At 52.3% G+C, this 114941-nt stretch overlaps 7 protein-coding genes and 1 long non-coding RNA gene across 9 annotated transcripts; 3 read left to right on the forward strand and 5 right to left on the reverse strand.

Annotated features, from left to right (window-relative positions):
* The first annotated feature begins 11048 nt into the window (after nucleotides 1-11048).
* Nucleotides 11049-17328, forward strand: LOC131416061 (keratin, type II cuticular Hb5). The gene is made up of 9 exons (XM_058558182.1): nucleotides 11049-11468; nucleotides 13141-13349; nucleotides 13935-13995; nucleotides 14143-14238; nucleotides 14905-15069; nucleotides 15334-15459; nucleotides 15700-15920; nucleotides 16660-16691; nucleotides 17132-17328. The coding sequence occupies exons 1-9, from the start codon at nucleotides 11049-11051 to the stop codon at nucleotides 17326-17328; spliced, it is 1527 nt and encodes a 508-aa protein (XP_058414165.1).
* Nucleotides 17329-22835: 5507 nt separating this feature from the next.
* Nucleotides 22836-36444, reverse strand: LOC131416066 (keratin, type II cuticular Hb5-like). The gene is made up of 9 exons (XM_058558189.1): nucleotides 36022-36444; nucleotides 33101-33309; nucleotides 31623-31683; nucleotides 30465-30560; nucleotides 29616-29780; nucleotides 29260-29385; nucleotides 26256-26476; nucleotides 23701-23732; nucleotides 22836-22987 (listed from the first exon to the last, which is right to left on the reverse strand). The coding sequence occupies exons 1-9, from the start codon at nucleotides 36442-36444 to the stop codon at nucleotides 22836-22838; spliced, it is 1485 nt and encodes a 494-aa protein (XP_058414172.1).
* Nucleotides 36445-54681: 18237 nt separating this feature from the next.
* Nucleotides 54682-61664, forward strand: LOC131416064 (keratin, type II microfibrillar, component 7C). Its single transcript, XM_058558185.1, has 9 exons — nucleotides 54682-55065; nucleotides 56905-57113; nucleotides 58116-58176; nucleotides 58303-58398; nucleotides 58974-59138; nucleotides 59404-59529; nucleotides 59770-59990; nucleotides 60687-60718; nucleotides 61201-61664. Exons 1-9 carry the CDS (start codon nucleotides 54682-54684, stop codon nucleotides 61380-61382), a joined length of 1476 nt encoding a protein of 491 aa, XP_058414168.1. The 3' UTR covers nucleotides 61383-61664.
* Nucleotides 61665-67413: 5749 nt separating this feature from the next.
* LOC131416067 (keratin, type II cuticular Hb6) lies at nucleotides 67414-74766 on the reverse strand. Its single transcript, XM_058558190.1, has 9 exons — nucleotides 74088-74766; nucleotides 73117-73325; nucleotides 72268-72328; nucleotides 71435-71530; nucleotides 71043-71207; nucleotides 70627-70752; nucleotides 70166-70386; nucleotides 68277-68308; nucleotides 67414-68137 (listed from the first exon to the last, which is right to left on the reverse strand). The coding sequence occupies exons 1-9, from the start codon at nucleotides 74454-74456 to the stop codon at nucleotides 67974-67976; spliced, it is 1443 nt and encodes a 480-aa protein (XP_058414173.1). The 5' UTR covers nucleotides 74457-74766; the 3' UTR covers nucleotides 67414-67973.
* Nucleotides 74767-83703: 8937 nt separating this feature from the next.
* LOC131416068 (keratin, type II cuticular Hb1) lies at nucleotides 83704-89470 on the forward strand. Its single transcript, XM_058558191.1, has 9 exons — nucleotides 83704-84170; nucleotides 84929-85137; nucleotides 85817-85877; nucleotides 86613-86708; nucleotides 86936-87100; nucleotides 87391-87516; nucleotides 87757-87977; nucleotides 88243-88274; nucleotides 88579-89470. Exons 1-9 carry the CDS (start codon nucleotides 83802-83804, stop codon nucleotides 88812-88814), a joined length of 1515 nt encoding a protein of 504 aa, XP_058414174.1. The 5' UTR covers nucleotides 83704-83801; the 3' UTR covers nucleotides 88815-89470.
* Nucleotides 89471-91525: 2055 nt separating this feature from the next.
* On the reverse strand, nucleotides 91526-95531 carry LOC131416069 (uncharacterized). Of its 2 annotated transcripts, XR_009222536.1 has the most exons (4): nucleotides 95475-95531; nucleotides 94114-95257; nucleotides 92836-92937; nucleotides 91526-92206 (listed from the first exon to the last, which is right to left on the reverse strand). It is a non-coding gene; the product is annotated as an uncharacterized LOC131416069 (long non-coding RNA). The 2 variants fall into 2 exon arrangements; XR_009222535.1 differs by having other exon boundaries at nucleotides 91526-92937.
* A 717-nt stretch (nucleotides 95532-96248) lies between these two features.
* On the reverse strand, nucleotides 96249-96526 carry LOC131416571 (keratin, type II cytoskeletal 80-like). Its single transcript, XM_058559240.1, has one exon. The coding sequence runs from the start codon at nucleotides 96507-96509 to the stop codon at nucleotides 96249-96251; it is 261 nt and encodes an 86-aa protein (XP_058415223.1). The 5' UTR covers nucleotides 96510-96526.
* Nucleotides 96527-106261: 9735 nt separating this feature from the next.
* LOC131416059 (keratin, type II cuticular Hb6-like) lies at nucleotides 106262-112598 on the reverse strand. Its single transcript, XM_058558180.1, has 9 exons — nucleotides 111704-112598; nucleotides 110717-110925; nucleotides 109978-110038; nucleotides 109489-109584; nucleotides 109110-109274; nucleotides 108726-108851; nucleotides 108260-108480; nucleotides 107364-107395; nucleotides 106262-106789 (listed from the first exon to the last, which is right to left on the reverse strand). The coding sequence occupies exons 1-9, from the start codon at nucleotides 112259-112261 to the stop codon at nucleotides 106677-106679; spliced, it is 1581 nt and encodes a 526-aa protein (XP_058414163.1). The 5' UTR covers nucleotides 112262-112598; the 3' UTR covers nucleotides 106262-106676.
* Between the last annotated feature and the right edge of the window lie 2343 nt (nucleotides 112599-114941).

Raw genomic sequence — 114941 nt, forward strand, 5'->3', positions numbered from 1 at the left:
GTGCTCGCTCTGCAGTTTCTCTGTGCCTGATTCCTGCAGCTCAGGTGGCTTCTGTGGTATCAGGCCCCTGCCTTGCACTGCAGCAGCAGCACCCAGCAGCTGGTAGCTTCCCCGGCACCCCTCTTGGGCAGTTTCGTAGTGGAGTGCTTACAACAAGATGCGTCCTGGTGAAAAGCTTTCCCCAGCACCCTAGAGAGTGGACTTCTGGTCAGTTCTGGATAGAAGACTCCCAGCAAGTTCCTTTGGTGTGGCACCACAGTGACATCTCTGGAATCCAATGAGCAGTGGCTGTGCCCTCTCCAAGGAGGTCTGGACCTCAGCTGCGGCTTTTCCTCGGGACCTTGATCCCAGCCCTAGGGGTAGTGGCTGTTCCTCTTCATTTCTATACTCTATAGTTCTCTGTACTTCTCACTAGCCCGTCCCTCATGACTCCAGCCCCCAATATTGTCTATATTAAACTTTCCCTGTTCAAGTGACTGTGTGGTCTGTCCAGACCACACAGTCCCACACAGGGGACCCTGACTGACACATACCCCTTGGATGGCATTGTTCCCAACCTCTCGGGCCAGACAAGCCAAAGCTGGGACTCCCCAGGCTCCAGTCATCAGGTTTCTCCTCCTCTCTCTATGTCCTCCCCTCTAAGTGTTCTCTCCCAGCCAGTCCTGTGCCCTTAGATGCCGTCCCTATTCCAGTGACGCCTGAGTTTACACCTCCAGCCCAGACCGTCCACCAGCTACGAGCTGGTGTATACAGCTTGCTCATAGACGTCTCCATGTGTGTATCTAATGGACATCTTAGACTAAACATGTCCCAAAACAAACTCATCTTCCTTCTTCCCCCTCCATGCTGCTCCCTCCACATTAATGGCAACTCCATTCAGTTGCCTAAGCCAAAAAAACCCTTGGAGTCATCTTTAACCCCTCTCTTTCTCTCACATCCCCATATTCAATTCATCAGCAAATCTTGTCTGCTTAGCCTTCAGATAATATCCAGAATCCAACTGCTTCTCACCACCTCCGTGGTTGCCACTGAGGCCAGACTGCCATCACTCCTGCCTGGACTAGTGCAGTAGCCTCTCATAAACAGCCAAGGTGGTCCTGTTAAAACCAAGTTGACTTCCAGTTCCATTCATGATGGAGTAAGCCTATTAAAGCCTGTCTCTCCCACTGATTACAACTAAAAACTCTGGATAAAGTCTAAAAGCAACGATTGGAGGACTCTGAAAAGTAAACAAAAGCAGGTAGATTGTGGCAAGAAGACAAAGCATGAAGAAGTGACCCATGTCTTTTTTACCCTCTGCTCAGAAGGCTTTGAGCTGAGGGACAGCTGCAGCTATGGAGCTGTGAAGTATTAGCATAATCGGCTAAAACTCCAAAAGAAAGCCCATCTTTCTAACCAGAGGAAGCCAGAAAAGGGGCCCCTGTGGGCCAGAAAATATAGAGGGAGAATCCTCATGTTTCTCTTTTCTCTCATGCCATTGCCCTAAAAGCAGGTCCCAGGCATGGAGCTGTGCAGCAGCAATGATACGGGTAGCAAAAACTCCAAGAGAAATTTGATCTCTCTGGCTGGAGGAACCAGGAAATTAGAGCCTATAAAGGGGTGGGGGGAGTGAGAGAGGAAAGCTGGAGAAGAAGATTCCTCTGTGTATAAATCCACACAGGTCCTGGGCTCTCCCTTGAGCTGCACGTGCATGAGAGACCCAAAGCAACATGCCAACGACTTTGAGAACTGAAGTAGGATTTAAACCACTGCCCAAGTTTCAGACAAATCCCTAAGTGGGATATACACAGAAGAGACACAAATCAGAACAGACACAACTCAGCAAGCAAAAGCTTGGAAAACTGAACTAAATCTGGAACCATTGTCCACAGAAGGAGAACTTTCAGTCTGAACCTAACTAGGCTGATTTCCCACTGAAACAAAACAAAACAAACCTGAGGGGGCCAGCCCAGTGGTGTAGTGGTTAAGTTCACGCGCTCCACTTTAGTGGCCTGGGGTTCACAGGTTTGAATCCCGGGCTCGGACCAACACACCACTCTTCAAGCCATGCTGTGGTGGCATTCCACATACAAAATAGAGAAGGATTGGCACAGACGTTAGCTCAGCAACAATCTTCCTCACCAAAAAAAAAAAAAAAAACCTGAAAATTCTCCAGAGGATTTTAGCAGGACCAGGAGTCTATACATCATAATATTTAAAATTCCCAGGACATGATCTAAAATTATTTCAACATTCAAGGAACCAGAAAAATCTGACCAATTCTCAAAGGGAAAGAAAACCAACAGATGCCAATCCTGAGTTGATACAGATGTCAGAATTATCACACAGAGACTTTAAAGTGCTATTACAATTATGTTCCATAAGATAAAGGTAAACACATTTGAAGTGAATGAAAGGGTGGAAGTTCCCAGCAGAAAATAGAAACTATAAAAACAAGACCAAATGGAAATTTTAGAACTGAAAAATACTATATTTGAAATTTAAAGAACCATTGATAGGCTCCATAGCAAAAAGTAGAGGATGAAAGAAAGAGTCAATGACTTGAAGATAAGTTAGTAAAAATTATCCAATCTGAAGAATAAAGAGAAAAGAAGATTGGAAAAAATATTTTTGAAGCTGGAGAAAAATGACACATTACGCGTAGAGAACGACAATTCAAATTATCACCAATTTCTCATCAGAAACCAGGAAAGACACAAGACGATGGAGGAACATCTTTAAAGTGCTGTCAACCCAGAATTCTAATCCAGCAAAAATATCCTTCAGAAGTGAAGGCAAAAAAAAAAGAGAGAGAGACAAAAATTAGAAATATTAGGAATGAAAGAGGGAACGTCTCTACAGACACAACAGATATTAAAAGGATGTAAAGGAATATTATAAACAACTTTATGCCCATAAATTTGGGAACTTAGATGAAGTGGCTAGATTCCTTGAAAGACACAAACTACAAAGCTCATTCAAGAAGAAATAGATCACCTGCATGCAGGGCTGGCCTCATGGGCGTATGTCCTGTGCAATCACACAGGGTCCTACACGTTAGACAATCCCCAAGCATGGTTTAATGACCGTTGTCATCACCTTGAAATTCTTAATAATTTTTAACAAAGGGCCCTGCATTTCCGGTTTACACTGAGCCCCATAAATTGTATAGCCAGTCCTACATGAATAGCTCTATGTCTACCAAAGGAATTGAACGTGTACTTTTAAATCTTCCAACAAAGAAAACTTCAGGCCCAAATACCTTCACTGGTGCATTCTACCAAACATTTAAGGAAGAATTCAACCAGAAAATGTAAGAGGAGGGAAAATTTCCCAGCTCCTTTTATGAGACCAGCATTACCCTGATACCAAAACCAGGCAAAGACACCATAAGAAAAGAAAACTATAAACCAATATCCCTCATGAATATAAACGTAAAAATCTTCAACAAAATATTAGCAAGTTGAATACAGCAAAAAATAACAGGATAAGGTATCGTAACTGAGTAGGGTTTACCCGAGCAATGCAAGGCTGGTCCAACTTTTACAAAATCTATTAATGTAATTCATGGTAGCAACAGACTAAAGAGGAAAAAATCATATGATTATCTCAACAGATGCAAAAAAAAAGAGCATTTGATGAAATTCAATACCTATTCCTGATAAAAACTCTCAGCAAACTAGGAATAGATGGGAACATCCTTAACTTAAAAAAATGGCATCTATGAAAATAAACAAACAAAAAAACCCTACAGCTAACAGCACGCTCAATTCAGTGAAAGACTGAATGCTTTCTTCCCTAAGACTGGGCACTAGATAAGGATAAGATAAGGACGTCTTAGCCACAGTTATACAAGCTGGCCTAGCCAATGAACTAAAGCAAGAACAAATAAAAGCCATATAGGTTGGAAAGGAAGGAATAAAACTGTTTCTATTTTCAGAAGACATTATTTTCTACATAGAAAATCTCAAGGAATCTTTTTTTAAAAACCTACTAGAACTAATACATAAGTTGAGCAAGGTTACAGGATACGGGGTCAATATACAAAACCAACCGTTTTTCCAGATACTAGCAATGAACAATTAGAAATCAAAAAATTTCTTAAGTATCATTTACAGTAGCACCCAAAAAATGAAATACTTAGATATAAGCCTTTAAAAAGTGTATGTGAAAGATCTGTATCCTGAAAACTACAAAACAATAATGAAAGAAATCAAAAAAAGGCTTAAAGAAATGGAGATATACACTATGTTCACGAATTGGAAGACTCAATATTAAGACATCAATTGTCTCCCAAAGATGACATAGGGGTCAAACCCATGGACTCTGGTGTGGGCAGAGCCCAGTTCAATTCCCAGGTCCCCTACTCACTAGCTGTGTGACCCAAGGTCATAACAGGCAGCAAAGCACTTCACATGGATTGAATTGAGCAGCATTCCACGTGCTTTCCATGCTTTAACTCACGTGATTCTTTCCCTAACCTTGTGCAGTAGGTACTTTTCTTATTTCCCCTTTGACAGATGACAAAACTGAGGCCCAGAGAGGTTAAGTAAGTGATGGAAGCAGAGGCATTCTGACTCCAGAACCCACATTCCTCACCACTATGCTGTTCTGCCTGCCACTAAATCTCAGTGAGCCTCTTGCCTCATCTGTAAAATGGGAAAATATCTCCTACTTCAAAAAGTTGTTGTGGAGATTACACGCAATGGCATAACCAAAGTGCTTAGCACACAGCCTGGCACACAGCGGGTGCATCATAAATGATTGCTGTTGTTTTGATGGTGATGACGGTGGTGGTTCTAGTTTTATGACTGATGGACAATAGCTGTGTACGGCAGCTCAGCCCTTCTAGCACCAAACGCAGGTGGAATGCAGAGTGTCAGCAGACTGTTTCCAGCACCTGCCTCCAGAGCTCTGGAGCCCTGAGCCCCAGGCAGGCAGCTCCACCTGCTCCCGGGACGCTGAGCCTCTGCTGGTCCAGCTGTGGGGCTTTGCTGCCCTCTGCTGGCCACCAACTTTCGAGGAAGCACTGCATGGCAGATTTTCCAAGTATTTCGGTGGTATGATATTATTGGGGAGAGAGGAGCTTAAAATCTTTTAAAACAACTTTTTTCCTCCAAAATTGTGTTTAGGACACAAACATTACAACAATGAATAGCAGCTTTAGAAAGAAATCCACCCCTCTCTCAGCAGCCCAACACAGCACTGTTTCTGCCGTTCTGGGTATCTACTGGTCTTTGTTCCCACAGACGCTCAGGGAACCACAGCCCTGAAGCAGGAAAATCCAGGAGGGCTGGGGGTCGGTGGTTTTCAAACCCGGTGTGCTCTGGGGTGCAAGGGCCAAGGCTTCCCACAAGGTGGCACTTTCTGAAACATCAAATATCTGTAGTAGTCAAGATATCCATTCATGTATACGTTCAATCAGTCAGCAAATGTTTATGGGGCACTTACCACATTCCCAACACTGTTCTAGGTCCTTGGGAACCATCAAGGAGCAAAACACAAAATCTCTGCTCCCATGGAGTTTATTTTGGGGAGAGAGGAGAGACTGACAATAATCACTAAATAGGATAAATAAATCAGTTGTAGAGTGTGTTAGCAGGTGTTAGGTGCCATGGAAAAAAGAAATACATCAGAGCAAGGTAAGCTGGATGGAGAATGCCCCGGGAGTGGAGAGCGGATTGTTGTTTTTAAAAGAAAGGTCAGGGAGCCTCTTTGAGAGGGGGTATTTGAGCAGAGCCCCCCAGGTGGCCATGAGCAAGCCACATGGCTGAGGGAAGAGCATTCTGGACAGAGGGGACAGCCTGTGCAAAGGCCCTGAGTCAGGAGCATGCCAGGTGTGTCTGAGGAGCAGGAGGCCAGCATGGTTGCTGAGAGCAAGGGGATGAGGTGAGAGAGGTGACAGCGAGGACAGGCAGTGCAGGCCCTTTTGGCCATCACTAGGACTTTGTCTTTTACTCTGAGTGAAATAGAGAATCATGGGGGCGTTTGAGCAGAACAGTGAGATGATCCAACATAATGTTTTAAGGGAATCCCTCCACTGTGTTCAGAACAGAGTGGAGGGGCCAGGGCAAGCAGGGAGACCTGTGTGTCAATCTCATCTGTTTTTATAATAATATATAGACAGTTCTGTGCCCCAGAAGCAAGATCTTGAGGGACCTCCTTAGCCATGGCATCTAGCACTTCCCATCCTGGCAGTGCTGGGAAATCTGTTCACGAGAGTCATCTGGGAGACCGGACCCCACAGAGGCCCTGTGTACCTGCCCGGCACAGGGCCATAGGGGTCTGGCTCAAAGGACCGTTCCCACTCGCATCGGGTAGCCGATAGCATCAGGTGTCAGCTTTAGATAGCAGTTTTCCTCCTAAGATTTAGGGAAATGGTTCTAGAAAATAAAAACTTTCAAAATCATTAATACTGGCCAATTCTGAAATTAGAGGCTCTGTGTTTACTCAGCATCTGCTCTGAACAGGGTAGCCACGGGAAACAGCAAAGCCACCAGGGACAGACACCTGCAAGAAGGAGTGGGGATGGGGTTTTGGAGGAGACTGCAGAGTTTCTTGAATCCTGGTGGGGGCGCTGTGAGAGAGAGGGAGGGGCAGCCCAGGGAGCAGCCCAGCCCCAGATGCGTTGGGGAGGGTCCAGGGTTCATCTGGCTCCTCCCTGTGGCTCAGACCTCCCTCCTCTCATACAGCGTCTGAGTCATGCCCAAGTTTGATAAAAGCCAAAGAAAGTGTCACAGGGTTAGAAGACCCTTCAAGAGCTGTGTCCCAGCACCGGGAAGCGGCGTAGACTTGGATACATAATAAAGTGTGGAGAAGACCAGCAGAGATGATGGGAGATGCCTGACTTGAATGAGCTGTGTGGGCAGCACCAAGGCCCTGCTCAGGACAGGCCTTGTCCGTGGGGAGCCCATCAGGGTGAATTCTGGAGAACCAGCCGCCAGGAAGGACAGTGAGACAGTCCATGAGAGCCTAGGCAGATGCAAACACAGAACCGCAAAGGGCCACAGGCAGCTCTACGGACGGAGAGGGCAGGACGGGAAGGTATCAGCACTCCCTTCTCTTTGAACAAATCCTGAAAGCCTTCCTAGAGGCAGGGGGAGTTGAGCACAGTAGAGAGAGCAGAAGGGAGGGGAGGTCACGAGCCCCTGGGGTGGGGAAGAGCAAGTCTGCCCCCAACAAGCATCCAGCTTCAGTAATACGCAGGAGGGGGACGGACCACCCAGAGTGGGCGTGAGTGTGAGTGATGAGGCCTCCGGGGCAACCCCAGGAGATGGACTCCAAGAAAGGAGCAGAGTCAGACGGAGTCGTGGAAGCTGCCTGAGCATCTAGGAGGGGGTAAGGAACATTTCTCACCCAATTAGCTCTTGAAGGCTTCCTGGAAGAAGTGACCTCTTGGGAGCATTTTAAATTACAAGAGGTATATGGGTTCTTTTTTTTTTTTTTTTTGTGAGGAAGATCAGCCCTGAGCTAACATCCATGCTAATCCTCCTCTTTTTGCTGAGGAAGACCGGCTCTGAGCTAACATCTATTGCCAATCCTCCTCCTTTTTTTTCCCCCAAAGCCCCAGTAGATAGTGGTACGTCATAGTTGCACATTCTTCTAGTTGCTGTACGTGGGACACGGCCTCAGCATGGCCAGAGAAGCGGTGCGTCTGTGCGCACCCGGGATCCCAACCCGGGCCACCAGTAGTGGAGCGCGCACACGTAACTGCTAAGCCACAGGGCCGGCCCGGGATATGGGTTCTTGAGTGGACATTCCCAACACGGGGTGTGGCCTTCAAAAGATGTGGAGGCAGGAGGGGACAGGACCAAAGGGGGTGATGAATGACAGCACCAGGACAAGAGGGTGTGGAAGGAGATAATTAGAGGCACCTGGGGAGCCCTAGAAAGGGCATTTTGTGAGCTGCCCACTCACACAGGGAGAAGGAGAAATCACAGCCTCCCTCTGACTAGTTCACAAGGCTTCCTAGAAGAGGTGGCTGGTCATTCTGGGAGATTCCAGGCAAAAGTGTGGCCAAGGAGAAGGCTTGGAGGAGAGAGAAGGGTTCAGGGAAACAATCGGGCACAGGTGGGCAGTAAATGAGGAGGAGGCCAGTGAAGGGAGGTCCAGCTCCCACCCCAGTGCCAGGACAAGAATGTGGTCACACTGGGCAGAGTGCTTGGGTGATGGGTAGAAACGGGTACAGGGCTATGGGTTCTCTGTCCCTCCCTTGGGTAGAACCAGACTGCCAAGGCCCAGGTGCCGTGGGTCTACCCAGACCCTCCAGGGAGCTGTGCCAGACTGGCCTGGTCTGTGAGTTTCTCACTTGCCCTGGTTGACCTGGGAACAGCCCATGAGGACTCAGCCTCCCTCTCCAGCCAGCCCCTCCAATCCAAGCGCCATCTGGACAGCCATCCTGAGCGGCCCCCACCAGCCCTGGGCCCAGCTGCATTTGCAGAGATGCAAATTCACCCAGAGCCCATGAGCACATCCCTGTGCTGGGCTGGAACTGTCCTCACTCGTTGCACCCATCCACGTGCTCACACTCTTGTTCTGGATAGTTCTGCTGGTCCTGGATGGGCATCTTATTTCTGAAAGCCGTGGGGTTTCCTCAGTCCCAGGCTCAATTCAGGGTGGAGGATTGGGAGGGTGTGTGTGTGTGTGTGTGTGTGTGTGTGTGTGTTGGGGGCATGAGGAAGCAGCTGACACAGAGCCATCCTATAGGAAAAAGCCTCCACTCCCTCCTGCCGCCAAAGAGAGGCAGAAACGGGTCTGCTTCCATGCTCTTCCACAAGCTGAAGGAGGCAGAGGTTTACAGGAGTTGAGAAGAAGGTGAGGTTGTATGAGCTCTTGAGGCTGGCTGAGCTGAGGGCCCACCCATCCTCCACCTCCCATTCTCGCCATCCCCCTCCCCACCTGCTTTCAAAGGCCCCGAATCCCTCCTGGCCCACAGGACACCAGCTCCAGGTCTACACAACCGTCAGTCAACAAGCTCACTGTCCAAAGCACCAGAACACATTCCCGGACCCAGGCTAGCGGGGCCCCTGCTGAGGGGTGGGGGCTGGGAAACCATCCCCTGTGTTCCCCAATACAGCCTCCTCTCTCCACCCCCAGATTCCACCCCAAATTTTTGTACTACTGAAATCGGGTTAACGAAAACCTTAAAAGCAGCCTTGAAAGGGTAAAGAAGTCATAAATGTTCAGAGGAGGTGAAGAGCATAGGTGGGGCAAGGAACAGGCCCACTCTTTGCTGGGTAAGGGGTGCAGGGGGTGGTGGGGTGTTTCTGACGGGAAGCAAGAGTCCCTTTCCCTTATGTAGAGTTTTCTGGTCCCCAAAGCACATTCTCGTGTATTACCCACTTAATCTTCCCAACAATCCTGGGAGGTAAGGATGAATCTCACATTAAAGTCAAGGAAATGGAAGCTCAGAGAGGTTAAGAACTTCCCCAAAGCCACACAGCTAGGAAGTGTCCAAGCTGGCACTTGAATCAGGTCTTCAAACTTTGATTCCATTGCCCAGGTGCTTAATCCCAGTGGCTTCCCTGTGGGTGATCTGAAGATCATTAGGGGCCAGCTGGAGAGGCTAGCTGCTCCTCCCCCACCAGCTGCCCAAGGTCTCTCTGCCCTACTCGGAAGAACAGGTGTGGGATGTGGAGGTAGAAACCAGTCAGCCTGGTGATGGGCAAAGATCTGCAGTGGGCCTGGCAGTGAAGACAAGGGCAGACCCGGGACAGAACGTCTGGCATCTTAGGAGACCTCAGGAAATGGAGGCACAGTAGCAGTGTTTGGTTCTGGGGGGCTCCCTAGAGGGGTCATCACCCTAGGAGGGAGCTCATCTCTCTTCTTCCCGAAGTTCCTAACACCTCTGGTGCCTGGCTAGCCTCCCTAGGGTCAGAGACTACATCCCCCAGGTCTGTGCTTAATGAACATTAAAAGAATAGCAATCATTATCCTAATAAGTGGCCCCAGGACACACAGGGAAGCAGGGACGTTAGAGGCAGCCAGGATCCCAGAGCCCCCGGGAACCAGAAATCACAGCATCTTCAGACAAGAAAAGCCACCTTCCTGCCCCCATCTCTGTGTAGTCTCTGAACGTTCCTCCAGGGCTGGCAATTCTAGGGCTGGCGAAGAGGATGAGCCCCTGCTCTGGCTGACGGTCTTGGAAAGGAGACTCACAGGACCTGTTTCTTCTTCAAGAGCCAAGGGAAGTTGCCCAGAGCAAGTTCACAGCAGCCAGGTTATCCCAGGATTGGGTTCTCCCATCCTTTCGGCCAGCAGAAGAGAGTGGCTAAAGTGAAGGCTCTCCATTATCCACAAGTGGTCATTTTTGTGGTCCCTGAGAGTTGAGTGGTTTGCAATTTTGCTGGATGAGAAATGAAGGTTCTGGAACAGAACCTTCTGGGCTGGAATCCAGAAGGTTCTAAGAGGCCATGTGCTTCAGCCCCCCGTCCTGCAAGAAGCTTGGTCAAAATGGCCCCTCTGGACCTGAACCACCGTCCAGGCCATGCTGCCTGGGTGAGTGTGGCCTTGCCTGATCCATCAGCTCCCGAAACACAATGATTTTCTTGAGAATGTGTTCTGCATGGAGCCAGGATGACAGAGGTAATGACCTCTCGTGGTCTCACCCAACCTAGGACCCTGGAACTTCTCCTTGAGACAGTGGCCCCAGCCTCTACCCCAAACCCAACCCCCTCAGACTATTGTGGAGTTCAAACCCGTCTCCAGGTGTGGGTTGAGGCCATCTCACAGGGAGATTGCAAGAAATTAATTACTTAATGTATGTAAACGAGCTTTGAAGATGAAAAGTGCGAACGCACAGTGTCCCTAATAACATCTTCAATACTTTTACGGAGTCCCACAGTCGCTGCTGAGCTCACCTTTAAGACGAGTCCTTGGTGAGTTGCTGGCAAACTCCCCAAGCCAATAAACAACATAAAATGGCTTTTCACTCCTTTTATGCAGCCACCCCCAGCTCTCCCCACCAATAAAAGGACCAGGGAGGATCAGAGAGGCCAGAGGATCCTAAGCAGCGCACCCGCAGCCCTCACCTACGTCCGCAGCGCTCAGCCTCTGCTCAGACCCACACGATGTCTTGCCGCTCCTACCGGATCAGCTCCGGATGTGGGGTCACCAGGACCTTCAGCTCCTGCTCGGCTGTGGCCCCCAGAACTGGTAGCCGTTGCTGCATCAGCGCAGCCCCCTACCGAGGGGTGTCCTGCTACCGGGGTCTCACGGGCTTCGGCAGCCGCAGCCTGTCGAACCTGGGCTCCTGTGGGCCCCGCATCGCTGTGGGCGGCTTCCGCGCCGGCTCCTGCGGCCGCAGCTTCGGATACCGCTCCGGCGGCGTCTGCGGCCCCAGCGCGCCCTGCATCACCACCGTGTCGGTCAACGAGAGCCTCCTGGCGCCCCTCAACCTGGAGATCGACCCCAACGCGCAGTGCGTGAAGCAAGAGGAGAAAGAGCAGATCAAGAGCCTCAACAACAGGTTCGCTGCCTTCATCGACAAGGTCAGTGAGGATGGTCCAGAGGGGGCGTCAGCCCCGCCCTCACTCGGGAAGGTCCCAATCTGCTGGGGAGACAGCATGGCAGCCACGTTTGAGACCACAGAGGGAGAGAAATGCAGACCAACATAGGCAGAAGGATCAGTTTTCATGGTTTAATTCCAGCAAAGGGCATTGAGGGCCCGGAGTGGTCCAGAAATTGAGTGTGTGATCTTAAGTGTGTGTGCGCGTCCGGTGACAAGACAACACAGGAATATCAGAGCTGCTCCGGAGAAACTGGGTTGGGCCCTGGGTGCTGCAAGAGTGGGAGTTAATGGGCCCATAAAAGTCACATGGCTCACGGGCTGGGGAGCTTGGGAAGGGCTGGGGCAAGGCTCTGAGCCACGCTGCCTCCTCCATCCCTGCTCTGCCCCTCGGCAGTGTGGGACCCCAGGCGTGGTACTTGTCTGGATGACAGAACCGGCCTCATATGCTTGTGGTGAGGACTGATGGGTTCATGCATGAAAGGTCCTGGCACACAGTAAGCACTCAATAAATGCTAGCTGTTAGTATTATCCAAGGATGGTAGTGGGTGGGGAGGTGTGACAGTTAACCAATCCTGGCTTGGCAGCCTCCTTCATGGATAGGGGGCTGGGAATGTGGGAGGGGAGGCAGCCAGGAGGCGCACCCATGCAGAGCATGAAAAACGCCCCTCTGCTGCAAGCCTGTCCCACAAGAAGTCCCCCTACACTCTTCTCTTCATATTGGCTCCTGTGTCTGCGAGGCCTCACTCTGCAGAGTAGATAGGACCAGGCCCTGGGGCCTGGGGTCCGGCGTGACGGGGTGACGGGGCTGACCTTCCTATCACCACTTTCTCTTTAGTGATCGTCGTACATCCTCAAAATGCCCGATGGGGCAAGTATCATTATCTCCTTTTTTCAAATAACAAATTGAAGCTGAGAGAGTTTAGATGAGCTGCTTAGACGTATGTGGTGGGCAGGTGAAGGGGACCCACGGGACAGCAAATCCTGACTCCATCTCCTGCTGATGGTGTGACAATGAGCTAGTCATTTCACACCTCAGGCTCAGTTTCCCCATCTGTACTATGGGGGGAATAATATCTTCCCCCACAGAGGTTGTGAGAATTGAATGAAATTAAGAGATAGATATGGATATAGATATAGATGATACAGATATAGATGTGTGTTTGTGTATCTTAGCACAGGCCCTGGCATCACATAGTGAATAATTGTTCGTTGCATATGAATAAATGAGGAACAACTGGTAATTGTAGTAATAGTTAATTTGGTTGAGCACTTACTAGGTGTCAGGACTGTTCTAAGCACTCTCCGTGTACTAACTTGTTCAGTCTTCCCCACTCCGAGGAAGGCACTGCCATCATCTCTGTGTAAAATAAGGAAACCCAGCCCCAGGAGGTTAGACAACTTGTCCACTTAAAGCGGCAGAGCTGGGACTCGAACCAGACCTTCGGCTTCCAGCCCGGGGCGCTTCCCCTCACACCCACACTGCCGCCCTGCGGGCTGGGAGCCAGGCTCCTTGAGTCCCATACACTCAACCCCATGGCTCAGCTCGTGGCTGGCCCCGGCTGTTCAGGGAGCATCAGGGCAGAGAGGGCTCTGGGGGACCAGGCACCTCCTCGGGCTCTTCCTGAGTCTCCTTCCTCTATCCTGGGTGGCAGGTGCGCTTCCTGGAGCAGCAGAACAAGCTGCTGGAGACCAAGTGGCAGTTCTACCAGAACCAGCACTGCTGTGAGAGCAACCTGGAGCCGCTGTTCAGTGGCTACATCGAGACGCTGCGGCGGGAGGCCGAGTGTGTGGAGGCCGACAGCGGGAGGCTGGCCTCGGAGCTCAACCACGTGCAGGAGGTGCTGGAGGGCTACAAGAAGAGGTGAGCGCAGCATGATCGGGGGAACTGGGAAGCAGGACGGCTCCGCCCACAACCCTCTTGAAGCAACATGTTTAAGATTCCTGCCTGACAACAGGGGCTGCCTGGAACCCCAGGGGATGTCCAGAAGGGGCTTAGGTCTCTGCAGACTCTTTGGCTCCTCCTCTACCTCTTGGAGGCCCACGAGTCTTAGAGCTTCAGGGGAAGTGAGGAAAGGAATCCCAGTGTAGTTCTACAGCAATCTTGGTGCCCTCCCTTCTCCCCCGGCTCACCTTTAGGACGCCGGCTCCGTGTTCTCCCTGCCCGTGGCGCCAGCTCTCTTTGGATCTCGGACGCACGGATGATTTTAGACTTAGGGGATGGAGTGTTCATTCCTTGATTTCATCCCAGAGGCAGCAGGACTGGGTGGAGTAAGCCAGGCTGGGACCAGGGCTAGCCCATGAAGAATGTACAAAATAGGTCATGGAGGGGACGAGATAACATTTGCAGGGAGTTAATCCCTTTTGACCCCTGGAAGAGCTTGCCGGGGAGCCGGGATGGTATCCAGGCCCCCAGCCCTCAGCTCTGGCCCCTCTCTCCTACACAAAGGTATGAAGAGGAGGTGGCTCTGAGAGCCACAGCCGAGAACGAGTTTGTGGTTCTGAAGAAGGTGAGGGGGCTCGTCATGGGGCAGGGAGGGAGGGGGACCCATCCATGCAACCTCCGGTGGGGGGCCGGGTCACCCCAGTGACCACAGAGGCACCCTTCTTGGGCCTCCTCCCCCACACATGCTCCCTCCTCTACACCCCACCACCAGGACGTGGACTGCGCCTACCTGCGGAAATCAGACCTGGAGGCCAACGTGGAGGCGCTGGTGGAGGAGTCCAGTTTCCTGAAGCGCCTCTATGATGAGGTGAGGGGACCCTGCCCACCAGCCAGGGCAGGTGGGGGAGCAGGGGAGAATTGAGGGAGGTGGACGAGGGTTGTGTGCACGTGTCTGCCCCATATGTGATGGAAGCATGAAAAGAACATGCACACTACATGCAAGAGGGGCGTGTTGTGTGGCCGTCACAGACACGTGTATGTATGTGCCCAGTGAGATCCTTGCATGGGTGTTTGAGGACTGTGGGGTGTGTGTGGTCGGGTCTCTCTATGTCGTGAGCTCCTCTGCAGGTTATAGTGTGTGCGCCTGTGTGCACATCGTTCTATACATGGATATGAAAATGTGTACGTGGGGGTGGGGGTGGGGGGTTTCTGATTAGAGAGGGATCCTAATTAATGGACAAGTCACTAGTCCTGGCATTCAAACCCCAGCTCTCCTGCTGGGTGACTTTGAGTCAGGCCTCAGTTTTCCCATTTGTTAAGTCGGAGGCTATCCCCAGCTGACTTCAAGGGCCCCTTCCAGCTTTATTGTTTTATGATCTACCTGTGTGTGAGTGAAGGGGGGGGGCATGTGGCACAACAGTCATGTAACATGCATGACCAGTGGCCCCTCCAGGGAGTGGACCCCGTCCCCAGGGTTGGAGCACACGGCCCAGTGCAGGCACAGACCCAAATGCCCTGGCTCTTGGTCCCCCAGGAGATCCGTGTTCTCCAAGCCCACATCTCGGACACCTCAGTCATCGTCAAGATGGACAACAGCCGGGACTTGAACCTGGACAGCATCGTGGCCGAGATCAAGGCTCAGTATGACGACATCGCCAGCCGCAGCCGGGCTGAGGCTGAGAGTTGGTACCACACCAAGGTGAGTGGCACAGGACACCTGCCTCCTAGACATGGCAGTGGGATGGATGCGAGGCATATATTAGCAAGCCTCTTTTTGTCAGGGGATTCTGATCTTTAGGGATGGTAAGAGAAGGGCTGACAGCTCTCAGTTTGTGTGGCAAGGCAAGACTGCCATGTATGGGTACACAGGCTGAGCACTGTGCAACCTGAACTATCATCTGTGGTGTCCTGATGGGCGGGATGTCCCATCCTGAGTCTCAGGAGCCTCTCTGCTTCACCCCAGTGTGAGGAGATAAAGGCCACGGTGGTCCGGCACGGGGAGACCCTGCGCCGCACCAAGGAGGAGATTAACGAGCTGAACCGCCTGATCCAGAGGCTGACCGCCGAGATCGAGAATGCCAAGTGCCAGGTAATGGTCGTTTGGGGCCCACCCAGGGTGTGTGAGCCCATTGTGGATCTCAGCACTCATTCTCCAGCCCGTGTGCATGACTAGAGTCCCTGCTTGTGGTCGCTCAGGGAGACCCAGGTGATGAGGGCGAGAGGCCTGTTCCTGGGTGTCCTCAGCTGAGCAGGAGGACTGGACATGTGCAGGAAATGGACAGAGAGACCCAGGGACCATGACCCACGTCGTTCTCTTCTGGGTCCCCAGAACTCCAAGCTGGAGGCCGCCGTGGCCGAGGCCGAGCAGCAGGGCGAGGCGGCCCTCAACGACGCCCGCTGCAAGCTGGCCGGGCTAGAGGAGGCCCTGCAGAAGGCCAAGCAGGACATGGCCTGCCTGCTGAGGGAGTACCAGGAGGTGCTGAACTCCAAGCTGGGCCTGGACATCGAGATCGCCACCTACAGGCGCCTGCTGGAGGGCGAGGAGCAGAGGTGAGGCTAAGGAGGACCTTGGAGGTATAGAAGGTGGAGGCCCTGGGTGAATTTCCCAAATGTGAGCTACATCTCTGACCTCTGCTAGTACAGGTCAAGCTTCAAGAATAATAATAATAATTTATCGAGTACTTATTATGTGCTAGAACTGTGCTAAATGCTCATTTTAATCCTTGCAATCCAAAGGAGTAGATATCATTTTTTATCCAAAGACAAGGAAAGAAGGCTCAGTGTTCAATGCCTTTCTTGTGGCCACACAGTGAAGTGCAGGAATGGAGACCGGCACCCAAGTCACATGTCTCTCAAATCTATTCTCTTTGAGTGGCTGGCTACAGGAGGCTGCAGCTTGGCCTGCAGTGCGGGCTGACATATCGTAGGACTCTATACGCACGTAGCTCTTCACTGGCTGGGAGCTCCACACGCTCTGGAGCATTTGCTGGCCTCTCATTTCTATGAGCCTGATAGGCACTATCCGGGGTGGGCGGGGTCAATCAGGTTGGAGGCAGCTGTGGAGTTCACCATGTCCCCCATCTCTGCTGAAAATCAGAAGGCCTTGCCGCCATGCTCAGAGAATGGTTACAGAAAGACAGTGAGCATTTCATGCGGACTTTGGGGAGGCCTTCCTGCCACTTGGGAGTAGGATCTGTACACGGGAGGGCCCTCTCTGTCCCCGAGCAACCATCCGCCTTGTGGGATCCCGCTCAGCATCCGGAGCTAACGGACTTTTCTTTCCCCGTAGGCTGTGCGAAGGTGTGGGCTCTGTGAATGTCTGTAAGTATCTGCTCGAAAGCCCCCTGGTAAAATCGCTTTGTTGATGGGCAAAGTTGAACCCAACGGTCTAACTCATTGAAATTCGAATGTTCCCTGACTGGGATGGGGCCTTGCAGCCTCCTCTGGCTCCTCACTGGGGAGCACTAAGGGGTTAGGAGGAGCAGAGGTGAGCGCCTCCACTGGTGGTGATGTGAGCTGCAGGCCATGGAAATAGGGCAAGGCAGCTTTGCCCCTGTGGGCCCCCCCGGGGGTCTTCGCTTTTTGCCCCAGTCTCCTAGAAGGGCTGAGAGGCTGAGAGAAACAGGGCCTGGGTTATGAACCACTAAACTGTTTTGAGGAGGAGGAAGGTCCTGCAATACAGACGCCCTTTAGATGTTGTCACGGGGATGGGGAGATCACGGCAGGCCACTCACCCCTCTGTGTCCCCTCTCTTCCCACAGGCGTCAGCAGCTCCCGAGGCGGCGGAATCTCCTGTGGGGGTCTCACATATAGCACCACCCCAGGGCGCCAAATTGCATCTGGCCCCTCGGCCATAGCGGGCAGCATCACTGTGATGGCCCCCGATGCCTGTGCCCCCTGTCAGCCCCGTCCCTCCAGCTTCAGCTGTGGGAGCAACCGGTCGGTCCGCTTCGCATAGAGTCCGGGGCCCGCCTGCATCAGCCAGGCTCGGGGTGGTGTGTGAATGGAAAATGTGTGCTTGCTTCCAGAATCTTCCACATGTTCCTACAGAGGGAAAGACCCTCTGGCCGCTCTCTGCCACCTTCTCATTTTAGGGCATTGCTTCCTGGTTCTCCTCAACTTCAGTTAGAGTCATTCCCAGCCCTTCGCTTAAGTCCGATTTGACTCCAAAACACCTGTGGCCAATTTGTATTATCCACCAAGCTCTCTGGGACACTACTGGTCACCCAGGGTGGCTAGACATCATGGAAGCCTGGCCTTCCCCTGGACAAGGAATGAGCCTAACCATCCAGCCAGGTCTCCTACCGCCTGAGAACCAAAGAGGAAGCCCCCTACCCCACCCCCAATAGCTGCCTTCTCCTGATTGGGGAGGTCTCTGCAGGAAGCACTTGCCAGGTGGTTATTTTGTGTTTTGCTTGTTTCTCTGACTCACTGCCTTCTTCTGGGTTAACCTGTGCCAGCCAAACTCTTCACGTGACCTCGCAATTGAGAGGCCCAGTTGAAAGGGGGGGAATCCTTTTGATTTGGGACAGGTCTCGCTCTTCAATGCACCTTTAAACATTTCACAGACAACTCTGCGGTTGCTCCAGATCTCCCCCTGCTGGTGCAGGAGGGGTCTGTCCAGTGCAGAGCGGGCGGGATGGAGAAGGTCAGGCCACTTCCCAGGTCTCCCTCTGGTTATGACTGTCTGTGGGTGCCTTGCCTGCTGGGTTGTCTCAATCTGTGTTTCAATAAATGCTGCTGCGATGCAAGGATATGTGATCTTGTGAATGACGATGTCTCCGTCCCCTCCACATGTCCAACGCTCAGCTCCCTCTTGCCCCATCTCCAGCTGGCCAATCCTTCCTAGCCCTGTGCAGTGTTTCTTCAGCCCCCGAGTGATTCCGCCTCTTCCTGTCCACTCCCATAGCCTGATTCCGGCTTAGCCTCCTGAGTCCCCTCAGGCCTGGATTCCAGCCCCCCATGACCTCTTTCTCCCCGACCCCACCCCACCCCACACACCCCCAGCAGCCAGAAGCCCATCCCAGACTCATTGCTCTCACCCCCTCCCACTTGGTTCAAGCCAGTTCCCAGCATATGCATGTGCTCCTTAAGCCAAATGCAGGCTCCCTGCATCTCCTCTTTCCCCACCTGCTCCTCAGCCCCCTCTGCTGCCCCCACCCCAGCCTTTCTCTGGGAGGAGAAGTTAAGGCCCTGCGCCTTCTGATGAATCCTCACTTCAGGCCTAAAGGGAGGCTGCCAGCCTCTTCTGAGGGCTCGGGCTGCTGCTGTTTGACATTTGCCAGCTGGCACCAGGCAGGCCTCCTCCAGGTTTCTTGCCTCCCCTCCTTTCTCCCGCCTCTCTGGGCCTCGAGGGCCTGGTCATAATCACAATGGGCCAACGTTCAATTTAGGGCCCATCATTCATCCACAGGAAAGGTTAAATCTCTCAGGCACTAAAAAGTCAGGAGATAGAAATTTGAATATCAACATGCCATATCTCAACAAGGCCTTGGGCAAGAAGCGGCCTCCATGCATTGGGTATCAGCCTGGGGGTCTGAGATGAAGGGTTTGAGCCCTTTCAGCCCTGCCACCTCCTGTGGATCTGGGATGCTGGAGTGAGTCTGTGCTTGGGGAAAACAACTTGATGGTACCATGGGTCTGAGCCAAGCATAACTAAAATGCCAAATCTGATACCCCAAGAATATGATACCATGCATTGAAAAGTCAAACGGCCAGGAGCTGGGAGATATTAATAAGCTTTTTAATAAGTTTTCATGCTTTGTGTGCAAAGACCAGTCAACCGACCCAACAGCCCCAGGTGCCACTGGCTTATGAGGATGAGTCCTCTCCCTCAGCCTTCCTCACAGCCAACAGCAAAAATCCAGAACAAGCTCTTCTGGGTCAAAGGATTCTGGGGCTCCCACAGCCCTCTCCTGATAAAAGAGCTATTCCCCACGAAGAGCAAAGGTTGCAACCAAGGGTAACTGAGGATTAAAGTTTTATTAGTAAAAAAACATGTAGAGAAGTCCAGTGGTCTGAAATGGAGAGAACAGAGAAGAGCCGGAAGAAAAAGAAGTCCAACATTCGAGCGGGCCCGTGTGAGTGGTTCCAGAGCGCCTGCCTGGCGCCATTTTCCTCTGAAACTCCACAAGCCAAGCTAAGACCTTCATTAGAGCAAATCAGACCTTATGCCTGTTCTGCTCTCATGTCAATATTCAATGTCCCCCCCCCCCCGGTTGTACACAGGGTCCCCAAAGGGTGAGGAAGTGTGGAAGACAGTCCTTTCAAAACATCAGGACAGCTCGGGCCTTGGCATCATCTCCTTTCGTCTCGGAAGCCACAAGCATGCCTCTGCCAAGTCTCAAACGTCCTCTGCTTTGGATTATTCTCACAAATTCAGACCCTCTCCCAGCCAGCTCCTTCCCCTGGCCCCAGTGTCTCTGATGGTTCCCTGCTTCAGTCTTTGGGAATCTCAGGAAATATGAATTGGTGTCATTCCTCACCGGAGCCAAGCATAGTGAGAAACTCAAATCAACCACATGGCCAAGGAAATCACAAAGTGTGTCCCTCTTTGGAATGGATGTGCACACTGGAAATGACCATCTAGGAGCTGCCCCTTGTCTGCATATTCACGCCACTGCCACTCTCTGGGGACACAGACATTAAGAGGTGACCGTACTAAGTGTTTTGTTCATTGAAAATTAGAGCGACATGGCCCCTGCACTAAGTTCCACTCTCCTTGGGTGGGGGCACCCGCAATGGGGAGAGGCTCAGTCCACAAGTGCCTCACACCGCTTTCCTGCCCCCTACCCTCACCAGACCCCTTTGTGCCCCTGGAAACCCTGCCCATTTCTGCTTTGTTCAAAAGCAGGGGTCCCCCAGTGTGCCCGTTCTTGTTCCCTTGGTGCTACTGGGCAGTGGTGGTGAGATGTGAGGAGCCAGGGAGTGGAGTGGGGTGGAGGCGGCACTCAGAGCATGAGCTTTTGCATTAAAAATGGAGAAAACACGGGGACCAGCCCGGTGGCGTAGTGGTTAAGTTTGCGCACTCCGCTTCGGTTGCCCAGGGTTCACAGGTTCAAATCCCCAGTGTGGACCTATATACTGCTTATCAAACCTTGCTGTGGCAGGCGTCCCACATATAAAGTAAAGGAAGATAGACATGGATGTTAGCTCAGGGCCAATCTTCCTCAGCAAAAAAAAAAAAAAAGGAGAAAACACAGAGGCACAAATATGTAAACACATACCCTCCACCACCCCTTCAGAAGGAACCGCAGCCCCTTCCCACTCCCCCACCCAGGGCAGCAGGTGCCCCATGGGACTCCTTCCACTCCTCAGAGCAGATCTAGTGGCGCTTTGAACCTGATCTTACCCCACTCAAACTTGGTGGCATCCAGACAGTGATGCGCCCAGGATGTAGCCCCTGTGGGACCCTCTCTATCCAGGAGATAGAGACGAGGGGAGCACTATATTACTGAGACCTCGGTCTTCCCGGGGCCCAGGGGACCAGTGTGCCCCCTGGGGACACATTCTGAAGGCGTCAGAAGGGCTGCATTGCCAGGGGCAACTGCTCCAAGTGTTTTCTAAGTCTTTAGATCAAATATGTATTATTGCGGCAAAATATCTTCTACCCAGTCAGGTCTTTCTTAAAATCTTTTTTTTTTTACCCCAAATAAAACAAGGTGGGAAAAGTAGAGTTATTCCTATAAGACAAGTGAAAGAAAGTCGTCCATCAGAAACCTCTCTCTCCACCTCATCACATCCAGGGGCACAGCCTGGCATCAGAGGGACTCTGAACATACTCCCCAGGTGAGACTTGCTGGGGACTGGCAGTTCAGGAATAGGGCAGAGACAGAGTTCTCCACTCAACTGACCCTGTCCAGGCCATCGGGGGAAATGCCCGTCAACTCGAAGGCTGAGTTTTAATTCTGGGTTCCCAAATGAGGGGCCTGTATTAACTGCTCCATAATAAGATCGTCCAAGATTCTGGAAGAGCACAGGCTGTAGGGATATGTTTCTACAGATGCTTCCAGGAGGTTCCTTTATGTCACCTCCATCTCTTACCTCTTAAGTGTCGGGCTAGTAAGGTAGGAGCAGTTAGAACCCCTCATTTGGGAGCATCTGATGAGCCAGGATGCTTAGTCTGACGGAATAATTGGGGTAAGACAGCAGGAAGTATATGAACGTCGGCACTCCCTAGATGCCAGTTTGGATCCTGGACTAGCTGTGTGACCTTAGTAAAGTTACTTAACTTATCTGGGCTTTAATTGCCTTAGCTGTAAAATGAAGATAATAATACTGTTGCTGTGAGCAATGAATGAAATACATATATGATGTGCCAGCCACTCAGCAGGTGCTTGTGAATACAGGATCCCTTCTCCTCCTCTTTTCTGTCTTTGCCCCCACGCTACCCCAGCATGCGTGGCCCGGACTGGCTCTGACCCTTCAGCAAAGTCAAAGGAGAAATGCAAAGAGATGAATCTGATCCTGTGAGAATCAGAGGGAAAGTCACCTCCACGGCCAGAATTATCTGACCCTCCTGTTCCCTCCACCCATATACCAGTGGTTCTTAAACTTTACATCCTACAGGCAACATCTGGGAGCCTGTTTACATTCAGATTCCTGGGCTCACCCACAGAACTTGTGATTCAGTGGTTCTGGATGGAGCCCAGGATCAGCCTATGTAACAAGCCCCCACTCCCACCCCCCAGGGATCCTGATGTAGGTCGTGGTCCCCAGTTGGAGAAACACTGAGGCAATCAGGGCTCTGGGTGGGCTGGGAAGACAAGGAAGGAGGCAGGCACTGACTTGGCGACCAGGAGAAAGCATTTTACTGTCGACATTTAATCATACACACCAAAAGAGAGAGGGAGCCACAACAGCAATCACCCAAATACAATAAGATTCCAAACCACCAACAATGAAAACCTCAGCCAATGAGCCTCAGTCAAGTTTTCCATCCTGACATATGAACAGTTGGGGGACGCTCTGGGAACACACAATCTCTGAGACTAAGTTAGGGGCCTCCAGGAGCCCCAGCCCACTCCCCCACTGCCCCCTCCATGCTGAGGCGGCGTGTACAGCCCCTCATCCGAGGGCAGAGCCCAGAGGTGCGCCCATGCACTGCCATCCCTCCACCTGGCTCCCCTCCCAGAGGCCTGGCCCACAGGCAGTACTTAGTAATGTCTGCTAACCTGAAGTTAGTTGGGGAAGAAAGTGGCTAAGCAGTTTGTATCAAAAAGCCTTTACATCCCTTTCCTGGGTCACAGGGAGGGGAGAATCAACAGAGGTGGCAATAACGCCAAACCCAGGGTTTGCACTCAGAGTAAATCAAAACTCCGGTAGGACGAAAACTGAAGCGTTAGTTCTGGGTTCCCAGTAGGGGGAAACTACTAAACTAACATTTGGGCCTGGAGAGACAAGATTCCCCGCTCCTACTCCCCCGACATCCCCATTGGACTCCATCCATCCGAGTCCCACCCCCAACTATGCAAACCACACAGATCTTGCACTGGAGCAGACCCCCACCCCAGAAGGGGAGCAGAGGGTGCCACTGCTGATGGCCACGCCCCCCAGGCCACGAGAAACAGTCGAACTGATGTCCCGGCAGGCCACGCCGCCCTGGGAACGGCTCACACCTGTGAACAGAGACACCGGGTCAGAATTCTCTTCCATCCCAGACGTGGTATGACCCAGAATCTTTTAGAACCAATGATTAATTCTCTTCACACTCAGAGGGACCAGCGACGTGAGTCTTTTAAAACTACAGTCAAATCTAAACCTATTGCCATCTGCTTCTTAAAGGAATGGGGTTAGCAAATTGGACACCTAACTTTGCTTGAGCCAGACTAATGTTGAGACTTGTTTATACAAGTCTCATTTGATCAAAACCTGATGGACCATCTAGAAATATGGTTGCTGGAAAGGTGATGGGAATAGATAGATACCTAGCTGAGGGGCTATGTACACACTGGATTATTACAGATTTAACAGTTGCCTGCAGTGGTCCCAACTGATCAGAATATACATCTGATGTTTCTTCTTATTAAAACATTGTGCCACTTGAGGAGTATTCTGTGTATAACTAAAAGACTTAGGCTCTTTTTTGCAGAACAATTAGGGGATCAGAATTTGCCACATTCATTCACTTAGGCTTCGTGGATATTCCGCATGGATCCATGTAGGGGCCAAATACTTGGGGCCATCCCTTTGTCCAGATCCCAGAGACTTCAGCTCCTATCTCCCTCACCCAGTGCCCCACAGACAGAAGTTCAGTTACCAGTTAGCTGCAACTCAATATTAAGACTATAGACACCCAAAAGAACCGTGCCCACACACACACCCAACTTACAGATGTCGACCGAGCCCACGCCTTCACACAACCTGCAGGGGAGAGGAGAGAGTGAGCGGTTAGAGTTGAGTTCTTCTGCTCTTGTGACAGACCTACTCTCCTCCATCCTGAAGGAAGGGAGAGGAGATGGGGGCTGGGGGCATGCTGCCTTCCTGGTGCAGGCACCATCAGTGTGGGCACTGCTCCTGGGATCCCAAAAGGACAGGGGAATATTTGGTTTCAGCGAAAAGTCCACTTGCGGCTTTGTTAGCTTCCCGGCCGTGGAAACTTGGTAGACTGAAAAGGAGAAATGGGGTTGCACAGGGGATCATCCTCCTTGTCCCTCGGCTGGAAATTCCAGCAAAGCCAAAGAAGAGGTGATGGGAGAAGCTACAGCCTAACTGGACACCTCTGGAAAAAACTTGCCTATCATCCAAATTGATCCGTTTTAATCAGACCTTTGTAAATGTACCCCAGACACCCACTTGACATTATAAATGTGGAGGGAGGCTGGAAGGTGTGGTGGTTAAGAGCCTGGACTCCAGAGCCAGGCTGCCTGGGCTGGGTGACCTTGGGCAAGTCACCCAACCTTTCTGTGCCTCAGTTTCTCCAGTCATGAAATCAGGATGATAAAACTCGCCTTCTAGGGTGATCATAAGCTCCTCCTGGAAAGTGCCCACAAGCAGAGCCTGATGCACAGTAAATCAGATGTAAGGGTTTGCTACAGCACTATAAACATTTTGTTAATGATGAGACGTTTATACCACTACAGGGGGCTCTTCTTAAACGCTCCCACCTCCCTCACACTGACTTCGCTTTCAATTCTGTCTCCCCTTTTTAACCCCCAGCTTCAAACCCTTTCCTCTAAGAAAGCCCTCGTCTCACTCATCCTGCCCAACTCAGAGCCCTCCTCCACGCCACGGCTTTGCAGTGAGGATATGTGCTTCGGACTCCCTTCCCTACCACGTGAATCTGACTTTGCCACAGCCTTGGAACTGTGCCCTTCCAGAAGACTCTAACCAATGCCCATCATGGCGCTTGTTGAACCACAATCCTGGTAGCGGCTGTTTCCGAGTTGAGTGATTATGGCTGCTTTTATTTTCTTATTTTCTGTATTTTCTGCAATGAGCATTACGTGTGCAACCCAATTAATGTTAAATGCCAAGAGAAGAAGGTCTGTTAAAAGGTCAATGGCTACAATATGCAAGGCACAATATGCTAAAACCCCCTTTCAAATCTCACGTGTTGGGACAGCGCCTCATTCATTATACGACTGAGTTGTTAATACACTAATGATTATTATCATCATGAAAATACGTTTCATGGTGCAAATGCCGAGTACCTCACTGAATGCTGGTGAGTGGGTTGGGGGCTTAAGGGTGCAAAGTCGGAGATAGTCACCCACAGGCCTGACGAAATGGACAGAAAAGTTTACCTGCTTCAGTCGAACAGGGCGCAAATCCAGCAGCATGGCGAGTTGCCGAGGGTGTCACTCATGTCAGATTTCTAACTCCAACCAGGTTAATAGGAGCCTCTCCATGGGTGTAGCCCTGCCCGGATACCCTGGATAGACATGTTCTTATTCTGATAATAACCTCCTCCTACTTGTGGTTACTAAGTCCCATTAACTTGTTTAACCCTGGCAACAGCCCAAAGAGGGGTTTTACGATAATCTGTTGTACAGCTTAGGACACTGAGGCATAGAGGTTCTCAGCTAGCGAGTGGTAGAGCTGAGATTTGAACCCAGGTGGTCGGGCTCACAGCTCACGATCACCTCTAAACACTACTCCCCTGTCTAGCCTGTGGCCCCTGATGGGACCCAGCTAGGGGGCAATATTGTTGTGGCCACCTCAAGGCTAGAGGCCCATGCACCATCCCAGGCATAAATCCACACTTCTCCTTCCCGTGCTGACTTCACCTGCCCCCCACCCCACCAGGCTCAAACCATCAGCACAGCCTGGTGTCCCGTCCCTTTTCCAGCCCCTCAGCTCTTCTACTTCCTCCTCTGAGAAGCCTCCGACAACCTCCCTGGGACACTAACCCTGTCACCTGGAGGGTGGATTTATGTCTGCCCGTCTTCCCCTGCTAAGCAAGGAGCCTGTGCTGCTCGTTTCTGTTGCTGGTCCTGGACACCAGGCTATCTAAGTTGATAGGATTCCTTGTCTGCGCATCGCAAATCAAATGGTCTTTAACAAATCTTCTGAATGATTCCAGCCTTTAGAACCCACCGAGATGGGATTGCAGAAACATGTTCTCGGGCAACAAGGTAAAGTAGTTGCCTTGGAATGAGCTTGAGGGGCAGCTGGAGGGGCAGTGTAGAAGGGGAAAAGATCATTGGAGTGCTAACCACGAGGTTGTGTAATTTTGGCTTTGCCACTAACTAGCTTTGATCTTGGACAAGCCCCTTCCTTTCTCTGGGCCTCAGTTTCCCCATCTGAAAATGGGGAAATGGTTGGAGCTCGTGAGTCTACAGTCTTTCCCAGTTTGAACACTCTCTGCCTGGAGGATGATAGTCCAGTAAGGCCCTTTTCTAGCCTTGAGTGGGGATGTGAAGTGACCCTGAGCCCTGTCCTCACCTCTGCTCCTCGCCCTCCAGCAGGCGCCTGTAGGTGGCTATCTCAATGTCCAGGCCCAGCTTGGAGTTCAGCACCTCCTGGTACTCCCTCAGCAGGCAGGCCATGTCCTGCTTGGCCTTTTGCAGGGCCTCCTCCAGCCCGGCCAGCTTGCAGCGGGCGTCATTGAGGGCCGCCTCGCCCTGCTGCTCGGCCTCGGCCACGGCGGCCTCCAGCTTGCAGCGCTGGGGGGCAGGAGAGAAGGAAGGAGCGTGAGGAGGGTGCAGGCTGTGGGAACCCCGGTGAATCATCCTATTTCACCACCATCCTAAGTGGTTAACTTTCGAATTAACTAGGCAGGGACATAACGGCCATTTGGAGCTTTCTTCTGTCATTTTTATACCACTTTGCTCCAAAACTCAAGTCCATGGTGAGCCATTAGCGGGAAGAAATGCTAGCACTGGAATAGGACTAATAATAATTATATTATCTTTTATTTGTTTACCGTTGTTAGTTCACAAGCTGCTTTCACAGACGTTATCTTCTTTGACCTTCCAGTTACTCTGTGAGCCTGTCAGAACAGGCGTTGTTATTCTCATTACACAGATGAAGAAACCCACACTCAGAGAGGCTGTGACTTGCCCTAAGCTGCCCAATTAATTAGTGCCAAGCCCAGGTTTTCAGAGGCCGCTGTACGGGGTCTCAGTCTTGGGCCCACTGAGATCAACCCGCTGCAAGAAGTTCCCATGTACAACCCCACACACGCTGACTACGGCTCTTTCTTCTGTCCCACTTAAGAAAGCACAGGGAACTCCTACAACTCAACAGCAGAAAAAAGCTAATGATCCAATTTAAAAAGTGGGCTGAGGACTTAAATAGACGTTTCTCCAAAGAAGACATACGAATGGCCAACAGGTATATGAAAAAATGCTCATCATCACCGATCATCATGGAAATGCAAATCAAAACCACAATGAGAATCACCTCACACCTGTCAGGATGGCTTATCAAAAAAATAAGATGATAAGTGCTGGCAAGGATGTGGAGAAACTGCAACCCCTTGCACACATTGGTGGGAATGCAAAATGGTGCAGCTGCTGTGGGAAATAGTATGGACCTTCCTCAAACAATTAAAAATGTGATCCAGCTGGGACCAGCCCCGTGGCGTAGTGGTTAAGTGCGCGAGCTCCACTCTTGGCGGCCCGGGTTCGGATTCTGGGCGCACACCGACTCACCGCTTGTCAGGCCATGCTGTGGCGGCGTCCCATATAAAGTGGAGAAAGATGGGCACAGATGTTAGCCCAAGGCCAGTCTTCCTCAGCAAAAAGAGGAGGAATGGCATGGGTGTTAGCTCAGGGCTGATCTTCCTCACAAAAAAAAAAATATGATTTAGCAATCCCACTTCTGAGTATTTCTCCAAAAGAATTGAAATCAGGATCTAGAAAAGATATTAGCACTCCTATGTTCATCACAGCCAAGATGCGTAAACTCAGGTTTATGTGGGAACTCAGTCTTATGATAGATGCAGTATCACAAACCAGCAAGGAAAGAATGGATTATGTAATAAATTTTCTTACTATATGTAGAAAAATTAAATTAAAACCCCACTCACTCTATATACAAAAAATAAAGTTCAGATGGATTAAAGACCTAAATGTGAGAGGTAAAACTATCAAACTAGCAGAGAACAAAAATGTAAGAGGATTCTCTGTGGCCTCCGCCTTCATAAGTGTAAACCATTAGGGTAAGAACTGACGGATTTGGGCACATCCAGGTTAAAGATTCCTGTTCAGTAAAGGACCTCAGAGAAAAGCAAACAGACAAGTGAGCAACTGAGAGACGATTCATTGCAACATGTAGAACTGACAAAGGGTTACAGTCTAGAGAGAAGGGACAAGGGCCTGCTGCACATCACCAAGAAACAAGGAATCACAATTGAAAAATGGGTAGATGACGTGAATTGGCAATTCTTAGAAGGGGAAACACAAATGAGTCGTAAGTGAATGAGGAGACATTCCATATCACTGGTTAAGCAGAGAAATGAAAAGGAAATTAACAATTAGATGCCGGTTTACACCTATGAGATCCACAAGAATTTGAAAGTCTGATAACAGCATGAGTTGGAGCAGAGCCCTCCTGTGCCGACATGACACCGGGAGTGCAGGCTGGCACGGAGCTCCGCTGGTACTAGGGAAAGTGAATAGGTGCACAGCTTACAGCCCACAATTCCACTTACTGCTTTCCAGCTTCAAAACATCTCTCCTGCAGGTGCGCGCGGAGACGTGCATAAAAATATATACAACTGGTTGTAGTTGCAAAGACTTGGAGGCAAACTAAATATCTTTCAAAAAAGGAATGGATAGGAAACTATGGCTTATGAATGTTATAGAATTCCGTGCAGCAGAAATCAGGAAATAGACCATTCATAGCAACATGCGTGGATTTCAAAGACATAATGCCACTGGCAAAGGGAAGAGTCAGAATGAGATTTACAGCATAATATCCTTACTTAAAACACTAAAAAGTTTATATAAACATATTTTAAAGTCTATATATGTATTCATGTAAATACAGGTATGAAAGACGGAGTATAAGCACGTTTACTGAATACACGGGAATGAGTGCTGGGGATGGGGAGGGGGTGAGTGGAAGACGAAGGACGGACGATTTTAAATTACAGGAAGGCACAGATGGGGGTAGTGCACCCTCTTTACAGAGTGCTGTGCGATCAGTGCATGTCCGTGCACCTCAAGTCCATCATGAGAGGTGGGGAGAAAGAGAGAAAGCAGGAGACCGTATTGTCCGAGGTGTGTTTAGGGGAGAGAAATGGTGAAGGGATATGGAGAGAAATAAAAGCAGGATTCAAGGAAGGTAGACAGACCAATTCTCTGCCTCAAATATTTCGTGCATTGTTGGTCCTTCAGATGCAAGTGGTTAAAATAGAAGCCTCTCCAAAGATGGCGGGAGGAAAGCAGCAGGCAGATCAGAAGCAGCAGGTGCGTGGAGTGGGGTTTCCGCGTCCCCCGACCTGCTGCTTGGCGTTCTCCACCTCTGCCGTCAGCCTCTGGATCATGCGGTTCAGCTCATTGAGCTCATCCTTGGTTCTGCGGAGGTTCTCGCCCTGCTGGGTCACTGTGGCCTTCATCTCCTCACACTACGGTTTGGGAGACAAACATGGGGAAACAGCCAATGATTGTGACGGGGCTGGAGAGGGCGCTGGGATGTCGCTAGGGAGACTCAGCCCCTTGCTCTTCTGCGATAGCCCCACCTCCTTCCCTTGCTCTGCGGGACCTCCACTGCAGCCCCCCTGAGTGCATAATGCATTTCCCAGGGAAGCTCCAGGTTCCCGCCATCCTCCCTGCCCAGCCCAGCCCTCCAACTCACCTTGGTTTGGTAACAGCACTCAGCCTCGGCCCGGCTGCGGCTGGCGACATCGTCGTACTGAGCCTTGATCTCCGCCACAACTGAGTCCATGTTGAGCTCCCAGCTGTTGTCCATCTTGACCACCACCAAGGTGTCCGAGATTTGTGACTGAAGGAGGTAGATTTCCTGTAGGAGATCACAGCCAGTGCCCTCAGCTCCAGATCCCCCTCCGACGCCCCTCTCAGCAGGGAATCCCGAAAACAGTCCCAACTCCGAAACTTCAGGAAATAAATTAGAAAACTACTGGCAAGTCAGGAAAATTTTTGAAGTGTGGGTTTCAGAGGGAAAGGCTAGAATTTGGACCATGGCCTCAAGGCAGCGAGTAAGGTGGCATTCCACTAATACCTGGGTCAACAGAGGCCGATGTCTATGGATAGGGACAAACCGGATCATTCCCTTGGGGCCTGAACTATCCAGATCAGCTGTAGCTGTCCCTATAAATCCCATCAACCAGATAACGGCCAGATTTAGAGTCCTGGGTTTTCTAATTGGGTTTTCACACTATCTGAATTAATAAGATATTATAATCATATCTACCACATATACTGTCAAATCTCCACTTCATGTTATGCTGTGTAGACAGGCAATGAACCACAGTCTTTCAAATCATTTTAAAGGAAAGCCATCACTCATTTCCATTTGAAAGGAAGCCTGAACAGGAGAAAATCTCCTCTGGTCACAAAAGGAAAGGATGTGAGGTCCTGGAAAAGTAAGGAACGGACAACCTTCCCCAGAACCAGGGCACAGTGACAGAAAACCCTCCTTGGTCGGCTCCCTCGCTTGCTGTTGCGGAGATGGGGAGAGACTCACCTCCTCATAGAGGGCCTGCAGGAAGCCCGTCTCCTCCTTCAGAGCCTCCACGTTGGCCTCCAGGTCGGCCTTGCGCAGATAGGCACCATCTATGTCCTGGAGGAGACAGACAGGAGAGGGCAGGGCACGGGTCATTCAGTGCCCCGGGACCTCTGCACCCTGAGGCCATCTCGTGGCCCACCTCTCTGCCCTGGCCCATCCAATCTGCAATTACATGTCTAACCTGGACTTTTCGTCTTCACCTTCAGGGCCCCTCTAGGAGGGACAGGGCCTTTGTTACCCGCCAGTGACATTACCTCCCATCACATAAACATCAGTAGGAACACTTGGGATAAGAAGTAGAGAGAAGTCTGACCGCTACAGACTTTTTTTCCAATTCTTTCAGAATTGGGAACATTGTTGAAGCAGATAGCCTAATATTATAGCCCAAAACGTCGGGTTGCTGCTGTTGAGCCAAACTGGCCCACGGAGCACAACCAGGTGGTGGTCACTGAGCCGTGGGTGTACCCATCCAGCAGGTCGCCCTCCGTGCCCAGGTCAGGTGACGCCCAACACCCAAATAGCTGACTTTGTTGCCTGAGACCAAGGTCACACCTCTGCTAGCAGATTTTCTACCAGCCCTCTCTCCATTCTGTGATTACTCACAAATAAGATGCTTGGTAAACACATTATTTGTTAAAGAGCATTAGTATACACGTCAACTCACCAATTTGAAACCAAAGGGAAATCATTAGCAGTTTTTCTCTGGTTTCTTCATCACCCACAATTGCACTGAATGAGGGCCACGGCTCACAAGATCCCTAGCAAGCTGAGAACCAACACTCCCCGCTCTGGGACCATAGGAGGAGGCAAGGCCCACACGAGAGTGAATAGGATTTAAAAGGGGCCATTTCAGCTAATCAGGGAGTTTACAAAAATCCAAACAGCAGCATGATGAGGTTTTCTTTTTAAGAAGGCTCCGTCGGCACAGTCTGGGTCCCTGCACAGGGGCCAAGAGGGCTTCTGCAGTCTACCAACTGACCGACTGGCCTCCATTTGCCAGGGGACTCCAACGCCCAGCCACCACAGCTGGACTGACGCGAACTTGACAGGATGCTCAGTCTCGGACCGTCCAGCATCCAAGATTTAATTCCTTCCCGTGTGGGAAGAGTCACTCACCTTCTTCAACACCACAAACTCATTCTCAGCCATGGCCCTGAGGGCCACCTCTTCTTCATACCTGAGGAAAGAGGGCACAGGTAAGGAGCTTGGGGGTGAGGGCCTTGGGTTGGCCAGCGTTCTGCCCTCGGCTCTCTGTGCGCCCTGGGAGAAGAGGCTTGGCCTCTCGGGACTTCTATTTCTCCGCCACAAAGAACCCACCAAAAGGACCCCGGACGGAGTCCAAGTCCCTGGTTTCTGGTCCAAGCTTGGACTGAACTCGCTGTGAAATCTCAGGCAAGGCATTCAATCTCTCTGCATCTTGGGTTAATTTGCCAGGTGTGCGGTAAGGCACTCAGTATATATTTGTGGGATCAATGAAAGACAGATGCTCCAGGGGGCCTCACAACCCTAAAATTGTCCAAAACATAAAGCTCCATGAAGCCATCCCTTCCCCCAACACCCCAGGATTTGAAATCATGGAATCAAGCCACCGTGCCCAACTGCGGGGGCGTTTGCACAGCCCTCCTCCACCAGCCCGGCCCATCCCTTGCTCTTGCCCTTGAGGTCTTAGCCCTGGGGCAGCCCTGCCCCAGCCAGCAAGGAGAGCAGAGTTCCTAGAGCAGGGTTTTCACAGCTTTTTAATGACAGGGTAATTTGGGCTGCTATAAACTCTGAGCCCTGTAATTACCGGCCCTCACATCAGAGAATGGGAGGCAGACTTTGACACTTGCGAACAGAGTTGTGTCTGCATTTGCATCCCCCCCCGAGGGAAGTGAAAACCCATTGCTGGGTCCATCTGGCTGGGAAAACCAGATCTTCCTGGTCCAGAATTCCAATTACTTCCAATTAGAGTTACCAGGACTGATTATGTCAAAATCACCCTTCACTCTGTCCGTATCTACCAGGCAAAGACGAGCAAGTTAACAGTGACCTGCTGAGTTTAAACTAGGTAATGGCCAAACCAAACAAGTTGGGTTAAAACGAAAGATTTACATGGGCCTTTGAATTGTGGAGCCTTGCAGAACAAGAGCCTGATGATTTCTCTGCAGAGTAAATAAAAGAATTATCCAAGTTCATCAGATACCTTGAATGGCATCAGCCAGATCTTCTTCAAGAATCTCTCCAGGGACCTCCCCTTTCCACCCATCCCAGCGCTGACTGCTCCCAAGTTCTACTGTCCCGCCCTGTCCCTCTCCATCCTCTGGTTCCATTTGTTCCTCTCTCCCCATCTCTGGGTCAGTCTGTGACCTGGGTGTGTGTCCCACCCCTCCCAGACTGGGAGCAATTCTTCTCTCCAAATCTTTCCCCAGTTCCCCCCATGGGGCTGCAAGAGCTGGGGACCTAGACAAGATGGAGCAGACTGATACGGCAGAGCTGTCTGATAGGCAGCCTGGAATGACCCTGATGTTCAGCCTTCTCCACCCCTGGGAGAGTTGTGTGGACCCAGCCAAGACCTATCCCACACCTATAACCGCCCCCAGCCCGACCGCACTCGCCTCTTCTTGTAGCCCTCCAGCACCTCCTGCACGTGGTTGAGTTCCGAGGCCAGCCTCCCGCTGTCGGCCTCCACTAGCTCGGCCTCCCGCCGGAGCGTCTCGATGTAGCCACTGAACAGCGGCTCCAGGTTGCTGTCGCAGCACTTGCGGTTCTGGTAGAACTGCAGCTTGGTCTCCAGCAGCTTGTTCTGCTGCTCCAGGAAGCGCACCTGCCGCCCAGGGTGGGGGAAGGAGACTCAGGAAGAGCCCGAGGAGGTGCTGGTCCGCCAGAGCCCTCTCTGCCCTCGCGGATGACCCCTGATCTGCAGCAGCCTGTGACCTTCCCCTGAAGGCCAAATCATTTGGCAAAGTCTGAAAGCGTGGGTCACAATTGTTCCCCAAGTGACACCCCTCACCCCATCCCCATCCCCCAGAAAGAGCACACAATTTACTTGTGATTTGTTTATTCCACACAGAATGAAATAACATCTGATCCTGAAAAAATACCCCAAACCATGTGTGGTAGACCAAAAATGGTCCCTCAAAGATGTCCACATCCTAATCCCTGGAACCTGTGAATATGTTACACTACATGGCAAAAGGGACCTTGCAGAGGGAATTAACGTTATGGACATGAAGATCAGGAGATTATCCTGAATTGTCCAGGTGGCCCCAAGGTAGTCACGTGGGCCTTTTAAAGTGGAAGAGGACAGCAGGAGAGTGAGAGAGATGCTCAGAAGGAGGCAGAGGAGAGATCAGAAACACGAGAAATACTCCACCACTATCACTGGCTTTGAAGATGGAGGGCGAAGGGCCATGAGTCAAGGATTGGCGCCTCTAGAACCTGAGAACAACCTCCAGCAGCCTGCCAGCAAGGGGACAGGGACCTCAGTCCTACAATCACACAGAACTCAATTCTGCCGAAAGCCTGCATGTCCCTGAAAATAGGTCTCCCGTAGGGCCTCCGGAAGAAACGCAACCCTGCCGACACCTTGATTTCAGCCTCATGAGAAAATAAATTTGTGTGGTTTTAAGCTGCTAAGTGTATGAGCATTTTTATGGCAGTGATTGAGAAATGCACCCACCATGACTCTCCCTCACTCTGATCCTGGGGTGCAGGAGCCCCGGAGGGGGCCCTGGACCAGGGTTAGGAAATCTTCCACTGCCCAGCTCTGTCGTTCACCAGGCCACTGTGCCTCATTCTCTCTGAGCCTCGTGAACGGATGCCGTGGGAATACAGCAGCAATTGTACACTGGCGGCCCCCCGGCCCTCTCTGGCCCAGAGGCATGTTTCATTTGGCCTGCACACTATTTTATAAAAATCAGATTCATTGCCAACGTTTAATCATTGAGTGATTTCAAACAAGAATCCGGATTTCCCCAACCCTGACAAACTGGAAGCTCCGGTGATGCAGGGCCTGCGTAGCTTGGCTACATTGGCACGTCCTCCAGGCCCCGCGCAGTTGCCAACTCTAAACTAGGTGATCTCCTCTTGAGCCCTAACCTCTGGGAGTACCAGCCTGGTATAAAGCAGCTCTCCATTGCTTGTGGGAAGAGGAACCCAAATCCTGATTATCCAACAGACACCCCCTTGGGTTTCCACCTGCAGGCCCAGCTCTCTGACTTGCCTGCTCTGCAGGCTTAACCGCAGCACAGCAATGCAGTTTGCACTTCTGGAGCTCACCCAGAAGGAAGGACACTGGAAGGAGGTGGGTGGTTGTCAGCAACCTCAAGGGAGGGAAAGCCAGCCTGGTGCAGAGTATGAGTCTCTCTCCTCGGACCAGAACTGACTCCTCACAACAGAGAGGGCAGCACACCTGGGTGATGCCCAAAAGGCCATGTGCAAAGTCCCTGAGTCTGCATGCTCAGGGCCCTCACCATGCTTTTGAACAAATTAGGACAAGGTACCCCTCCAGGCAGATGTGGCCCCCTGCCAGGGCTCACAGCCCAGCGAGCAGAGCATGGGCTGGACTTCAACCTCCCCTACCCTTGGACGGTGTCCTTGTGCAACAAACAACCTGCATGATCCTTGGTCAGCTTCTTTGTGTCCGTGGGAGGGAAGAGGGGTTTGGACAGCCAGCAGCACGGTAAGAATAGATGTACAGCACCATTGCTCACAGACAGGCCCTTTTCTGATGGCGGTGTTTGTCTGAGAGCAAAGCTCCCACCGCCATCATCCTGGGTGAGCCTTCTTACAAAGGCCCGGGGTGTAGACAGGCACACCAGTCAGCCCTGGGAGAGAAGCCTGTCCTCCCTTGGACTTCAGTGGCCGACCTCCCCCAGAAATCAGACAGTGGATCAGAGGGCACATCAGTGGGTCAAAGGAAAGCAGAGCAATGTATCCAACCAGAAGGCGGCTGGGAGACTGCAACATAAGAGAAGTGCAACTCAACAACCCCTCAGGGACCTCCCCTCCAGTTTCTCAAGTTATGGCTTTAATCCCTGTAAGCGTTAGGGGGAGGGTGCCCGGGGCAGAGGGTCTGGGAATTCATAGCCTTCCTACCATGATCCCACCAGGAAGGAGCAGGAAAGGAGCTGCTCTTCGTCCTGGCCCCTCTTCGTCCTGGCTCACCTCTCACACTGGGGATGGCGGCATCTCCTCTAGGAGAGGGTTAAACACCAGCCTACGCAGAGATGCGCACCCCACCCACCCCCTCTCACTGTGTGATGGCTGAGGTCCAGGAGATGGGGCCATAGACACACACTTGGCTCTTGCCGGGCAGGTTAAGAAGCAGCAATAAACCACCCTGTTCTGTCTGGTGGTTTCACATCCATTATTGCATTTGAAAACCGAGACCCTGATTCAGCCACCTTCTCACGTTAGCCATGCGCTAACAGGTAGCAGGGCTGGAACTTGAAGAATTTGAACCCAGCCCCTCACTGGGTTCCACATCCCTTGCCCCCTCCAAGCCACTGCCCCAGGGAACAGCCCACAGACCCACCTTGTCGATGAAGGCAGCGAACTTGTTGTTAAGACACTTGATCTGCTCCTTCTCCTCGTGCTTCACGCACTGAGCGTTGGGGTCGATCTCCAGGTTGAGGGGCGCCAGGAGGCTCTCATTGACAGTCACGGTCGTGATGCAGGGTGTGCTGGGCCCGCAAATGCCCCCTGCCCGGTAGCCAAAGCTGCCCCCAATGCGTAGGGACCGTCCACAGCTCACCGTGACCTGTGGGGACCCCACTGCACACAAGCTCCGGCTGCCAAAGCCCCCGAGGCGCCTGTAGCCCGGCCCCCCAGGGCTGCCCCCGCAGGAGGCCAGGGCTCTGGTGCAGCCGCGAGCCCCGGGCTTGGGCACGATGGCGGAGCAGGAGCTGAAGTTCCTGGCCCCGTAGCTGGAGCTGATGCGGTAGGAATGGCTCGCCATGCCGCTGCTCTGCAGGGGAAGTGGAGAGGACTAAAGGACACGGGTCTCACCCGGGAGACGTGTTACTGCCCCTGCCTTTTATCTGGCAGACAACAGGCCTCCCGACAACATAAAAGGCAGGAGAAAGTTATTAATGCCCTTTACGAGCGTGGGAAACTCCCGCTAGGCAGACCGAGAGGAAAGCTGAAACTTGCCCCTTTTAATAGGTGTATCAAGAAGACCCTGCTCCACACAAGCCTGTCCCCTGCCTTCCCAACCCCACAGGCCTGGACACATCTGTTCAGTCCCTACTTCCCCTCCCGCCCTGAAAGCAGACCTGGGATCATTATCCCACGTAGGCAAGGGGAGGCTGGGGCCAGCACATGAAGCTCGAAGGGTCCCATGTCCCACCAAGGTCCCACCAGCCTGTCCTTCCAGGCAGATCCTGTGTTTCTCCCCTAAGGCTCAGCCTTCCGGGGTGAGCACATGTGCAGTGAGCCTCTTCAAGCTCTGCCTGTTATCGCTCTTAATTACATCCCGTCTTACAGAAGAGTTACTGGAGATGGTCCTGTCCCCTGGATTCATAAACGATGTATTCTCTACTCTTACATCTCCATGGAAACCAGCACTTAGTGGGTCCTCAAAGCATTGCTTGAATAGAATAGACGGCACACAGTAGGGAATGGCCAGTGTCTGGAGGGCTTCCTCATCTAGTCCACAAATACCGGTTGACCCCGCCCTGTGCGCCAGGCCCAGGAGCCAGGCTCGGGGAGCTGTCCTGGAGGAGGTGGCTTCATTGACAGGCAAGTGCTGAGGTCCACCCAGAGGAAGGCCCTGATCTAGATGCTGCGGGAAATCAAGCCAGTGGACAGTTTATCCTCAAGGACCCTGGACCTCAAGTGGGGACCCACAGAGGCAGGAAATATCCACAGCAAAAGAAGGAAAGACGGCTGACAGGGTACAAGGAGTACGCTGGGCCTGCGAGGAGGCCACTCACCCATGGCAGGCAGAGGTCACAAAGGAGGTGAGACCTGCGGCAGGTCCTAGAGGATGGTAAGAGCTGGCAGAGAGACAGAGACAGGAGTGCCAGGCAGAGCTACCACGTAAGCCTGACAACCAGAGAAATGACCAATCCATGAGATCCCTGCAAAACCGAGGCCCTCAGCCAGGGCTGCTCACCCCCGGCTCCCACCCCCATCTTCTAGGGTGCCTCTGTGTCATGCCCAGAAGAGCAGGATAGAAACGGGACCCAATGGGGAAAGCGCCTGCCTTTTTGATAAAGCTCCATTGGCAGCCCCGAATATGATGACGCCACAGCCCCCAGCTCCCCAGGCCCTTGAGTAAAGCTCTCGTTATGGAGCATCTCTGTGCAGGAAGACAAGAACAAGAAATAATCTTCCAGAACCCCCTCTTCAGGAAACAGGCTAGGTGAGGGGGCATAAGAAAAGAGCCAGAAGGAAGAAGAGAGAACGGAGGGCTTCCTGCTCTCTCTCTCCCTCCTTCCCTCTCTCTCTCTCTCTCTCTCTCACACACATACACGCACACACCCCTCACAGCAGGAAGACAGGAGGACAGAATCACACCCCATGTGGGGAGAGCAGGGATGGATCCAGAGGGAGCAGGCCCGGCCAGGGAGATCAGGTCTGAGATGAGGGTACTGCTTCTGCATCTGGAGGACCGAGCTCCAAGGATGAACCACTTCAGGGGGTGCTGGGGAGACACCCTGTAAGCCAAATTCCTGCAGAAACAACCGCTTCCGGTCTTTTGCTCTTGTGGCCACACGGCTGCCTCGCCCCTTGTGCCACAGAAGCACGACCCCCCACCAGCCCTCCCTGGAGGGGAGCAGAGCTGAGTGTGCTAGAAGGCGAGAGAGCGCCTCTATGGTGGACACGTGGAACAGCGAAGCAAAATAGAAACCGGAATTCAAAACTGATGCTCTGGAAGGGGCCTGTCTCACGCTGGTCTGTTTCTTTCATTCGGCAAGAATTTACTGAGTACCTACTATGTGCCAGGCTCCATTCTGTGAGCTCGGGAGACATCCATGAACAAAACACGCAAAGATGTACACTTTTGTGGGTTTCCATTCCAGTGGGAGAGATCGACAATAAACTTAATGAATGAATAAATTATATATTAGATGGTGATAAGGGTTATGGAAAGAAGAAATAGAACAAGGTAAGGCAACTCAGGAGAGCTGGGAGAAAGATGGGGTCCAATTTCAACAGGGTGGTCTGAGTGGCTGCACTGAGAAGGTGACATTGAGCAAAGATTTTGAGGCGGTAAAGGGACGAGGCATGTGGGTGGAGGAAGGAGATAGCGCAAAGGCCCAAGGAGAGAACAGGCCTGGTGTGCACCCACCAGGAGCAAGGAGGCAGTGTGGTTTGAGCAGTGAGAGAGAGAGTTCTGAGTGTGGGCAAGTTCGGGGGACACGGGGAGGGAGGCTCTCCACGAGGACCGTGGAGGCCAGGGGAGTACCGTGAGGACCTCAGCTCCCACGGAGTGCAGCGTGGAGCTTCAGGGGCTTTGTGCAGAGGGCGGACGTGAGTTGACGTGTTAAATGATCACTGTGATGTGACAGCTGCCGGGAAAACAGACTGCAGGGCAGGCGGCAGAGAAAAGAGGGAGAAGGCGCAGGAGGGTCTTGCAGGAATCCTGGGGAGACAGGGGAGGCTTGTGCCAGGGAGGAAGTCCTGGAGGGTGTGGAAAGTGACCAGCTTTGGATGGAATCTGAAGGAAGAGCCCACCAGATTTCTTGACAGATTGGATTTGGGATGTGAGAGAAGGGGAGGAGCCAAGGATGCCTCCACGGCTTCTTGAGGGTTCGACTTGTCTCCGAAACAAAGAAAAGCAGCAGTGCAGTGAGGAGAATGCCAAGGCCACGCCCCAAGTGCTCGTCCTGGCTCTGCTGACGTGGCGGCCTGGCACGAGTCACCAGCCCTCTCTGGTCCCCAGTGTTCTCAACAGAACATGCAAGGGTCAGACTAGCTGACTTTCAACATTTCCTAGGGGAGCCATGGAGTCCCTTTTTGTTGGAAATTCTTTACCATCCATCATTTCACTGGCCCGTGCTAAGTACACTAGAAAGATGATTGATAGATATAGATAGATGGTAGATAGATAGATAGATGATAGATAGATAGATATATAGATAGATAGATAGACAGACAGACAGATAGATAGACAGATAGACAGACAGATAATCCTGGTGGTCTAGTGGTTAATAGTCAGCACTCCCACTGTCACGGCCCGGGTTCATTTCCCTGTCAGGGAACCATGCCACCGTCTGTCAGTTGTCATGCTGTGGTGGCTGCGGGTTGCTGTGATGCTGAAAGCTATGCCACTGGGATTTCAAATACCAGCAGGGTCACCCATGGTGGACAGGTTTGAGTGGAGCTTCCAGACTAGACAGACTAGGAAGAAGGATCTGGCCACGCACTTCCAAAAGAGTTGGCCATGAAAACCCTGTGAATAGCAGCGAAGCATGGTCTGATAGAGTGCCGGAAGTGAGAGGATGGTGCAAAAAGACCAAGCAGGGTTCTGCTCTGCGTACACAGGGGCGCTAGGACACGGAATTGTCCCGATGGCACTAACAACAGATAGATAGATAGATAGATAGATAGATAGATAGATAGATAGATAGATAGATAGATAGACGGACAGACAGACGGACAGACAGACGGACAGACTGACATAGATATACATCACTTCATCAATTCTTAGCCCGACACATGGGTCTATAGAACCTCTTTTCATGCCCCCTTTTCTGGGAGTCTTGGCACAGTCATTGTCTCCACCAGTCTACTCAGACGTGGCAGTCTGGCCAGGAGGTATAACTGTAAGAACAGTTTTGTTTTGTTTGCAGCCCCCGGTACAAATCTCCATGGCACAGAACACCGTAAAGAGTTGGCATCATTCTTGGAAGCCCTTCTGGGGAAAGTGAAATAACTGGGTGGAATGGGGTCTGAAGGAGGATAGGGAGCGCTGGGGAGTGAGGGGAAAGCATGAGGATCAGCATTGATCTGCAGGTAAGTTATCTGGGTGTCGATTTCCTGCCATCATCATCAAATCTGCTCAGTACCTCCTTTGTCCCACGTTTCTGTCTACACAGACTTGGTCCTGATGCAGAGGGGGGATGGCCAAGCTCAGACTGCGCTTTCCCTCGTGTGTAATGCCCACCCTGCCTGCAACAACCTGCTGCAGAATTGTCCTTCGTACAGCAAGTGAGCCATTGCATCATTTCCAAAAGTGCCGTCTTCCCAGGTGAGACAATCAGGAGACCATCTCTCCGACCTCAAGGCCCCCATTTGTTCCCCAAGCTCCAAGGTTTCTGACTACCGTTCCCCATCATTTCTATAACATCTTTCAGTCTCCCAGAATGTGACATTATCCGAGCCCAAGGCATTTAAAGCGTTGACATGCAACCTTGCCATCAGGGCTCTGACCTTCATCTCTCACCTTACAACTGTCTCCTGCTTGTCCAGGGGGAAGAGTGACACCCTGACGGGGAGGGGAGAAGCAAACCAGGCCCAGATGCCTGCCTTTGCTTCTCTCCTCTGTTAATGCTCCCCTCTTCCCCAGCCAACGGGCCTATTCCTCACCATGTCCCATTCCTTACCCATGTGCACCTGAGCTGCTCCTGGTCCCAAGCATTGCTTGGGGAAAATAAAAGCAAACTTACTTTGTTGTCTTTGGAATTAAAATTATGTGACTCACCTTCAAACTGTTGTGAAAGTAGCCTTTTAAAATCTGGGTTCACATACCTCCTTAGCAACATTGATTTCCTTGAATGCCTAGCTCCGTCTTGTTTCATTAAAATTATCTGTGACAGTATTATCAGAATTTCATTTTATATTCCTTCTTAGAGTCTCTGAGTACATGTGCGTATCAATAATTTCCTGAAATTTAATTTTAAGATATACTTTTCTAGAGTCTTGGTAAATGGTGAATGTGTTCAAATATGTTCATTGTTGCTATTGTGGAATAGCAAAGAACAAGGTCCCTTTCTCCTGGGTTTGTTTACTGTCACATCACCAACCAGGGCTTCCTGGATCTGGAAGGCGTGGGTCTCCTGGTTGCCTCTGCCCCCCGGGAGACAGAATCTTTGAGGAGGGACTCCAAAAATCACAGATGCTCTGCTCTTAGCATCTGTGTTCAGACATCTGGCAGGTGTCCAATTCATGAAACTCTTCACTCAATGATAATCACATCTTAACAGTCTGTGTTCTCAAGCATCTTCTCTATCCTCTGATGAGGTGGTTGGTTCCATCCAGTTTTGCTTCTTTTCCTCTTTCCTTTTCTCCTCATTTAACTGCTTCCTTCCTTGACTCCATGGGCCTTTCAAACATCTTCTTCACAGTGGGACACTTCTTTCCCCACACATTAAAGCTGTTTCTTCTGCATAAAGTCAGCTGTCCCTTAAGTCACGTGTTCCATCCCAACGATCTGGGAATTTACAATCATCTCCCTTTGTTAATACTCCATGTTGACTTGGTTAATTCCCTATATCCATTGTGCTTGTTTAGGATTCAACGGGGATGTGTGTCTCAGCAGTTTAGGAGATGAGGGTGCCTAGGAGGCTAACGGACACCTAGGCACCATCTCAGCAGCAGCATCGAGTCACTGCAGGCCTCTCACTGTTCAGGACCAGCAGAATCTCTGGTGACCCAGGCGTGCTGTCATCTCAGGAGTGGCTCCTGCTGCATTCCCCAAGGGGGCCTCGCATGTCTATTCCCAAAGAGAGAGAGCTGGGTTAGGCTAGTTCATCATCCCGTACAGAACACCCCTGTTGGGTGGAGTCTCTCATCGAGCCTGGCTTGATCCCCTATATCCAGGTTGGGCCTGGGGAGCTTTGGCCCATCTACAAATTTCTGGCTTAATCTTACAGCCAGGGTCACAGGGCACAGAGACAAGCGTGGGGGACCTCTTTCCCCAGACGGGCCTTAGTACAGGGCAGGCAGACCTTCCAGGATTACTAAGTGCATTCCGGTATTCCTGTATTGCGATGAAAGCCAACTGCTGGGAAAAAATGTGTGATGGCTCCCGTGATATATCACCAGGGCGGGGGACAGAGGAGGAGGAGCACTGTGCTCTGGTGGGAGCGAGTATCTTGTCACTGACATTGTTTAGAATTGCTCACGCTTGGTGATAATAAAAACAAACTGATTTTTAGTCAGTTTTATTATTGTTTTTAAATTCCCTACAAAAAAGCACATCCCTTTGGCCTACACCTAGGTGGACCAGTCCCACTGCACCCCCACCCTGCCCCATACATCACCAAATGGCTCAAATACAATAGAAGTTTATTCGTTGCTCACTCGTAAACTGATCAGTAGCACAGCTGTCCACACAGTTATTCAGGGACACGGGTTCTGATAAATGTTGCAACTGTCCACTCGCCTGGCATAGACAGAGCAAGCCTGTGGGTATAGGATGCTGGATCTTCTATTCTAGGACCTAAGAGAGGAGGGGGATGTACCATTTGGTCATTCTGTTTTGTCTCCAGCTTAAAGATGCTTGGATTTCTTAGCGACATCACCAACATTATGAGGGTGTCCAAAAAAATCTCAGCTTGAACCTTCTCCTATGCTCAGCTCCTGAAGGGAAGTTGGCAATTCTTGGCCAGATTCTTTAGCCAGAAAACCTCCAGGGCTGGAGTGGAGAGGCTCCTGTCAGCAGAGAACACAGCCGCGGAGTGAGCCCTGCTTCCACCCGGTCCAGGTGCTCTGCCTGGCGTTCATCTTTGGCTGCAAGCCCCTCCCTAGCACCTGAACGTGTGTGGCAAGGGTTTCACGGCCATGCAAGCTGATGCTCTGTGACTTAGGGGCAGCATCGTGGCTACTGAATACCCATCTTCCTCCTCTGTCCATGCATCCCTGGCCTGGCCTCATCCACTCACCATTCATTCAACAATGACTTATCCAGTGTCTGGGGATAGTGTGTACAAAGGCATGGAGGCACGAGCGAGAATGACCCAATCAGGGGAGAGCAGCTAGTTGAGCATGGCTGGAGCATAGGGGGTTCCCTGTGGAGTGATGAGAAGTGAGTTTGGAAACACAGGCAGGGCCAAGACACGAAGACCTGTGTGCCATGCCCAGGAGTTTAGACTTTGTCCTGTCAGCAGTGAAGAATTGTCATCTGATGGTGACATCCAGGAGTGGGTGGGTTGGGATGGATGGTGATGAATGAATGGATGAATGGGTGTGAGGAAGGTAACTGGATGTATGATCAGGTCAACTAGGTAGCGGGGTGAAGAACAGATTGTGGGAGTATAATAAAAGGCAGAAAATCCAATTGGCAGCTATCTCATGAAATGAAATGAGAGATAGCACTGGCCTGAGCTAAAAGAGTGTTGGAGAAAAGGAGATGGAAAGAACCGGTAGGTATTAGAAGGGCTGTTGATTTATTGGATGTAGAGGAGAGGAAAGGAGCCAAGATGATGATTCTCAGGTTGGCCGCCTGTGCAGGAAGCAAGAAGGTGGTGCCAGTCTCACTGCAGAGGGAGCAGGGAGAAGCACAGGTTTGGCCTGGGTGGGTGGGGGCCTGGGCTCAGCTGTGGATGTGCTGTGGTTGAGATGCCCACCGGCTATCAGGTTGGAGAAAAATAGAAAACACTACCCCGCATCAAGTGTTTGCAATGGGCAGAATGTACTCAGTGTTTTCCATGTCTTAGCCCCTTCAATCTTCCCCACATCCTCACGTAGGAAGGCGTCAGCCAGGATCGTCCAGGCTACTTGGTGGCAACGAACAGCCCCAAAATCTCCGTGGCTTAAAACAACAGCATTTTACTTCTGACTCACTCTACGCGTCCGCCACGGTTGGCTGAGGACTCTGCTTCTTAATAAACTGACTCCAGGACACTGACGGAGTAACTGCCACCTGGAACAGTTCCAATTGCTGTGGCGGAGGGACAGAAAGGTCTGGAGGGCGTGGCACTGACAATGCCTTGTCTAGACCTGAAGTGGCCACATCGCTTTCGCTCACAGCTTACTGGCTGGAACCAGTCGCACCGAGGGCCAAGGACAGGCTATCCTGCCACAAGCCCGGAATGGGAGAGACCTAGAACTATCTGGACCAGCACTAAGAACAGTGCCCAGAAGATGTGTTATTCTCACTGGAGAGGTAAGGCTCAGCTAAATGGGCTGGCTAAGGTCGAACAGTGGGCACTAGAAGAGCCGGGTCTGCCTGGTACCCAGGGCCGGTCTCCTGAGCCCCCCACCACAGTGACTGACAGTCCAGAGGAAGCAGGACGTGAGAGTAAGTGACTTGGGCAGAGACAAGGAGTCTTCAGTTGCCTCTCTTCCCCACTTAGTGACAAGCACTCAACACGTCCCCCACATGTCGCTAGGATGATGGTTGTCACTTTAACACCTCTGTGGAAAGCTTTCCAACTCAGCGCCTGATGTAAGGTGGCCTCTGCCTCCCTGGAAGCCAAGCCTAAAGCCATCTGGCCATGTGAGGCACAGTTTTGCATCAGGAATAAGGAAGATGATGATGGAGTGGCAAAGAGCGAGCCAACCGCCCTTCCCTGAGCAGCACAGCCACCGCCAGGCCCCGTGTCAAGACACACCCCCACAGCACCTCAGCTTGTGGAGGAAATTCACTGAGACAGGCGTGCAATGCACTTAGCATGGTGAGTGCACATCCTGAACACTCAATAAACGGTCATATCTGCTGTTATTTCCCCCCTGGGGTCCCTGGGGCATCTCAAGCCAATGTGTCCCGGAAAAATAACACAGACAATGAAGTCCTTGGGAGCGGGTACCAATCATTCCACACATCACACCATCTCTGGTGTGCAGCAGAAACTCGGGGCCGCTGTGCAGGTCATGTTAAATTCGGATGTGAAACACCGTCCCACTCAGTGAGGCTGCACCAAGGAACACGGTGGATCTTCTACTGGCTGATGTGACAATGAGGCCATGACACATCAAGGAGAGAGCGCCGGCCTCACAGCCAGGAGCTTGGGTTTCTGGACCCATCTCAGCTGTGAGCTGGCCATGGGGCATGAGGACAGCCGCTTACCCTCTCTGAGCCGTTTCCCATTCTGTGGAAGGAGGGGCTGCACCGTGGTCCCTGGCACCCTCAGCCACTGAATCAAATCCACATCACATTCGATGCACTTGAATGCAGCAGGAAAGTCAGTAATAAACTTTAGTAATATTTCCATACACAGAGAAGTTTTGGGTCAAACTTCAAGTATTTAAAATTTCACTAAGTGTAACAACTCTTTCCCTCACGCTTCCAGATCAGCAGAAGGTTCCTGCCTGTGGATTACATCCCTGCTTCTAATATGCTTTCAAGCTACGTGAGACATACGGAACTGGGGCGAGGACAGCCAGCCCAGTGCAGAGTAAGAAGCTGGAACCAGGACACGAAGGGCAGAGACGCAGATACACCCTAGGCGGGGGGAGGCAGGAGCAGGGTCTCTGGGACGTGGGGTTGTCAGAAGAGCGTGTACATCACCAGGGAAGAAGGAGGGGGCAGGGGAACAGCTCCGAGTTTCCTGCATCTGGCAGGGGAGGGAGACACAGGCTCTTCTGATTTCTAGGGTGAAGTAGCCACTAAAAAGCTGTGAGGAAAATGTACAATAAACTAAGGTGTTCATTGTGGTGTTGTGTGAGGAATGGGAGATCCAGTGGATTCTTCCTGTGGTCCCAGAATGGCAGCCAAGTCCCAAAGCTGAGCACAAAATGATGTTAGTCCCCCAAGTTCAAAGAGAGCTACACATTGGCCCAGCGACCACCCCTCACAGGCACAGGCCATAGAGATGGTCTGGGAGGACAGCTGAGATGGAGGGTCACAGTCCTGCCAGCGCCGAGAAGCAAAGAGGGCAAGAGGCGGCCAAACGTTGCAGGGCAGCACCAGTGTTGGGGAGCCTCACAGGAATCAGTCCTCCAACGGCCTCTGTGGGGCCACTGTCTTACTTTAGAGGCAGCCACCAAGCCTGCCGCCCCCACAAGCTGTCACCTAGGCAGAGCCTTGCTTGATAATCCCTCCCTCGATGCAACATAGGCTGAAAAGCTCAAAAACGAAGGAGATGGGAGTGTGTGATGACAAGACCCCGCCCCGCTGAGCTAAGCCTGTCATTAGGGCTGTGAGCAGCCTAGCTGGGCGTCAGGGGAGGGGTTCAGGGGTGGGGAGAGAGGAAGGGTTTGATCAGAACTTAAAACGGAGGTTTTACAATGAATTTAGAATGTCTTAAATTCTGGAATAAGACGATTCTAGTAATCAAGAGTGGTTGCGAATTATGGAATCCAGCCACAGCATCTGTTCCAGTAACTGTGGCTGTGTAATAAACCGCCCGAAACATAGCAGCTTTGAAACCAGCATTTGGTTTACTCGTGAATCTGTCGTCTGGGCAGGGCTCGGCGAGGCAGCTCAGTTTTCTGTCTCAAGGAGCTCCCGCACCCTCAGGCAGCACTCACGGACACACGGTGTCCAGAGTCACGGCCACCCTTGCTCTCTGCTGCTCAGACCACACAGGAGGAAGAGTGACCAGTCTGAGGCCCCTCACAGCTTCCGGAGGGATACTGCTGGCCAAGATAGCACCCAGCGGGCATCAAGGGTGCCTGGGGCCCTGACACCCAGCCCTGTGAGGAGTCCTGAAGAAGAGAGGGTGTTGTGTCTGTCTTGGGGTGGGGGAATGGTGGAGGGGACATGTGAGGCAGCTGTGCCCACAGGCGCTGAGCGAGGCTGCTGGGGGACATGGCTGATGCCGTGGGGTGCCCAGAGAGGTGGAGGACCCCCAGTGGGCTGACATGACACGGGAGTCGGCTTGGGGCTCTACTTAAGGGCCACTTCCAGGGCTGCCCAACCTGGCCCTTGAGAAAGGGAGGCAGCTAGCCCACTGCAGGGTGCGGTGGGACGTGGCGCCCTCCAGATTCCCCAACTCCTACAGCTCGGAAGACTTGCCAGAGAGGAGAAATTTCAGGAGACAAACAGGCAGAATACTTGGCCCAGAAACACTTCTAATTACCCCTTTCCTGCCTTTTTCCAGGAGCTCATCCAGCTGAATCACACCCGCGTGCGGTGCAACCCATTTCACAGACCAAAACCCTGAGCTCTGCGGCTCTGAAGCCCATGAGGCCGCGTGAGTCACCTCTGCTGCAGAGGTGCCTTCGAAAAGATGCTCCTAGACTGCCAGGACTGCCACGTTGTTCCCACTAGAGGGCACCAGGGCACCCTATCCCGGCTGCAGAAGGCACCCAATATCCTCATCCTGAAAAGCCCTTTTCCTCCAGGAAGACTTCCCAGCTTGATAGACACAAAGTGTGGCTTGGCTCTTCCCTGCCTGGATTTGTGTGTGTGTGCGCACACGTATGTGTGTGTGTGTGGGTGTGCATGTGTGAGGAAGACCAGCCCTGAGCTAACATCTGTTGCCAATCCTCCTCTTTTTGCTAAGGAAGATCGGCCCCGGGCTAACATCCGTGCCCGTCTTCCTCTACTTTATATGGGATGCCGCCACAGCATAGCTTGACAAGCGGTGCGTTGGTGCACGCCTGGGATCCGAACCTGCGAATCCCAGGCCACCGCAGCGGAGCGCACACACTTAACCACTACACCACCGGGCCGGCCCCTTCCCTGCCTGGATTTTTGACTGCCCAGTGGCTTCCCTCCGAGTGCTCAGCACCCAGTGGTGCACCCTCCCTGGGCAGCCTGCAGCCACCATGTGTGAAGTTCCTAACAGATCTTGCGTACAGTGTTCCCTCCTCTGGTCCAAACAGTGCCTTGATAGCTTTAGCTCCCTAAAAATCTGCTTCTGAGACACATTTCCCCAGGCACTGAAGGCTCAGCCGAAGACACCCTAGGGCTCCTCAGCCCAGTCCTCAGGCTGCCCCAGTGAAGCCCTCTAGCTCATCTCATAGATTCCTCCCACTGCCTTTATTTTATTTTCGATTTTTCTCCTGCAGAGAGTTGATCCACCGCACCACAGTTCTTGGTACAGTGTCCCATCTGCCCCCAGAGGCCCCCTCTCTGTTTTATTCCTCTGTCCCTGTCATTTCTCATCCCTCCCCACTCTCCTCCCCAAGGCACCCACTATAATGCATGTGATGTTGCCCCACATAAGTCCTCATCACTGTACAGTAAGTAGCAGTGCTTTCACAGTGTGTATGGTTTATTCACATTCATGGTATAGTTTTTTTTTGGTTTTTTTGTTGTTTTTTTTTAATTTTTTTATTTTATTTTTTCCCTCAAAGCCCCAGTAGATAGCTGTATGTCATAGCTGCACATCCTTCTAGTTGCTGCATGTGGGACGCGGCCCCAGCATGGCCGGAGAAGCGTGTGTCCTGCGCACCCGGGATCCGAACCCGGGCCGCCAGCAGCGGAGCGCGGGCACCCAACCACTAAGCCACGGGGCCAGCCCCATGGTATAGTTTTGACATTTTTTTAACTTGACGCTATGTTGCTTGTAAGCACATTAACTTTGTTGCCTCTAACCTCTGCATTCTGTTCCATAATATGCATTGATCATCTTTTACTGATCTCTGTCCAAACTCCAGTCATCTAGGTTGCCTCCAGCTTCCTTCTGCTACAAATAATGCCACGATGAGTTGTCTTGTCCTTAATGAGAACTGCTCTCAGATGCCGGGCTGCGCTTCTCTCTGGAGTGGGGTTGCTGTGCCGTAGGGTTTACTCAGGCCTAAATTCACTGCACAACGCTACAGTGCTTTTCAGAACGCCTGCACCAGCCCACACTCCCACCCCCGTGCGCAAAGGCTCCCATCCTCCCACCTCCCCCTGTAGTTCGTAGCACCCATCTTTCTAATCCTTGCCATCAGGACGGTAGAAAGATACATCCTTGCTCCCATCTGCATCTTTCTCAGGACTGGCGAGAGTCAGCCTCTCTTCACGCACTTTTAGCAGGTGGGTCTTTCCCTTTCGGGAGCTGTCTGTGCAGACTTTGGCCAGCTTTCCACTGGGTTTCCTGTCTTTCACTTGTTGCTCTGTAGGAGTTCCTTACATAGTGCAGATATTAAGCTTTTCCCAGGCTATCAGCTGTCTGCTAATTTTTTCTATATAGTCTTTCATTGAACTGGAATTCTTAATTCTGATGTGGTCATGTCAATCAATTTTTTACCTTGCGGTTTTGATTTTTAAGGTTGGTTTAAGAAGTCTTTTCCCGCCACTCAAGCACAAGGATATTCTCTTACCTATTCTTCTCTTTGCTTCCTAGTTTTATCTTTCACGTCCAGGCCTTCCTTTCATCTGAGGCCTCCCATGGTGTGCAGTATAAACCAGACTCCAGCTCCTCATTTTCCGTACTACGAGTCTGTTTTTGCCAATCTCACCAACCGAATAAATGGCCCTTTGCTTGTTGTCTCCTTTGTCAAATACCAAGTTGACCTTATATTAAGGGGCCTGTTTCGAGCTCTCTCTTCTGTTTCAGTGACCCACTTACCTGTCCCTGCACACATACTATACTTTCTTGTGACTGTGGCTCTCTAATCCTCAGACAATCTCTTTGCTTTCCTTTTTCATAACCGAATTTACCACAAATGGACTTTATTCTTTCATATAAATTTTAGACTGATTTTATCAAGTCCATCAAAAGAAATCCAGGGGCCAGCCCGGTGGCACAGTGGTTAAGTTTGCACACTCTGCTTTGTGCCCAGGGTTCACCAGTTCAGATCCTGGGCGCGGACCTACCTACGCACTGCTCATCCAGCCATGCTGAGGCCATATCCCACACAGAAGAACTAGAAGGACTTACAACTAGGATATACAACTATGTACTGGGGCTTTGGGGAGAAAAAAGAAAAAAGAAGAAGATTGGCAACAGATGTTAGCTCAGGACCAAGCTTCCTCAAAGAAAAAAAAAAGAAAGAAAGAAATCCAGCTGGAATTTTTATTGGGTTTGCATTGTACTTATAAATTAATTTAGAGGGAATTCATATCTTTAGAATATTAGGTCAAATTATTCCTGAATATGATATCATTCCACTGAATCAGATTTTCTTGTGTGTTTTTCGTAATAGAGTCCTACATTGTTCTCCATAAAGATCTTGTGAATACTTTGTTGTTATTTTACGTCATTGTTTTTATCACTCTGAGGAATGCCATCTTTATTTTTCTATTTACTTTCTAATTGGTTGTCACTGATATAGAAAACCACTTTTGATTTTTTTTTAAGTTGACCTTGTAACTAAGCAGCAACACTCATCCCATTATTTCTACAGTTTATTCATTGATTTTGTTGGGTTTTGTATGTAGCTGATCCCATTGTCTACAAATAACATCAGTTCTCTCTCTTCTGATCTTACACATATTTCTTTTCTTGGCCGGGAGTTCCAGGGTGCTAAGCATGTTAAGTGTCCTCATCTTGCTCCCGTCTTCACTGGAATGTGCCCAAGCTCATCCTTTAGGTACGACGCCCTCTAAGCTCCACCAGTGCGCGTCCACTTCCCTTTGAATAGTCCTGTGCTTTTCTGCCATTCTCCACTGGGCGTGGCCTCCGTTCTTCCGACTTTCCCAGCCCTTCCCATCCTTCAAAGCCTAGTTCAAGTTGACCTTTCGCACAAAGGCTCCCTGGTTGCACCAGCTCACAGTGAGCTCCTGCCGAGCCCCTGAGCCGAGACATACTCTGTCAGTCAACCGATGATCAGTCATGAACTGCCTTGGGAATCCACTGCATCTTCTGTCCATCTAACTTGTGCCTATTTACAAATCTTGCCGACTACGCAGTCAGCTCCTTGAGGACAGGGACAAGTGCTAAATTCCTCCTCGTCCCCTGCAGTGCACAGTACTTGTTTAATAAGAAGGTGTGGAGTATGTGAAGGTGCCGCGTCTCACCAGCTCCAGCCCATGGGCCTGGGTTGTTGTGAGTTCAAGGCCAGAAGGCAAAACTGGAGGCAGCCAGGTTGGAGAACAAGACAGGGAAGGCCCAGGGGCCCTGTCCCGGGCAGGAGTGCACGCACACTCAGCCTTCAGTGTCTTCCACACGCACCACCTCCCTGCATCTTCTTCATCTTCCCAGAGGCCCCAGGGCTGAGACTCTCCTTCATTTTACAGAAATGAGGCGCACAGAGACGAGCTAACTTGTCACACAGCTCGGAAGAGTCAGAAGAGGGATTTGCATCCACATTTCCTGACTCCCAAATCCTACTACTTCACTGCAGCACGCTCCCCCAAAATACCACTTCTGCGGCCAGACAGGCAACAGACAGGCACCTCTGGGACCAGGACGGTCCCCTTGGACCCAGCAATTCCACCTCTAGGAATGTACCTTAAAGAAATTAGTGAGATGTGCATGAAGATGTACTTATGAATGTTCATCGTAGAGTTGTTTACCAAAAATATACTAAGGGGGGACAAAAAATTAGAAGGCCCATGGATATTAAAGCAAGAAGAAACGACAAAAGTCAGAGCATCGGTGGGTCAGAAGCCAGGCAGACAGGCAGGTGGCCGCCCGAAAACCACACAGCAATGAATGAGGCTAGGTGGTGGTCGCAATCCCAAGGGGACAGGCAGGAATCAGAGGACCACACGACAGGACAAGCGGTCATTCCGGGCAGCAGGGACGAGTCAGCCCCAGACCCACCTAGGCCAGCTGGGCACAGGGCCGGCCCAGGTCAAGGCCTTGGCGACTGAGCCAGCCTGGGGCTCAGCCAGAGCCTTTACAGCACTTGGTCCAGGCGGGAACCCATCCAGCCTGGAGCCCGCGTGGAGGGAAGCAGCCTGTCGGCTGCTGCGGCCCTTTGTCAGCTTCCTTCTGTGTAAGTCTGTTTCAAGTGATTCCCCCGGTCTGCGATTCCCTATGTTCTGGGCCATTTACAAACACGTGCTCTGAGTAAGACTCCCTGAGGTGGCCACAATCACCTTGTAAAGCCACTGGGCTGATTCTGCTCATGCAAGGATAGCACCTCCCAGCCCAGGCACAGCAAGGTATGGGTTGCATTCAGAATCTACAGGGAAGGAAACTGGGCAAACGTGATTTGTCCTGGTATGCTGGTACGTGGCAATGCTGGGCTTCAAACCAGGTGTTTTCATCTCCAGAGTCCACTCCACCAACATCTCCAATAAGGACAGGAGCCTGGACACACTCCTGGCTCCCCCAACCCAAGGAGGTGGGTGCGTCTACACTGAGACACCTAGTGAAGAGTCCAGCTAGATCCAGAGCCCGCTGGGTTGAGACAGATGAGCAGGGTCAGAGGACGGAGCTGCAATTACCAGCATGGTGACAGGAAAATGCTTCATGGACGATTCGCCACCTTGCATCCGTCAGCATTTTGTCAAGAAATAAATCTCACATAATCATTGGACGTCATTGAGAACCTTCCAGGTGCCCATCAGGTCCAGCTGAGATGAGAGGAGAGAACAACCTGGTTCTTTCTTGGATGTCTGGCAGATGTTTGACCCAGCAAAGGCTTAGTGTGAAAGTACTGACTAGCCATGTTTCCCACGGACGTGACCCAAAATCTCACCAGCAGTTCAGCTGGAATCAGCCACCCCCAGGCCCCGAGGCCTTGCCTCCTTGTGTCTCGCACACCAGAAGCCCCTATCCCAGAGCCCACACCCCCAGAGTTCCCACCCCGGACACAAGAGTCTAAGGATTTTTTAGGATCCATATAGACATTGCTCAGCCCCCTGACAGATTTCCACAGCACCATCACCTGCCCTCCCAGAAAAGACAGGCCCTCCCCTCCCTCTGGGATATAACTGGCCCACTCAGCCTGAGAGGGAGCAGCGAGGGCAAAAGGTGAGGCCCTGGGAGGATGCATGGAAGGCTAATTTTAGCCCAGACTGGCAGCATTTGGTTGTGGCTGGTCAGGAAACAGGTCCATCAGAGGAGTCATCCTCAGGTACAAAGGCAGTCAAGAGACATGCGCTTGGAAGAGTTTATGGGCTCCAATGCTTGGCTGAGGGGAGCCTCCTGGCTCGGTCCCACTGTCCACCCATCAAAGCCATCTCGTGCCCTAGTCCAAAGTGATGAGAGGGCAAATTAAGGGAGCTTGGCTTTGGGGACAGCCACATGAGCCCCTACCTCCTCTCACCCTGTGGGTCCTCCGAGGGGAAGAAGCGACGCCACTTCAGGACCCTGGTGAGCTCCCCTCAACTCCAGCATGTTTCATCCCTCCTGGTGTACACACCAATACTCATTGTCCAACGACTCTGCTGGGAACCCAAAAAACTCCCACACCCCCACATCAGACCCCAACTCAGCCTGGGCATCACTGGGCCTTCCCTCCACCTGCGGCTTCTCCCCTTCCCCACTGGCCAAATGTTGGCTCCCCCATGTGCACCCTCTCCTACCTCCAAACACCTGGGGTCTCTGCTGGATTTCCAGAACCTAGCAAGTGTCTAGTGCAGAGTTGCCACTCAATAAGCATTTACTGAATGAAGGAGAGAATGAGTGATTCCACAGTCTAGTCTCCAAATCAGAGCTAGATTCCTGTCTCGTCTCCTCCCAACCCTATCCCCACCACACCCCAGGCCTCTTTAAAACCCCCTCCCTGATTAATCCCTGGAGCTCTGGGGTACTCCACCCTCCCACTCCTGTCCCCTATTCCACAAGCAATGATGCCCAGAACTCTGAAGAACAACCCTGATTCTCTCCTGAGCTCTCTAATTCAGTTTCTCCCATGTCCCTGTTGGTGTTCCATGGCTTCGGTATTTCTATAGACCGTGCTCCCTCCTAGTCTCTACCCTACCCCATCCCTGACTAGGATCTGGGTAGGAACAGGTAAGGAGAGGCTGATATTGACAACGAAGAAAGGGACATGCTCTAGAAAGACAGAGGAAGGCAAAGACGCCTAGAACAGGAGGCTGTTTGGGACACAGCCCCCTCCTTGGGACAAGCCAGCCACTTCACCCCGAGGCCAGGTCATAGGTCCAGGGCACATAGCCCAGGTGTGCCCCTGGGATTCGGGGGGCAGGCTCTACCCAAGGTCGCTGCACCCATTGCCTGCACTCAGAGCATGGAGTCCAACTGATGCTTCTAGAAGCCCTTCGCCCTTCCCCACTTCCAGCAGCAATGGGAGGGGGAGAGGCAGGGAGGAAGCTTGTAAAGGGCTTTGAAGATGAAACAGGCCTGTGGCCAAGGACTGTTGACACAGCGACACTGAAGAGGCAATTGTGTTGGCTCTTAGGAGGCCGGGGTGATGCCAAGCCAATAAAATGCGGCTATTGTCTCTCTGCTGCCCCTTTTAACGCCACCTGCCCCTGGTGCATAAAAGGGCCGGCCACAGCCCAGGGACCACAGGGTTTGGGCTCCGTCCTCTGCCAGTTTCTCCACCGTTCAGACACCTCCCTTCCTCCATCATGACCTGTGGCTTCAGCTCCGTGGGCTGTGGATTCAGCCCCAGGACTTTCAGCTGCGCGTCGGCCTGCGGGCCCCCGCCCAGCCGCTGCTGCATCACGGCCGCCCCCTACCGCGGTGTCTCCTGCTACCGCGGCCTCTCCGGGGGCTTCGGCAGCCGCAGCCTCTACGGGGGCTTCCGCGCCGGCTCCTGCGGCCGCAGCTTCGGATACCGCTCCGGCGGCATCTGCGGCCCCAGCGCGCCCTGCATCACCACCGTGTCGGTCAACGAGAGCCTCCTGGCGCCCCTCAACCTGGAGATGGACCCCAATGCGCAGTGCGTGAAGCACGAGGAGAAGGAGCAGATCAAGAGCCTCAACAACAGGTTCGCTGCCTTCATCGACAAGGTGGGTGTCCTTGATCACGCCTTTCCTGAGCCTTCAGTTCCTGGGCTAGGCACTGAAGGGGTAGTCAGGGGAAGGAGGGGTGGGGTCCAGGTGAGTTCCCAGTCTGATGGAGGAGATGGACACACACCCAGGGCACAGACAGACAGAGACATGCGTATAGGGAAGGGGCTCCTAATCTGATAGCACTGTTACTATACACGACCTCTGTCCAGACAGGCAGGGTCCCCACGGACAAAGGGGATGTCCTTGATCACACCCTTCCTGAACTCAACCCATGCTCAGGACTTAGGCTGGGCACAGAGAGTGGAGCCAAAGGTGGGCACTTACCCAAAGAAGCTCCCAGTCCAAAGGGAGAGGTAGTCATACCTCTAGGACACAGAAAGACAAGAATAGGATCAGAAGCTGCCAGTCTGATGGGGGAGACAAACTGAAAACACACAAGCAGAACTAGGGGCAGAACCTTTAGTGCCGAGAGATTACATCTCCTTGTGAGCAAAGGGCTGCTGTGTGGGTGTTCAATGCATTTAAAGCCAAATGATGGCAAGGAGGTGCTCCCTATGTCAAAGGCAGAGCTAGTGACTGTGATCCTGGAAGACGGCCTGGAAGGAATCTCGCGGATCGCACAGAGCAGTTTCTATACCACGTGGTTACTTGGCTGCTGAGCAGGGGCCAGAGTGGTTTGTTTAAGCCACTGTGCCTGGGGCTCGGGATCCAGGAGTGGGCAATAGACACCGTCCTCACTCTCCTGGGTCTTACGGGGAGGCAGGCAGTACGCGGTCGAGATGCAGTTGAACCCATCTGCAGATGTCAGTGTTCAGCTTGAGTCTGCAGCCGTCTTCTCCACCAAATCCAGGCAACCACCATGTGGTGGTGGTTCGAGAAGTCAGGGGGAGAAGGCTCCCACTAGGAAGCAGTTCCGAGGCCGGGAGAGCACTCCAGAGCCAACCTCAGGAGAAGCCACACTAGAGAGATACCCACCAGGAAGGAGCAAAAAACTCTGGAACTCCTAACAGCATGAGAGACCAAAGATAGCATAAGAAAGGACTTACCAGGGATGTGGAAAAGTTATTAGACAAAAAGACCTCAGTGGGCAGGTGGGCCAACCTCGTGGCAGGAAGGTAGATGTGAACTTCCTTGGGCCCACTAGTCTATAATCACTACAGTAAAAGAAGCAGCCCCTGCAGGGCAGAAGATCAGAGTCTGAGTTCTTCCTCCGCCCTTGTGAGATCTCAGGCAGTCAGGAACCTCCCTGGGCCTTCAATTTCTCCTCTGTGAGATGAAGGGGTCGGAACACAGAACACCCTGTGCTAATACCCCAGGTGACTATCATTCTAATGGCATTGTTGTTGCAGGGTTTCAATAATTGGCACGTACTTTATTTTTCAACTTTTACAGTCTGCCTTTCTAAAAGGTCAACCTGTTCATTTGCGCTCTGACAGTCACACCTGACAGTCTCGTAGCTGATCAGCGTGCAGGAGCCCTTCCGTACCAGGGCCCGTTAAGCCCTCACAGCCAGGCGAGCACTCTGCAGAGGATTTAAGTGCTGTGCCCAAGGACACATTATTATTAATAAGCAGTGGCAGAGTCTGGGCTCAACATGGTTTAGCGCTTTCCATAACACCAGGTAAATCACCTTAGAAGAGACTCAAGTTAGCTCTCAGGAAGGACTTCCAGGTGGTGAGCTGATTAAGCCCCCGTGTGGTTTTGAGAGAGATGACATAAGCCCTGCCAGGAAGGACTTGGTCAGACAGTAGGGGGCCGGCCAGTCCTGAGCTGAGAACCCCTCTTGCCCTCTGATCCTGCAAGAAGGGATTCTCAGGCTCTGCCTCTGGGGGGCAGGTGCGCTTCCTGGAGCAGCAGAACAAGCTGCTGGAGACCAAGCTGCAGTTCTACCAGAACCGCAAGTGCTGCGACAGCAACCTGGAGCCGCTGTTCAGTGGCTACATCGAGACGCTGCGGCGGGAGGCCGAGTGTGTGGAGGCCGACAGCGGGAGGCTGGCCTCGGAGCTCAACCACGTGCAGGAGGTGCTGGAGGGCTACAAGAAGAGGTGAGCACAGGAAGGGGCTGGCCTGGGAGAGGGCTTGAAGGCAGCTCCCGGCACAGGGGAGTGTCCGGCTCTGTGGCCAGGTCTCTGCCTGGGGATAAGAGGGAATCTGCACTCTCTGCCCCTCCTCCAGGCACCCGGGTCTGTGGGTGCATCCCGGCCCCTGGCGGATGGAGCTCACCTTGTCTTCCCACCAGCAGGTCAAGGAAATGCTGTTCTCTCCCTTTCTCCATCCACCAGACCCTTCTCTTAGGCCCCCAGAAAAATTCATATTCTCTGGTCCCTGGGTCTAGCCCTCAAAGCCCTGGACATTCTTCTGAAATTTACTCCTTTCTCAACTAACACTTTCTGGGCAGCTACCAGCTGCCCACCAGACACAGGGCTGGATGCTAGTGATCCAGGGGCAAGCGGTGGACATAGTCCCTGCTCTTGTGGGGCTTCTAGGCCGCTGGGAGGCTGGCGTGGCACTGTCACAGGCATAGACCTTCAGTTACAAAGTGTGACACGTGACGGGAGGGTGCACGCTGGGTCCTCTAACGGACTCTGGTTCCGAGGGGTCAGCTTCCTTCAGGAGTGCTCTCAGCCACAGAGCAGGGGGGAGGGACAGACTGGCCTCCTCTTGGCTGTGCCCAGGAGGGGAATGACAGACAGGGGTCCCACTAGCTGTACCAAAGCCAGGGCCAAGGGGAGGGGTCAGCAGAAAGGAAAATGGAGACCTGGGTGAGAAACACAGCCACTGCCCACACCCCATCCACGCACACACAGCTTCCAGACCCTGCCCTCCTGCCCCCCTGAAAAGTTGAGCTGATGAGAGAGTGGGGGCTTCAGCTCTCCAGTGTGTCACAGTAGGCTTGGACCCGCAGCCTGATTTCTTCATGGTCCCGCCCCGTTTCTTAGAGGCAGGGGGCAAGCAGGGGGAGGACTAGGAACTAGGCTTGTTTGCATGTGTGCTTCATGGCCAAGTCGAGAGCTGCTCAGACCATCCTGTTCTCATGCCCTACTCAGATATGAAGAGGAAGTCACACTTCGGACCACAGCGGAGAACGAGTTTGTGGCTCTAAAGAAGGTGAGTGACTGAGCCAGGTCCAGCCCTGAGTCCCCGGCAACCCCATCCTCTCTGCCCTGCCGCAGGGTGGCCAGGCCCTCAGCGCCCCGAGGGGAGCTGGCCTCACGACCCCTGAACCCCCCACAGGACATGGACTGCGCCTACCTCCGCAAGTCGGATCTGGAGGCCAATGCAGAGGTGCTGACCCAGGAGGTCGACTTCCTGCGGCGACTCTATGAGGAGGTGAGGGGGCTCTCAGCCGTGGCGGGCATCCCCGACCCCTTGCCCAGCCCCCCAAAGGCCTACTGACGTGAGAACACAGGCCACGGCTAGAGGGCTAGAGGGGATCAAGGGTGGGGAGGAAGGGAGGCAGAGGAATGGAGAACCAAAAACGGACAGGATTAGTAGGGGGCAGGAGAGTGTGGTCTCAAGGATGACCGCACCGTGTCAAACCCGTTTTCTCCGGCCACCAATAGCCTTCCTTCACGTGCTCGGTCCGGGAGAATGGGAAACAGCACGACACAGGGCCTGGGCCCCTAGGATGGGTGGCAGCATGCTGGCTGGAGGGAAGCAAGCCAGGTTCACATGGGCCTGAATCATCCCAGAAGCCAGCATTTGAGAAGTAGTGCTATTTTCCTCTAAAAGGGATTTCTTATCTGTACAGAAAGTTATGTAATTTCATCAGAGGCTCTTCTGCTCCAAGCGTGAGACGTTGGCTCCAGATGGGCCAAACAGATTATAGGCATCAGCATCAGGCGGGTGAGGAAAAGCCCAGGTAACTTGGTTGTTCTGCCTCTTCCCCAACCCCATCCCCTCAGGAGATCCATGTTCTCCAAGCCAACATCTCGGACACCTCGGTCATCGTCAAGATGGACAACAGCCGGGACCTGAACCTGGACAGCATTGTGGCTGAGATCAAGGCTCAGTATGACGACATGGCCAGCCGCAGCCGGGCCGAGGCTGAGAGCTGGTACCGCACCAAGGTGAGTGGCACAGGACACCTGCCACCTAGACATGGCAGTGGGAGGGATGCGAGGTATATATTAGCAAGGCTTCTTTTGTCAGGGGATTCTGATCTTTAGGGATGGTAAGAGAAGGGCAGAGAGCTCTCAGGTTGGGGTGGCTGGGCAGGGCTGACATGTGTGGTTGCACACGCTGAGCACTGTACAACCTGCACTATCATCTGTGGTGTCCTGATGGGCGGGATGTCCCATCCTGAGCCTCAGGAACCTCTCTGCTTCCCCCCAGTGTGAGGAGATAAAGGCCACGGTGGTCCGGCACGGGGAGACCCTGCGCCGCACCAAGGAGGAGATCAACGAGCTGAACCACCTGATCCAGAGGCTGACTGCCGAGATCGAGAATGCCAAGTGCCAGGTAATGGTCGTTTGGGGCCCACCCAGGGTGTGTGAGCCCAGTGTGGATCTCAGCACTCATCCTCCAGCCCGTGTGCATGACTAGAGTCCCTGCTTGTGGTCGCTCAGGGAGACCCAGGTGATGAGGGCGAGAGGCCTGTTCCTGGGTGTTCCTAGCTGGGCAGGAGGACTGGACATGTGCAGGAAATGGACAGAGAGACCCAGGGACCCTGACCCACCTCATTCTCTTCTGGGTCCCCAGAACTCCAAGCTGGAGGCTGCCGTGGCCAAGGCCGAGCAGCAGGGCGAGGCGGCCCTCAACGACGCCCGCTGCAAGCTGGCCGGGCTGGAGGAGGCCCTGCAGAAGGCCAAGCAGGACATGGCCTGCCTGCTGAGGGAGTACCAGGAGGTGCTGAACTCCAAGCTGGGCCTGGACATCGAGATCGCCACCTACAGGCGCCTGCTGGAGGGCGAGGAACAGAGGTGGGGCCCGACCCAGTTGCCCCAAGAATCGCACTTGCATAGATCCGCCCCCCTTTGATTCCTGCATATTCCAGTCTCAGTCCCAAGAACTAGTCCAAGCTACACTGTGGGGTCTTTGAATCCTGGATCTCGAAGGACTGGAACTTGGGCATGGCAGACAGAGAAAACACAAAGGCCAGTGCCACCGTGATGTCTAGAGCACCAGAGAGCCCAGGGTCCGGCTGGGACTAGAACTTAGGCACCCTGCCTCTCCATTTAGAACATCCTCAAGTTATTCCACCCTCAACTCTTCCAAGATCCACTCCCTGCCTGGTTTCTAGGAGGTCATCCTGTCCTAGGGTGGAGTCGCTGGCCAAACTCTGACTCTGGCCTCATGTGACTGCCCAAGAGAATCTTCCCCTTCCTAAAGCTGAGCCCATCCTGGTATGCCAGATATGGTTGTTCAGGGTGTGCACTGCACAGAGGCAGCCAGCTGAGGGGCAAGTGAGAGCTGAAGTCCAGCCCAGACTCTGCTTGCCAAATAGCATGGCCTGGCATGGCTGCAACTGCCAGAAAGGCACTTTTTAAAAGTTACACAAGGGCATAAATATAGGCCAGAAATAGCCCTGAGATGACCCATTCCAGCACGTAGGGGAAATTTGAGGATCTCCGTCTGACCTCTTTTCTCTTCCCCTTTCTCACCATTTCCCCACTCAGGCTCTGTGAAGGTGTTGGAGCTGTGAATGTCTGTAAGTATCTTGAGCCCTGAAAAAAAAATTTTAGGTTGGGCAACATGAATTTCCTGGCTGTGAGTGTATAGTGTTTCCAATAATTCCCCCAGTAAATGGGAGTAGGTTGGTCATGCAGCAGGAGAGACTAAGGTTAGCTTGCAGGAAGAACCTCACAGCATGAATGGGGTTGGGAGGGGAAAGAATATATGTCACCACAGGAAGGAACCTCTAAGATGTCAGTACGATCCCCAGCTTGTATAGGTGAGGAGGCGAGGCCCAAAGAGAGGAGGGGACTTGCCCAAGGTCACAAAGCAGACCTAGGGCCAGAACCCAGGGCTCCTGGGCTCCCAGGATAAGGTTCCTTCCAAGCCTTCAGAACTAGAACTGGAGGACTTTAGTGTCCTTCCCTGGAGGGCTGGACAGATCAGAGAAGCCAAAAGAAGGCAGTCAAATGAGGCAGCCGCCAGCCAGACCTCCCTACCCTGCCCTTGTTCCCGCAGGCGTCAGCAGCTCCCGGGGCGGGATCATCTGCGGGGACCTCTGCGTGTCCGGCTCCCGGCCGGTGGCGGGCAGCGTCTGCAGCGCCCCCTGTGGCGGGAACCTGGTGGTGAGCACCGGCCTGTGCGCCCCCTGCAGCCAGCTCAACACCACCACCGGTTCCTGTGGCCTGGGGAGGTGTTAGGTGGCCCCAAGACAGAGCCAGAGAAGCCCCTTCTCTCCGCCAGACGTGTCACTGCCCCACCCCCAGCTGAGAACAACAGCGCCTCCGTGGCCTTTCCCCCGTGTTCTGAGAATACACCACGCGGCTCATTCCCAACAGCTGCTCCTCTGCTCACCACATCCTAGTGGACGGGGCGCGGCCTGGGAATGGACCCCTCCCTCCCGCTGTCTTGGCTTCTGGCCCCTCCCAGGGAGAGGCGCTCTCCCTCCCTGGAGGAGCGCGGCTGGCTGCTCCCCTGCCTCTCTGGCCTCTTGTCTCTCATTTGTCCAATAAACTGGGGGATCCACTTTCTGTGCTGTGATGTCTGGCTTTCTCGGAATGAGCCCATGTCCACCAAGTGGTGAGGACCCCAGCCCAGCGAGATGGCCTGAGGATGGGGGTTGTTCTGGCCTGTCCTCAACCTGGACGTGTGCAGGGCCTGTCCCCAAATAGTACCATCCTCCCCCGGCCAGGCACTGCTGACCCTGCTCACAGCACCTTCCACTTAAGTCACCCCTGTCAGTCTGGGTGGTTTGGGGCTTGTTCCTCCGACTGATTCTAGCGGGAACCAGAGGAGGCCATGGGATCTGCTGGAAGGCTCTGTGTGTGTATTGGGGGGGGGCCCTTGACACCCACCCCTTGCCCATCCGTCTCCCCCATACATGCACCTCTTTCACACCTGGGACAGACTCCTCAAAAACCCTGTGGCTGGTAAGAGGATACCATCTTCTCACTTTCTCGACTCCCCCACTCACTGCCCTCATCCCCACACACCTCAGAGCTTCAATCCCAAGGCCAAGATGGCTCCTCTGCTCCCTGCATGGCCTGATCTCTCCTGTCCTCTGTTCAGGAAGAACCTGGGAGCTCTTGGGAGGAAGACCTTGAGAAGCCCCTGACCCCATTCTGGAAGAGCCAGGCCTGGAATAGCCTCCTCGGGCCCAGCCCACCTCCTATGCAGTCCACTTCCTCCTCACTGGCCCTCTTCTTTCTGCCCTTTGCCCCAGGCCTACCCCAGGCCTGGTCTTGGTCCTGAACTTTCCCACCGTCTCTCCACACTGTCCTGGGGGGCCCAAAACTGAACACAAACCCAGGATCATTTACCCGATGCACAGCAAAGCCGATCATGGAAAATGTCAGGCTTGTAGCCAGGAAAGAGGTTTATTATCGAAAGGCAGCCAGACGAGGAGATGGGAGCTAAAACTCAATCCACCTCCCCGAAGGAAAAAAGTTGGGATTTTTATCTAGGGTTTTTGGTAGGAGAGTAAGTAGGAGGGCATTGGGGGCTGAAGTTTTAGGAGTCCTCTGCACAGGTGCGACTGTCTCCATATTTCCTCACGGAGACACGTGTGTGAATTCTAGGGGCTCTATGTGTTGCACGTGGTGGATTTTTAGTATGTGACACCTAAAGTTTACAATGGGTCATTTTAGCTTCTCAGTGCACCTGTGCAATATTTAGCCAGGCAGGGGCTGTCAGCAAGCTGCTCTTTTATGGGCAGTCCTCCTGCTCTTCTGCAAAACAAGCTCAGAAACTTCGGTTACTCTGTTTCCTGTGCCAGCCTTGTGAGAGGGAGGCCCGGTTTCACTCTAACCCAGGGAAAATTTTAACTCATTTGTTCTTGGTTTCAGGCCCACCCGCTTCCCGCACTCCCTCCTGGAATCTCCAGGGCCCTCTCTGCTCCTCACTCAAGCCCCCTCTGCTCGCTGTCACCAGCTCTCCCTCCCCCTTCCTGAGCCCCGAGTCGCTGGCCTTTCACTTTCTTTTGGGGTGGGCCAGGCTCTCAGCTCCTCCCGGGCAGTCCTGTTCCCTGGCTCACATCCCTCACGTCCCTCCTACAGATAACCTTGGCCTGGAACGTTAAAGTGCCTCAGGGACCTTCTCTCCCCTCTCTGTGCACCCCCTTGGGCAATCACATCAGCCTCTTGCCTTCAGTGACCACTACATTAGTGTCTTCCCTGGTTAGAATCCTCCCACTGTGCCTCAGAGGCCCGAGGACTCTCCTGCCTGCCCTCACCCCTCAGCTTCAGACTCACCTGCCCCCATCCCTACAAGGCATGTCCACTGGCAGTCCTGGAGACCCTTCCAGACCTTCAGATCTTCCAGACCCAACAGACATTCAACCTGAACTCACTCTGTCCCACCCTCTCCCTCGGAGTCTCCTCCTGTCTCCCCATCAGGATCATCAATGCAGCTGCCCAAACTTGAGCCCCATGCTCTCGCCCCCAAAACTGATGAACCCCAGCTCTCCTTCTCTGCCTCCTAAGCCCCTCTGATCCTTTTCTTTCCCCTCCGTTGCTACACCCCACACTCTGGCCCCCACCATCTTGGTTGGAGTCCTGCTCTCCTCCCCTCCAACCCACACTATGCAGCAGTCAGGATCTTTATCAAACTCAAGTCTGACCCTGAAGTGGGTCTCCACTGCCCCCAGGCTCTGGAACCTACACACTCGGCTCCAACTAATCTCTCAGAGCCTCTCAGCACTCCCCATCGCCCGCCACCCTCCTCCCCCACTCTGGCTCAAGGTGCCCTGGACACCTGTCAAATGAGGGCTGGACCAGAGACTGCAAGGGCCTTTTCAGTCCTGACCTTCTTGGCAGGGACTCTGAGCTCTGTTTTGGGATTCTAACGCTCCCTTCACAGGGACTTAAGGAGGGTGTGTAAGGGCTGCCAGCCTTGGGAGCTCATCAGGTGCCAGCTGGGGGAGCCCAGGGAGGCTCCACGCCTCTGGAGGTAATGCATCTTCCTTCCACCCCACCAGCCCAAGGGACCCGGCAGGACTGGTGTTGCATACTCTCCAACTGTTAGACCTTCCCGTCTAGACCCTGAGCCCCACCTCCTCTGCCACCACTGCCACCTCTCCGCCAAGGAGCGGTGCAGCCACAAAGAGGCCTGGGCCTTGGTGCTGGGAGGAAAGAAGAAGCATGGCTGGAGGATCATTAACCGGGAAAGCTGTGTATCTCTGAAGGAAGTAATATTGAAGCTGAGACCTAAAGGAAGATTAGGAGTCCATTTATTCAATCAACACATAATTATTGAGCACTTAATATACCAAGTAGAGTTATAAAAAGCTTGGGTTCATATAAGTGAAGAAAATAGTCAAAGATGCCTATCTTCCATGAAGCTCACATTTTACAGCAAAAAGTAAACATAAGCAAGGAATTAACCAGGAGGAAGAGATGTGTTCCAGACATGGGGATAGCATATGAGGAGGCAAGGATGGAAAAAGAGCATAGAAACTTCCAGAAACTCTAATAAGTTCCTAAGGCTGGTGGGGGAGGATGGGAGGACGCTCTCCAGTGCCCTTTAAAAGCTGAAAACGAACCCTTCATATCTACACTCTCCTCCACTACCCTCTCCTACCCCAATCCCACCTCCACCCCATAAAAGCTTTCTTCATCCAAGGTCATTTCTCGTTCCTACTTCCTTCCAGGCACTTTTCTCACCATCTTGCAGAGGTGGATGGTATGAGCCAATTAACGAGGTCTCCCACGCTTCACAGAGAGCCAGCTGCCTCTTCTCTGGAAGGTTCCTGCTGACTGCTGAGGAATACGAGCCATCTGGATGGCAGATCCCCGGTGCTGGCAGGCTGAGATAAGGCCAGGCATGGCAGTGACAATACCCAGAGCAACGGTCCCTCGGCATCTGCCCTCCCCTGCACAGCAGCTGAAGCTCTTGCTCGTTCAGTAGGCCAGTTGTCGCCCCAAAACGTGGATAAACTGAGGTTCCAAAAGCTGAAGAGTCTTGACCACACACTCTTGGCGACCAAACCAGGACAAGAACCTAAGATTCCAGACTTCCGGCCCCCAGTCTTTCTCTACCACCCCACTCTGCCGCCTGTGATTCAGAGGTCAGGAATGCTGTGCTGTTACTATATCACAGTAATGGTAACAACAACAACAACGATAATAAATCGCAGTTTTTGAGTCGCAATTATGTGCTGCACTATACTGTAAACTTTTATATGTCTCATCTCATTTAATCCTCCTGTGGTAGCTCTCTTCAGAAATGGCCCCCAGCGATCCCTCCCCTCTCTATGCATGCCACTCCTCATCTCAAAGATGGAGCCGATTTCCCTCCCCTTGAATCTGGGCTGGTCTTGTGACTGCTTTGGCCAACAGAACGTGGTGGAAGTGACCTTCTGAGCTCAGGCCCAAAGAGGACTGGCAGCCTCTCCTTCCGTCCTTCCTTCTTCCTGGAACCCAGCCACCAGGCGGCGAGCAAGCCCACGCAGCCACGTGAGAAAGGCCCCTGTGGAGGAGAACCGAGTCTCCGTACGCCAGTTATGAATCTATTGTCTGCCTGCTCTGTGTATCATGGCCTGCTCGGAGAAAATGGAGAGAGGCCCTTTACGTATTTTTCCCTTGTCTGCCGGCACAATATTGAGCTTTGTCGGTAGAGGGCGCTGGAGGGAGATTGCAGGAGGAAGGGGTTTTCTTTCCGGATCCAGGGTGCTCCTCTAGGCAGATTCCTGGAGCGAGCACAGTTTCTCCAGAGCTCAGCTCCTGCGGTGCACAGTGGCCAGTGGCAGCCTGTGGCTAGCAGCCTCCAGTATCCTTCTCGGGTGGTTTTGAGGTGGAGACATGTCTTCACGAACAGCTTTCCCTAAAAGCATAGAGGGCAGAATTCTAGCAAATTCAAAAGGGTGGATTCCAGCAAGTTCTGCCAGTATGGCACTGCCACGTACCATGAGTCTTATCCAGCAAGATGTGGACCTCGGCCACAGGGGGTCCTCCTTGGGTGTACCACATCAGCACAGGAGGAGGGGCTGCTCCTTACGTCTGCAGCTCCTGTATTCTTTAGATTTCTTGGTTTTACTAGCCAATCCCTCGTTACTCCACTCCCCTGTTACAGTTAACAATTCTTTACATTAAACTTCATCTGTTCAAATTATCGTCCCCTGCTTAGACCCTGACTGATACACTCTGGCCAACAGCTCCCACTGAACTCCCGGCTGGCGGCCAACACCAAATCCGGCCGTGCGAAATGAGGCCATTTTGGACCTTCCAGACACCCTAGCACCCCAGACAACAGCACACAAAGCAGAAGAACCGCCCGGTAAGCCCACAGAATCATGAGAAATGAGAAAGTATTATTGTTTTAAGCCTCTACATTTTGGAGTGATTTGCCATGTGCGATACATACCTGAAACACCTCCCTACAACCCAGGAGGGGTCATCGTTCCATTTTACAGATGACAAAGCTAAAGCTCAATGAGGACTTGTGACTTGCCCACGGTCACAGAACTAGTAACGGCTGAACCAGCAGTCCAGCATAGCTTTGTATCAACAAAACCCTTTTAAATACATAATCTCACTTAGGGAACCAGAAGGGACCTTAGGAATACTGTCTAACCTCCCTCATCCTACAGCCGAGGAAACTGAAGCTCAGAAGTTGGAAGCCATTTGCCCCAAGTCTCACATTTGGGAAATGGCAGAGTCAGGACTCCGGACGAGAAGTCTCGTTCTTCTGACTCTCAACCCAGTGCTCCTCCTCTTACGCGCACTGCTCGGCTCCCGGGCCTGCCTCCCATTCCCACCTTCACTCATTTTCTCAGGCACTTCCCCCTCCAGGAATGCCCCCGGGGGGCAAAATCACTCTGGTTGAGAACCCCTAGGGCCCATTAGGCCAGGTCTAGAGGCCTCTTGGTTGTCACAGTTGGGAATGGGGGTGTATTGCTGGCATCTACTGGGTAGAGGCCAGGGATACTGCTAAACGCCCTGCAGTGCAGAGGACAGCCCCATAACAAAGAATTCTCCAGCCCAAAATGTCAATAGCATTGAACTTGAGAAACCTTGGTTTAGAGAAACCCATGACCACGCAAGATTCCCCACCTCCCTGAGTCTTCTCTCGTTTCCCCCAGGCTTGGGCTGCTCCAGACCAGATGGGCAGCGCCTCCTGTGGTCATTTTCACCTACTGAAAGATGACCAAGTGGATGGAGAGGTCCTGAGGGAATCTCTGGTGGGAGCACCCCCACAAGAGGCCCCTGGCATTCTCAAGACTTGCAGGCACCAGGTTTGATCGGCTACAATGAGTTTATTGGAAACAGAGTGACACAAAGGCAAACAAATGGGCAGGCAGTTGAGTCATTGGCTTTTTAGAGGCAGCCCTAGAAGGAGATGTTCTCCCCTCCCACGGGCCATGTCCCCCACAGAGTCACAGGAAAACCTCCATCAGTGTTCCCCATCTCCATTCCACAGGTACAGGCAGACAGGAAGATTGTGGGGCCTGCCCTGTTCATCCATGCTCCGATGAAGGGGTCAGGCAGGACCAATGAATCCAGCAGAAAGCAGAAAGCAGAAGAAAGGATGAATCCTCAGGACGACAAATGGACTACTAGGAGAAGCTACAGAAAGAGGCAGAGGTGCCGCCCCGCCTCCCCAGGCTCACGGCGCCTGGGGGATGGCGCACAGAGGGAGCAGGTGGGGAGGGCGTGCAGAGTGCACACCTCTGGCGACCGGTTCCCCAGAGGCTGGCGGCTGGTGCGCGGGGCAGCGGGAGGGGCGGCGGTCCGGTTGCGCGGGGTCCTGGCTGGCCGAGGCAGACGGTGACGCGCGCTCACGGAGGCTGGGGCCTCCTAGCACCTCTTACAGCCCACGGTGCAGGGGGCGCAGGCGTTGGCGGTGCCCACCACCACGTTGCCGCTGCAGGGGGCGCTGCAGACGCTCGTGGTGACCGCAGGGGCAGCACCAGAGGCGCAGAGATCGCCACAGACGATGCCACCGCGAGAGCTGCTGACGCCTGGTTGCGGGGAGAACAGGCAGAGACGAGTGTCAGGCACGGCCACAGGCAGGCGGCTTTGGGGCAAACGAAAATGCCCCCTCCCCAAAGGCACTGGGACCACCCCGGCGGGAGATGGGGGAGAGCTCCTGCTACTTACAGACATTCACCGAGCCAACGCCCTCACACAGCCTGTTGGGAAAGGAAAAGAGAGGTCAGTGCCGCGGAAAAGCCGCCGTCCCCGCCGCCAAGGTGAAAGGTGAGATGGGTGGGAAGGGCAATAAACGGACCAATCCAGAAGCCAGGGCAGCCCAGTCACCGCAGGGGGGGTTCTGGAGACAGAATGCCGAGCTCTTCACTTCTTATTAGCTGAGCAACCTAAGATTTGCCCTCCCTCAGCCCGCCTCCTCACTGATCAAATCTACGCCTAGTCCGCCGTGAGAATGACATCAAATGACACGTGTAAGTGCCTAGTGCAGGCCACACAGTGAGCACTCCAGAAATGTTAGCTGTTCCTACTTCCGTAGGTTCTGATTGACCTGTAAGTGCGTTTGAGGGGTGGCAAATGTAACTTCCTAAATCTGGTCTGATTGGTGTCCTGAGAACGTGGCTTCAGGAAGGCAGGAGATTTTGTCAATGCTTTTCCCCCTTACGGAATCGACAGTGCCTAAAACAGTGCGGGGCTCCATAAATGTTGTGTGACTGAATGGGATTTTGGAATCCATTCAGAACGGGCTCAGATCTATCTACGCCCATTCCCTCATTTGACTGATGGAGAAACTGAGGCCCAGAGGGAGGAAACAACCAGTGACAGAGGCAGGGCTATACCTGGGGCCACCTAACTCCACCCAGCATGCCTTTGCTGCCCACACAACACTGTCACCCCAAGGAAACAAACTGGAGACCCCCTGAGGGGACTGCAGCAAAGTGCTATAGAAATCAGCTTCAGATCTGAGGAGAATCTGCAGCCCACTGTTTAATCACCCCATACCCAGGCTTCCTAGGGACCCACACCAAAGCTTCTGAGTTCCCTCCAAGAGCCGGTGTGGCAGGGGGTGGGGGGGACAAAGTTTCCAGTGCAGTGTCCACGTGTCTCTCCAACTTCCAAACTCAGTCTTGAAAGATTCCTCTTCCTGGGATTCTTCATTAATGAAACTCCCCAGGCCCGGGGAGCCCCACGCCTCTGAGCTCTCCAGTGCAATTACTGGAGTTTGTTGCAAGTCTCACCACAGGATCACTTTGATTCTGGTACCAAACCTGCGTCCCCATCTCCCCAGCACACAGGATGCTCCCTCTGCATCCTCACTCTCCTCTGCCCTGGCGCAGGGGCCTAGCTGTACACAGAAGAGGAAGGCTCAGGGTGTGAGCACTTGGCAACCCCGGGGGAAGAACCCAAGGGCAACTTTCTGGGAGTGTTGTCCTCATAGGAGCTGTTCAGCTGCCCTCCAGCCATAGGAAGGCTAATGACCAATGAGTCTCCTCTGCCCCTAACACGAGCAACAAGCAAAAATGCCCAGAGCAGAGCGAAACGGCCTCAACGGACAAATCCTTGCTGTCTCTCTGCCCTCAGTCCCACCTGCTGCAATGGAAAACCACGAGGGGGACTCCCTGGAGTTAGAATGGGTGAGTGTCAGTTGGGAAAATCCCCTATTGAAGCTGTCACGATGGGATAAATCCCAGGGCTGGGCCAGGGCCAGGCTTGAGAAGAGCGCTGGAATCCGGAGGAGCATATGCAACAATGGCCCGAGACAGAAGGAGCACTATCGAGGGAACGTGGCCTAGGCTGGGCTGCTCAGAACAGTGATTACTAGAGCTTGACACCTGCCCGAGGGACAGATTTGCAAAAGGCATCAGTCCCAGATCAGCACGTGGTGGGCATGAGAGACTCAAACGAGGTAGAAACATACCCAAAGGACTTAGTCAAATTACCTGTCCCAGTGCAGGAAAAGGAGGGTTGGAAGTGGAAGTCGTGTGATACCCAGAGTGTGAGGGACTACATACCGGGAGAACCCAGGCAGGGCTGGGAGAGGAATCCGCTACAGTACCCACCTCTGCTCCTCGCCCTCCAGCAGGCGCCTGTAGGTGGCGATCTCAATGTCCAGGCCCAGCTTGGAGTTCAGCACCTCCTGGTACTCCCTCAGCAGGCAGGCCATGTCCTGCTTGGCCTTCTGCAGGGCGCCCTCCAGCCCGGCCAGCTTGCTGCGGGCGTCATTGAGGGCCGCCTCGCCCTGCTGCTCGGCCTCGGCTACGGCGGCCTCCAGCTTGGAGTTCTGGGGACCCAGAAGAGAACGAGGTGGGTCATGGTCCCTGGGTCTCTCTGTCCATTTCCTGCCTGTGTCCAGTCCTCCTGCCCAGCTAGGAACACCCAGGAACAGGCCTCTCGCCCTCATCACCTGGGTCTCCCTGAGCGACCACAAGTAGGGACTCTAGTCATGCACACGGGCTGGAGGATGAGTGCTGAGATCCACACTGGGCTCACACACCCTGGGTGGGCCCCAAACGACCATTACCTGGCACTTGGCATTCTCGATCTCGGCAGTCAGCCTCTGGATCAGGCGGTTCAGCTCGTTGATCTCCTCCTTGGTGCGGCGCAGGGTCTCCCCGTGCCGGACCACCGTGGCCTTTATCTCCTCGCACTGGGGGGAAGCAGAGAAGCTCCTGAGGCTCAGGATGGGAAATCCCACCCATTTGGGACACCACAGATGATAGTACAGGTTGCACAGTGCTCATCCTGTGCAACCACACATGGCAGCCCTGCTCAGCCACCCCAACCTGAGAGCTGTCTGCCCTTCTTACCATCTCTAGGGAAGTACACACCACAATTGCCTTAGGGATCAGAATCCCCTGACAAAAGAAGCCTTGCTAATCTATACCTCGCATCCCTCCCACTGCCATAGGTAGAAGGCAAGTGCTCTGTGCCACTCACCTTGGTGCGGTACCAGCTCTCAGCCTCGGCCCGGCTGCGGCTGGCGATGTCGTCGTAGTGAGCCTTGATCTCGGCCACGATGCTGTCCAGGTTCAGGTCCCGGCTGTTGTCCATCTTGACGATGACCGAGGTGTCCGAGATGTGGGCTTGGAGAACACGGATCTCCTGCGATGGGCGGGTGGCGGGGAGTGGAAGGCTCTTGTTCACAGCACAGCCTCACCCACCGTAGCCTGGACCGTCTTCTCAGCCCTTCCCTGGTCCTCAGCCCTGCCCCTCTGAGAGCCTCATGGACGGCAGCCCCCTGCCCACATCCCCGTCCCCCTCTAGTCCCAAGCCAGTGCCCTCTCTTCCAGGCCGGCTGCTGGTTTTCTGCCGGCACCACGCCGCCTCACCTCCTCATAGAGTCGCCGCAGGAAGTCGACCTCCTGGGTCAGCGCCTCCGCGTTGGCCTCCAGGTCCGACTTCTGGAGGTAGGCGCAGTCCACGTCCTGGAAAGGCGGGGAGTCTTTGAGCTCAGAGGACCCCTGGTGATCGTCACCCCACACTCCTCTCTCTTCTCACCCATTACGTGGAGGCCAGGGGAAAGGATTGCCCAGTGTTCCCATCCCATGCCATCTCCATACCTTCTGACCGCCAAGGATGGGCTCCCCACCCCCGCCACTTCTGAGAACAAACCCTGGTGCCTTGGCGATGGGCCACCAGCCTTTCACCCCCCACCGGGGACAGCTTGCCCTCCCGGCTCTGCTTTCCACCCTCCCCTGTTCCAGGAGGCCTGCCAGGCGGACTCCCCCGCTCGGCCACCTTGACCCTTCCCTGTCCCCCACGGTCCTCCAGGACTGCACCTGGCCACTCCTGGTTCTGCTCCATCCTCCCCCAAGCCTGGGACTGTGGCCCTGCTCTGAGTCAGATGTCCCACAGGCCTCGACAGCACAGTGTCCCTCAACAGAGACACTGAAGCTGCCGTGCCTCCGTGTGGACCTCGGACATCCAGGGGGCAACCCGGCCATCCCCCTGCCCCAGGGCAGCGTGGGAGTGGGTATTCCAGGTTATTGCCCTCGGTCAAAGGCCTGGACGTGCCTTTCATGACCTGATCTCTGGGGATTTCCCACCTCATGTGGCAAGGTCACTGCACCCCACACTGAAGTGGGGACCCTGAGTCTCCCCGAGAAAAGTCTGTCATTCTGAGGTCCCTCGTGTCTGTGCCTCCCGATCCCATGGCACCCACCTTCTTCAGAGCCACAAACTCGTTCTCAGCTGTCGCTCTCAGAGAAACTTCCTCCTCATACCTGAGGCACAGGAGGGCAGAGAGGAAGGTTACAGGAGGGCAGGTCTCCCCAGACCCCTCCACTTCACCCCAGTATTAGGAACCTCCCCACTCAGCTGGGCCCCCGGCAGCCCTGCTGGGTCCTGTCTGCTTGGATTGGGGTGTGTCTGTGATTCTCTCTCCACTGTGAATTGAGGGCTCCGGGGCTAATCTTCTGGGACCTCACAGCCCTGTTCCCAAAGCTGCTCTGAGGTCACCTCCGGAGGCACATAAGCCTCAGCACCCAGCCCCATGCCAGGAGTGGACAGCGTCACCTCGGGGCACTGGGGCCCAGCCTCCCCTCCCCTGGGTGTCCCTCCTGGCTCAGCTGTAGGGGCCCATGAGACCCATGGGCCATCAGCACTCAGTACCCTAGGCTGTAGGACCCCCAGAGCCCCAGGACCTGTCAGCTCTGAGTCACCCAGATGCTCACATTGGGTCCAGGTGCTACAGTGGGAGCCTGAGAGGCCAGGAGGAGAAGGCCCGGGAGATGGCAGAAGCCTCCTCCCCACAGAGGACAGGGGACAACTGCTGATGGTCAGGATCAGGGAAGAGAAGGCGGAGGTAGGAGAGATGTCTCCAGGGGGAACCCGGCCCGACACTTAGGTTCAAGCCCATTGGATGAGACCTGAGAAGAATTTCCCAGCAGGACAAGTGGCCATGCAGGCCAGGTTGCTGGGCTGTAGCAGGATCCTCTCATCAGTGCAGTTGTTGCCCAGATGCCTGCCTAAGTCATTTCCTGTGCCCAGTGTAACCCCCGGCCGCACTCGCCTCTTCTTGTAGCCCTCCAGCACCTCCTGCACGTGGTTGAGCTCCGAGGCCAGCCTCCCGCTGTCGGCCTCCACTAGCTCGGCCTCCCGCCGCAGCGTCTCGAGGTAGCCGCTGAACAGCGGCTCCAGGTTACTCTCACAGCACTTGCGGTTCTGGTAGAACTGCAGCTTGGTCTCCAGCAGCTTGTTCTGCTGCTCCAGGAAGCGCACCTGCCATTTGGGGTGGGGAGGAGGGGTCAGATGGCTCCTGGCGCCCCAAAGCCAATTTGGGGGAGAGAGGTGATTGCTTTCAGGTACACTCCTAACCCAGAGCTCAGCAGAGATTAGACAGAGCTGGGCAGTGGGACACAAGGCAACCTCTGGATTTCCTGATTGGGTTCTCTGTCTGGATTTTCCAGCTTAGAGATGGGAGCAAGAGTTATCCCCACCTGATGCGTCCAGGTCGTGTGGTCAGGAGCCAGGTGGAAAGCTCAGCCCCTCACCCTGGACCCAGAGGAGGAGCCCTCTTAGGCAAAGCCCCCAGATTCAGTCACAGCATGGGGTTTCTGGGACCAGGAGGATGTCACAGGCCATCTAGAGGAGAACTTAGCTACCCTAGCCCCTCCCCACTTCATCTGACAGCCAATCCACCCCACCCCCTCAGAGGGAACACAGCTGCAGTCTGGGGCAGTCCAAACCTCTGTGATCTCAGAAGCAGCAGTCATACTCCTTCCCGACCTCCTGAAGTCTGGCTTGTGCCCTAGGGCAGCCAGGTCACACGTTTTTTCCACAAGCTCTGCCTATCTGAACTCTCAGCAGAGTCTTTCTGGTCTTGTGTGAGTGCCTGTTTGTGTCTGTGTGTCTGTCTGCCACCCCAATCAGACTGGGCACTCCTGCAGGCAGAGGTCTCTCTGCCTCAGACTCTCCCTGAGTGCTCATCCTGAGTCCTGAGCATGGGTGAGGTTCAGGAAAGGCGTGATCAAGGACACCCACCTTGTCGATGAAGGCAGCGAACCTGTTGTTGAGGCTCTTGATCTGCTCCTTCTCCTCTTGCTTCACGTACTGCGCATTGGGGTCGATCTCCAGGTTGAGGGGCGCCAGGAGGCTCTCGTTGACCGACACGGTGGTGATGCAGGGCGCGCTGGGCCCGCGCACGCCGCCAGAGCGGTATCCGAAGCTGCGGCCGCAGGAGCCGGCGCGGAAGCCCCCGCACAGGCTGCGGCTGCCGAAACCCCCAGAGAGGCCGCGGTAGCAGGAGACGCCGCGGTAGGGGGCGGCCGTGATGCAGCAGCGGCCGGGCCGGGGCCCGCAGGCCGAGGCGCAGCTGAAGGCGCGGCCAGCACAGTAAGATCCACAAGTCATGGTGCTTCTTTGGGGCACGGAAGCTCTGAGGAGGGAGATGTCCTAACTGAGGGCACGGTGGAGGAGGTGTTTAGGTCTTGGTCATCTTTGGGCCTTTTATATGTGTGGAGAGCCTGATGCGTCCACGGGGTTAGGAGCAATTAGACGCCTTTATAGGCTTGGTTTGTTCAGCTGCTGTCGCTCCTCCCTAAATGTACTTAATTGGGGACCAGATGCGGCCAGCTGTTTATGGCCTTTTACCCTAAACTCACAATTTTTATCTTCAAAGGGCCAGCTCACCTCCCCCACACCCACCCCAACCACCGCAATAACAGTTGGCGAAGCTCAGGGTTTGGAGGATGGGGGAGAGGTGACTCAGGTTGGAATGGAAGGCAGGGCAGGCACGGAGCTGAGGCTTCTCCGGAGCCGCCCTGCGGGATGAGGTCGGCGCCGCTGTCCGTGGTGCTGATCTGGCCGGCCCCGGAACCCCGAGGAAGCGAAAGATCAACAGAAGAGGATGTGGAACTTGGGGTGCGCTTGGTGATTTCCCTCACACTGCCGGCCTCTTTCTGCACCGCCAAAGCCCCATACTTACACAATGTCTCACTTAATCACCCACACACGAACCCAACACCCCACACCTGCTCCCAAATCCCTCACCTACACCTATCAACATATTCTCTCTGTCTCTGTGTCTCTCTGTGTCTCTGTCTCTGTCTCTGTCTCTCTCTCACACACACACACATGAGCTCACGTATGCACTCTCCTACCCCCTCTTCCACACAGACCAGTCCCTAGGCCAACCTATTAGACCTTCTTGGCCAGCCTGTGCTGAGAGGAGGCATTCCCTCCCTCAGAGTCTTCGATGAGGCCTAAGGGGTCATACCCTGGCTCACTGGCCTCAAGAATGCCCAATCGTCTCCAACAAGGCCCCAAGCAAGGATCGTGTCTGGATTTCACCTCAAGCTTCCGTGTTTCATCCAGGGAACAGAAGGCCTGGGGTGGACACCACTGTTACGAGTCTGTATAGTATTTGGCTCAGAACATAATAGAATCAATCTGGATAGAGCCAAATGAGGAGAACATCTAGCCCCCTGCCATCACCCCCCTGAGTCAGTGCTGCTTTCCATGCTCTACCCACCTTTCAACTCCTTCCCTTTACAGTAGTTTGTCAGTAACCTTGGCAGGTGTTAGAACAGATCCATGTTGGTGTATACCATCCTTCCAGTGTGCACAGTGTGGGCCTTAAACCCAAAAGGGCTGGGTGAGAACAAAGGCTCTGCCATGACTAGTTCTGTGTGATCTGGGGGCAAGGCACTTCACTCCTCTGGGAAATGGATTAAGCCTTCCCTCCCAGTGCTGCCCTGGAGAATCACAGAGATAGGCACATGCTCAGTAAACCCCAGAGCCCAGTGCAGATGTGCTGCATAGTAACCATCAAGAAGCAGGAGGCTCTGCGGCAGCTGTTTTTTTCAGAGTTCACATGGTAACCCACTAATGGGAGCAATGGAAGCAACCAGAGTTGTTTGTGGGGTTTTTTTGGGGTTTTTTTTTTTTTAGTTTTTTTAGGGTTTTCTGTTTGTTTTTGTTTTTGGTGAGGAAGATTCACCCTGAGCTAACATCTGTGCCAATCTTCCTCTATTTTGTATGTGGGTCGCCGCCACAGCCTGGCTGATGAGTTGTGTAGGTCCACACCCGGGATCCAAACCCATGAACCTGGGCCACTAAAGTGGAGTGTGCCAAACTTAATCACTATGCCACAGGGCCAGCCCCCAGAATTTTATTTTAATGAAATAGATTAGAACAAAATCAAGGAGAGAAGAAAATATCAGAATGCATCATATGTAGTAAGAAAATCATTTCATGACCTTTTGTTTCAGTTGTATGTGGTGTGTGTGTATGTGTAGTTAGTCACTACAAAAAATTATTTCTTAATATGATTGAAACTAAAAGTTTAAATACACGGCATATCAGTTAAGAACAGACTCAGATTCCAAACTGCCTGGTTTCAAAGTCCAGCTCTGCCACTTTCTAGATGTGTAAACTTGGACAATTACTTAAACTCTCTGTACCTCATTTCATGATTTGTAAAATGGGGATAATAATAGTAGCCACCTGATAAAGTTGTTGTAAGGATTAAAAGACTTAATCCATGTAAAGCATTTAGAACAGAGCCTGACACACTCCAAGTGTGTAATCATATCAGTAGTAGGAGTTGCTGCTGCTGCAATAGTTATAGTGACAGGTTTGATGCGGAGGTAGGGATATGTGTTAGTGTCACTGTTCTTGTTGCTGCTGCTGCTGTGGATATGTCAGCAGGTTTGGTGGAATATACCTATCCACATTCCTAACCCACCCATGTAACATTCCCACTAATGGTGCCTATCTTAAAGGACTAGTAAAAGGATTAAATTAAATAACACATGGACAATGCTTAACACAGCACCTGGCACATAGCAAGACTTCAATACATGTCATCTACTCTTATTTTTCCATGGAGTTCAGTCCAAAGGGCAGGAAGGACCTGAGACCTCTGGCAATGGTTACTCCCTTTATCCTGGAAAAGAACCCAAAAACAAATGCCCTTCCTTCTATCCCCTCTCTAGCCCAACTGCCCCAGGGAAGGACCAGTGAGAATCTCTCCTCTTATGCAAAGAGAAAATGTCACCAGTCCTTGGGCAACCACACTACTCGATGAAAAAAGAAGCTTGGGCACTCCAATAAATCTGTTACCTATAAATTATTAATAAATTTGTATTTTTTATTTGGCCTTAACAGGCCATCAGAAATCCTCAGTCATAAATCAATGGCATGCTCACTCATCTTGCTTTTTACCTGATCCCAGAACCTCCTGATTGATCAGTAGCCAGGGGATACCATGGGATTGAGGGTGGGGATATGCTGTTGATAATCCATCCAAGTAAAATGGAACTCCAAAGAGATCAAGAGAAGGCAGGCTTTCACTGCAGCTAGACAGATGGAAGTTGGAGTTGAGGAAGAACTTCCCAGAAGGAGGGCAGGTAGTCATGGTTTCCTAAAGGAGCTTGCATGGTGTCTCCCATTTAAGGAAGCTTCAAACAAAAGAGAAACACTCTATTCTGGACTGGCCACCATGTTTGCGGAGACAGGATGAACCAAAAAACCTTCAGATCTGGAGATCAGACTCTCTTCTTTTAGCCCAAGTGGATCTTGTTTCAAGGGACACCTGGGAAGAAAGGGTAAGGCAGGTGGCTTTAACATTAGGAAGTTCTTATTCAAGGCTCCCTTAGTCCATCCTGCTCCTGTGGAGGATGTTATAAGGCAGATTCTCCAAGATGGATGATGGGTTAGATGAGATAACATCTTATTGGGGGATTTGGGGATTCTGTGATTGATATGTCCCTGCCTTTTGCAAAACCGTGTCTTAATTTTGGAGGGAGGCAGAAGAGGAGGAAGAAGATATGGATTCTAGAGCTCCCAATCTCACAGGGAAGACAAACCCACATTCATGAGAAAAGCCAGAAGTCTGAAGAGGGCCGCTTTTCAGATGTACCACTGGATGCTCAGGAATGCAATGCCTACTGACATTGCCCATTCTGGGGCAATGTGAAATGCAGCTAGTATGATGGGAAAGGCAAGAAAGGCTCCCTGGAAAGGGTGAGCACAGGCTTCAGTAAGGAGGCAGGTGGGACAGCGTTGGTGCAAAAGTGTGCATGTAGATATTTCAGAAAGTGGACAGTAAGGGCATCTGAAGGCCCTTGTAGGAGAGGGTGGGATCATGAGATGCTATGATGGTGGAGAGGGAGAAAGGAAGCCAGTTGAGGCAGAGACCTCAGAAGCAGGGCCAGTGTCATCTTTGGGATTCCACTCCATGGCTGTGGGCTAGGAGGCAGCCTATGGGCTCTACGTCTGGAGGACACCAAAATATCTGCACATCAGCCTTCAGGTATCCAAGGGGCCGTGCCCTTTCTAACCTTGCAGCTCATGCATTCTGTTCACAGAAAGCAAGTGCAGGCCAGGTTCCAGTGAGGGAAACTGAGGGGCAAGGGAGTGGCTGTTTACAAAACACCTGGACTGTTGATGAGGGAGTTGACCTCAGGTCTAGCCACCAGGGTTGGTGAGTTGAAGACAGGCCCAAGTCGGACCCCTGCCTTCCCAGCCAAGGCAGCCCAGGACACTGGCCAATTATCCATCAGAACTCACCAGAGGACTCATGGAGGCCCTGAGTATGGATGAAGCCTGACTCAAGAGCTCCACCCCTGGTGAGGTCCATCCCACTAGCCCTGCTGAGCCCCTGCACCTCCTTAGCCCATGACCCTGCCCTGTGAGGGTCCATTACTATAAAGCTGCAGCTAAGGTTGCCCACCTCTTCAGCTAGGTCTACACTTCGCCTCAGTGCTGCGCCCCTTCCCCCATCAACCTCCTCCTCCTATGCTCTTCCAGCCCTGGAGTCTCTCTCCACCATTCTCCCCTGGGTCTTCTCCCCATTTTTCATCCACTGTCCTCCACTTCCCTCCTCTTCCCTCTGTCTCCTCCAATTTCTCCTCCCTCCCATTCTCCTCAGCCCCCAGCCAGTCTCCATCCTTCTTCCAAGTGGACCTAGAGAGTCATAGTCTAAGACCAAGCACCTTCTCCATCCTTTTCTCTTCAAATCTACCTCCCATCCACTTCTCTCTTTCCTTCCCCAATCCTACCCTCAGTCTCTACTCTGCCCCAAGGCCTCCAGGATTCTTGCCCTCATTGGCTGGCTTTCCCTACTACCCCCGTTATCATTCAGGTGAAGAATTTTGCTTTGGTCAAGGACACATCTGCTCACTCTATCCCTCTTTCAGTTTCCAGCCAGGAATGTCTCCCCACCCCACCCCACCCCCAGGAATGGCTGCCTTCTGATCTGCTTCATCTGGTCCCTACCCCAACCTACCAGAAAGCTTCGCAAAATTAACCACCAAGCTTTGATGGCTCCATTACTCAGCACCAAATATGCAGCTGCTTTTCATTTCATTCATTCAACAAATATTTATTGAGCACCAACTATGTGCCAAGCCCTTGGAATATACCCATGAACCAAACATCTGTACCCACTGATATGTTGTAGGGTTTGCATTTTTTTTTCCTGATCTGGGTACATGTCCAGCTTGTCTCATAGAACTGGAAACTCACCTCAAACAGGGGTGAGCTCTCCTCCATCCTCTGGTCCTGAACCCTGAAGCACTGCGAAGGGCCCTGGGCACTGGAGGGAGGGGATCAGTGAGTGTGTGTGTTAATGTGTTATATGCAGACATTATCCACGGTGTGATATTTATAATGATGGCGGGTAGTGGACAGATGGGAGTGCAATAGAATCTACTCACCCCTTCCATTGGAGTCAAACACACCAGGCTCCAAGTGCCAGCTCTGCCACTAACTACATGACTTGAGCAAGTCTCTTAACCTCCCTGGGCCTCAGTGTCCCCATCTGTAAAACTAGAATAATAACACTTGCCTCAGAGGGTAATTGTAAAAACTAAATGCATTAACGCACGTTGGGCTCTTAGCATAGAATCTAGTAAAAGTAAGATGAACATCAAGAGTTATTTTTTAAGTTTGGAAGAATATTCAGAAAATAGTTTCCTTTTTTTTTTTTTTTTTTGTGAGGAAGATCAGCCCTGAGCTAACATCCATGCTAATCCTCCTCTTTTTGCTGAGGAAGACCGGCTCTGAGCTAACATCTATTGCCAATCCTCCTCCTTTTTCTCCCCCAAAGCACCAGTAGATAGTTGTATGTCATAGCTGCACATCCTTCTAGTTGCTGTATGTGGGAAGCGGCCTCAGCATGGCCGGAGAAGCGGTGTGCCGGTGAGCGCCCAGGATCCGAACCCGGGCGGGAGCCCGGAGCGCGCGCACTTAACCGCTAAGCCACGGGGCCGGCCCAGAAAATAGTTTTCTATACTAAACATACACGACTTGCATAATTTTAAAAAATAACCATATACACTAGAAAAACTCTTGCACAAATGCATCAGAAGACCTGGCAAAGAATGTTTGTGGCAGCTCTGTTCATAACACAAACCCTGGAAACAACCATAAAGCCATCAGAGTGGAAAGATGAACACACTGTGGCATAGCCATACAATGAGTACAATCCGCAGTGACAACGAACACAATACAGCCACAGGAAGCAACCTCGAACAAAAGAAATCAGACACGAAAGAACACACACAATAGGATTCTATTTATATGAAGTTCAAAAACTGGGACAGTAAACAATATACGGTTTAGGTTTATGCATACCTTGGTGCTAAAACTAATGAAAAGCAAAGAAATGATTCAACATAAAATCCTAGAGGGGCCATCCCTCGGCCAGGAAGGAAGGGGCTGCAGTCAAAATAAGGCTCACAGGAAGCTCCTACGTTCCATGGATGTTCTATTTCTTCCCACAGGTGGTAGGTACACCACCTATACATTCTTGTGTGTGTGGCATATTTCATAATAAAAACAGCTTTAACCTCCATAAAGCTCACATTGCCAGAGCCCAGACCACAGAGTGCTGGTTCTGCCAACCCTGCCCCCTACCCTCTGCCCTTCCCCCACCACAAGCTTTTTCACTCCAAAAAAACATACAGGTTGAATGTCATTTTAGGTCTTCAAAAATTAGCAGCAATTAATAATGCCTAAAGTTTAATGAAACAGTGTCACACTTAAATTTGTTTGTATCTTGATTTAAATTGCTTCTTGCTTCTTGAAAATTGCTTAGCAAGGGTCAGCCATTAGTAATTAGCTTCTATTTATGCACATCATTTTTACAAGGAGTTACACTGGGAGAGAAGGTAAAGCGTGTGTGTGAGATGCACCTTGACTCAGCGCTTCTCCTCTGGACACCCAGCCAGCTGGCCCGCTGGGAACACAGGGCTCAACTGAAAGCAGTGCCCAGAATTGCAGGGAAGTATCAAGGGCCTGGGAAGCGCTGGCCCAGCTCCCCAAACACATAAAGTGACAGCAGGTGCCACACCCTCCTCTGAGATGACCAGAGGGCTGACACAGTCCGTGACCCCATGTCCATCCTGTCACCAGGCTCCACTCCTGAGTGGTTTGCACAGACTCACAGAGCCCTACCCTAAGCCCTCTCCTTCTCTCCTCCTTCCTTCTCTTTTCCCATCAACCCCGCCCCCTTCCTCCTTCCCTAAACTGCTCTGCCTGCCTGTGCCCCTAAGGCACAGCAGCTGGCGGGGGGGGGGGGGGGGGGGGGGGGGGGGGGGGGGCGCTACCAACCATTCATTTCATTTCTCTTTTCTTCTCTTCCATTTAACGCAAACCTCTGTACTTGATGGGATAATTTTTCTAGACCTGCTCCATTGGAGTGGGGTGCTTCATGGGTAAGTGAAACACAATACAATCTATCAAGCTACTTACAATATACCAATAACTAAAACTGCAATTTTCCATCCCCTCCCTTCAATTCTCAGGCACAGGGTCCTGTGATCCAACCCATCCCTCTCCTCAGCCCCTAGCCTCACATTGCCCTTGTATCACATCACGACCCATTGGCCTCTCCCAGTTCTAAGCACCCCAACACCCTCTGACTCTGCCCATCTTCCTTAGACTGACTCTCCCCAATCCTAAATCTACAGATATCCCTTCCTAAACAACATTCTCTACCCTCTTGAAATTTTCCAAGGATTAGGAAATCCAGGGGTTGCCAGAGCTTGGGGGTGAGAAGGCATTGCATCTCCTGGGCTCCATTACTTACTAGCTGGGAGACCGTGAGCAAGTTATTTAACCTCTCCGAGCCTCCGTGTCCTCATCTGTGAAATGGGAATAATGGTACATACTTCACATGGTTGATGTGAGAATTAGAGATCGTTCATGGCATATAATGATGATCACACAGCATGTATCCAATGAAAAGAAAATATCTTCTTATCAAAATAGGACCTACATCTCCCTACAGAGTTCTTTCTCATTGTAAAGGGAAATATGTATTCAAACGATCCAATGCAGCAGCACCAATAATAGGACACCCTGACATTTTGTGATACAATAAAAAGTAATACAATGTTATACAGCAGCATTATAAAGTGTTCTGCCCCAAAATGTTTAAATTAAACCTAATCAAGCCTCTAGACCAGTGCTATCCAACAGAACTTTATGTGGTGGTGGAAATGTTCTGTATCTGGCTGTCCAATAAGGTAGCCACTAGTCACGTGTGGCTACTGAGGACTTAAACCGTGGCTATGCAAATGAGGGATTAGAGTTTTAATTAATTTAATTTCAACTAATTTAAATTTAAATATCCACTTGTGTCTGTTGGCTACCATACCAAACAGCCCAGCTCTGGAATAAACTTCCAGTTTATAGAAAATGAAAGGAATAGAGCTACAAGTTAACTCACATAAAATCTATTTTTTAAAAATTCTTGGGAAAACTGAATATGGCATGGAGAGTAAATGATTCTTTGGAATTACTGTTAATTTTCTTGCACATAACAGTGGTACTGTCTTCATTGTTTGTTAAGAAGCGCACGCCGAAGTATTTGAGGGTTATGTGCTATGCCTTCTTTGACTGTCAAACAATTGAGCAAATGTGAAAGCACATGTGGCCCAGCATGAACATCCGTTGAATCTAGGCATCTACGGGGAACATCTCAGGGTGTTTGTTATGCTGATCTTTCAATTTTTCTATATGTTTGAAAACTCATAATAAAAGTTGAAAAAGACACAAAACTCACTAATATTTCATAATCTGCTGGCTGCTGCCATAGTAGGAAAGATCAGATTTTTTCGTCAGCCCACTGGACAATCTGGGGATGGGGAAAATCCAGATTTGAGTTTTAGTAGCACCTTGGCCACTACTGGAATGGAAACTTCTAGATGTTTTGCTCCCATCTCAATCTTTCCTGGTCCCCTCCTCACTCACCCCCTACACACACACACACACACACACACACACACACACACATACACACACACACACACACACACACACACACACACACACACGGGTCCCCTCCTCCCTCCCTCCCTCCCCTTCTTCTGGTACCAATCCTCCCTCCCTCCCCTCTCCTTCCCTGCCCTGCCCTCCTCTCCAGGATGCCCTCAGGTGAGTGCATGCCCTGCTGGCAAGGCGCTTTGAAGATGAAAAGTGCTGAGTCCCCTGTGGCCCAGGGGTTGGCATCCTTTACACAGAGGAGGGTGCGGGCCACTCCACCATTAAAGCACATTCTAGAGAGGCGCTGACCCGCATAACTGCCCAAGCCTATAAAGCACAAATTGCCCCCACCCATCGCAGAGCCAAGCCCCTTCAGAGCTGAGCATAAATAGGACCGGGGCGCCGCGAGGAGCACACTGGAGCTTCCACCGAGACTCCGGACCTCACATCCCGTGCTCTGCACCCCACACCTCCAGAAGCACCATGACCTGCGGATCAGGATTCAGCAGCCGCGCCTTCAGCTGCGTGTCGGCCTGCGGGCCCCGGCCCGGCCGCTGCTGCATCACGGCCGCCCCCTACCGCGGCGTCTCCTGCTACCGCGGCCTCTCCGGGGGCTTCGGCAGCCGCAGCCTGTGCGGGGGCTTCCGCGCCGGCTCCTGCGGCCGCAGCTTCGGATACCGCTCTGGCGGCGTGCGCGGGCCCAGCGCGCCCTGCATCACCACCGTGTCGGTCAACGAGAGCCTCCTGGCGCCCCTCAACCTGGAGATCGACCCCAATGCGCAGTACGTGAAGCAAGAGGAGAAGGAGCAGATCAAGAGCCTCAACAACAGGTTCGCTGCCTTCATCGACAAGGTGGGTGTCCTTGATCACGCCTTTCCTGAACCTCACCCATGCTCAGGACTCAGGATGAGCACTCAGGGAGAGTCTGAGGCAGAGAGACCTCTGCCTGCAGGAGTGCCCAGTCTGATTAGAGTGGCAGACAGACACACAGACACAAACAGGCACTCACACAAGACCAGACTCTGCTGAGAGTTCAGATGGGCAGAGCTTGTGGAAAAAACGTGTGACCTGGCTGCCCTAGGGCACAAGCCAGACTTCAGGAGGTCGGGAAGGAGTATGACTGCTGCTTCTGAGATCACAGAGGTTTGGACTGCCCCAGACTGCAGCTGTGTTCCCTCTGAGGGGGTGGGGTGGATTGGCTGTCAGATGAAGTAGGGAGGGGCTAGGGTAGCTAAGCTCTCCTCTAGATGGCCTGTGACATCCTCCTGGTCCCAGAAACCCCATGCTGTGACTGAATCTGGGGGCTTTGCCTAAGAGGGCTCCTCCTCTGGGTCCAGGGTGAGGGGCTGAGCTTTCCACCTGGCTCCTGACCACACGACCTGGACGCATCAGGTGGGGATAACTCTTGCTCCCATCCCTAAGCTGGAAAATCCAGACAGAGAACCCAATCAGGAAATCCAGAGGTTGCCTTGTGTCCCACTGCCCAGCTCTGTCTAATCTCTGCTGAGCTCTGGGTTAGGAGTGTACCTGAAAGCAATCACCTCTCTCCCCCAAATTGGCTTTGGGGCGCCAGGAGCCATCTGACCCCTCCTCCCCACCCCGAATGGCAGGTGCGCTTCCTGGAGCAGCAGAACAAGCTGCTGGAGACCAAGCTGCAGTTCTACCAGAACCGCAAGTGCTGTGAGAGTAACCTGGAGCCGCTGTTCAGCGGCTACCTCGAGACGCTGCGGCGGGAGGCCGAGCTAGTGGAGGCCGACAGCGGGAGGCTGGCCTCGGAGCTCAACCACGTGCAGGAGGTGCTGGAGGGCTACAAGAAGAGGCGAGTGCGGCCGGGGGTTACACTGGGCACAGGAAATGACTTAGGCAGGCATCTGGGCAACAACTGCACTGATGAGAGGATCCTGCTACAGCCCAGCAACCTGGCCTGCATGGCCACTTGCCCTGCTGGGAAATTCTTCTCAGGTCTCATCCAATGGGCTTGAACCTAAGTGTAGCGCTGGGGTCACGCTGGAGACATCTCTCCTACCTCAGCCTTCTCTTTCCTGAGCCTGACCACTCAGCAGCTGGTCCTGGGGCTCTGGGGGTCCCACTGCTTAGGGTGCTGAGTGCTGATGGCCCATGGGTCTCATGGGCCCCTACACCTGAGCCAGGAGGGACACCTAGGGGAGGGGAGGCTGGGCCCCAGTGCCCCGAGGTGACGCTGTCCACTCCTGGCATGGAGCTGGGTGCTGAGGCTTATGTGCCTCCGGAGGTGACCTCAGAGCAGCTTTGGGAACAGGGCTGTGAGGTCCCAGAAGATTAGCCCCGGAGCCCTCAATTCACAGTGGAGAGAGAATCACAGACACACCCCAATCCAAGCAGACAGGACCCAGCAGGGCTGCTGGGGGCCCAGTTGAGTGGGGAAGTTCCTAATACTTCCCCCGTCCCTGGGGTGAAGTGGAGGGGTCTGGGGAGACCTGCCCTCCTGTAACCTTCCTCTCTGCCCTCCTGTGCCTCAGGTATGAGGAGGAAGTTTCTCTGAGAGCGACAGCTGAGAACGAGTTTGTGGCTCTGAAGAAGGTGGGTGCCATGGGATCGGGAGGCACAGACACGAGGGACCTCAGAATGACAGACTTTTCTCGGGGAGACTCAGGGTCCCCACTTCAGTGTGGGGTGCAGTCACCTTGCCACATGAGATGAAATCCCCAGAGATCATGTCGTGAAAGGCACATCCAGGCCTTTGACCGAGGGCAATAACCTGGAATACCCACTCCCACGCTGCCCTGGGGCAGGGGGATGGCCGGGTTGCCCCCTGGATGTCCGAGGTCCACACGGAGGCACGGCAGCTTCAGTGTCTCTGTTGAGGGACACTGTGCTGTCGAGGCCTGTGGGACATCTGACTCAGAGCAGGGCCACAGTCCCAGGCTTGGGGGAGGATGGAGCAGAACCAGGAGTGGCCAGGTGCAGTCCTGGAGGACCGTGGGGGACAGGGAAGGGTCAAGGTGGCCGAGCGGGGGAGTCTGCCTGGCAGGCCTCCTGGAACAGGGGAGGGTGGAAAGGAGAGCCAGGAGGGCAAGCTGTCCCCGGTGGGGGGTGAAAGGCTGGTGGCCCATCGCCAAGGCACCAGGGTTTGTTCTCAGAAGTGGCAGGGGTCGGGGGCCCATCCTGGGCAGTCAGAAGGTATGGAGATGGCATGGGATGGGAACACTGGGCAATCCTTTCCCCTGGCCTCCACGTAATGGGTGAGAAGAGAGAGGAGTGTGGGGTGACGATCACCAGGGGTCCTCTGAGCTCAAAGACTCCCCGCCTTTCCAGGACGTGGACTGCGCCTACCTCCAGAAGTCGGACCTGGAGGCCAACGCGGAGGCGCTGACCCAGGAGGTCGACTTCCTGCGGCGACTCTATGAGGAGGTGAGGCGGCGTGGTGCCGGCAGAAAACCAGCAGCCGGCCTGGAAGAGAGGGCACTGGCTTGGGACTAGAGGGGGACGGGGATGTGGGCAGGGGGCTGCCGTCCATGAGGCTCTCAGAGGGGCAGGGCTGAGGACCAGGGAAGGGCTGAGAAGACGGTCCAGGCTACGGTGGGTGAGGCTGTGCTGTGAACAAGAGCCTTCCACTCCCCGCCACCCCCCCATCGCAGGAGATCCGTGTTCTCCAAGCCCACATCTCGGACACCTCGGTCATCGTCAAGATGGACAACAGCCGGGACCTGAACCTGGACAGCATCGTGGCCGAGATCAAGGCTCACTACGACGACATCGCCAGCCGCAGCCGGGCCGAGGCTGAGAGCTGGTACCGTACCAAGGTGAGTGGCACAGAGCACTTGCCTTCTACCTATGGCAGTGGGAGGGATGCGAGGTATAGATTAGCAAGGCTTCTTTTGTCAGGGGATTCTGATCCCTAAGGCAATTGTGGTGTGTACTTCCCTAGAGATGGTAAGAAGGGCAGACAGCTCTCAGGTTGGGGTGGCTGAGCAGGGCTGCCATGTGTGGTTGCACAGGATGAGCACTGTGCAACCTGTACTATCATCTGTGGTGTCCCAAATGGGTGGGATTTCCCATCCTGAGCCTCAGGAGCTTCTCTGCTTCCCCCCAGTGCGAGGAGATAAAGGCCACGGTGGTCCGGCACGGGGAGACCCTGCGCCGCACCAAGGAGGAGATCAACGAGCTGAACCGCCTGATCCAGAGGCTGACTGCCGAGATCGAGAATGCCAAGTGCCAGGTAATGGTCGTTTGGGGCCCACCCAGGGTGTGTGAGCCCAGTGTGGATCTCAGCACTCATCCTCCAGCCCGTGTGCATGACTAGAGTCCCTGCTTGTGGTCGCTCACAGAGACCCAGGTGATGAGGGCGAGAGGCCTGTTCCTGGGTGTTCCTAGCTGGGCAGGAGGACTGGACATGTGCAGGAAAAGGACAGAGAGACCCAGGGACCATGACCCACCTCGTTCTCTTCTGGGTCCCCAGATCTCCAAGCTGGAGGCCGCCGTAGCCGAGGCTGAGCAGCAGGGCCAGGCGGCCCTCAACGACGCCCGCAGCAAGCTGGCCGGGCTGGAGGGCGCCCTGCAGAAGGCCAAGCAGGACATGGCCTGCCTGCTGAGGGAGTACCAGGAGGTGCTGAACTCCAAGCTGGGCCTGGACATTGAGATCGCCACATACAGGCGCCTGCTGGAGGGCGAGGAGCAGAGGTGCGGCCTGACCCATCCTGGCCCTGAGCTGCCCATTCCTGCCCCTTTACCAATAGCCACCCTTTCTCCTGGCTGAGCAACGCCCCAGGGTCTGGGACTATCCTGTCACTTATCACTCTGGGGAGAGAGCGGTTTGGGAGGCTCTTTCCTCAGACTTGCTGCTCCTACAGTGCTGACCTCTGGTGGACCCCACTCCTAGAATTTGTGGGGTCCTGTCTGCCCCTCTGGCTAGTCACTAATGTTGCCTTTTCTTCTTCCCTCTCAGACTGTGCGAAGGTGTTGGGGCCGTGAATGTCTGTAAGTAACATAGGCCCTGTGTGGATGGGTCCACTCCCTTCCTGTCGGGGGTGGCAGAGTCTAGAAGGATGGGTTTCCCTGAAATCTAACTATACATGAGTGGGTCGACTTCCCAGGAGGAGGGACTTCGGCTCAGACAGCAGGAAAGACCACAGCTTTGGGACTAGATGGACCTAGAGCTGTCAAGTAAAGGAGCTCCTGACTTTTCATACCCAGGGCTCAGGGCTTGAGGAGAGGCATCGTTGGGAAGCGGGATGAGTCGCCCCCCAGAATTTTGACTCAGCAGGGTCTTTGGGGTTCGCAGGTGTCAGCAGCTCTCGCGGTGGGATCGTCTGCGGGGACCTCTGCGTGTCCGGCTCCCGGCCAGTGGCGGGCAGCGTCTGCAGCGCCCCCTGCGGCGGGAACCTGGTGGTGAGCACTGGCCTGTGCGCGCCCTGCCATTCCACCACGTCCTGCGGCCTGGGCACCGGCGGCGTGGGCTCCTGCGGCATCAGCTCCTGCGGCGTGGGCTCCTGCACCAGCAGCTGCCGCAAATGTTAGGCGCCCCGGCTCAAGCCCCCGGGCCGGCATCTCCCCCGCGCGGCCCGGCAAGGCTCGCCCCGCCTGCTCCAGCCCCGCCCAGGCCCCAGGGCGGAGCAAGCACTTGGCTACTTCTCCGGGCTTTGAAAGGTCCGCCCCACTCCTGGCCTCTCACCTCTATGTGTGATTCCCTGTCCCTCGGCTCTGCCGCTTTCTGCTGGGAAAGGCTACCCCAGGAAGAAGTCCTCTTGGCACCCACAGGAAGGGGGCTCGGGGGCAGAGAGGACCAGCGCCCTACCCTGAGCTGCCATGGGACCCATGGGCGGAAACCCCCAGCCTCTTCCTCCCCTTCTCTGCCGTGTTCATCTCTGTCTCTGTGTTTCCAATAAATCAATGTAGCCAGCCCTGCGCCTTGTCTGCATCTCTGTTATCCTCCTCAAGGGTCGGGGTTTGGGAGGGTCCCCAAAATCACATGGAGCAGAAAAAAAGCCTAGTCTGGGCTCTCCAGTACAGGCCTCTGTCCCTGGGCTCACAGCAGTCTCAGATTTAGCCAGGGGTTGTGCTGGGCCCCGACACGGCGTAATTTCATCCACACCACCTTCATGGTACGTCTTGCAGATGGAGCTCAGAGACACGCGGTAGCTGGGGCAGGGCCCCACACTGAGTTCAGGGGCACAGCTGGGTTTGAACCCTGAATGCCTCTCTAGTGCTTATTTCACTGAACCGCAGCTGCTTCCCCGGAAACAACCCTGTGCACATCTGTAACCTGATGAATGATGAAAATTAGATTCACCAGGCGCTCCAAGCTTAAGGAAGTATCACCCATTGCTTTGGTGGGGAAGAGTCATGCCTGAGTAATTTATGAGAATTTTTTAAGGGGTAAATACATGAACATGATTTAAACTTTTAGAAAGCCTTTGATATGGCTACCTTTTTTTTTTAATGGAGTCCTTTTGGGGTTTGGAGACCTGCCAGAGCTGATAAATTACCCCAGAGATAGAAAACAGCAAGTAGCAAGAAGATGATATGGTGTAGGGATGAGCACCCAGCTGCCTGGCCCCAAAACTGGGCTCTGTTCCCTCCTAGCTGAGTGACCTTGGGCATGTACCTACCCTCTCTGGGTCTCAGTTTCCACATGTCTAAAGTGACAATGAGGGTCGGCCCGTGGCTTAGCGGTTAAGTGCGTGCGCTCCGCTACTGGCGGCCCGGGTTCGGATCCCCGGCACGCACCGCACTGCCGCACCGCTTCTCCGCCGCGTCCCACATACAGCAACTACAAGGATGTGCAGCTATGACATACAACTATCTACTGGGGCTTTGGGGGAAAAATAAATAAATAAAAAATTATTAAAAAAAAAAAGTTTAAAAAAAATAAATAAAGTGACAATGATAAAAAGAGCACCTACCTCATAGGGTTGATGGAAAGATTAAGGAATTTCATATCCTAAAATGCTTAGTGCCTGCCACAAAAAACCACGTTACGTATTTATCATTAGCAGTATTCTTCTGCAGAATATCAAGTAGCAATTCCTCCAGGGATCATGGCCATGGCCACACTCTCGTTACACTTATATCTGTGATCAGAGGGTGCAAGTACAGAGAGAATGCCCCATGTCTTCCAGGGCCAGGGAGCTCCTTCATAGAGGGAACTGTCCCCCCACACACACACTGATGAGGATCTTACAAGTGGCAGTAGGGTAGGGAGATGGCCTCTCAGCATCACTATGGGCCAGGGCAAGTCCCAAAACATAGATCTGTATAGCGGGTGAATCTCTAAACTTCCAGTCCTGGGCCCAGAAAACAGGAGCAGAAATGTAAGTCCCCATGCCCATCTCTCAGGGCAAGAGAAATACTTAAGAATATTGAGAGACCAGAAGCAAGTGATCTGAAAAGACAAACTCTCTTTTAAGGAACAGGATCAATCCCTGGTCTCCTGGCCACCAACCTGGCCCTCCGCCCCCCTGACGGAATCCTGAGCAGGACAGAGCCCTCAGAGAGTTCCAGAGTAGTCCATTGTTGTAACCAGCCCTCTGCGCTGTGAGGCCACACAGCTCAGAAGCAGCCCCTGTCAGGAGTCCAGACCCAAGGCCTGAGCACCTGCTCCATCCCTCATCCTTCCCCAGCTCAGAAGCCATCAGTCCAGTGGGACTTCTCAGCTCTGTCAACTGACCCATCCCTTCCCATCTCACTGGTCTCATCAGCCCACCTGGGCCTTGATGACCTGCCATACTTCACTCTCTCACCCTCCCTCCAGCTCTGAACCTTCTCCTCTTTCCTGCTCCAGCTCCACAATCCTCGCCTCCACCAAGGTTCCCACTCCTGGACAGGCTCAGGCAGAGGAGCAAGGGTGAATGAGTTAAACACACAGTACCCATTATGCAGAATGGTGAAAAAAATGAAACACCTCGCTGTGTGCCCTTTAGCAAGTCACCTCCCCTCTCTGGGCCTCAGTGTATTCACTAGTGAAAAAAAATGTTTGGCCTCGATGGCTACTAAGGTCCCTTATCAATTTGAAGCTCGACTATTCTGTAGGAGACGTGGGACAGGACTAGGGGCTGGAGGGAAGAAGGGAGTTTCAGTGCCATGCGACTGTGCTGGGTGCACGCTGTCTGTGTCTTCATTCTGCAGAGCTCACTGTCTGCAGGTAGCTGTCTGTGAGTAGAACAGTAGAACTGCATCCAGGTGTGTGCACATCTCCGGGCATCTGTGTGGAAATACATATGTGTGGGTGACTGAGGGTTTCTGTACATGTGATTATGTTTGTGAATGTGTGTATGCCTGTGCAGATGTGCTGGAGAGAGGAGTTTTGTGGGTACTTGTGGACATGAGTGCGACGTGGGTGCACGAGTGGACTCATGCTGGGGAGATGGGGTCACGGCTGGAGAACTGGGCTAAGATGGGAGTGGTGACGGGAAGGTGCTGCTGGGTGTCACACAGGGAGGTGCCCTCTGGCTCGGGGCCCGGGATCTAACCCCGGACTCACCTACCCACTCCTCCTGCCCTACTGTCACTTTAGCTCCAGTGAGGGCAGAGGGAGGCCAGTTGGCCTTGAACTTTGTAGAACCTTCTTTAAAGGTGCTGAAAACCCTTCCCAAGAACTCCAGTAAGTGAAACATTAATTAGTTTTATATAGCTCTCATTATGTTTAAGCACTTTACATACAGCAACATATGTAATTCTCAAACAGCCCTGTGATAGGTCCTATTCTTATTTTACAGATCAACTGCAGTGCAGAGAGGTTAAGTAGGGAGGAAAAGTAAAAGAGATAAATGAATCTTCACCAGTTAGAACTGGGGGAGTGCTGGACCGAGGCCCAGAAACAGGGGAAGAGTTGGGCCAAGGTAACAGCAGGATCAGAAACAGAATCGGGCCTTCCTTCCTCACTCCAGGCGGGTCTGGTTGATACACTGCACCTGGAATCGTATCAGAAGAATTGCATTTAGACTCATCAAGAGTCTCCCAAGGGGTTTCCACAAGCTGAGACATGTTAATGGTGGAAGAACAGGGCCCAGTACATCCAAGCACAGGCCAACAGACCTCAGAGCCTGGACCCGTTCACCTCTGCATTGCAGGCCTGGAGAAGGATGGATGACATTCACTGCCCTCGAGGGGCTCAGAGACAGACGCGAAGTTGCATCCGTCATGTTTAAGTGTATTAAGTGTGAGGCAGGCACGGGGAGCCCACAGCGGGCTGACCTCTCCTGGTCCGCCTTCTGCTGAGAAGCCATGACGAACTGGTGACAACTGTCCCTTCAGAAGTCACCCTGACTCACAAAGTTTGTAAATGGGCTGGTGATTGACTCTCCATAAATGACCATATTCTCTCCCACCCCAGCCTGGAATGTGGCCCATTGTCAGGGGAGCTACTCAGAGAATCTGTCCCCAAACCACAAACATTGCTGGTGGCCCACGTGGCCCTGGCCCAGCAACAGACTCAAACCCCACAGCCCTTGGGATCTCCTGGCCTGCCCTCAGGCTGGGGATTTGGAAAGGGAAAATGCAGGCAGCCAGTCCTCGGTGATGCGGGCTGCAGAATGCGCACCAGAAATCCTGCCAACAACTCGTAGGTGGTATTTCCTTCTGCACTTCCCACAAAGTTCCTTCTTTGACATGATCAGCACAGCAGGAGCTGGAAAAACCTGACCTTGAAAATCATAGAATGTCATTACCTCCTAGCAAAATGCAGAAACCCGGAGCCCACCTGAAAAATCTGGCAGAGGGCGGTTCTGCTTTCAGGCAGCTGCTCGCATTGGGAGTGTTGATAGGAATGTTTATACAGTTGGTGTTGCTCAGCATTGATCAAACAAGGCTGACGCATGAGTCCAGTGGGGCCATGTCGCCGACCCTTCAGGTGGGTGGCAGCCTGCCAGCCAAGTTTCAGGCCCATTCCTTTTGCATGAGACCACTCTGTTTACCAGGAAGGGAGCCTTTTGGATACCTTTTCTCTGGGCAGGGACCCAGGAGAACACAGCAGACACCCTGGCACTAGCATACCTTAAAAGGTAAAGCCAGGGCCTCTGGCCAGTGACGCACCTTAGCCCCACCCAGGGACACAGAAAGCAGGAACCATTGTTCCCCAGATGCCTGGATGATGTAATCCTTTGTGCAATAGAAAAGAACGTGAGCTCACTGAACAGAGGCTTCGCTGGGGCCTGTGTGACAAGAGCCCAGAAACCCAGCCCCTCTCTGGCCACTCCACCCCCCAAAATGGCCTATCTTCTACCCCACCAAGTCCAGTTGCCTTGTGAATACCCAGACCAACTACACCACGACCTGGAAGAGGGGGCAGAGCTGGAACCTCCATCTGATCCCAAAGCCCAGGTTTGCCTCCACCACAGTATGTTGTTCCCAGCAAACCATCAGACTGATCACTTGTAAACTAGAACTCGGGCCTAAGCCACCCGACTGTGTCATATCCCCCAGCCCCAATCTGTGAGGGCCATCTCCCCTAGGCCTGTCCTCAAGGGCCTCTGGCCAGGCCGAACAAGGCCCGCCCTCTTCCCCATCCCACCTCTTCTCCTTCTGGCCTGTCTCCTTGCTTATGGCCTGCCTCCCCACCCGGAACATCCTCTCCAGAGGCCAGGGATTAGAGTGGGGTCTTGCTCCCCAGCGCTGTGCCTGACCCTCAGGAGACCTTCAATAAGCGTTCGTAGAGTGAGTGAGGGGATGAATGAATGCTGTTCTCAGCTCCTCTGCAGAGAAGAGCTGACTGCCCACCCCAGCCAAGGGAATAAGCAGACCCTCCTCTGACCAACCCCCGCCCCCTTAGATCCTGGTTCTATAATATCACCATAAACTGAAGTCATGTGGACCCACGCACCACAAGAAGAGGGTTGCTTCTTGGTAGTGTCCTCCACCCCACATCCGGCCAGCTTCGTCCTTGCTTTTGGAATAGCCTGAGGAATCAGGTACAAACAGGCTGGCGGCTCAGTTCGCTGCAGAACTTTTTATTGTAAAGGAGGAGTCCCAGGAAAAGAGGGTGGGGCAGTTCAGAGGGGCAGAGTGCTGGTGCAGGGAAGCCACGAACCGGGCCTCCTGAGGATTACAGCGTCCAGGCCCTCTCCGCACTGGGGACGAGTCGGTCACTGTCCAGTAAACTACATTCCGAGACCTCACCCTCCGGGGTTGGGGACAAGAGGGAGAGGCGAGGCGAGGGCCAGCTCCGTGGGAGGGGGCGTCTGAGACACAGGGCCAAGACTCTGGGGCAGAAGCGAGGGTTCCTTGACTTCTCCGGAGCGGGGCAGGAGGGTTCAGCATCCGCGGGGGCCGCTGCAACTGAAGTCCCCGACGCAGCCGGGGGAGCCGCAGAGCGTGCAGCCGCCGCCAGGGGCGCTGGTCTCCAGGGCGCCGGAACCCGCTCCGGGCAGCGGCGGGCGGGCGGGGCCCGCGGCTGAGCCGGGCGCGCAGGTGGGGGCGCTGCCCGGGGCTGGCGGAGAGCGGCTGTTGAAGGGAGGAAATCCTCTCTTCGCCGCACTCCCCGTTCAGCCCCATAAGACAGACAGACAGACTCCTTCCCCAGGGGGCAGACGCACAGACCGTCCTCCCCACCAGGAGACAGACCTGCAAACTCCCCAAAGTAACACACACAGACCCCTTCGCCAAGAAACAGACTCAAGAATCCCCCCTCCCCGAGTCAGACACACAGATTATCCGAGGATAAAACAGTCTCCTCCACGAGGATAAACACACAGAACTTACTCCCACACCTCAGGACAAACCGACAGAACCTCCCGCCAAAGAACAGACCACAGGATCCCCTCGCCCCAACACACAAACCCAAAAAATCACCCCCAAGACAAGAAACAGTCCCCCCTCCCCCCGCAAAAGGGAAACACACAGAGGAAGCAGACCCCTTCTCCCTTCCCAAGAAGATGCACACAAGAGGGGCGGGATTTGACCCCTCTGACCAAGTGACACCTATTATTTACTTACTGACACTCCTGGTGCCAAATCCCAGACCAAGCCTGCGGGGAGAAGGAGAAAGCAGGTGAGTGCATCTGTCTGCCAGGCAGAATATTCTCCATTCTCCAAGACAAAACCCTCCTGGCCCTCTCCAGACAGGCAGAACTCGTTGCATCCTGCAGGTTCCTTGGTGTTCTGAGATCCCCACAGCCCTTTCCAGTAAAGACTCCTTCTGGACCTTAAAACTCAGTCTTTCCCACTTTAAATTCAATAACTCACTTTTATTGATGACTTCTTGGAGGAAGGAAAAGGCTAAAGATCTATACTTTCTTTGGCCTAAACGTCTTGAATGGAGAGATCATGGTGCCGGGTGGGGTGCATTTTAAAGGGATACCACAATTATCTGAGGAATGTTGTTCAGGCCTCATCCAATCACTGTCTACCTGTGGGTCCTTGAGGTGGTCCTTTACCCTCTCTGAGACTCAGTTTGCTCGTCTGTAAAATGGGGATAATAGCGTCCCTCCCGGGATTTTTGTAGGGTTTAGTAAATGTGGGAGGTAATTAATGCAGCACACCTGTTGCACGGTGGGTTCCCTCTCCCTCCCTTCAGCCTGGTGTAACCACTAAAGCTGGCAGCCCTTGGTCCCTACTGCTGTCTAAGGTTAAAACTTGTTCTTGTAAAGCCTGCCTTCCTCAGGCCAAAGGGAAAGGGGTAGAGTTGAGGAGAAGGCACTCTGCACTGGGGACCTTTTCCCCCTGGCTGGGCCTTGGTCCCTGCAGCTGTCTTGATGGACCAGCTGGCCCCTGCTCTCTGATCCTGGGGGTAAATGACTTCATGAGTTGCCCCATCCCTGGAGCCAAGGGTGCTCATTTGCTGGGACCTTTTGTCTAGAGGGCTGTAAGATGGTGGGAAAAAGCAGGCTCCAGGAGAACAAGTCCCTGATGCCCACGTCACCTCTCCCCCTCCCTCCCCGGCTGGTGAGGACCCAGAGAGTGACCTCTCTGTGCTCCTGCACTCCTCACCGTGGCCACATCTGAAGCACCGCCCGGCCCTCACCTGCTCTCCTCGCCCTCCAGCAGCTTGCGGTAGGTGGCGATCTCAAAGTCCAGGCCCAGTTTGACGATCATGAGCTCCTGGTACTCGCGCAGCTGCTGCGCCATGTCCTGCTTGGCCTGCTGCAGGGCTGCCTCCAGCCAGGCCAGCTTGCCCTTGGCACTGCCTGAGGCAGCCTCCTCCTGCAGAGCTGGCGGCTCCTTGGCCCTCTCTAGTTCGCAGGGCTGGGGGCAAAGGGAAGACCACAGACAGAAGGACATCCTTGGCCCCCATCCCTCTCCCGTCGAGGACCCAGACTGTTCTCAGAGGCTGGAGGGCCAGTGAGGGATTCGAAAGCATTCTGAGGAGCGAGCACGCCTGTACTGAAACATATGTTTGTGTGTCTGCCCCGCTCCCAGGGTGGAGATTTGGGGCCAGCCATCTGGGACGGCTGAGAGAGAGCCTTTTACATCTAGGATGGTGACACTTCTAATAGGAGCTCAGGTCCAGGAAGCATCAAAGGCTCCTTAGCACATCACGTGCTGTGGTTCTTGTTTCATCAGGGAAACTAACAGGAAGAATCTCCTTTCCTTACAGAAGACTAGAATGTGTAGTCTCTGGAAAAATCATAATAATAGGCTCTTGCCTTGGCCCGGTGTGCTTGCTGCTTAGGAAGCCAGTGCGGGAATGAGCGCCACTGTGGCAGGTGGGGGACTGAACCACAACGGGCCTGCCCACGCACACTGCCACCCCTGAACCTGAACAGCTTGTCCCTCCTCAAAGTCATCACTTCCTGGAGAAGGGAGAACCTCCCAAATACCCCTCAGAGCCTGAGACACTTGTATCTGCAGAAAGCAAGGAAGACCGACGTGGAGCAGAACCCTTTCCATCTGCGGCACAGAGCGTGAGCCAGGGGGCTTGACGGAGACGGCGGCAAGAGGGGGGTCGGGAGAAGAAAAGCATTCCCGCGGGAACCTCTCCTTTCTAAGGCCTGAATCACAAACACAAACGCCTACAGACACCTGGCTGGAGGCACCAAAGGGTAAAGCCAAATGTTAAGTATAATCAATAGGATCCAGTTCCACAAAGAAATGTGCACGCTCTCATTTTCCTGAAATCACTGGGACCTCTTTCATGTTTTCAGTCTTTCATTTCTCTACCTTAGATAGAGACAGAGGTTCAGCATCTTTTCTCTTCTACAGGGATAATAACAGCACCGGCCAAGGGGATGATAAATGGCCCAGAACCCTCTGCCTCGATGTCAAAGGAGGCAATATGGAGTGATGGGGACTGTGGCACACACAGAGCATATCCCCCTGTGAAGACAACAAAGAAGATAGAGGCCTCTCTTCTGTAGCCAAATGCCACCATTTGGGGTCATAGTTTAACATTGCCAGATCTGCACATTTTTAAAGAGAACCCAGAAAACTGGATTTTTAGGTAAAACCTTGCCCGTTCTGAGGATGGGCTCAAATTTAATGCAGTGTAAGATAAAACACACAGACATAAAAATGTATATACACATAAAAAACGATATAGAAACAAGCATACATATTCATACCTATTTGCCTGCGTGTTAATTACTTACCCACATGAAATGCAGAGTCCTAGGCACTGTACGTATGCTATGCACCTACAGCCACACTCCTGTTTGCTCAGACATTCACAAATGAAACTCTATGCATCTATTCCAAAGGATGGGGGGTGTCCAGTCTAGTCATCATAAACAGTGGACACCCTCCCGCCGTCACCCCTCTGCTGCCCCCATTCCCACCCTCACCTGACCCTTAGCACCGTCCCCCTCCGCAGTCAGCCGCTGGATGGCCTGGTTAAGCCTGTTCAGCTCCTCCTTGCTGTGCCTCAGGCTTGGTGCGTGATTCTGCACAGTCGCCTTTATCTCCTCACACTGCGGGGTGGGGGCAGCAGAGCAGGGGGAGGATCAGGGAGATGAGGACAGCAGAAAGGGGCACTCAACTGAGGCCCCTAGACAGTTCCAATACCCACCCATCCACCCTCCATCTCAGGCAGATCATCTAACTTCTCTGGGCCTCTGTTTCTCCATCTTTATAATGGGAATGATAATCTTTCCTATCCCCAAGGGGTGTTGAGAGAATGAAATGCACTTGGCGGACAGTGGTGGGTGCTCCACCAGGCCTGGGGATGCCACAGGGAGCGTGAACTCAGGCACGAAGGGAACACCGCAGAGCGACAAGCTGTTGAGTCGAGTCTTCAGCCTGAGATCACATAGAGTTTATCCCAGGAACGGGGGTACTTAAACTCTAGGAAATCAACTATCCTCATTCAGCACATAGGATCATCTAAATTAGTACAAACTGCATTTAATAAAATCCAACAATAATTCCTAATTTTAAAATACTTTTAAAAATTTAAGAATAGGAAGAAGCTTCCTTAACTTGATGAATGCTATCAATCAGTGACAGGGATCCAGATTCTGGCTCCTTCCCCAAACCCAAGGCCACTACGGGAAGTGCTGTCCACAGGGACAAAGCCAGGGGGCCTTTTCCCTCTCTGCGCCTTGTCCCCACACACCAGCACGCGAGCAGCCTGGGTACAGTGACTGACACCTGCACAGCCTCACACTCTCCAGGCCTTTCCCTCCACCATCCCCCCCGGAGCCCACGACCACCTGTGAAGTAGGCCAGGTGGGTGTTACTGTCTCCATTATCTTTCCTTGGGCAAGCTGACCCGCTTGTCTACCGTGCAAGACAGTAGGGACCCAGAGGGACGTGAGGGACCCTGCCGGTCAAGGGCTGAGCCAGACTGCATCTTAAGCCCAGCTCTTTGCTCTACACCCTGAAGGACGTAACGTCACACACTCACTTCAGCCCAGAGAATAGGAAATGCTCGTGCCAGCCCAACGCAAATTTCTCTCCAAGGCAGGCGGAGTGTGGGGGAACGGATATGAAAAGACTGCAGAACTTCATCTCCCACCGCTCTCTGCCCTCGCCCACTGCCCAGCCTCTCCCACTCCCGTTCCCAGAAGCTGCGGACACGGCAAGCAAGCCTGTGCCTGGCTGGGGCCAACAGATCTGGGTGGAGTCCGAGACCCCTCACCCCGTGTGAGCCCGTGAGCCACGTGGACAAGTCTCACCATGATGAAGGGAGCTGTGGTCTCTCTCCTCCAAGCCTCTGGGGAGCATCTAAGCTCCAGCCCAAGGAGCTCCCAGAATCCTGGCCTCCGAGGACGAGGCCTCTCCTCCCCGGGAGCTTTGTGACCTCACCTTGCTACAATTGCAGAGTTCTGACAGCGGGCGGAAGGGGCCGTTCTGTGAGCCCAGGTGGGAAAGTGGAGGTCCCAGGCTGGGACCTCCCTCCTTGAAGGAAGGAGGAGGAGGGGAAAGGACGGGTACTTCAGGTGAGGGAAGTGTGTGGAGCTGAGGAGTTGGGGCTTGTGGGGTGGGCAGTGGGGAGCCACGGAAGGTGCTTGAGCAGGTCAGTGGCCTGGTGGGAGATGCAATTTATGAAGGCCTGTCTGGTAGCAATGTGGAAGATGGACAGGAGGGAGAGAGACCTGGGCTGGGGATTCCCGTTCCAAGACTAGGTAGGAAACCCGGGCTGATGGCTGAACTGAAGGAGTAACCAGGGCCCGAGACCTCAAGCTGCTGTAGGCAATTTTTCTGTTTTATAAATTTCTCATACATGCAAAAGACTATATATAACATACATTTAACGACTCAAATAGCAACAGTAGTAAAACAAATCCTCGTGTACCCACCAGTACCTTCGAAGCCCCCTGTGGGGCCCTTTCTGATCACAGCATCCTCCATCGCTGACCCCATCCAATCTCCAAAGTAACCTCTATCCAGGGTTTTTGTGTTAAGCATTCTCTTGATTTTCTTTATTATTTTACCATGTGTTTGAATCCCTAAGCAAGTGTTTAGTTTTGTCTACCTTTAAGCTTTATATAAATAGCATTACACTGTTTCTATGCTTCTGTGACTTGCTTTTTCCTCAACATTCTACTTGTGAGATTCATCCATTTTGATGCATGTAGCTTTATTTTTCAGTGCTGTATAGTATTCCAATCTGTGACTACTTCTCCATTCTCCTATAGGGATACATGTGGGTGTTTTTGTTTTTGTTATAACAAACAATTCTGCTCTGAACTTTTTTTCCACCCCCTCCCCAAAACCCCAGTACATGGTTGTTCTAGTTGTAAGTCGTTCTAGTTCTTCTATGTGAGCTGCCACCACAGCATGGCTACTGACAGACGGGTGGTATGGTTTCCCTACCAAGAAATGAACCTGGACCACCGAAGTGGTAAGCACCGAACTTTAACCACTAGGCCATCAGGGCTGGCTCTGAACTTTTTTGTACGTACCTGCTGGTATACTTGGGCAAGAGGTTCTTTAGGATACTGACTGTCAAACATTTTTTTTAACCACAACTCAAAATAAAAAATATCTTTTATATCATGAATCAGTTTATTGTTAGTGTTGCCAAGTTGATTCCAACTCCTAGTGACCCTGTGTACAGCAGAGAGGAACCCTGCCTGGTCTTTTTTGCGCCATCCTCTCACCTTCCGGCGCTACATCAGACAATGCTCCGCTGCTATTCATAGGGTTTTCATGGCCAATTCTTTCAGAAGTGGGTGGCCAGGTCCTTCTTCCTAGTCTGTCTAGTCTGGAAGCTCCGCTGACACCTGTCCACCATGGGTGACCCTGCTGGTATTTGAAATCCCAGTGGCATAGCTTTCAGCATCGCAGCAACACACAGCCACTACGGTGTGATAACCGACAGACAGGTGGTGTGGTTCCCTCACTGGGAAACGAACCCAGGCCACAGCAGTGAGAGCGCAGAATCTTAACCACCAGACCACCACGTGAATCAGTACCTACATATGTATTCATGCACATAAATTGAAATCAGTTTCGTAAACAATTACTCCTACTACGTACAATACACTCGGACCCTCTAACCCATCACCTTAACACATTCTTTCCCTTCCAGTTTATGGCCTTATGTTTTAGGTTCACTTCTTATAAATAGCATATTATTTTATTATTCATTTAATAATATAATGAAAATGAAACACCTCTGCACCCACTTACTGACACAAAAACCAAAACGTTACTAATAATTTACATCCACTTACACACTCCTTCCCCACTCTGTTCCCTAATTCTCACCTTAGAGGTCACCACTTCCTTGAATGTGTGTCGTCATTCTCTTGTTTGTTTATTAGTTTTATCACATACATGGGTATACCTAAAAAAATATTTTTTAGTTTTTCCTGGTTTTTGTTTTTTTTTTTTATAAAAAGGGTAATACCCAGGGACTTGGTTTTTCTGTTTTTGAACATTGTGTAATTAGGATTCCTCCGCTAGGATTCATAGTATTCTATTGAGTGAATAAACCACACTTTATGTAATTCTATGATTGTTTTGTTTTGTTTTGTTTTTTCTTCTTACAATGTTGGTGCTATGAACATTTTTCTAAACATCCCCTGATGCACTTATGTGAGAATTTCTCTTTGATATACATCCAGGAGTGGAATTTCTGGGTCTTAGGATGGCCAAATGTTCAAGGTTATAGGACAAAAATTATTGGCCAAAGTCATTAAAATAACAATTTACACTTTGATCAGCAGCGTATAAAAGATTCGTATCCTCTTCAATGTGTCTGAATTTTCAACAGTTAAATGGTGTAATCAGTCTTATTTTTGGTCTTGCTTTGTGTTTTCATGATTACTATTGAGGTTGAATATCTCTTTAAATGTTTATTATTTGTGTGTATTTCCTTTTCTTGTGCCCATTTCTTCTGTTGGGTTGTTGCCCTTATTCTCATTGGATTATAGATATCCTTTATATTTCTAGATATTATTGCTTTGTCACTTATATGTATCACAAATGTCATCTTCAAGTTTATAGCTTGTGTTTTCACCTTATAGCATATTTTGATAAATAAAAGTTCTGAATTTTAATGTAGTCTAATTTAATCTTTTCTTTTATATTAAGCGTTCAATGTACCTTGTTTAAAAATCCTTCCCTATACCAAGATCAGGAAGACATTCTCTAATTTTTTCTTCTAAAAGATCTAAAATTTTGCATTTGACATTTATAAGTTTTCTTTGCTTGGGATTGATTTTGTGTATAACAGAAGGCTGGAATACAATTTCATTTTTTTCCATATGGGTAACCAATGCATAGTGCCTCCTTTGCTACTGCTCTGCCTACATCACTTCTGTTATATATCAAATAGATATAGATATAGGCAGTATATCTATATCTTTATGAATTCTGTATGTAATTTATTTATGTATTTAATATATTTATATAATATATATATATATACACACACACACACACACACACAAGAATAGACAATATATATGTCAATTTAGGGGCTTTCTATTTTGTTCCATTAGTCAATTTGTCTATTCTTGTGTGGATACTACACTGAATTACTATAGCTTTATAACAAGTCATAATGTCTGAAAGGACGAATACCCATTCATTCTTTTTCGTCAGTGCCTTGACTATTTTTGGCCTTTGTTCTTCACCATAAATTTTAGAATCAACTTGTAAATCCTTGTTTGGAATTTGATTGTAGTCGCGTTCATTCTGTAAATCGATTTAAGGAGAATTAATATCTTTATGATAGTAAAGCTTCTTATCTATGAACGTGGTTTATCTCTTCATTTGGTTAGGTCTGCTTTGTTATCCTTCATCTCCTATAACATTTCATATAAAGTTTGTATTTCTCTAGGTACAAGTCTGTCACATGTATGTTAGATTTATTTCTAGATGTCTTATGAATTTTTAAATCATTAGTTTATCAATTTTATTGAGGTATAATTTGCATACAATAAAATGTACACATTTTAAATGTACAGTTCAACAAGTGTTAATGGATGTATGCCCCCGTTTAGCCACCACTGAATGAAGATATAGAACATTTGCATCATCTGAGAAAGACCCCTCATGCCGCTTCACAGACAGTCTCCCCACCCCATCCCAGGCAACCACTGATCTAATTTCTGTCACTGTAGATTAGTACCGCCAGTTCTAGAACTTCATATGAATAGAAGTATACAGTATGTACTCTTTTGTGTCTGACTTTTTTCACTTAGCATAATGTTCTTAAGATTCATCCACATGGTAGTTCATTCTTTTTTGTTGCTGAGTAATATTCCAATGCATGAATACATCTCAGTTTGTTTACCCATTCACCTGTTGATAAACATTTGGGTTGTTTCCATGTTGGGGCTATTATGAACACAGCTCCTATGAAATTCACGGAGAAGTCTCTGTATAGACCTATTTTCATTTCTTTCAGATAAATACCCAGGAGGGGAATTGCTGTGTCAGTTGGTAAGTGTATGTTTAACTTTATAAGAAGTTACCAAACTGTTTTCCAAGGTAACTATGCCACTTAACACTCCATGAAAGTCCCAGCTGCTCCACTCTTGGTGTTGTCAGTCTTTCAAATTTTAGCCTTCTAGTGAGTTTTGGGGTTTTTCTCATTGTGGTTTTAATTTGGATTTCCCTGATGATTAATAATGGTGAGCTACTTCTCATGTGCATATTGGGCCTTCATACATCTCCTTTTGTAAAGTGTCTATTCGAGATTCAAAATTCAATCTGGTGTCATCTCCCTTCAGCCTGAAGAATCTCCATTATCCTTTCCTTGTCCTGCAGGTCTGATGGCAATGCATTTGGTCCACTTTTGTGTTTCTGAAATGTCTTTACTTCACCCTTGTTTTAAAGGATATTTTTGCTGGTTGTAGAATTCTGGGTTTATTGTTGTCTGGCCTCTATTGTTTCTGATAAAGGGTCAGCAGTAATTATTATTACTCCCCTATATGTAATGTATCTGTTTTTTCTGGTTTCTTTCGAGCTTCTTTACCTTCAGTTTTCAGGATCTTCACTATGATATGCCTGTGAGATCTTTGTATTTATTGTGCTTGGGGCTGTCTGAGATCTTGGACTATAAGTCGATATTTTTCATCAGATATGGGAAATTATTCCTTCAAATATTTTTCCACCTCATTCTCACTCTCTTTTTCTTCTGGGATACTTTTTCTGTGTGTGAGGAAGACTGGCCTTGAGCTAACAGATATTGCCAATCCTCCTCCTTTTGCTGAGGAAGATTAGCCCCGAGCTAACAACTGTGCCCATCTTCCTCTACTTTATATGTGACACCGCCACAGCATGGCTTGACAAGTGGTGGATCAGCCCGCGCCCAGGATCTGAACCCGCGAACCCCGGGCTGCCGAAGCAGAGCGTGCAAACTTAACCACTACGCCACCAGGCCGGCCTCTTTCTTCTGGGATACTTATTATAGATAGTAGATTGCTTGATAATGTCCTGCAGGTCTCTGAGGCTCTGTTATTTTTTCTTTAATGTTTTTTCTCTGTTGTTTGGATTGGAAATTTTCTATCCCTGTGTCTTCAGGATCACTGACCTGTCTTCTGACATCTTCAATCTGCTGTTAAGCCCATTCATTGAATTTTTCATTTCATTTGTGGCACTTTTCAATTCTAGAATTTTCATTTTGTTGTTTTTTATAACTTCCATTTCTCTATTTACTTGTTAAGATTAAATATCCTTTTAGTTCTCTGAACATATTTATAATAGCCACTTGAAAGTCTTCATCTGCTCAATCCAACATCTGGGCCATCTTGCGGTCTATTTTTATTGATTTCTCTTTCATATTTTCCATTTATTTGTTTCTCTATGCTGCATTCCAGATAATTTCTTCAGATTTATCTGCCAACTTACTCTCTCTTTAATTGGGCCTAATGTGTTATTTAACTGTCCATTGGGTTTTTCATATAATTGTTATAGTTTACATTTCCAGAAATTCTATTTGATTCTTCTTTAAATCAGTCTATTAGTGTTTTAAAAGCTCTTATCCCTAGGTTATATTTTAATACCCTCTTTTATTTTTTTAAACATATGAAACACATTCGTTTTTTTTTCTGACTCTGATTAATTCTAGTATCTATAGTCTTCACAGGGAGGATTCTGGTGTGGAATGCTTCTGCTGACTCCTGTTTATGATGGCATCTTTACTCATGTTCTGTGATTTTCGTTTAACCATGAGCTTGTGTTTGTTGGGACACTCTCTGTGGGGGTTTTCGTAGCATTCCTTCCTCTAGAAAGGATTTGCATTTGCTTTTGCCAGATTTGGAGGAGAACCACCAACCTGGGCTCATTTGAAACTACGTTCTCACCTTGGGTGCTATGAGTTTTTACCATAGAAAAAATATGAACCCCAGGCCAAACCTATATGAGGACAAACTCGTGGTTCAGTATTATCAGGGAGAACTTTTTTCTCCTTTACCCAAAACCAGGGCCAAGAAGTCATGTCCCCTTCCCCTCCCTTTGCAGAGTCCTTTCCTGCCTCCCCTTGTGTGAAGGACAGCCCCAGTTATCTGTTAGGCACATGGCATCCATTCTCCCTTTTATGGGCCTAGGGTTCATGCCCTACACCATATTTTTTAAGTATATTATCCAGAACTTTAAGTGACTTATGACAAAGGGTTTTTCAGAGTTCCTAGTCTGATATATTTCAAGAAAAGGAGTTCCTTGTGGCATTTTTTTAAGAAGAAATTGATACGGTTTGGTGACTCGTGTGGGGAAAATAGGTATTGATGAGTTTTAAGCTGGAGATATTAGGAAGAACTGAAAAAAAAAGGGAAGTTGACAAATAGGCATCAGTAGAGGGGAAAATGATGAGGTGTTTTTAAGGCATTTTGAATTCCAAGTATCAGGGCAACATTCACGTGGAGATGCCCTATGGGCAACGGGAAACCTTAGAGAGAAATTCATTCATTCTCCTAACATTGCTCAGTGCCTGCTATAAGCCAAAACTGTGCCAGACACTTCCCAGCACTGGAGAATTACCTCGGGGAGCCCTGAGCTGTGACAGCCCCCTCCTCAACGCCCCCAGCCCTGAGCACGCGATGGAATAAATGGCTAGCATGGCCCTAGCAGCCCCCGCCGTGTTGAATGCCCTCCTGGAGATCCCGCCCACCACCCTCCAGGCCTGAAATAATGGACAGAAAGATTGACAAGCGTGACAGGAACTACATGACTTTATTGTAAGCACAGACAGCAAGGAGGAAAAGAAGATATGGGAAAGGAAGGGAGGAGCAAGAGGGCAGGAGAAGGGGAAGGTGGGCGTGCTGAGGGGCTGTCCTCTTCACGGGCTCAGCAGCCCAGAATCCTCAAACAGAATAGCTCCACGTGTCACTCTTCCCAACAGCCTCTCTCAGCCTGGGGGAGGCAGGAGACAAGGAGGGGGATTCCCGCACAGCCAGAAAGGAGAAGCGGGCAGCAGGGAAGATGGGTCCGGCTGAGATCGAGCAGTTGCACCCGCTACCAGGCTGCACGTGGTCAGGTTGGGCAGAAGGGCCGGCTGGGATCCTCGGGAAGCGTGAGAGGGCTGGGGGCCTGGGTGCTTCCTCAAGCCCTGCCAGCTTAACACTTCCTAGAGCTGCTGCCACAGGCTCCCACCCCACGAGACTTGATGCCGCAGGTGCGGGTGGCTGAGAGGTCCCCACAGACGACTCCGCCCTGGGAGCTGCTCACACCTGCACAGGGACAATGATAAGTCACAACCTTCGGTGGGGTGGGGAGCCGGTCCCAAACAGCCCCCACTCCAATCAGAAGTCCCTCCCTACCAGCCTAGAGCACCCAGCTGGATGGCTCCTGCTCAGCCACATCTCCAGGGACAAAGACAACATGAGCTTCCCTGTGGTCTGGCCTCGGGACTCCTATCCTTACGGGAAGGGAGCCCATCTTGTAGTTTAATCTCAATCTCTTCTTAATCTATTCTTTTGTAACTGGTTTCAGGAAGACCTCCCTGGGGACAACCAAGGTGACGAAATATCTGTTTTAATTGAGAAAAAGTGTTGGACATCTTGAACATGGACAAGTGCGTTTGGATAGGGAGCAAATAAGAGCTTCCTATGATGGGGAGAATAAGACCAATACTCCAATAGGTCTGGAGTGAGGAATTATTCCATGCGGGACCTGTCAACCCTCTGTAACTGTGTGGCTGGAAATGAACGGAACCCCTAACCCCAGGTCTGTCCACCCTCAGAGCTAAAACGTTCTTCCCGCTGCCTAACCCCAGTGTCCCCCCTCAGGGCCAGAGTTACTCACAGATGTTCACAGCGCCGACGCCATCACACAGCCTGACGAGGAGAGGAAAGGTCAGTATTAGGACTGGGAAGGAGTTCCTGGCGATGATCCCAGAAGTCCTGTCATCACCAGCTCTGAACCCAGTCACCCAGGGAATCGCCCCTGGTCCCTCCCCAGAAGGTAAGAGGAGAAGGTCTGAGGCCTAGCACCCCCAATATCTCAGCATCTCCCCAACCCTGTCCCAAAAGAGCACAGGGGGCAGACTCTCTCAGAGTTCCTCTGGGAAGCAGGACCTGCCAAAATGCAATGGGACACAGAGATCTCGCTACCTGCCCCCAGGAATCCAGCTCCAGATGCCTCCCCCACCCCCACGGACTGGCTATGTGACCTCGAACAATCCAGTCTCCCTGAGCCTCAGGTTGTCCATCTCCCTAATAGAAACACTTCTTTCTATCTGCCCTTTCTGTGTGAGGCCTCCTTCTATCCTGGCCCCTAACCAGTGGTGTTCTGGAACCAGCTCTCGCCAGCTCGCAGAGCCTATTTTGCACATTTCTGGCCAACTCTTCATGAAGTCAGAGTGGTAGCTTGCACTCAGGCATGATGGAAGTATTTACACACTGAAATCAGCAAATACTATGCATCAGCACTTTTTTTTTTTTTCCTTCAGAGAGCCAGCTGTCACACATTTACCAGCAAACCGTTGTCTCTAATTAAATCACGCAAGACTGTTGGAAATCAGGCAGTGGACCTCAACTAAGACTATTCTCTTGAGCCTCTCCTCGGGGCAGGGAGGACCCCTGAAAGGCTTCCAAGACGGGAGCAGAAGAAGAAATGGAGGCTAGAGAAGTAACGGAGCACAAAACGGGTCAGGTCTAAGCAGATGAAGCTCTGGGCCCCACTGTCCCGGCTGCACCCACCTCTGCTCCTCGCCTTCCAGCAGGCGCCTATAGGTGGCGATCTCGATGTCCAGGCCCAGCTTGGAGTTCAGCACCTCCTGGTACTCCCTCAGCAGCAGGGCCATGTCCTGCTTGGCCTTCTGCAGGGCCTCCTCCAGCCCGGCCAGCTTGCTGCGGGCGTCGTTGAGGGCTGCCTCGCCCTGCTGCTCGGCCTCGGCCACGGCGGCCTCCAGCTTGGAGTTCTGGGGACCCAGAGGAGAACGAGGTGGGTCATGGTCCCTGGGTCTCTCTGTCCATTTCCTGCATGTGTCCAGTCCTCCTGCCCAGCTGGGAACACCCAGAAACAGGCCTCTCGCCCTCATCACCTGGGTCTCCCTGAGCGACCACAAGCAGGGACTCTAGTCATGTCAGGCACACGGGCTGGAGGATGAGTGCTGAGATCCACACTGGGCTCACACACCCTGGGTGGGCCCCAAACGACCATTACCTGGCGCTTGGCATTCTCAATCTCAGTGGTCAGCCTCTGGATCAGGCGGTTCAGCTCGTTGATCTCCTCCTTGGTGTGGCGCAGGGTCTCCCCGTGCCGGACCACCGTGGCCTTTATCTCCTCGAACTGGGGGAAGCAGAGAGGCTCCTGAGACTCAGGATGGGACATCCCGCCCATCAGGACACCACAGATGATAGTGCAGGTTGTACAGTGCTCAGCGTTTACAACCACACATGGCAGCCCTGCCCAGCCACCCCAACCTGAGAGCTGCCCTTCCTACCATCTCTAGGGATCAGAATCCCCTGACAAAAGAAGCCTTGCTAATATATACTTCGCATCCCTCCCACTGCCATGTCTAGGAGGCAGGTGTCCTGTGCCACTCACCTTGGTGCGGTACCAGCTCTCGGCCTCGGCCCGGCTGCGGCTGGCGATGTCGTCGTAGTGAGCCTTGATCTCGGCCACGATGCTGTCCAGGTTCAGGTCCCGGCTGTTGTCCATCTTGACGATGACCGAGGTGTCCGAGATGTGGGCTTGGAGAACACGGATCTCCTGGGGGCCAAGAGCCATCCACATCACATATACCATCCAGAGCCAAGTAGAACAGAGCTCACACTCCTCCTTTTTACACACACATGCGTGCACACACAGGCACCATTTCCAAAGCCCTCAGGCCTACAGACCCCTCTCTCTGTTTCCTCTGTACACAGGCTGGTCTGGCACAGAGGGAGGAGGGGTGACTGATGTCCCCCCTGCCGATGCTCACCTCCTCATACAGCGTCCTCAGGAAGCCGATCTCCTCCACCAGGCTGTGGGCGTTGGCCTCCAGGTCTCCCTTGCGCACGTAGGCACTATTCACCTCCTGGAGACACAGACACACGGGTGGTCCCTCGGTGTCGCGGCGGTTTTCCCAGGGACTCCCACCTCCCCTGGTGCAACCCTGGAGAAATCCCCAATCCCATCCCAGCCCACAAAGCAAGTCATAGTCATAGATCCAGAAGTCGAGGGTCAGGGAACTAAGCTCTCCCTCCAACTGGAGCAGAATGGACTGTGTGACTGTGGAAGGCCCTTCCATCTCTCTAGAAAGGAAGATCCAGAGAATTCCTGCCCTATGGACCTCCTGGGCTGTGAGGAGAAGAATGCCCTTCCGTGTGTGGAAATCAAGCATGAGCTTTTTGACTGAAGGAGGGAGGACTGGATGCCCCTGGGGGCTGCCAGACTCCCAGGCCGCCGGCCCACGGGCAGACTCGCTCACCTGCTTGACTATGACAAACTCGTTCTCTGCCGCAGTCCTCAGGGTGACCTCCTCTTCATACCTCCACAAGAGAAAGGGGTTTGGGGGATTATTCAGAGATTTGGCTAGTAATGGAAGGGAGGAGAGACCACGCCAACCTGAGCTGTCATGTCCCTCCCCTGGGATGTCTGAAATATCCCTCTCATCCATCTCCCTCCCCCAGCTCTGAAACACTCCTCTCACCCACATCTCTAATAGTACGTTTCTCTAACTTAAATAAACATTACTCATTTTAAAGATCTTGGCTTTGCTATTACTTTAATATAATAGGCTAATTGCCTGGGCTTAGATCTGGGCAGGTGAGTGGAATCAGCAACAGGAACCAGTGACAGGGAACAGTGGAGCAGAGGTGGTGTCATTTCTTTGTACCCCTGGTGCCTAGCACAATAATGGAATAGAGTAAGAGCTCAGACCAGGTTTATGGGATGGATGGATGGACGGATGGATGGATGGATGGATGGATGAATAGGGATACGGTCTCTATCCTGAAAAGTTCAGAATGCAATGGGGAAAGGCTCAAAGCTGATATTTCAGCTTCTCTTCTATTCACGTGTCTTCCTGTCTCTGCCTTTAAAGCCGATAAAAGCACAGAGTGGATTAAAGAAGAAGGAAGCTTCTAAGGCCAGTGCGTTCAGTGGATCCCCGCTGTTATATCAGGTATCCCCTTCTGAGAGAAGCGGACCTTCCCCACCACACTCACTTCTTCTTGTAGCCCTCCAGCACCTCCTGCACGTGGTTGAGCTCCGAGGCCAGCCTCCCGCTGTCGGCCTCCACTCGCTCGGCCTCCCGCCGCAGCGTCTCAATGTAGCCACTGAACAGCGGCTCCAGGTTGCTGTCACAGCACTTGCGGTTCTGGTAGAACTGCAGCTTGGTCTCCAGCAGCTTGTTCTGCTGCTCCAGGAAGCGCACCTGCGGCCCAGAGGAATAGCCATCCAGTCACCCATAATTCTAGCATCCCGGAGGACCCATCTCCCCCCAGCTTCCACACCAGCCTTTCCCCCCAGCCCTCCCACCTACACACCAGACCTCTCTCTATTGTTTGAAATGGCTGCAAGTACTAGTCCAAGCTTCCCATGATCAAGTGGAGACATCGTTTTTCATACCTGGCATCACCACGCCAGGGATCACAAGTCCCTCCCAAACAACAGAGCTTTCCTCTAGGAAACCTTCCCTGGCTAACTCTCCTGTTGGCCCGTACCTGTCTGAAGGGAACATTGCCCAGGAGGCCTCAGCTGGTCCCAGCGTTTACTATGAGTCTGTGTGTTTGTGTGTGTGTGTTTGTGTGTGTGTGTGTGTGTGTGTGTGTGTGTGTATAATCAGGCTGGGAGTTTCAGATAGCAAGGTCATCCCAAAGGATGACCCTGTGATCCTGTTCCCATTTCTTATGTGTCTTGTATGCATGTATGGCCTCCTCCCTCTGATAGGCAGTTCCAAGACTTGTCTTTGTCTCTGTGTGGGGACTCTGCCAATCTGGACCAAGGTCGTATTTAATAATGGTGCTATCAAACCAGGAACCCGTGCCCTATTCTCATCTCTCTGTGTCTGTGCCCTGGATGTGTGTCCATCTCTTCATCAGACTAGGAGCTCACCTGGACCCCATCCTCCTGCCTCTGACTCTCCCCTCAGTGCCCAGCCTAAGTCCTGAGCATGGGTGGTGCTCAGGGAGGGTGTGATCAAGGACACCCACCTTGTCGATGAAGGCAGCGAACCTGTTGTTGAGGCTCTTGATCTGCTCCTTCTCCTCCTGCTTCACACGCTGAGCCGTGGGGTCGATCTCCAGGTTGAGGGGCGCCAGGAGGCTCTCATTGACCGACACGGTGGTGATGCTGGGTGTGCTAGGTCTGCACACACCGCCAGAGCGGTATCCAAAGCTGCGACCAGAGGAGCCGGCACTGAAGCCCCCACAGACGCTGCGGCTGCCGAAGCCCCCGGTGAGGCCACGGTAGCAGGAGACGCCGCGGTAGGGGGCGGCCGTGATGCAGCAGCGGCCGGACCGGGGCCCGCAGGCTGAGGCACAGCTGAAGGTGCGGCCAGAACTGTATCTCTGAGTGGTCACACAGGAGCTGGATTTGCAGACTCCGCTACCGGAGCTAAAGCAAGACGATCCACAGGTCATGGTGACTCTAGGCTGGAGGAGACGAAGCCAGAGGAAGAAGAGAAGGATTCTGCTCTCTCCCTCGCTGCCCATCCCTTTTATATACCCCGGGCACCTGAGTCTGCCTGCCTCACCATGTGGAGTGGCCATTTTGTCACCTTTATGGGCTTGGGGAATTTCACAGTCATTTCTTCTCTCTCCTAGGGCAACATCATCAAGATGGGGTTTTGGAAAATCCTACACTCAGGCAACTCTGAAGCTTTGACAACATTTCTTCCACAGTTGAGGGCCTGAGGGTGCCTCAGAGTCAAGGTCAGCCAAGGCCTGTGGACTCTGCACTTTGCGAGATAATTAAGGAGGGAAGGGAAGCCGGGTTGGGATGATTTCTTTCAGATGGTCAGCTAGACTCATAACCTCAGTCCTTCAGTTCGGGCCACAGATGAGCTGAGACCAGGGACAGAGGACAGGCCATCCTAGGGCGAGGGGGCGGGGGCGTGAGTGGAGTGGGAGCAGGTGGACCCTGGCAGCTTTGAGAGGAAGAGCCTTCCAGGGGCCCTGCAGGCAAGGTCTCAGGGCCAACTCTTTGAGGCAACCTAGGACACTTGGCCCTTGGCGTGGCCTGAGGGAGATTGTGTCTACCGTGCCCCCCTCCCCCCTCCCCAAAGCACAGAAAAGTCAACCACACAACCAACAAATTATTTGTTCAGCTACTTCATGCTGCAGGGCCCATGAGGTTGGTGGCTCTGTGTAAGCAACGTGGGGTCAGCGTTCGGAATATCTGGAGTCCTAAGACCCCCAGCCTGCCCATCTACCTCCGTCCCTTCCCATGAGCCTCCACGATTCCTCACCCCACCGAACACAGAGTCTCTCGGTCAGCTAGACCGGAAGCACAGGGCTACACTGTCCACACAGCCTCTTGCAGAGGGCTCCCTGTTTCCGGGGACACTTTCAGAAGAGCTTCTCTGATAAGGTCTGAGCCTCAAGTGACTTGGTGGGACTGGGGGTCCCAGCCAGAGAGCATCCGTGTGAGGAGACCACAGCTCCTGTTACGGCACCACGTCTGTTTTTGCCAGCCGCCCAAAAAGCCAATCACCGAGACGACGAGATTGCAGAGAGAGAGGGTTTAATTACAAGGCAGCCAAGTGAGGAAAACGGGAGAACAAGTCTCAAATCCGCCTCCCCAAAAATAGGGACTCAAGGGTATTTATGGGGACGGGGGCAAGGTGGTCTGAAATGATTGGAGGTGAAGAGAGATGAGGTAATTGATAATCTGCGCAAGCGTAGTCAGCCTTCATGCCTCTGTAGGACACATGTTCACAGGATGGGGGCATTAGCATGCCCTGAGGGTGGAGTTCCAACCTCTTGCTGTCAAAAGGGCCCAGTTGATGGGTTGGTGGTCTCAATCCAGCCTGAAGTGGACAAGGGGTTCAGTTCCTGAAAAAAATAGCTCAAACACCCATTACCATGGTAACCCAGGCTCCAGGGGGATGTCATCTATAGGAACCTAGTGGGAGTCAGATAGCATATTGCCCAAACAGCACAGTCAATAACGAGTAAGTTTATCATGCAGATTTAAGTCCTCACCTTCCATTCTGATAAGTTTCTAGGTAAGGCCATCCCCTGCTTCTTCCTGGTACACGGAAGAAGATATCTTTACAGATAGAGATTTTCTTTTCAAATGTAAATGTCTCTCATCAAGGGTAACCAGAACTAAGAATGGGCTTAGCACAGACCCACCCAGACACCGGAGATGTCTATGGTGATGGCCTATTCCGGGATAGGCCTCCCATCCCAAACTCCTTTGGTTAGTTAGTGGAAGTGGGGGCCAAAATGTCATTCAGGCAGAGACGTATTCTGAGCTGGCCAATTCCAATCCCCCATAGTTACAACTGCTTAATCATCACTGGCTGTTTGCTGGTTTCACTCCCAGACCTGAAAGAGCAGGCTGGCCTGGGGTGCTGGTGGGGAGTGGGGGGAGCTGGGGATGGTTACCAGGGCAGGTACCTGGGGTGACCAATGAGCAACAGAGGGGAAATAACAACAACAATAATAATAGCAGCTGGTATTTATTGACCGTTGACTATGCACCAGGCATTGTCCTAATGCTTTACATGCACACCTCGCTATCCTCACCACGCCCCTGGACGAGTGTAGTATCTTCATTCTAGATACAAAGGAAACTGAGGCTCAGAGAGGTTAGGTAACTTTTCACCAGATTGTAAGTGGCACAGCCCAGGCTTGAACCCAGCCATGTCTGATTCCAGAAACACTTTCGGCCACTAAACCATGGAGAAGGAAGCACATTGAAACGGGCACATTGACGTTCAAGATGTTGCATAATGATGTCTTGGGTTACCAAAGTAGACACACACACAGACACACTCTCACACACACACCCTCAGGTACTAGCCCCATGTCTGGCCCACGCCTAGTTCTCATCCCTCTGAGCACGGCCCTCTCCAGGTCAAGCACCTCGCGGTGCTCAGCTTGACATTCTGAGCCACTCCGCCCATCCACCAAATCCACCATCCACCCCAGCCCGCCTCCTTTCCCCCTGCCCTCGTCTATCTCCTATTTTTCAGCCAAAGTGGACCGCCCACTGTTCCTCTCACATCCTAGGGTCTCCCTTGTTTTGTGTCTTTGTACACCAATCCCTCTGCCTGAATCCTCCTCCCCTCTCCCATCTCAGCACATCTAATTCTTCACCATTCTTCAGGCCCAACCAAACTGTCATCTGCTCCAAGGACCCCGCTCTGACCTCTGGCCCCAAGCCCCTGAACCGGAGGCTCACTGTCCGGCAAGTCCCCGTGGCACGGCATTCCTCCATTAG

Source organism: Diceros bicornis, chromosome 17 (assembly GCF_020826845.1).
Source record: "Diceros bicornis minor isolate mBicDic1 chromosome 17, mDicBic1.mat.cur, whole genome shotgun sequence".
NCBI classification, from domain to species: Eukaryota; Metazoa; Chordata; class Mammalia; order Perissodactyla; family Rhinocerotidae; genus Diceros; species Diceros bicornis.

Bases quoted from the DNA above. Each gene is read 5' to 3' on its own strand.
- LOC131416061 (XM_058558182.1), top strand. From the start codon at position 11,049: ATGTCTTGCCGCTCCTACCGGATCAGCTCCGGATGTGGGGTCACCAGG. The intron at 13,350-13,934 runs GTGAGCGCAGCA...TCCTACACAAAG, and splicing joins CTGGAGGGCTACAAGAAGAG to GTATGAAGAGGAGGTGGCTC. The intron at 16,692-17,131 runs GTAAGTATCTGC...CTCTTCCCACAG, and splicing joins TGTGGGCTCTGTGAATGTCT to GCGTCAGCAGCTCCCGAGGC.
- LOC131416066 (XM_058558189.1), bottom strand. From the start codon at position 36,444: ATGGCGAGCCATTCCTACCGCATCAGCTCCAGCTACGGGGCCAGGAAC. The intron at 30,561-31,622 runs GTGAGTGACTCT...TGTCTCCTCCAG, and splicing joins AGTTTGTGGTGTTGAAGAAG to GACATAGATGGTGCCTATCT. The intron at 22,988-23,700 runs GTAAGTTGGGTG...CTCTGTTCACAG, and splicing joins CGTGGGCTCGGTCGACATCT to GTGTGAGCCGTTCCCAGGGC.
- LOC131416064 (XM_058558185.1), top strand. From the start codon at position 54,682: ATGACCTGTGGCTTCAGCTCCGTGGGCTGTGGATTCAGCCCCAGGACT. The intron at 58,177-58,302 runs GTGAGTGACTGA...AACCCCCCACAG, and splicing joins AGTTTGTGGCTCTAAAGAAG to GACATGGACTGCGCCTACCT. The intron at 59,530-59,769 runs GTAATGGTCGTT...CTGGGTCCCCAG, and splicing joins TCGAGAATGCCAAGTGCCAG to AACTCCAAGCTGGAGGCTGC.
- LOC131416067 (XM_058558190.1), bottom strand. From the start codon at position 74,456: ATGACTTGTGGATCTTACTGTGCTGGCCGCGCCTTCAGCTGCGCCTCG. The intron at 71,208-71,434 runs GTGAGGCGGCGT...CGCCCATCGCAG, and splicing joins TGCGGCGACTCTATGAGGAG to GAGATCCGTGTTCTCCAAGC. The intron at 70,753-71,042 runs GTGAGTGGCACA...GCTTCCCCCCAG, and splicing joins AGAGCTGGTACCGCACCAAG to TGCGAGGAGATAAAGGCCAC.
- LOC131416068 (XM_058558191.1), top strand. From the start codon at position 83,802: ATGACCTGCGGATCAGGATTCAGCAGCCGCGCCTTCAGCTGCGTGTCG. The intron at 86,709-86,935 runs GTGAGGCGGCGT...CCCCCATCGCAG, and splicing joins TGCGGCGACTCTATGAGGAG to GAGATCCGTGTTCTCCAAGC. The intron at 87,517-87,756 runs GTAATGGTCGTT...CTGGGTCCCCAG, and splicing joins TCGAGAATGCCAAGTGCCAG to ATCTCCAAGCTGGAGGCCGC.
- LOC131416571 (XM_058559240.1), bottom strand. From the start codon at position 96,509: ATGTCCTTCTGTCTGTGGTCTTCCCTTTGCCCCCAGCCCTGCGAACTA.
- LOC131416059 (XM_058558180.1), bottom strand. From the start codon at position 112,261: ATGGCCACTCCACATGGTGAGGCAGGCAGACTCAGGTGCCCGGGGTAT. The intron at 110,926-111,703 runs GTGGGTGTCCTT...TCTGGGCCGCAG, and splicing joins TCGCTGCCTTCATCGACAAG to GTGCGCTTCCTGGAGCAGCA. The intron at 109,275-109,488 runs GTGAGCATCGGC...CTTGGCCCCCAG, and splicing joins TGAGGACGCTGTATGAGGAG to GAGATCCGTGTTCTCCAAGC.